The 144179-nt window shown below is 37.0% G+C and overlaps 5 protein-coding genes across 10 annotated transcripts; 2 read left to right on the top strand and 3 right to left on the bottom strand.

The window, feature by feature from the left end:
• Positions 1 to 3297: 3297 nt before the first annotated feature.
• On the bottom strand, positions 3298 to 14938 carry LOC137404273 (uncharacterized). The gene is made up of 9 exons (XM_068090457.1): positions 14811 to 14938; positions 13603 to 13716; positions 13016 to 13174; positions 11273 to 11400; positions 10451 to 10550; positions 9710 to 9804; positions 9415 to 9575; positions 4790 to 4930; positions 3298 to 3755 (listed from the first exon to the last, which is right to left on the bottom strand). The coding sequence occupies exons 1-9, from the start codon at positions 14889 to 14891 to the stop codon at positions 3664 to 3666; spliced, it is 1071 nt and encodes a 356-aa protein (XP_067946558.1). The 5' UTR covers positions 14892 to 14938; the 3' UTR covers positions 3298 to 3663.
• A 14906-nt stretch (positions 14939 to 29844) lies between these two features.
• Positions 29845 to 59279, top strand: LOC137396910 (chromosome-associated kinesin KIF4A-like). Of its 2 annotated transcripts, none has more exons than XM_068083210.1 (25): positions 29845 to 29961; positions 30749 to 30848; positions 31229 to 31422; positions 32787 to 32873; positions 34554 to 34720; positions 36738 to 36850; positions 41638 to 41739; positions 42919 to 43150; positions 43961 to 44143; positions 44675 to 44820; positions 45366 to 45505; positions 48668 to 48847; positions 49196 to 49390; positions 49485 to 49637; positions 52468 to 52545; positions 52919 to 53053; positions 53767 to 53915; positions 54707 to 54833; positions 55051 to 55194; positions 56063 to 56152; positions 56461 to 56593; positions 56984 to 57099; positions 57320 to 57437; positions 58292 to 58470; positions 58567 to 59279. In XM_068083210.1, exons 1-25 carry the CDS (start codon positions 29845 to 29847, stop codon positions 58834 to 58836), a joined length of 3648 nt encoding a protein of 1215 aa, XP_067939311.1. In that variant the 3' UTR covers positions 58837 to 59279. The 2 variants fall into 2 exon arrangements, with proteins under 2 accessions (XP_067939311.1, XP_067939314.1); XM_068083213.1 differs by having other exon boundaries at positions 45366 to 45484.
• Positions 59280 to 64531: 5252 nt separating this feature from the next.
• On the bottom strand, positions 64532 to 84324 carry LOC137399769 (leucine-rich repeat protein SHOC-2-like). 5 transcript variants are annotated; one of them, XR_010979176.1, is made up of 11 exons: positions 84211 to 84324; positions 83856 to 83977; positions 81594 to 81761; positions 80347 to 80569; positions 78423 to 78563; positions 76899 to 77039; positions 74669 to 74809; positions 72217 to 72357; positions 70551 to 70691; positions 69906 to 70111; positions 69642 to 69750 (listed from the first exon to the last, which is right to left on the bottom strand). XR_010979176.1 is itself a non-coding variant. In XM_068086014.1 (10 exons), exons 3-10 carry the CDS (start codon positions 81685 to 81687, stop codon positions 66246 to 66248), a joined length of 1113 nt encoding a protein of 370 aa, XP_067942115.1. In that variant the 5' UTR covers positions 81688 to 81761; positions 83856 to 83977; positions 84211 to 84324; the 3' UTR covers positions 64532 to 66245. The 5 variants fall into 5 exon arrangements, 4 of the variants coding, with proteins under 4 accessions (XP_067942115.1, XP_067942110.1, XP_067942101.1 ...); XM_068086014.1 differs by lacking the exons at positions 69642 to 69750; positions 69906 to 70111 and adding an exon at positions 64532 to 66336; XM_068086009.1 differs by lacking the exon at positions 69906 to 70111 and having other exon boundaries at positions 68221 to 69750; positions 81599 to 81761.
• A 362-nt stretch (positions 84325 to 84686) lies between these two features.
• On the top strand, positions 84687 to 104633 carry LOC137392755 (uncharacterized). The gene is made up of 10 exons (XM_068079081.1): positions 84687 to 84710; positions 93014 to 93094; positions 95799 to 95912; positions 96199 to 96357; positions 96599 to 96729; positions 98974 to 99073; positions 99986 to 100080; positions 101185 to 101345; positions 101963 to 102103; positions 103512 to 104633. The coding sequence occupies exons 2-10, from the start codon at positions 93017 to 93019 to the stop codon at positions 103571 to 103573; spliced, it is 1041 nt and encodes a 346-aa protein (XP_067935182.1). The 5' UTR covers positions 84687 to 84710; positions 93014 to 93016; the 3' UTR covers positions 103574 to 104633.
• Positions 104634 to 109307: 4674 nt separating this feature from the next.
• On the bottom strand, positions 109308 to 119694 carry LOC137403714 (uncharacterized). The gene is made up of 10 exons (XM_068089731.1): positions 119527 to 119694; positions 117896 to 117976; positions 117263 to 117376; positions 116743 to 116901; positions 116240 to 116370; positions 115334 to 115433; positions 114455 to 114549; positions 113484 to 113644; positions 112565 to 112705; positions 109308 to 109743 (listed from the first exon to the last, which is right to left on the bottom strand). Exons 2-10 carry the CDS (start codon positions 117971 to 117973, stop codon positions 109673 to 109675), a joined length of 1050 nt encoding a protein of 349 aa, XP_067945832.1. The 5' UTR covers positions 117974 to 117976; positions 119527 to 119694; the 3' UTR covers positions 109308 to 109672.
• Between the last annotated feature and the right edge of the window lie 24485 nt (positions 119695 to 144179).

Here is a 144179-nt window from a genome sequence, read left to right on the forward strand (position 1 = left end):
AACATGCAGCACGATGTGTTACATACTCCAACATACATACCGCTTTGCAATGAGCCAAAGCATAACCATTAAACATGCGTCGATACATCACCAATACTCATAACAACACTAGATAGTGAGATGCTATATGAAGGCTACTAAGTTTAACATTAAGTTGACCATGATGATTGTTGGTAACTCATCATATGATATTACAGCTCCCATAAACACTGTCTTATATACAGGACGTTGTCGTTGTTCACAGTCGCTTCTAGTAATACGGTATAATGTGGCATTGGTGCCATCTCACTACATATTTACTGAAAAGTTCATACGGTTTCATGGTTCACTCATGAAACCATATGAATCATATACCCTGCATTGAGTGCAATACTAAGAGATCTATCAGCCATAGTTTATGTGGCATGATCTAGTTATAAACTACAAATTGCTCTTACATCTTTGCAAAATTGTATTACTGAATAGGTTCTGGCAGCTTTATCCTTGTATGCGTTTATGGATATTTAACTACGTGTGCGGTTAAGAGAACTCCAGCGAGCTAGTGAATCAAGCTACGTAGTAGTTTGGAGCTAATGAATTGAGTCTGTGTGACTGTCACACAGTTACGAGCAGGGGACCGGATATGCATATCACAGAACTAACCAAAGAAAACATCAGTAAACTGATTAAAAACCATCTGATGGTAGGGACTTGAAAAGGTGCAGCCAGCTTACTTATGATCCTGAATAACACTCACCGGTTCAACATAATTTGTACACCTCTTTATCCCTGTACTCATGGATGTATACATTAGCTTTCCATTAGATACAATTTCATTGCTTGGAATAACAAGAACATTTTGTATACGGTTGCTGTTCTTAAAAAATGATGTGTGTCCCCGTATTAGACATTTTCTACACTTGCAACCATCACAGTAACCACATCTTCTGACCGGATAAAGGTATCCATTCTCTGGACATCAGCCTTTGTCAAACATGTTCCTGTGGAAACTTTACTATTCTTGCAAAACGGATTGTATGGATCATTCTCCTCAATGCATGATGCCCCAATCAGGTTGCTTATTGTCCTTTGCTTGAGAGAGAGGTGGCATCCTTGCAAGCATCGTCCTAAAGTTCCAGACAGTGAGCTCAGATGAGCCCCCGCTGTGTCCACTTCAGTTTTTGGGAGATGACCATAGTAGTTATTGTCGAATAGGATGTCTACCTTGGACTCAGTTTGGGCTAGGTCTTCCAAGTCATTTCTGTTTGAAAAGTGTGATTGAAGTGTATCTAGGTTGAGACTTAGGACTTGGCTAGTTATTTCTTTCATGCAATAGGCCAGGGGTCAAGAACCTATGACTCTCGAGGCGTATGTGGCTCTTCTGATGATTACATTTGGCTCTTTGATAAATCAGTGGAAAAAATAATCCATAATTTTGCAGTTAATTTAACTAGCATAATACAGTAAACGCTTCTATAACGTATACCTCCTATAACGTAAATTCCAGATAATGTAAAGGATTTAAGTGAAGCTTTTGCTTCCTACTACGTAAAAAATTCCATATAACATGAAGCGTTAAGTCGGGCAAGTTCTTAATTTCATATACACAACCTCTGTGATGTTTTAGTTCATCGTGATAGATTGTCAAAATTATGTGTCGACAAAACAGAGAATAGGTAGTCGCGCAATTATTAATCAATACTTGAAGGCAAATGTTACAGCGTCGGTCCACCAATCCGAACGTCTTGAGTTGGAGTATCGTTGAATGTTTTCTTTTATTCTAACCTTGACTCTAGATACAGATAGACAACCAACAGGTTGTACTGCTTTTGTAAAATATTTTGTTGTTTTGCTTTCTTGTAGACGCATAAAATACTGTTATTAGTTTTATTTTGCAAGGTAGACTTTGCTGTTTATAAAAAATAAGCAAATCATTGTAAATGAACGCCGAATAAAATGGTTTGTTAGTCAGTTAATGCAAAACAAACAAAACCAAACAAATCCAATTTTCTTATACATGTACTCTAAAATTGCTCAAACGTACTAAATTTGTTGGTCTTCTTTTTCCATTTTATGTTTTCGAGATTCAAAATATACATATGGCTCTCCTAAAATTAAATTTTGAAACATTTGGGTTTTTGGCTCTCTCAGTCAAAAAGGTTCCCCACCCCTGTCATAGGCCATCACAGGCACTGTTTTTCCTTCTGTCGTTACCAGCCGAATTCTGTAAATAGTGGTTTGGTGCTCTAAGACACTGTTTCCAACCCTAGTGATGCGTAACTGTGCCTTTCCTACCTTTTTACAATTCAGCTTCTTGACAAAGTTTGTTGCAACATAGGTGGCATTAGACCCTCCATAATAGAACACTACTGCTTTATTGGAAGATTTTGCCACTGGGACACTCTGGATTGGGTATACTGAGTTGGATATACATGTATCTCTCATATCCATATCCCGCACTGGCATGACTCTCAGCAGTTGCCTTCAAGTCATCACGGCTTGTTTGTTTCCTTTCTGGTCTCTGTCTGCACAGCAGGGTGTGGTGGTCATCCTTTTGACATGTGGTGCCTTTGTCTGCAACCTGGCAGCTTTCTTTTTTGTGTGTACCTGCGCAGCGGAGGCAAGCCTTATGCTTTATTATAAAGCCCATCCGATCCTTCACCCCCATATTTTTGAACTGTCGGCATTCCATTGTGTTGTGTGTGACTTTTGAATGGGTATGTATTATGCAGGAAGATGATTTTCCACCAGCTGCACTTCCAGCAGAGGAGGCGGGTTTTAGCTGTGGCACAGAATTTGCTGTCCTCTGCGTGCTTAGTTGGTTTTGCTGCATCATTTGCCAATTCTCTGAAGCAGAAGTCGCGTTCGCATTCCAAAAACCTCATAAACCTTGAAAAGAGTTGAATTTAGTCAATGGTAGAAAGTGTGGAGTAAACTCTCATCCATTCTCTCTTAATTATCGGGGGCCACTTTGATTTCAGTACATCAACTTGGGTTGGTGTAACAGCTAAAATCTGCTTAACTTTACCTAACTGGCTGTAACACAGTTCAACAGTGTTTACAAAGCTTACCAGACCTTTAATGTCACTTTCTGTAAGATGTTTTAGTCTTTCGAGCTCTAGAAACGTACTTTTAGCAGCTACACTGGCATCTGAGTATCCCTGCTGCGTATGATAAAAATGCCCAGTTTACAGATACAAGTGTTCATAGCAACTCATCATTGGCAAGGAGAAACAAAAGGCGCTTCAAAAAGGCTAATTCATATTTGCGACACATACATTGGAACATACATGTACTTGTGCTATAGTTTGGTTTGTCATAAAATAAATATATTCTGGAAGTTTAACGAGATTACATCAATAAGTATGTTTGATCAATCTACTTACCAAAAAATAATTACAAAATTTCCCAAACCAATCAAATTAGAATGTTTCTTTAAATAACACCCAGTTGTTTGTATACATGTATATGAATAAATATATTCTTATATGCACAAGCCCCAATAATTTGCACTAGAACACTTGCTTGGGAACAGCTTTGCATTCAATTTATAATGCTGTAGTCATATAAAGTGAAACTTAATTTTAGCCCAACATAATATAAATATTTTGCTAGCACCCGCATATAATAGTAGAGCTGATTGTCTTTTGACAGCACCCATGGTTCACTAGATGAGAGTCAGGGTTAAATTGAGGTTGCATTGGGCTGACGACTTCCTGGTACGAACGGAAGGAGTTTGTCAATAACTGACTGGTTGTACAGACCTATCGAACCACCTGAAAATAAAAGTTTATATATGAACAAAACTTGCGGCAGCGAAGATGTTTGCAAAAACCGTTATGCCTTATTGGCTGGTTTATGTACTTTAGAAGTAAACAAATTGAGTGTTGACCTTTGACCTAAATAACAAAGCTGATGCTTAAGCAACCTGAGAATATAAGGAACTATATATAGGATATAGATTTTAGTCTCAATTTTGTAAATAAAACTTTACAATGTATTGTACTATCTATTGGTTAAAGATGATTGCAAAATGTGCGTGCGCCAGCCAAACATATTTTGAGGTGACACATCTAAATTGGTTACCATTAAATGTGCAACTTTGTAGCTATTTATCAATATTTAATTTTAAATATTGATTATTTCAGTTGTTCTGCGATCTTTGTCAAAATTCCGATTATTCTTATTATAAATATTTGTTCATTATTTAATTTATTTAACATCTTTTCAGTTTTTACTTGTATTGGCATTGCATTGCTATCAAAATGAATATTTGTGCTACAAATGACCAATAATGTTTTTTTTAATAAAATTCTACTGCCAGTACAAACATGGGCAAACTAGTAAGTAGGCTCAGTTATGCCAGGATTCTAAACAACCGAGGAACTAAAACTGCTAGCGAAAATACCCACAGCTTATCGCAGTCTCTATAGGAGCACAAAACCCATCAACAACAAGCACAGTAAAAATCATTATTTGTTACTTCATCAAATCCTTGCTCAAGAAGAAACTTTCGAGTGAAAATGCAACAGTAATATCAGGGGATCCTGATTTGATTTGGGACCTTGACTTTTCTATATGCTAACTAGGTTATGCTTACAATATCATCCTTAGAAGGCATTCATGCATTATTTGTCATACTTGCAGCATATTTAAAGGCGATATGGAAGCATGGCCAATATTTAAAGTTATCGTAATATTAATTTATCACCTAATTACTAATATAAAATATAGACATCCAAGCTCTTCAGCAAATGTGCAGACAACCCCAACTAACTTAATCAACACTGACAGAGTTGTCTCCGCATACCTGAATGCAAAAATAGAATTCGGCGTCCTTTAAACACCTCTGGTCTGTTGTTCATAAGCTCATACATTCCGTAGGCAGCTTTCCCAGTGTAAGTCGTGTCTAAGATTATACCTGTAGCTGCTGCTACTTTGGCTGTATAATCTGGTAGTAGAAAGTCAAGCAATAGAAGTACTAGGACAGGAAACAAGTGATTATTTCTACCGAAGCTTGGCAGAGGCACTCACTGGTCATGACACATTGTTTACAAAAACAGATCTGCATGAGCTGATATACTTAACACACACGGCCATATGACTGCTATTAAAACAAGCTGTGTTTACCATCTTATGCCCAAAGAAAGAAAGAAATGCTACACCGTTAAATACAAGAGTGATTACGTCAAAGCAAATCTACATCCTGCATAGACTAACCATGGATGCCAGGAACAGTACAAACTGAAAAGGTAATCAGAGATGAAGTGAACAGAATGTATTGCCGGATAGATGCCATAACACTAGAAGATCACCCAAGGCTTAATAATTTGATGAAAATCTATGTTACTCTCAATATTCTGCAAGATTAAACGAGGGTTTCACCAACCAACTGTTTCGAACTACATTCTTGGTGGTCTACGAACTTTAAAGCAAGTTTTGAGCACTTTTAAAGCCGATATACGTAGTTCAAGTAAGCTTGGGCTAGACTTACACAAGCCTATTCGCTCTTGTTTCAGCAGACGTATATTAGCATGTAAATGGCTAAAGATTTTGCATACTGATCAACTAACTAAAAACCAATGAATAATGAAAAGTTTATTGAAATGGTGAACAGCGAGCGACTGGTTTTGTATGCTGTAAGCAATACAAATGACAGGAAAATTTTTCTGAAATTAAACAACTGGCCATACATGTATATTGTTAAAACACTCAAGTGAGACAATGGTAGTTGACTAAATTCCTTGCTATTACTATAAATAGAATTAACAAAATTAAACAAACCTCAAGTATCAATTTGTAATATTTTATTGTTCAAGTTATGCAATTTTTTAATAATGCAATATTTATTAATTATTTTTAATCTAATGAGAATACGATGAAAACCTACTCAAGAGGTTCAAGGTCAACTAGAGGTCAACTATACACATCCCTTATAGAGTATTGTACTTTGGTAACTAAAACAAATAAATAATACAAAAATATTCAACTGTCTTGCACAACTCTTATTGAGCTATTGTTTGTAAAGGCCCCTAATAAAGCAAGCATAAGTCATGTCAATGCCATCTGACTGCCCTCAGACTGTCTGAATCTGGCTGAGATCTGATCATCTGCAAACTCTGTATGCATCCTACGCCATGTACTCTCCTTCAAAAGGTTCTGATAAACACAACACGACTAAATTATATATTTGTTGTATTTTTGGTGGCCTGACTTGTCCCTTAACGGTCTCCATCTGTAATGAATGATGAGCATGTATAAACAATGTCAGTTTGTGGCAGTTGAACAATAACAGTAGCAAAGCAATAACAGTTGAAACATATGGTAGTGGCAATTTCTGGTTTGCTGGCTGTCATTATTATGAAAGCATTCCCTAGCGTACCTTGAAATTGGCTCAAACTATTGTTGTATATTCTCTTGAAGTTATCATTGATTGCCTAGCCAGAAAATAAACTCAAACAAAAACACCCAATCCATAACAATGGTGCATGGTATGGAAACATTTTAGCGTGAAACAAATAAAAAATAATATGACATAATACTACACAAACATGCTATGATTGTTAGAATGCTATATGTATATACATATATGATGGCAACTTACCATACAATAATGTTTTTGGTGGCAGATTAATTCATCAGATTCCATAGTACTTTGGAAAGAAAAGGGGTCGAATATGCCATGTCAGATGTGCCATGTCGGCATACAGCTTGTAAACTTTTATCTTGCACCACATAGCGCCATTAGAACAATGCTGCAACAAAACTGCAAAAAATATGACTTATGAAGAAGGGAAACATTCACATACTGTAGGTGCCAACCTACCTAAACTCACCTGCATAGTCTCGTATAGTTATAGTAATGCAATCCACTTTATTTTATCACTTGCCAGCAATGCTTCCAACGCAATTGAGAAATTGCCATATTTCTTGAAACTGCAATAAACCAAGTCGCATGACATCAATATACCTATTCTGCGCTGAGCTTAACAAAAAGCTATGGAATGCCAAAGCCTTGATCGTTAACCCATCCAGTAATATGTTTTACTAGTGTATAGAGCAACTGAGTACCGATATATTTGAAACTATTTTTAATTAAAGACTCACCCTTTGGAGACATTAGGCCAATTGTCCTGGCTAGCTAAAGTCTGCACATACAGTACATACATACATAGTCTCTCATACAGCTTCGAATAGCGTCGCACGGACTACATACAAATTCTGTGCTCATGGAAATATCTATTTGGTAGATCGGCTATGAGCTTTATGCTACTACCAGTAGCTAAATGCAATGTCACTGTTACCCATTGTTTTTGCAGAAAATGGAATCCGTAGATAGAGAGCCTCTTTAGATATCGTTGCATCATCAGATCGAGTATCTTAGTGAAGGAATTAGAGCTTGCATGCTATATACGGTACAAGTACTTTGAAGTATCAACACCATGTTAAACAAGAAACTACTACCTATTAGCCTGATAGAGTTATCAATTATTTCTATGGTGTTGCTTTCAAAGTTTTAACGGAAAAACGAAAAGCGTTAGAGTTGGACAACAAAAGAATGAATTGTTATTGATGTAAACGATTCATTATTAATACTATTTTGTGGTCATTTTCCTACTGATCACTTGCTGTTATGGGCTCGTAAAGATAAACGAATGTCAAAGTGGTGGTCGAAGGCAGATGGTGTTCAATTAAAGGCTGGCGCTCTATTTTTTCAACCCTTCGCCCATAATGGCGGTGGCTTTCAAATAGAGGAGGCGTCCAAATAGAGGAGGCGTCCAAATAGAAAACGCGTTCAAATAGAGGAGGCGTTCAAATAGAAGAGGCGATCAAATAGGGGTATTACAGTAAATGCTGATAGACAACTTCTCTTTCAAACACACCATGAGAGGTAGGTAGTAAGTTCAACTTATTGACCTGATCTTGTTACATTGCCTTTTGTCATGTCCTTTTTTCTGAAGCATGACGCAAAGCAAGGAGCAAGAGAAGTCATGTTGACATCTTAAGGCAGGCATGTTAGAGACAACCTATGATTGAATAATTAGGTACATTTGTAGTTGCGATGTAAGATATGTAATTCTGCCTTGTTGTCAACTTGCCTCATGTACATTTAACATGACTGTGAAAAATGAACCATTTTTCATCAAGGTGAAAAAGCTTGCTCCTAGCAAAAATGCTACTCTAAACTTACAAACATATTCCCTCAAAAATAGAAATAAAACACATGCCTAACTAACAACAAATAATTAACAACTGTTTGAGTGGACACTGCATCTTTCAATACAAGACCAGTAATTCCAACAGCCCATTACCCAGAGTAAGTGAGGCAAGGCTTAGCAAACTTAGTGTAGCATGTCGGTGAGGGTTACTGCATGTGGCTCATGAGTCATGACATGTCAGTACCCGGTAATTTGTGTGTCGCATGACACATCGGTACTTGTTACTGCATGTGTCTCGTGACACGTCAGTACAAGTTACTACGTGTAACTCGCGACACATCAGTACAGGTTACTACGTGTAACTCGTGACACGTCAGTACAAGTTACTATGTGTAACTCATGACATGTCAATACAAGTTACTACGTGTAACTCGTGACACATCAGTACAGGTTACTACGTGTAACTCGTGACACGTCAGTACAAGTTACTATGTGTAACTCATGACATGTCAGTACAAGTTACTACGTGTAACTCGTGACACGTCAGTATGAGTTACTACGTGTAATTTGTGACACGTCAGTACATGTACAAGTTACTACGTGTAACTCGCGACACGTCAGTACAGATTACTACGTGTAACTCGTGACACGTCAGTACAGGTTACTGTGTGTAACTCACGACACGTCAGTACAAGTTACTACGTGTAACTCGTGACACGTCAGTACAGGTTACTGCGTGTAACTCGTGACACATCAGTACAGGTTACTGCGTGTAACTCACGACACGTCGATACAGATTACTACATGTGGCTCGTGACACATCAGTACAGGTAGTAGCCCATGCCACGTCAGTATAGCTAAATGATGATGATAAAGTGACCAAACTTATTATAGAAATAAATTACAACAATTATATAAGCAATTGATTACAAATCAGCAAATGAAGCATAAAGATGTCGTGACCAGAATGCTACTCGTGCAAAACTCAACAGTCTATGGTTTACGTCTAAAATACACGGAGAAGTTTTCAAGATAAACAGCAATGAATACAGATGACAAAAACACTGCTCAAGAAATTAGAAGAAGGAAACTCTTAATAACAACATCTTTGCATGATTTATTGATAGCAGTCTTCAAAAACTGTCTTACATTCTCATTTAGAAGATGTGATGGCATTCCCTTTCCAAACCAGTTTAAAATATAGCAACTTTCTGTCAGGATTTACCAGTTGGATGAATGTGAAAGCAAGTTTGTACTCTAGCTTTTGATTGCATACCCAACTGAGGGGGTGTACTAATCCCATAGCCAGGGCCCATATACTCATCATAGAGATTAGCATGCAGTTCCCAGTCTATCGCAGATACACCAAGACCTTCCATTTTATCTTTGAGTTTTTGTTGGACGTTACCTCGATCAACAACTCGCACTCCATGGACCCTAACAAGATAGTAAAGTTCACAAGTGAAATAATTCTGTGGGCTTCAACAGACCCGAACTATAAAATATACAATATTTGAACTGGTAGTACAAAACACTAGAGTTAAAGTGAAGTAAGCGAGTAGACAAGACACCTGTAAGGAGAACCACAAAGGTAGTTAGCTATAGCCAGACCACAGAAAGTACCGCTGCTTCCGCACACACAAAGCAAGTCATCAAATTCCACACCCTACAAGCAACAAGCGATGCATTACCATTGCTATTCTCACAGTTGATCAATTACACGGGTAATATAAAAGCAAATTTCACAACTGTTCCCAATATTAAACAAAAATTGTAAATCTCAAAAGCTTAACAGTTGCTAAAACCAACATAACAAATATAAAGATGTTAGAACTATTATACTGACGGCCTTGGATAAAGTTTAATTCGATGGATTTTCTTTAACAACTTCTTCACTTTCTCTGTCCTCTACATTGAAAAACAACTCACTGTAGTGAGACACAAAAAAGGCTGAGCACTATTAAAATGTAAGATTATCTATAAACATAAGAATATTGATGTTTTGTAGAATGTAGAATTGTTTAACTGATTCAACAGAAATGCTTGAGTCTAACCAGAATGATGAGAATCCCGTTAGGATAACATCATTATCCGAGCATGATAATGCGAACATTGAAAATTACCAATCTCATCTTAACGTGAGCTTGATAACCTAGTATGTGAAAAAGATGGATGGATTACGCATGGATTACGTTCTAGAATTTTCACAGAAAACAGTGACTCGAGTCTCCGAGAACAAAAAAGAATTGGTGTTACGTAAATTTAAATATATACATGATAGAAAAACCAAAAATGAGATATGAGAATTCTACCTGCTGCCGAATTTCCTCAAAGCATTGAAGGTAACCCCAAAGTCCAATCATGTCTGAGCCACCCAACGGTACAAGGTGTGATTTTTCTCCAGTCTTGGCCCTATATTAATGTGAATTAAGTACTTAGAAATGGTACAAATGGTTCAAGTTAAGCAGTTGAACGGTATATCATAAGTTAGTATTTATAAGCTTCATTGTGCAGGACTGGCTGATGTATATGATACATGTATATGAGTGTATTGCTATAGCCTAACACCAACTTATTATTTGTAAAAACCTACATGAAGGCGTCATCAGCATACAATATGTTCTCCGACAATATATGGCGGGTGCTTAAATTTATAAAATGCCAGATTAGCAACTTCTAATATCAACTGAACCAAGTGTTTCTTTGAAAACCATCATCTCACAGGGCTATAATGTTATAGTCTTGTAGAACTCTGCCAGGACTTATACATAAGTTTTGGTGTTAAGTGTTAACCTTTATTTATTATGTTAGTCTCTATCAGTGATTTCATGCATCGGTCTCTGTAGCGATCTTACCGGGCTACTATGATGAGGTTCTAAATTATAATTAAACCAGCTTAACTGGAGAAAAGCTGCTCACACACTATGAACAGTATTGAGAGTTGCTAAATTAAACTAGAAATAGTTTATTGAAAATCGAGAGGAAATAATATGTGTGATGATATTCGGTCTGAATACACACCAAAGATATCATCCCCAGATCTCCTTATTGAGAATCACTAGAGTTACACAGCATGGGTTCAATCTCTGAACAATAACTGCAGCTATTCTCTGATGACAGCAGAAAGAGCTTACTGAATTTCAGCTGCAAGCTCACTCATTTGCTGCTGAGCATCTACTTCTCCTGGGGTAATCGGGTAGATCTCTGCTCCAACCAGTTTATTGAGGAACATGTTACCTTCGTGTGCACGGTCACTGATGTCCTTCAATGTTAATATAAAAGAACAATAAAATAATAAAGCTAAGATAGGAAAGAGGTGAACCATAATCGGGCAACACCAAATCACAGATTGGCAGCCTTAATGACACAAACATTATCGTTAAACTTGAATTAGAATGATGTTTATTATACCCTGAGATTGTGGAGGTACACGGTAGTAATTAAAATGTTCCCCCTAAAAGTTGAACAATTTTATGTATGCTAAACATATATTTTATTCTTTGCAAATAAAATACTTTGTGATTTTCACTAAGTTTATATATACATTTTTGGCTCAAAAATGCGCCTGTAGTTACAATTGAACAGACTTATTTATTGAGTTGCCTTGCGATCCATCATGTAATCCGTAATGTAATCCGTAACGTAATCCGTAATGTAATCCGTAATGTAATCCGTAATGTAATCCACAATGTAATCCGTAACGTAATCCATAACGTAATCCGTAACGTAATCCGTAACGTAATCCGTAACGTAATCCGTAACGTAATCCGTAACGTAATCCGTAACGTAATCCGTAACGTCATCCGTAACGTAATCCGTAATGTCATCCGTAATGTAATCCGTAATGTAATTCTCAATGTAATCCTTAATGTAATCCGTAATGTAATCCGTAATGTAATCCGTAATGTAATCCTTAATGTAATCCTTAATGTAATCCGTAATATAATCCGTAATGTAATCCGTAATGTAATCCACAATGTAATCCACAATGTAATCCGTAATGCAATCCGTAATGTAATCCGTAATGTAATCCATAATATAATCCGTAACGTAATATGTAACGTAATCCGTAACGTAATCCGTAATTTAATCCGCAATGTAATAAGTACTGTAAACCGTGATGTAATCCGTAATGTAATCTGTGATGTAATCCGTAATGTAATCCGTAATTTAATCCGTAATGTAATCCTCAATGCAATCCGTAACGTAATCCGTAATTTAATCCGTAATGTAATCCGTAATGTAATTCGTAACGTAATCCGTAATGTAATCCGTAATGTAATCCGTAATTTCATCCGTAATGTAATCTGTAATGTAATCTGTAATGTAATCCGTAATTTAATCCGTAATGTAATCCTCAATGCAATCCGTAACGTAATCCGTAATTTAATCCGTAATGTAATCCGTAATGTAATTCGTAACGTAATCCGTAATGTAATCCGTAATGTAATCCGTAATTTCATCCGTAATGTAATCTGTAATGTAATCTGTAATGTAATCCGTAATGTAATCCGTAACGTAATCCGTAACGTAATCCGTAACGTAATCCGTAATTTGATCCGCAATGTAATAAGTAATCTAAACGGTGATGTAATCCGTGATGTAATCCGTAATGTAATCCATAATTTAATCCGTAATGTAATCCATGATTTAATCCGTAACGTAATCTGTAATGTAATCCGTAACGTAATCCGTAACGTAATCCGTAAAGTTAATAAAAATAGAAGCATGTTATTAAATGATGCAAGGAAGGCTGATACGCAGCAGAGATATTGTGACACAATATTGTGACATATGACACATGTCAGAGTAACTTCTGTGTAAGTTACTCTGACATGTGTAAATATCATCTGCTTTAGTAAGATATAAGATTAGACCTGATTCTTAACACGGATGAGGAGGTGAGGCCGTAGACCGACTTCTACACTAGCCACAGCTGTAGCTCTGCAATGATTGCTGTTCCAAGAACCAGTAGTTATGACGTGCTTGCAAGAACTTTTAATAGCTTCCCCCAAAATGAACTCCAGCTTACGAACCTGTCATGAAATAAATAAATTTTCAGGCTAATGAGACAAAAAATCCCATTATGAACTGTGACAGAGTTAAGTATAAGAGAAATAAGGGAAAGCCAACTACCCTGCCAATCACATATTTAAGGTTAAGCTATGGTGTAGACCTGCCTTTACGAGTTGCTTTACGTGGTTATTCACTGATTCAGGTGACACCAGAAGGCAGATACACAGAAAGTAAAAGAAACTTTTCTGTAGTAGATGATATTCGATGTGCAGTCATGACCTTCTGAATAAACTAACAAATTACCGAGATTGTAGCAATAACTTGCCTTTGCAGCGGAAGTCATGAAATATTATTAATTGATGCGATACTGTATAAAACAAACTTTGCTGTAACGCGCAGTAGATTAAAGAGCGGTGGCAGAACTGGCAATAGAAAATAGCTGAAGGACCTTGTTTCCTGTAAGAACACTTCCAGTTAAGTCATCCCTCTTGATATAAACTTTGAAATCTGATGGAGTAGAGGGTAACTTCCACTCTTGTATTGGAGTTGGTGTCATTGCTAACTATGAAACACACAATAAAAATTCATGATATTCTACTCATTGACATTGCATACAAGGAGATGAAACATACATGTACTTGCATGAGATATGACAGCAAATATATTTAAACATTAGAACCGTATTAGATGCATTAGATGATATTATTGGAGACAACAGTTTACATAGAGTTAGAGATAATACATAAAATAAGTAGAGAAATAAGATTGCATACGTTATTAGAGATATTAGACATAGTTATACATATTATATTAAATATTGTGAGAGATATTAGAACATAAACTATAAATATCAAAATATATATTATTAAAAGATATCGCATTACACATCATTTGAAATATTAGACAGGATGTAAATACATATATTATATACCATTAGATATAACTGATTATATATTACTTGAAAAATTGGTTAAATCAATTATTTAACCAACCATTGATTAAATTTTTCATTGGTTAAATAACAAAAAATTATATTATAGATGTTTAAATATAACGCAACAAATGTTATTAGAGACAACTGATTAGGTATTATTAAAAATACTATAGTTAGTGCTTTCAGAGACATTACATATTTTAAGAGATATTAAATTATATATGTTATGAGAAACATTCAATAGGATGTTATTAGAGATATTGGATTAGATAGTAACAAAGAATAAAGATGAGATTTTACTTAAAGTATCAGACCATATGCTATTAGAAATATCAGATGAGATATTATTGGATACAATTAAGTAAATATAATGAAAAAGACTAGAGATTGCTAGAGCTATTGCACCAAAAAACAGGTTACATGTAACAAAAATAAAACATAGTACATTACAAACTACATTTTTGTACAAACATAGATCAGATATTAATTGAAACAATAATAAATTAATTACTTCATTATTACTATTAATAATTAAATAATTAATAGTAAATAATCAAGATATTAAATATGATTAAATATATCCGGAAAGGTGCAAAATGCTACTTAAAAAAAACATTTCATTGTAGAGCTCCTTAAAAATGTTAGTCAAGAAGCCCTACTCTGATCATTGTTTTTCAGAACTAGTATCAAGAATTTTTGCAGACGAGAACAAAGTTTCTCACCCTCACAATTGAAGTAGGGATATTCTGAAGATTTTGAGCCCAGGATGGAGGCTGATATGAAACTAGAGTAGACCGCATCATTTTTGGGTAAAGAAGACCAGAAAATTGTCCTGCAAAAATAAATTTTCTTTTGATTATGTTGATAAAAAACGCCTACTTCCTAACCAACCAGGGTTAAAAAACCAGAACAACTACATCTATATTTTTCAATAAATGTAGAGCTAATGTAATTGTCGATGTGTACTACTTGATTTGATAAGAATTTTTAGTAACATACCTGAACTATAAGCTTAAAACTATACTTGCCCTAAGTAATATCATGTGTACTACATGATAAGAATTACTAGTAACACGGCTATATTTAATAGAAGTAACATCATGTGTACTACTTGATAAGAATTACTAGTAACATGGCTATATTTAATAGAAGTAACATCATGTGTACTACTTGATAAGAATTACTAGTAACATGGCTATATTTAATAAAAGTAACATCATGTGTACTACATGATAAGAACTACTAGTAACATGGCTATATTTAATAGAAGTAACATCATGTGTACTACTTGATAAGAATCACTAGTAACACGGCTATATTTAATAGAAGTAACACCATGTGTGCTACTTGATAAGAATTACTAGTAACATGGCTATATTTAATAGAAGTAACATCATGTGTACTACATGATAAGAACTACTAGTAACATGGCTATATTTAATAGAAGTAACATCATGTGTACTACTTGATAAGAATTACTAGTAACATGGCTATATTTAATAGAAGTAACATCATGTGTACTACTTGATAAGAATTACTAGTAACACGGCTATATTTAATAGAAGTAACATCATGTGTACTACTTGATAAGAATTACTAGTAACACGGCTATATTTAATAGAAGTAACATCATGTGTACTACTTGATAAGAATTACTAGTAACACGGCTATATTTAATAGAAGTAACATCATGTGTACTACTTGATAAGAATTACTAGTACCATGTCACAAAATCACTTCATTGTCATGTATTGTTGAGTTACCAAGTTGATTAGAATAGAAGTTAAATTGCAAAATTTTAAAGCTAAATTTATGTGACAACCTTCATAACAGGCCGAGCTCCAGATCCCAATAGGTGAAGAAAGATTTTAAACCAATTATGGACAGCAAACCACTTTATATACAATCTTTTAAGCTTGTAAAAGCTTTAAATTATAGGTAAATGTTTTTAAAATGATAACTGCTAATGCAGTTTCATGAAACTGGAACAAATAATATTTCCCTTTTCTGCTTAACAATCACTCTTAGCAAATAATATTGTACTCAAAAACCTTAAACAAGACCGATGATTCGCTAAATGACATAAATTGAAAGAGAGCTTTATTGTCAGACTAAAATATTTGCTACTGTTTTAAGAATGATTTATTAATGCTACTAACAATGGATGTAATGTGTACAGAGTAGTACAGTGTCTTGTTTGCTGTATATGAAAATTAATGCTAATTCCACATAGACTAAAGTTGAATTTCTACCTTATCAAATTAATCAAGCAAGCATACACAGGCGTTACGTTGAAATCATCTAGTTAAAACGTGTTACACCAATGTACATAAAGGTCCCAAAAGTGTCAAACAGAGTAAAAATGATACAATATATCAATTATATTCATGTACACAAGATAGGCGGGTTATCCAAATGGATCTGAAGGGTAACCTCCTTCAAACGTAAATTCTCATCCGCCGAGTTTCAAGAACTGTACTAACTGAGCTGAGCTACTCTACAAAGTTAGTGAAAACCGACACTAACAGCAAAACTTAAATTAACTTCTTCAACAATACGTTCTCTTTCCTACAGTCACAGACTAGTATGATCTTTATTGCGGTAAATTGCATAGAGTTCCGTTCTTTTATCTTCTCAAGAAAGCCAGCATGCCCTTTTTGTGAGTCTCATTCACAGTTTTCTTTTACATTCACTGTCAATGTAGTTAAAATGCAATACATGTATATGAGAACCAAAATTTTGTTGTTTTCGTTGAGGATGCATCGAGATATATATGGTCCAATTGTATGCCTTTTAGCATGCGATATAAAGAATGGTTTCAAACATTGTTTTAGTTTTTGCAAACCAAGGTGAAACAAAAGAGAAAAGCAGACCTCCATTAAGTGAGATATCAGGTGTGACTGCAAGATGATTAAACACAAACTCTTAAGCAAAGAGAATGAAATAGCCAACTCATATTTTTTGTGTAAACTAGCCAAATTTCCAGTGTTACACGGGTATTAAAAACAGCTTATAAACAGTAGAAGGTAATGTAGTTGTTATTGGCTAATTTGAGAAAGCCCGCATTGCTAAACTTACTAATAAAAACCGTGAGAGCAAGCTTTAGTGGTGTTGCGCGTAACGCAGAGACGCTATGCTTATTTTAAACCAAATAATGACTCACATCGTTCCATGAATCCATTGCATTTCGTGTAGCTGAATGGATTAGCTTGCAGCCTGGTGAATGGGAGGTTCCGGGATCAAACCTTCTGCGACATGGATTTTTTATTGCTAGATATTAGTCGCTATAGCTGGACAGACACCAGACGATGACAAACTTTGAGATTTATACATATAGATGTATCCATAGACCTACTCCCAAATTTTTTTACTTATAACTCTCTCAAATTCAGCATTTCGCAAAATACTCACATAATAAATATTTTTAGTTTCAAAGTTCACAGGGAGGTGGGCTGCTTATTAAAACAGACTACAATTTCAATATTGGTACAAACCAAAATCCTTTATATTTTCATGATGATACAAAATCTATTTAGCATTTGTATGGTTCAATACCATAAAGTAACCTACCAATTATGACATTCACCTACACATTTAATTTAAAAATATATCACATCAAAACTAGGCTTTACTACGCTTTTAGATAAGATACATAGGTTTTTTTAATAATTTAGGAGTTCGGTATATAATATAGGAGATGGGTGAATGAAATGGTTTTTATAAACTAGGAATCGTTGAGCTAGTAGCAAAATCTGCTACATGACTATGAACACTTAATCAATGTTAAAAACAGCATCTTTCCTATACTGGTCATATTTAGGATTACGAGCGTTTTTGATACATTGGACACATGTTGGTTCTATGTAAGCCTGTCTTCAACGATTCCGCTATTCTCTATTATAAAAATAACTAAGGATAATACATTAATCTAATGACTAATAAAATTTACAAATTGAAAATATAATTCTTGAATTCTGAAAATGGTCACACAGTTGTTCCCAAAGCATTGACACGCTTTGCAGAGATATGATGACAAGAAAGGACTCGCCGCAAATGAGTTAAAAGTTGCTTTATTATGCGGAAAACTCAAAAACTTATCTCTCCTTTGTTTTTTAGCTATCTATGTTTATGGTGATTTTATAAGCTTTGACCCAAAACAATATGAGCTTAAAGTTTAGAGAAATACTAACCACTTTAATGTATAAACTAGCTTCATTTAAATAATGGCCTTGATTGTGAACCATCTCTCACTACATGTATGATTAAGTTAGTTTGAAAATCTTTAAGTTTGCTTTAAAGCTTAAGCTTCTTTAAGCTTGCCGGCCTTAAGCTTGCTAGCCGAGTCAGCTTTACCTTGATAGCCAGGCCGGCTTTAGCCATGCCGGCCTTAGCCGTAATAATTGTGTTGTGCTTAGTGGGCTGGCTAATTACCTCTTGTAATCGCTAACACGCTAGTGCAGCTAGTTAGCGATAGCTTTGCTGACTTTTGCCAGCCGGCTTCCTGCTATTGTCACCTTCTCGCATTTCACCTGGTTGGCAGTGAAATATCCAGTTGAACACATGATTAATGTTGCTGGGTTCATGCTCCAGCCTATTCACTTCTTGGTCGTCTAATGCCAGTACTGATCTGGCCTCCTTGTATTCCAGGCTGGTCAGGGATTATGCCTGACCTGCTCTAGAACTAGTTTAGACATCACAGCCTGGGAGGGCAACATCAATGTCATATTGTTGGTCATCCTTTTTTGTGACCCCTAATGGCTCTCTATTTGGCAGTGAAACTGGCTGTGGCAACATCGGCTCGAGGTTCCTCTTTGTAGGAGATGTTTTCTCTATGCCAATGAGCCTAGCTCCCATCATGTTCGGCCCTCTCTTTGACTCCAGTGTTGTTGGGGCCCGGCCTAATTGCTCCGGACAAGCATGATACAGTTTTAGTCAGTTTTTTTTTGATATCGATGACTGGCAGTGCTTTTTAATCAAATAGACATGGTTTAATGCTAACTTCTACCAAGGGCGTCTGGCGTACAGTCTCTGCCTGCTTCCATCTACTTTTCTCTCGCTGTGCGTTGCAGCTTGGCACAACTCACTACTCTTGACCAGTCTCTTTACCGTCACGGTCAGTTTTAACCAGTACCCTGTCAGACGATAGTGACTGGTCATTTTGCTCACCCAGAGTGGGCCAACAAATGCGTTTGCCACGCAATGATCTCTCGCACAGCATGTGGGCAGATTACACACCACCTGGGCTGGGTGTAGGATGATGTCCGAGCTTCTAACACTTCGTTCGGCCATATGTGGAGAGATGGCTGAATTTTGTGCAGTTGCTGGCACTCCTGACCCCAAGCTTTAGTTGCTCCCTAGTCAATTCCTCTTCTCTGGAGAGTGCTTAGTACATAGTAACCATGGGTCTCTAGCCCGTGGCCTTCATCTGTACCAGTTCCTTGCCAGCGCCACCTCGAGTCGTCACCTAACCATATTACAAAGTCCCAGAGTGGCCTCGGCCGCTGACACCATTGTTGCACTTCTCTCGAATTTGCTCGACAGAGTCTGATTCTTCATGGCAGGTTCCTTCCGGGTGGGTCTGCCATCCGTCAGCTCGATGAGCTCACACTGTCGACAGTCATCGCAAATCTGCCAGCTCAGCCTATCAGCATTTTCATGGCACGAATCAGTTTGATGTCCCAGTGTATATTGGAACCTCGCCAAGAGTTCCCAACCATTTTGCCACCTGGTTGAATAACTTTTTCCTCCTATACAGCCAGCGGAGTGATGCATAGTTGATTTGGAGTAGGAACTAACAGCATATAGATACATTCGGAAGTGCTTTACAGCCTTGACTACGGCTAGCAACTCCCGACGTGTGTTGCAGAAGTTCTTCTCAGCAGGTGCCAGAGTCTTACTGAAGTAGCCAATTACCCTTTTTGCTTCGCCCTGGACCTGGGACAGTACTGTCCCTACCCCACACCCAATTATATCCTTATCTAATATATATGACTCAGATTGGAGTATCTCAAGATGGGTTTGAAGGAGACGCATTCATTCAGAGCCTCAAGGCAGTTGATCTTCATCTCTCCATGTCCACTTCTCGCCTGTCCTTGTCAACCTGTGCAAAAGTCGTGCTGTTGTAGCAAAGCCCAGTATGTACTAACAGTAGTATCCTACCGTGTTCAGGTTCCGTGTTCAGACCTTTAAAGGTCAGCCATTCTCAGACCGCCCTAGTCTTCTCAGGTGCAGTAGCCACCCTTTCAGTGCTTATCACATAACCTGGATAACGGTCTTAAGACTAAATAAGTTTGCACTTGGCTGGCTTGAGCCTGGCTCCTCTCAGCCACTAAAACACTCCCTCTAGTCGGTGCAGGTGTGTGCCTAAGCCTGGTGGAATGATTATGATGCCATTCAGGTAGAGTAACAGCGTCCACCAATGCAGGCTGTGCAACCCTTGTGTCATCAGCCTTTGGAAAGTGGCTGGTGCAAAAGTGAGTCTAACACAAAACACTAACACAAACCTTTCACAAACTACATCAGGTTGAAAACGCTGACCTTTCCTGAGCATCGAAATCTGAAGGCACTTGCCAGTAGCCACTGACCAAATCCAGCGAAATAAAAAACTTGCTGCCAAAAAGGGCGTCGAGGCTATCATCCATGTAAGGAAGGGAGTAGCCATCCAGTTCTGTGATTGCATTGAGTCAGCAGTAGTCAGCACAGAACAATCGCTTCCCATCCTTTTTGTGGACTAACACCACTAGAGAACTCTAGGGGCCTCCAGTAGGCTAAATCAGTCCCTAGCTGAAAAGCTCCTGCACCTAGCATTCCTCTGCAGCCTTTTTTTCGGTCAAGGCCGGTGGGGAAGTTGACCTATAGGCCGGGTCCCCTCTTAAGTGGAATGGAGTACTCCACTTCAGAGATCTGACCTCCGTTTCTCTCGCCTGTGCTGAACATGCTTTGATATTGTGTTAGCCTCGCTAACTGTTCAGACCTGCTCTGAGCAGTTTTTCTCGAAAAGTTCCTCTAGGTAGATCGGCTCCCCTGCCTCTGGTGCTTCTGCATGTCGGGCCGTGAGGCCCAAGCCTTGGAGGGCCAGTTTCTCACTCACCTGAATGTCTTCTACTCTCGTTTACTTGCCAACTGTGGTGTCAGCTCGAAGCGTTAGAGGTTGATCTGTGAGGTTCAGGAGCCACGTGACTTTCCTTCCCTCGACAGCTTCAAGCTTCTAGCCAGTGGAGGACCGTTGAAAAACCCTCTACCAGCCACAAGGAGCAGTAGTTTCAGGTGATGACCCAACACAACCATTACAGTTCGGGCCGATACCAACATGCTCATCACTACCTGATCGTGCTGAGTAACAGCCGTCCGTGTCTATTGATGCAGGTTAATAGTCACCAGTCGACAGAAACACCGAGCTGCTTAAACTTTACATTACAGCATACTAATAAGCCACCAGGAATAGCATCCCCAAAACGGCATCCTCCCTAATGCGGCTCACCACAAATACCTCTTCAGTCTGAACATCATAAAGTAGTGTTAGCAAACGTACAACTCCGTAGAATGGCACGTAGACGGTGACTCTCACTCTCCTCGAGCAGGTCCCTCGTCCCCTAAGGTAACCCGTCACACACTGGCAGACCAAGTTTATGATTTCCGGTGCCGATTAGTAACTGAATGGACTACCGCTTCAACTTTCTCGGGAGGAAGTAATTTGTAGAATAGGGCCATTAAAAGCCTGTGCTCTGATCGGCTCAACCCTTGTGCAAAAGGGCAGGATTTCCGGCACAGACACTCATGAGTCTGCCGGGGCAGGCTTCTGTTGTGTCGGCTCAGCTTGGAAGTGGATGTGCGGTATCGGCCGGCCCTGCCGGTTTGAAGGTTGGATTTCGACCAGTCGCAGGTCGATGTTTCTTTCTATACCGGCATCTGGACTGATGGTGTGGCTCACCCAGGCTCCAACTGAGCTTCCAACGGGTCAGGATCTAAGCATCCAGATTCCTGCTTCTCTAAGGCTTCACAGTAGTTCTGAGTAGCTATGACAGGAGACTTCCACATCACCTCATCGTTCCAAGTAGATATGGCAAGAAACCTTTGCGTCACCTTCCATCATGAATGGATATAGCAGAAGGTCGCCGTGTCACCTCCCAGTTCTGAGTAGATATGGCAAAAAATCTCCTTATTCCTTCGAGGCCTTTCTCACTGGCGTCCAGCTTTACCTGTCTGGTCAGCTGGCTGGAAAACCTTTTGCCGGAGCTTGAACGTTTGGGGCTTTTAGTGCAGCCAGTAGTTGGCACTAACTACTGTTGCATCCTCTGTTGTTGACCGCTTCTAAGGTTTGACTGCTTTTTGCTGGGGCAGTCCCTCCAGACGTGTTCCTGGCTCATCAGCATCAACAGTGGAAAGTTTTAGTCACACAGTCTCCTTCGGTCTGTGTCATTCTTTCTGCAGCTGCCGGATCTGCTTCGTCGTCTTTTGCACCAGAGGTGCAAGCTGGCCGACGGTCTGGTCCGTAACCACTATCATCTGCTATGATGGTCCCTCCTCCATGGACTGGATGGCAGTCTGGTGGCATTCCCCAGTCCTGATCTGGAGGAACTCCATTCCAACTCGTACCATGTCAATCAATGTGGAGTAGGCACGGCCAGTAAATGCCATTGTGGTGCAGGGTTGTTGAGCATATTGCCGAACATGTCTTTTCTCATTTTGGTCTGAGTGCTTTAAACTGATAGGCCGGGACCGGGGTAACACCAGCAGTCTTGTCAATATGTAGACCAGACGTAATGCCTGGCAGTCATCCGGGTAGTCATACCAGCAACTTCTCCTTACAAGAGGGACCCAGCCTTACTCGGTCTCCCCAGTGCTAGGCTTTTCCAAAAGAAGCTTGAAAAAGAGGATTTTGGAAAAGCCTAGCATCCTATCCATCCATCCTTTCCTCCGAATCTCCCAGTGCTAGCTTACTCAGAAGTTAGGGTTCAGCCTGGCACAAAGCCAGATCTCCGTCCTTTTCTCCAAGTCTACTAGGTGCTGCTATTTTTCAGATAGTCCTCCTTTTCGTCGCTCTGGGCCTCCTTAAGGCTACGTAGAGCAAAAAGGGAAGGTTCCGTCCAGAGCGCCTTTCAAGTTGGCGAGAGAACTGCAATCTGTTATCCCACTGCTGCCATCAGTGTAAAGGAACCTACTTTTCAACTTGGCCCGGTTGGAAGTCTAGGCGTTTGACTTATTGCCACCAATTCTAAAAGTCTCTGCAATAATAAGTGGTCATAGCAATCCTACGATACATATATTTGTACGCTAATATATTACAATCATAGCTCAAGTGTAAGACACAAGCATTGCTATTCTAAATCCAATGGTCCGTGCGTGCTCTTTTATTCTTGGCTCTGTGGTAGGCTCCGCCCTTTTTAAAGTTCGGCCGCTCAGATAGTTGATTGACTGATTGGCTAGATCGGCTAATTGTTACTGAGTGCAGCTCGTCTGGCTGGCTTCCACAACACTGATACAACGTTTTTGACAAATCACATAATATTATTGCAAACATTGAACATGAGAAGATTTCATTACCTTAATAAACGCTAATGCACCGCTATTACGATAGCGCTTTTACAAAAACCTACAACTTGAGTGTGGTAACGAAATGCTGTGATCATTGCTTATCGTAACATTGAAAGCATCAAGGAAAATTTGTACTAAAATAGCTACAAACTGCAGATGTTAAAGAAGGGATTTTTGCAAGAAAGTTTACACCATTCTTTAGAATGTTTCCTAAAAAAATTAATGCTAACGAGTGCGGAAGCTTATCGGCAGTTGTACTAGAGATAACTAGAGCTTTTCCGTCCCGAGAACAGCAACTTTAGAAATTGCATTTCCTTCACAGTTGATGAGAAGAAAGTGTAGTCGCTGTTATTCATACTAACCTTTAACTTTTAAAAGGATGCGGCCCGACCTATGTTTAGAATTCGTTTCTCTCAATTGTCAAGCTATTTTGAATGAAGGCGGTAATCCACCACGGTTCCATTACTAACGATATGTTTTCGCCAACAAAATTCAATGATGGGTTTACTAAATTCATATTTAATTCTGCAGTACTGTTGTGTGCCATCATTAGGATGTGATTATTTAGACTGAATGGTTTATTTGGATAGAATAAAAATACCGTATTTTGTCTAATAATCAGAAAACATTAATGGAACAAATATTCCATAAATACTTGTTTCCCGAAACTATGAAGTTAAAGTTCTCATGTTTTGTTTCTTATCACTAAGTCGAACATGTTTCTCACTTTTTTATCCAGCATTTGTTGTATTTGTTTTATTCATAGCTAACTCATACATTGTATTTCTTATTATCACTAATGTAATGCCAGCCATTTAAAACTTGTTGCAAATGTTCAAACATATCGCATTACGTTTGCTGTTTCATACCCTATGTCGAAGTGAGTTATTTCATTTGTACTTAGTAGTAGGGGAAAGTAGAGAGAACTAAGTAGGGGGAACTTAAAGGTAGTCGTAACAATATGCACTGGCACATCGTCATGAGTGTTTAGGGAGAAATTATGTTATGCATAACTTATCTGAATTCAGACACAACATCAGTGTTGAATATTCTTTGTCATCTTATTCGAATTTGACTGTTTAATTTGTGTATTTTAGCTTAGCTTGTGGGAACTATGATTATTACTGGTTCATGTACTAACGAGGGCGCAAGGTAGGCATTTAGGTACTATTGTTAGCAATACTGATATTTACTAGTAAAAGTTATTTCTTTATTCTACAAGTCCAACAATTAAAATACACTATCAACAAAATTCTAAACAATAATGTTAAAGGTTTGCTTGCAACAAATTCACATTCAGGTCGAGTCTGTGAGGCTCGTTAATTGAGGGAGGTATGTATGGAAATGCGAGTCAGGACTGTCGATAAGCAGTGTTAATTTAAAAAGGTTAGCAAATGTAAAGCATGTGAAGTGACAAGGTTAGTTTTCATCTGCCATAGGTAATGTTACATTGGTAACTGATTAATGAAGCACACACAAAAATTCTATGGTACCCTTCCATATCTGTTTGGATTATTTTAGTAGTAAGCGATAGTCACCAGTCGGTTGTCAAACAAAAAGTCATAGGTGTATGAAGTATAATCTATGTTTATTTTTTTTATAAAGATTTACAAATGGAATAAGTGAGTATGACGCTACGTTTCAAATAAGCTATATATTATGTCAGTCACAAATTTAATCCTTTCAATTTTGAACTCATTCTTGTTTTAGCAAGTTGGGAAGGCAAGTCTTAATATATGGCTTGAAATTTAACATGGCTAGTCGTTAAAATTTAAAGCACATGGGAATGTAAACAGATTTCTCATTTTATCATTTGAGCCAAAAATTATTTTTAGTTAAAACTTTCTTTTTTTAAATGTTGCATTTTTTTAGGATTTTGGAGCTTTTATTCTTTCAGAGCTTTTACTGTCAAAAAAGGTTGCAAAATATCTGCTTTTTATATCAATTTGAGTTTTCAGATATAATTTACTTGAGCCTTGTCAAGGATGATAGCTCTGGTTCAATCTAGGGTGGGCTGTCAAGAGTGACACATGTATCATCATGAGACACATTCAAAGTTTTTCTGCTTGCATACAAATATAATTGCACAATGATAAGTCATTTATAGTAGGTGTCTAGCAGAAAAGTCCTTACGTGTCTAGCAAGAAGATGTCTAAAAGTCTTGTTCTGAAGTGTGTTGCCAGCTGTTGTCAGGGCAACCTTGGCAATTGCATATATATATACATAATATAATACATATATAATATAATACATACATATAATACATACATATATACATAATAATATATATATACAATTGATACTAAGAAGTTACCAAGATTTATAATTATTAATTGCTTAGGGAATGGAACGTTTTATCAGCACTGGTTTCAGCCATACCAGAGATACCAATATTGGAGCTAGTTAATTTTCATAGCTTCTTTGGTACAACATAGCATGATTTATTCCTCTGACCAACAAAAGAAGGTATGTAAGGGTAGATACAACTAAACCTTTTAAGTCTTAAATTTGTATAGGCATTTAGTGACCATGAATTAAATGAATTCAGTCAAGATGCTCAACTTTTATAGGAGCAATTTGCTTATTGGTATATGCTGTAAGCAAATTGTTCCTATATTGGTATAATATATAGATGCTATATCTAGCTCAGTCAAGCTTAGAAACATAAAACACATAGTTATCGCAGTTTATTATGGTTCCATCATTCTGCATTATCTCAATATTATTTTATTTAATTACAAAGAATTATTGCACTCAATTAATTTTCAACTGGCAAGCTTTTCATATATAAGAAGGTTGTCAAAAATAGGAAACTGCAATCAAGCATCAGCATGATAAAACTCGCCAAAACTGAAAATGACATGCTTTCTACAGTAATCAAATAATTGCTAGTTCACGTTATGCCATTAACTATTCATTAAGTTGAATTTTTTAGAGGGTGTACTAGTTCTATTGAATTGCAAAGCGTTAAGTCATTTAGTATTTAAAGAATCATTTAAACGTTGAAGTAATAAATTTAATAGAGGGCTATCACTAAAAGTTACAGGGAAAACAACCAGTTACAGTTGCTACCTCACAATTAATCTTAACTTCAAAGGCCCTTGTGTAGCATCGTCCATCACACTTGCTAATTCATGACAGAAGTGTTTACAGATTTGTTTCACGCGCATCAAAACCAGATTGTTTGTCAAGAAACAGGGATCGTTACAAAGTTAGGAAAAAATTCGGATTTCTTCCAGATGAAGGTATCATTTAATAAAACTTCGTATTTTGCCAGAGAAGAACAGCGGAAAGGCAAATATTTTGAGGCCATGCTTAGGAAACTTGTCAATTGTTTTGTACTGGTGCAACTGAAGCCATGGTCAAGTGCCCAAGTCACATAAGTGACACAGCCAATGCACCATGCTCTATTATCTGACGAGCATGAGAGTATTTGGCATTAGTTCTGGCTAAATTCTAATGAAGCTACTCTAAATGATTTAATAGTTTTACCTCACAGATTCTACGGTGGTAACAAGAAAAAAACAAAGCCAATAAACTTAAAATATGGCTATTATCCACCAAAAAGTTTCAAGTAGCAACAAAATTTCTGGGGTATCAACTCGAGTTGTCAATGTAGAAGTGAAATAGCTATCAAATTATTTTCATATTAAATGATTTCATCCGTATTTATAGTCAAGTTGTTTCTATATCATCAGTTTTCTGTTAATTTCAGTTCATTATTTATTGCATCATTATCTTCATCAATGTTATCCGATTCATAAAACAAATTAGTACCATCAGCCAATATAATTGGTGTTTTCTATATCATCAGTTTTCTGTTAATTTCAGTTCGTTGTTTATTGCATCATTACCTTCATCGATGTTACTTGATACATAGAACAAATTGGTATCATCAACCAATAAATTTGGTGTTACGTTATTTCTAATTTGTACCACATAATGATATTGAATGTATTAAAAATAAGGTCGGTTCATGAATAGCCACATGAGGAATACATCTAGTTCAACTGCAGAATCTAGATTTCGTATCTTCAGTTACTGACGTATTTTTCATGTACCGTATGTCCCTGCATATAAGCATATTTCGCTTATAAGTCGAAACTAGTAAAAAGTCTTGAAATCAGGGAATTTATAAGAATTCGCATATAAGCTGACCATTGTAACACGCTGCAAGTATTTATTAAAGCAAAAAGTTGCAGAACTAGAGCGGCTTTTGTAGGCTTAGTACAAAAAGCTCTGATTGGTGAGTAGTTGGATAATTAGCCTATCGTGTCTCCATATAATCGACAGAAAACAATCACCTGTTTACGTTGATCAAATGGAAACCATGTTTGCATCTCACGCTGACTAGTTTCGCTTTGCAAAAACACTTTTTTGTAGCTATTTCTTTTTCGCGATTATCAGACACATTACACTTACATAGGTTTCACAAATTGTAGATTAATGGACGTCTGATGGTTATCTATTAGCCAATAGTAGTAGTGACAGTGTTTATTTTTAATAGTAATAATAATGTCATAAGCTATAGCGATAGTGGTAACTCGGACTTGGAACATGCTCAACTTGTCAACCACGGCAGTCTGACGAGGACAAAAAGTGTCCATTTATGACATTTGTAGCCTTTACATAACATCATATTATCATCATTAAGTTTCATGCAAATTAATTTGCTCAAATTTTATGACAACTCATGTGTGCTAATGTCAAATATTGGGTCTTACTAAATATATCCGAAGCGAAAGAGTAAATGATAACCATTATTGTTATGTTAAGCCTCTACCGCTTTCAATTTAAAAGCAGTGTAAGGCATTCGTTTTCTTTTTTAGAATCAGACCTTTCTTCAGTAAAATCTTTTTAACTCTACTGGCGATATTATTTATGCAGATGCATGTGAGACTCATAAAATGCAAACGGTCCAACCAACCACCACAGACTGTTATTGCCGTTATAGCGTGCTATTATAAAACGAGCCACTTTGGTTGACTGTGCACGATCTTAATGTGAAAACAAAAGCAGAGCACAACCAGGCTAAATGCACCTGTTCTGTTGCATTTCTTTTTTCAATAAATCTTCACATGCGACTTTTCTTCAAGCGCAAGCATCGCTACTGTATAAAACAAACTAAGTGAAAGGCTACCAACCGCCTGCTTAGGATGGTTCGAGTTGTACTTAAAATTAAGTTCGCATAATGTCATTTCATTTTCTTTTAGTTAGAGTTATGTGCATACTAGCTGTGCCCCCCGGCGTTGCCTGGGTATTAAAAATCAGCTCATAAACAATGAGAGTTGCCTACCACTTGCTATTAGCCTGGCACATTGCCAATGAAAAATGGTATTAAAAATCAGCTTATAAACAATGAGAAGTGATGAGAGTTGCCTACCACTTGCTATTAGATTGGCACCTTGGTAATGGAAAATAGTATTAAAAAACTTATAAACAATGAGAAGTAATGAAAGCTGCCCGCCACTTGCTATTAGCCTGGCATATTGACAATGGAAACTTCCAGTAAGCTAATTGATAAGCGCTAGGCTTCTAATGACGGTACGCCATCACATTGCGTCAGCGTTGTTCAGCTACAGCTGCTCTAATAATAGCTATAGCTGGAGGGACACACATACATACTTTGAGAAATATATATATATAGATAAGCCGGACCCCGTTGTTTGGTAACATTTTTGCGTTTTAAAATCGGCTTATGTGCGGGGATATACAGTTAATAATTTTACTCGGGTTAATTGATGAAATAAAAATGGCTTGCTCTTAAGTTCTAGAAGTAAGATATGATAAGGTAATATTGGTATTTGCTGCGACAAAGTATTGAAATACCACATACCACTCTTGCTTCAAGGCCCGGTTTCCCTAATTTATTTGGTTGCGTAATAAACGCTAACCATCGTGAACAGTTAAAAGGTTGTTTTGCTCCAATTATGTAACGCATTTCAAGTGCCGACTATGAAATGCAAAGACGAACTAATAGAGGTCTCGCGATTTTTATGTAGATTATAATTTTTTCATAAATCTTTCTCACATTAATTTAATTAAGTTGGTAGTAGTCGAATTTGTTACTAAGCTAGCTTTGTTTCAAGCTTGTGAATGATACGAATTTGTCAGCGAATTTTACCCAAAGTGAGGAAATTCATTCATGTAATTCACCTCTAGCACATGTAAATAATATAATAATAATAATGTAGCAATCTTATTTGAGTAGGTTAATTCACCATGACTACAAGAGTGAGAGTTGCGGTGAGGTGTCGCCCTCTTGTTGAAAAGGAGATCAATGAAGGGTGTGAGTCATGCGCTACTATCATTGATGAATCGCAAGTACTCCTTGGAAAGGTGAGGTACTATTTCTGCACGTGCATCACAACATCAATTCTCTTTCGTAGTGTTCGTTTTATGTATATACCGGCCATAACATGTGTATAGAAAGCTTCATAATATATTTTAATAGTTGTGTTATCTTCCATTTCAGACACGAATCCTTTGCAGTGTCATTCCTATAGAGTCAAACTTGATACAGATCGCCCTGGCGATTTATAAATGTTTATTTACATCATTTTATGATAGAATGTTTGTGGACAGATGATCACTGATACGGCATCTTTGAAAAAGTGATTCACTTGTTTCAGTTGAGATAAGATACAAATTCTGGAAATGTTGTGTAGTTGGGTTTTTACACTTCCATTCATGATTTCCATCTTTTGTTTCATTTCACAAACTCCCATTGCCTTATGTTTGAAAACTACAGCTGTTTTATAGGTTTCAGTCGCTTATCAAAATGACAATGTTGAAAATAGATGCTTATTTACATATTTCAACAGAACTAATTATAATTTTACCATTATAGCTTTAATACCGTAAATACTATTCCATTAAGTATGCTGGTAATTCTGTCTAGTTTAACAGTAAAACTATTGAACCATATTATTTAAACAAACAAACATTCTAAAGCATTAGTATTTGTTTGAAAATTCAAATTAAATGATTTGGTCTAATGGATTGTTTTGGAGTGTAATTACAATCACTATTTGCAATTACGTGAAGATATACAAACTGTTTTAAGCTGATCAGTGGTAGTGCACTTGCCATCTGCTGCCAAGGTGTTTATTTCTCATGGTTTCAGGACAAATGCTTTACTTACGATTACGCTTTCGGCGCCACAGTTACACAGGAAGAAGTGTTTCAAAATTGCGGGTACCCTTTGGTGGAGGCCATCTTTAAAGGTCAGTGCTACCACCTCCCAGCAAATACAAGTTGTGTTAGATTAATATTTAAATATATTCAATAAAAACAATAGTTGATTACACTAAAAGATAAATTTTTAACACATTCTTATGTTAATATGACATTGGTTCCAATTCAGCATGTATTTCACTTTACAACTAACTGCCTGACCAGCGTTTCTCCTTTTTATCAACTTGACTTAGTTACTGTAAGCTGCTTAAACATAAAATCTTTTAACATATGAAAGAAAAAATATTAAACATACTAGCAAGGTTAGACAGATGATAATAAAGATTAGCATGGTAAGGCATGTGGTGCTAAAGTACTGGCAAGGTTGGACAGGTGGTAGAGAAGAGCTGAGCGTTACATCTGTTGGCAGGTTTCAATGCCACAATGCTGGCTTATGGTCAAACTGGCTCAGGTAAAACTTACACAATGGGTAGTGCCAAGATTGTTGAGTCAACAGATGAGGAGACCCTTGGTATTATCCCGAGGGTGGTGGAGCAGCTCTTCGCTGTCATGAAGGAGCGTGAGAAGGATTATGAATATGTAACTAAAGTCTCTTTTCTTGAGGTCAGTAGTCTCTATGTCCTACTTTGACTTCCTCAAGCTTTGTCTTCTACATCATGATTGGTTGCACTTCATGGATCCAATGCCTTTCAACGCAAATGTGATAACTATATGCTGAGAACATTTCTGCCGGTATGAGACTTCCGTGGTGGTGGCAGCGATGGTGGCGGTGGCAGCGATGGTGGCGGTGGCAGCGATGGTGGCGGTGGCAGCGATGGTGGCGGTGGCAGCGATGGTGGCGGTGGCAGCGATGGTGGCGGTGGCAGCGATGGTGGCGGTGGCAGCGATGGTGGCGGTGGCAGCGATGGTGGCGGTGGCAGCGATGGTGGCGGTGGCAGCAGTGGTGGTGGCGGCTGAATATCACATGGACAACTAAGCACTTACTGAACATTTTAATAAGTTTCTGTTCTATACAAAACTGCTTTTTGAAATATTTCCATGGCATTGTATTAGACAATAGCTGCTCATGGGTGTTATATAATGATTCAAGGCATAATCCTTTTGCTTGCTGTTGGTTCAGCTTTCAAAGCCAGATTCACCTACAACATGATTCAACATGGAATAAGCTACAGTCGTATATCAACATACCAACTTAATGTGTTCCTCGACCGAGCTCTTATGGCAAAGCATGTAAAATAACTGAATACAAGTTGATCCTACCCTTTAAAAAACCACTTGAAACAGGATATTACCATGGAAAAATGTGTTTTTAATTGTTCTATTCACCACCTACGCTCACAAAGTAACAAATACCTACATGTATCTAGTGATTATGATATGCAATAAAATGTAGCGTTATTATGTACAGTATGGTTTAGGGCTCTTACCGTTGAGACAGACCGCAGCGACTAACAACTGTGTGAGAGACTTGATGCAACACGTTTGGTAGGCTACACTTTTGTGACACTATATGACATAGCATGAACATTGTGCATGTATGTTTTTTTAAATTATAGAGCTGATGACTTTTACTTAGAAGAAACTTAAACTGCCAGCACCATTAATCTTAAAGGCAATTGCACCAGTTTTATTGACAGCTCAGAGAAGAATTGATTCCAATTTTTCAAAATCACTTGTTGAACCTTTGAATCATGTGCTTTGTCAGATGAAGGATTAAATTATGGAACATGGCGATAAATCAACACATAATCTGGATCACAATTACTAAAATCATATAGTAATTTAAACTCAAGCCAGGTTCAGAGTGTTCAGATTTATGAATGATTTTATTTGCTCAGGGGATTGTCTATTGCTCATCATGTCATGCCTGATTTGACCTTGCGACATCCGACATTTTGTTTGATGCTGTCTTTAAAAGTACTCAGTAGGTTCCTTAGCACAGCCATGATGAAACTGATGTGTTTTAGATCTACAATGAAGAGATTAAAGATTTGCTCGCTGATTCGCCAGACAATCAGACACTGGCTATTCGCGAGGATGGGCACGGCATTAAGGTAAGCCTAATTACTGCCAGGCCATTTTATAAAGACACAGGCTATTTGTACAAGTTCCTTCGCAGCAGTTTTGATTCTAGTGGATTTAGGTAGTCTAACAGTTAGGAGTTGTCTGTTCTATATCAGCAAAAAGCTTTTGAAGTCACGTTTTCCTTTCTCTTGTATACCCTAGGACACTTATATTTCGCTAGTATTTAGTTTCGTGAGTAGCTCGCAGACTAAAATTTCGGAGCAACTTAATTTCGCAGCTCTGATGAGTGCGAAAATATAGTGATGTGAAAATAAATGCAGTGGAACAAACATAATTAGATTCCTCAGGTTCAGTTCACCGATTAAAAAAAATTTCAATTTGCGACTAGTTTGTAATCGTGAACCGCGGGTAGAATGGTGTGGGCAAGGTCGATAATGCAATTTGATCGCTTGCTGCCATTTGTTTCTTGGACTATCAACAGGCCGTTTTTACTGGGGCAGCTAGCTGGCCGGCTGAGCCACTCCAACTTTTTGGGAATTTTTTACGGTAAGTGCAGTCCAACTCGGATAACTCGCCCTCAGATAAAATGTAACATTTCATCTCAAACACAAGGTCAACTCAAACGGATTTGTTTGGTCAGTTCCAACGCAATGATAAATTCCTTCAGATAACTCGACCTCAACATCATTTATTCGAAAAGTTATTTGCCCAACGGCCATGGACGCGGTTTTTATCGCTGTGGAATATCACTTCATTCCAAGCCATATAGAGACAAACATCAATTTCTAGTAGTTCTTAGGCATCATTATTATCATCATCAGAGGCAAAATATTTTTTTAACGACTTTTATAAAGGTTTGCAAAAGATTAAGTTTTATCAAACACCCGATTGGCCATGTCCCATCGAAAACGTAAAAGCCTCCGAATGAACTTAAAATAAAATCCGCAAAATTGATCTTCGTTAAAACGCTCAAAAGAAAAAGATGTCTTTTTCTGAGCATTTTAACTGCGGTCATGTTTTGCCTATTTTAATTTAAAAATGTCTCATCAGTCAGATCACTTAAAACAAAACAAATCTCAAAAAATTACAAGTTATTGAAGAGGTGTCAGTGGTGAATCCAAACCTTTCCAGAGCCATGCTGCTTGTGTAGTACTGCGAGTGTCAGTGCATGTGTCTTATTTTCTTTCAACACACGGTGCTCACTGCATTGATTGATGTCCCCAGCAAACGATAATCTACTAATTCGTGTGCATTGACATCAAATTCCTATCATTATAAATCATTCTTAATGGAAAAATAATCATAATTAATTGCAAAATAATAACGTAATAAATTTTGATAGTCAAATTATTTTGTTGGTTTATATTTTAACGATGCTATAGTGGTCGTTAAAAACGTTAAAATAAATGTCGTTATAAAATTCCATTCTACAGTATCAATGAACAAAGCTATTTAGTTTCGCTTTTTCGCTCGTTTGTTGTGATAGTTTAGTTTCGCACATGAAACTTTCGCGAGAGGATGACACCGCGAAAACGCGAAAGTTAGATGCCGCGAATACATAAGTGTCCTAGGGTACCCTATATATTTTAATTACTGTATTGTAGGTTTCCCTTTCACAACAGGTTACTATTCCTTTATAATTTTTATCATTAAGTAGAAGTCAATTCCTTCCATGTGTAACATTTCCTGACAGTAATTATTGCTTGTAGATTTTTGGTCTCACAGAAAATGAAGTGGCCGCTCCAACGGAAGCCATGAGTCTGCTCTGTCAGGGAGGTGACTCTAGGGCCACAGGCTCGACTAAGATGAATGAACAGTCAAGCCGGAGTCATGCTATCTTCACGCTGACAATACAGCAACAGAGCAGGACCCAAGCGTAGGTATCACTCGTGATTCACGCCTTGTAGTGTCATCGTGGCCCTCCAAGTGTTTAGATATGTGTACTATAGTGTGTACTTTAGTGTGGTATATATCACATGAGCTCTATAAGTTAAAAAGAATGTATACATATTGAAATCACTGCTGATAAAAACTAGCATCGCTGCAAACCCATGTATTAAAGGCATGAAGATGTGAAAACTGTCTTCGTTTACCATGTTGTATAGCAGGATTCTATGGTGTGAAGCATTCTCATGTTTCACAAGATGTATTTACCATATTGTATAGCAGGATTCTATGGTGTGAAGCATTCTGGTACTTCACAATATGTATTTACCATATTGTATAGCAGGATTCTACTGTGTGAAGCATTCTGGTACTTCACAATATGTATTTACCATGTTGTATAGCAGGATTCTACTGTGTGAAGCATTCTGGTACTTCACAAGATGTATTTACCATGTTGTATAGCAGGATTCTACTGTGTGAAGCAATCTCGTGTTTCACAAGATGTATTTACCATATTGTATAGCAGGATTCTATGGTGTGAAGCATTCTCGTGTTTCACAAGATGTATTTACCATATTGTATAGCAGGATTCTATGGTGTGAAGCATTCTGGTACTTCACAAGATGTATTTACCATATTGTATAGCAGGATTCTATGGTGTGAAGCATTCTGGTACTTCACAAGATGTATTTACCATATTGTATAGCAGGATTCTATGGTGTGAAGCATTCTGGTACTTCACAAGATGTATTTACCATGTTGTATAGCAGGATTCTATGGTGTGAAGCATTCTGGTACTTCACAAGATGTATTTACCATATTGTATAGCAGGATTCTATGGTGTGAAGCATTCTGGTACTTCACAAGATGTATTTACCATGTTGTATAGCAGGATTCTACTGTGTGAAGCATTCTGGTACTTCACAAGATGTATTTACCATATTGTATAGCAGGATTCTACTGTGTGAAGCATTCTCATGTTTCACAAGATGTATTTACCATATTGTATAGCAGGATTCTATGGTGTGAAGCATTCTGGTACTTCACAAGATGTATTTACCATATTGTATAGCAGGATTCTACTGTGTGAAGCATTCTCATGTTTCACAAGATGTAGTTACCATATTGTATAGCAGGATTCTATGGTGTGAAGCATTCTGGTACTTCACAATATGTATTTACCATGTTGTATAGCAGGATTCTACTGTGTGAAGCATTCTCGTGTTTCACAAGATGTAGTTACCATATTGTATAGCAGGATTCTATGGTGTGAAGCATTCTGGTACTTCACAAGATGTATTTACCATGTTGTATAGCAGGATTCTACTGTGTGAAGCATTCTCGTGTTTCACAAGATGTATTTACCATATTGTATAGCAGGATTCTATGGTGTGAAGCATTCTGGTACTTCACAAGATGTATTTACCATGTTGTATAGCAGGATTCTATGGTGTGAAGCATTCTGGTACTTCACAAGATGTATTTACCATGTTGTATAGCAGGATTCTACTGTGTGAAGCATTCTCGTGTTTCACAAGATGTATTTACCATATTGTATAGCAGGATTCTACTGTGTGAAGCATTCTGGTACTTCACAAGATGTATTTACCATGTTGTATAGCAGGATTCTATGGTGTGAAGCATTCTGGTACTTCACAAGATGTATTTACCATATTGTATAGCAGGATTCTATGGTGTGAAGCATTCTGGTACTTCACAATATGTATTTACCATGTTGTATAGCAGGATTCTACTGTGTGAACCCTGCTACTGGTAAATATGGTAAATATACTATTTACCATATTGTATCTTGTTTGAAGAATAGAATCTGCATTTTTTCTATTTCCTTTTTTAACTTCAAAATTGCAGCATCTGTTCTTTTTCCAGCCTCTGGCCAGCATTAGCGGAATTCGTGAAGAGTTTTAGGTATTCAGTTTGGGAGAAAAGTTCATTGTCTTACTGAGAGCATTTGTCTACTACACATGTTTGGTTTTCTTTTTCACAAGAGAGGACAACTGGAGCACCAAATTTCATCTTGTCGACTTGGCCGGCTCTGAGCGAATAAAAAAGACAGGAGCTGAAGGAGATAGGAGGAAGGAGGGGATAAACATCAACCTCGGTTTGTTTCGTGGTTTAACTATTTAATCCTTGAGAAAGCTTTAACCTATATCCTGTTTTCAGACTTGTCCTTTCTTACAGTATGACATCAGTGTGGCTATTGTTTAGCTTTCACAACAGAAGTCGTACACTGTATTAGAAAATCTTTTTATTCTTCATTATCAATAGGGAGCTGTCTGCCTTATGAAATGGTCGATTCTTTACTTATGCAAGCAGCATTAATTAGTACCAAGAAACAGCTACATGCATCACATATCTATTTCAAATTACATGCATAGGTCTTGTTAGTGAGTAGCTCTATGGATCTAATGAGTAGTTGAGCAAGTCAATAAGTCAGTCAAGTACACTAGGACTTGTGCACTTCTGTGAAGACCAGCCAGATAGCTACTTTCAAGAGTAGAGCTTATCTTCTCTTTTAAGTTATTGCGGAGACTTTGGCTATGTTTTTTTTTCGCCACCAATGGCCATTTGCATTACCACAGCGATAGTTCTTGTATTACCTCAGCGATAGCTCTTGCATTACCACAGCGATAGCTCTTGCATTACCCCAGCGATAGCTCTTGCATTACCACAGCGGTAGCTCTTGCATTACCACAGCGACAGCTCTTCCATTACCACAGCGATAACTCTTCCATTACCACAGCGATAGCTCTTGCATTACCACAGCGACAGCTCTTGCATTACCACAGCGACAGCTTTTGCATTACCACAGCGGTAGCTCTTCCATTACCACAGCGACAGCTCTTGCATTACCACAGCGATAGCTCTTGCATTACCTCAGCGGTAGCTCTTGCATTACCACAGCGACAGCTCTTCCATTACCTCAGCGATAGCTCTTGCATTACCACAGCGATAGCTCTTGCATTACCACAGCGGTAGCTCTTGCATTACCACAGCGGCAGCTCTTCCATTACCGCAGCGATAGCTCTTCCATTACCACAGCGATAGCTCTTGCATTACCACAGCGGTAGCTCTTGCATTACCACAGCGACAGCTCTTGCATTACCACAGCGACAGCTCTTCCATTACCTCAGCGATAGCTCTTGCATTACCACAGCGATAGCTCTTCCATTACCACAGCGATAGCTCTTGCATTACCACAGCGGTAGCTCTTGCATTACCACAGCGATAGCTCTTGTATTACCACAGCGATAGCTCTTGCATTACCACAGCGACAGCTCTTGCATTACCACAGCGACAGCTCTTGCATTACCACAGCGATAGTTTTTCCATTACCACAGCGACAACTCTTCCATTACCACAGCGATAGTTTTTCCATTACCACAGCGATAGCTCTTCCATTACCTCAGCGATAGCTCTTGCATTACCACAGCGATAGCTCTTGCATTACCACAGCGATAGCTCTTGCATTACCACAGCGATAGCTCTTGCATTACCACAGCGACAGCTCTTGCATTACCATAGCGACAGCTCTTGCATTACCACAGCGATAGTTTTTCCATTACCACAGCGACAACTCTTCCATTACCACAGCGATAGTTTTTCCATTACCACAGCGATAGCTCTTGCATTACCTCAGCGGTAGCTCTTGCATTACCACAGCGATAGCTCTTGCATTACCACAGCGATAGCTCTTGCATTACCACAGCGACAGCCCTTGCATTACCACAGCGACAGCTCTTGCATTACCACAGCGATAGTTTTTCCATTACCACAGCGACAACTCTTCCATTACCACAGCGATAGTTTTTCCATTACCACAGCGATAGCTCTTCCATTACCTCAGCGATAGCTCTTCCATTACCACAGCGATAGCTCTTGCATTACCACAGCGATAGCTCTTGCATTACCACAGCGATAGCTCTTGCATTACCATAGCGACAGCTCTTGCATTACCACAGCGATAGTTTTTCCATTACCACAGCGACAACTCTTCCATTACCACAGCGATAGTTTTTCCATTACCACAGCGATAGCTCTTCCATTACCTCAGCGATAGCTCTTGCATTACCACAGCGATAGCTCTTACATTATCACAGCCATAGCTCTTGCATTACCACAGCGATAGCTCTTGCATTACCACAGCGATAGCTCTTGCATTACCACAGCGATAGCTCTTCCATTACCACAGCGATAGCTCTTGCATTACCACAGCGGTAGCTCTTGCATTACCACAGCGGCAGCTCTTCCATTACCACAGCGATAGCTCTTCCATTACCACAGCGGTAGCTCCTGCATTACCACAGCGACAGCGCTTCCATTACCACAGCGATAGTTTTTCCATTACCTCAGCGATAGCTCTTCCATTACCACAGCGATAGCTCTTGCATTACCACAGCGATAGCTCTTGCATTACCACAGCGATAGCTCTTGCATTACCACAGCGACAGCTCTTACATTACCACAGCGATAGCTCTTGCATTACCACAGCGATAGCTCTTGCATTACCACAGCGACAGCTCTTGCATTACCACAGCGACAGCTCTTGCATTACCACAGCGGTAGCTCTTGCATTACCACAGCGGTAGCTCTTGCATTACCACAGCGACAGCTCTTCCATTACCACAGCGATAGCTCATCCATTACCACAGCGATAGCTCCTGCATTACCACAGCGACAGCGCTTCCATTACTACAGCGATAGTTTTTCCATTACCACAGCGATAGCTCTTGCATTACCACAGCGATAGCTCTTGCATTACCACAGCGATAGCTCTTGCATTACCACAGCGACAGCTCTTGCATTACCACAGCGACAGCTCTTGCATTACCACAGCGACAGCTCTTCTACCCCTGATATCCAGACTATTCGTTTGTTTCTGCTTCAGATATTGGTTCACATTGGTCGCCATTTACTCGTAGTGGTGTACGATACAACTGAAATTGTTTGGTTTTGTCAAACAATTTCAATCTTTATGAGCGAACAGCTACCAATATGAGCCAGGCTTTAAAAATGTGTAAGTTAGCAAACCTTATTGTTATTCACAGTTATGATACATCCTGAGCAAAATTATCTTCATGTAAATAATTTCTTTTGCTTCTGTTATTGTTTGGCAGTCATAAACAGCGCCCAGTGTGAACCAGGTTTAAATGTTTACTTGCAAAAAATTCACATTACAGTTATTTGATGCCAAAAGATTCACCATGTCTTACTCTGCTGTGTTGTAGGTGCAAAATATGTGGAAATGTGATTACAAGCTCATAAAAACCTCAAAAACAAACAGTTCACCGCAGTCATCACGAAAACGCCGTAGGTTGGAATCCCTCTCTAAAACGGCTCAAATGGGACGTAATTGAACACGGTGTGCTTCTGTTTACACTTTCATGCAACCTCATTTGTCAAAATATTTTCACAAATATACCTCACACATTCAATAAAACCATGTCTATTGTCCTTACGCATCTATTTCATCATCATTGTAATGCTGTCACTTTGAGCACTGATATCTCAAAACTTACCGTAAAAATATGTTTTATTTTTTAACTTTTGCTTGAAAGAGTGCATATCATCCTTTGATAAACATGACAAGCCTGTTGGTCACCTGTGATTGTCGAAAAAATGCTGCAGAAATTGTTTGCGCTGTTTGACAGGAAGTATGGGTCACATGATCAGATTACAACTAAACGATTAGGCAAAGCTGAAACAAAACTGTTAGGCAGCGAGCATCTGATATTGTATTGTATTTGATACATATACGGCTTTTCTGTAGAACCCGAAGTGTTTGTCATAAACTATTGCTACAAGACGTTTTATATTGAGCCTTTTATTGGCCTTTCTATTCGCGTAATAATATCACGTGTCAAAACAATAACTAAAATGTTTGAGAACATCATCAAAATAAAGAGATTTCAAACTACTGCGTTTTCGTGATGGTTGCGATTAACTGTTCGTTTTTGAACTTTTAATAGCTTGTAATCACATTTCCACATATGTTGCACCTACAACACAGCAGAGTAAGACATGATGAATCTTTTGATACCAAATAACTATAATATGAATTTTGTTGCAAGTCAACCTTCAAGTATCTGGATTGGTATCAACTGATCTATTAAGCCTGAAGCTTGAGACACTTTGCTAATTGACTAGTAGTCCTAGTAGTAGTGTCAGCTTACCACACAGAGCCATAAATATATATCTGACATATTCCGATTGTGTAAAGTTACTTGTATTCATACCTGGGCAATGTAGCTGATGAATTCGTAGAACAATGTTCTCGTTCTATTGAGGATATTAACAATACGTGTCACATTTCCAGATACATTGATGAAAAGTTTTACAGTCTATTACGGGCTAGAAATACACTGTAATAATTCTATTTTCTATCGTTGGGAAATGAATTTTTTTCAACTTCTTAAACTAGCAAATTAATAGATAAATGTTTGATTCCTATTTTCTATAATAAATAGGAAACAGTCAAACGAACATCACATTATATCTGGTTAATTCGAAGTGAAGATTGATGGATAAGATCAGTATTTAGTTTGGCTCTTGTATTTTGAGTCGGGGCGTTTCTAGTAGACGCTTTATGTTTGCCTTAACTTTTCACTGCTGATGCTCTTGAGTAATCTGCACGTTTAAGTATAGTAGTTCTAACTGTATTATCAGGCCTACTCGCTCTCGGCAATGTGATCTTGAGTAATCTGCACTTTTAAGTATAGTAGTTCTAACTGTATTATCAGGCCTACTCGCTCTCGGCAATGTGATCTTGAGTAATCTGCACTTTTAAGTATAGTAGTTCTAACTGTATTATCAGGCCTACTTGCTCTCGGCAATGTGATTTTGAGTAATCTGCACGTTTAAGTATAGTAGTTCTAACTGTATTATCAGGCCTACTCGCTCTCGGCAATGTGGTTTCTGCCCTCGGTGATGATAAAAGAAAAATCTCTCACATACCATATAGGGACAGCAAGCTGACTCGTCTTCTTCAAGGTATGAATGATGAGAAAAGAGATGTGTATATCTGATGTTTCTAGTATGATAACTTCATTGTTTTTGGTAATTAAGTGTATCTCCGATGTTTATAGTATTGTAACTCTATTTTATTCAGCAGATAAGTGTATCTCTAAAGTCTATAGTATGGTAACTCTATTGTATTCAGCAGATAAGTGTATCTCTAAAGTCTATAGTATAGTAACTCTATTGTATTCAGCAGATAAGTGTATTTCTAAAGTTTATAGTATAGTAACTTTATTGTATTCAGCAGATAAGTGTATTTCTAAAGTTTTGTAGTATAGTAACTCTATTGTATTTAACAGATAAGTGTATCTCTAAAGTCTACAGTATGGTAACTCCATTGCAGTCAGCAAATAAGTGTATCTTTGAAGTCTAAAGTATAGTAACTCTATTGTATTCAGCAGATAAGTGTATCTCTAGAGTCTGTAGTATGGTAACTCTATTGTATTCAGCAGATAAGTGTGTCTCTAAAGTTCATAGTATAGAAACTCTATTGTATTCAGCAAGCACCGACTTGAATTTGATTGCCTCACATTATCAGCTCCCTGCAAACAGTTTCGCTTGCAACTAGTGTTAAATCTTTCCTGTACTAGCACTATATTTGAACTGACTACTAAACATAAACACATGTAATAAAGAGTGATAATAGCAAGCAATAAAATATACACCTATAGCCATGGTATAGCAACAGAATATAGACATACAACCATGGTATAGCAATAGAATATAGACATATAGCTTTGGTATAGCAATAGAATATAGACATATAGCCATGGTATAGCAATAAAATATAGACATATAGCCATGGTATAACAATAGAATATAGACATATAGCCATGGTATAGCAATAGCATATAGACATTTAGCCATCGTATAGCAATAGAATATAGACATTTAGCCATCGTATAGCAATAGAATTAGCCACAATAACGACTGGTATCTGGATGGCGTAGCAATACAATTTACTCACAATAAGAAAATGTGTATATATAATGCGTATGTGTAAGTATGAGAAAGCCAATGTTATAAACAAACTAAATTAGACTTAATAGTAACTAGCAGGAAGTGTTTAGGCTGTTCAACACACTTGTTTCTCTCTGCAAGGTAAACTTCAGGCTGCCCATATCCAGGCTAAAGTGAATTCTTTATTTGTAGACTCATTGGGTGGCAACTCATACACCCTTATGATGGCATGCATTAGTCCAGCTGACTCTAATATGGAGGAGACCCTGAACACTCTCCGCTATGCTGACCGAGCCAAGCGTATTAAGAACAAACCCATAGTGAACAGGGACCCGCATGTGGCAGAGATACTCAGGCTCAAGTCGCTCGTAGCCCAGCTGCAGAGCGACGCTGTCACTGGTCTTAGCTCAAATGATCTCATCAGGTGAAACAAATTAACATCGCCTATTCTCTTTCGGCTTATCTCCTATGTAAGATTACTGCCTCTTTCCTGCATGCTTATTTCATTGGATGCTAAATTTATATTTATGGTTAGCCGTGGCAGCGTGAAGTCATTTCGTAACAAAAAAAATGTTGTACAGTGTTTATCTTAGGCTTATAATATAACTATTTGCTGTCAATGGTGCTGTTTTATACCAGTTAGTAATGAATTTTAACTAGTAGTTCAAAAGCCCTACGTTGTGCTAGTATGGAATGACTATTCCAATTATACTCCGTGTTATGGTAGGCTTTTATTCTACACGCGGAAGTTTTGCTATAGAGCACATGGCTCGGTGTTTGTAAAAGACTCTGAGAGGTGTTTAACTCTAGCATGTTAGTATCAACACTAAGAATTTATGTCAAGATTAAGAATCCAAGTCTAACATGTATCTGCAGTCATTTTCCTGTTAGAATTGATGCATCTATATGATTAGTTCTATCGATATATAGATATAACAGTTATAGCAGTTCTCTGGATATGATAGGTTGACAACAGTTATTTTCGAAATTATGCTTTCATAAGCTAGACTTCTCATACCTAACTATCAAAATGGTGACAGATTGCTTTATGAAATCTTCATATAGAGCAGATGACCCTCAATTCGCTACATAGCGTCTTTACGACTTACTATTTAGCAGAATGTCACTCCCAGTCATATGGCCGTAATATGATCAGATCTACTAAAAATCCTTAGTACGGGGGGGGGGAGTGTTTCAAGATTAGGCAACTCCAAAATTCTGTGTAATGCCGCAGCTCACTAGAGTACAAGAAGCTTAAAGAGAAGTCAGACCTGCTGGAGGAGCAGAATGAGAAGCTGGCCAATGAGCTGACGAATGCCATCGATCACAGCAACGAGCTCTGTGAGAAGATTGTCCTGATGGAGATGTCAAGGGACAAACTGAAGGCTCGCCTACACAAGATCACCATTAACACAGGGTATGTATATGCTAGGTGTTGAATACTTGTTTGTTTATATTACTGCATTGAACTCATAACCTGAGATATTAAACTGAATAGTGAGATGTTTATATTACTGCATTGAGCTCATAACCTGAGATATTAAACTGAATAGTGAGATGTTTATATTACTGCATTGAGCTCATAACCTGAGATATTAAACTCTGAATAGTGAGATGTTTATATTACTGCATTGAGATCATAACCTGAGATATTAAACTCTGAATAGTGAGATGTTTATATTACTGCATTGAGATCATAACCTGAGATATTAAACTCTGAATAGTGAGATGTTTATATTACTGCACTGAGCTCATACCCTGAGATTTTAAACTCTGAATAGTGAGATGTTTATATTACTGCACTGATCTCATACCCTGAGATATTAAACTCTGAATAGTGAGATGTTTATATTACTGCATTGAGCTCATAACCTGAGATATTAAATTCTGAATAGTGAGATGTTTATATTACTGCATTGAGCTCATAACCTGAGATATTAAACTCTAGAATGAGTGTCGAGGAATTGGACAGCTCGTTGAAAGATTCAGAGTTAGCCTCAGATTTAAGGGAAAAGTTGGAAAAAGTTCGAGCCATACAGCGTGAGATTTGTGAACTCGACAAGGACAAAGCTAGTCTTGAGTGCACCCTTTCTGGTAGGAATCATTTGACTTCAATAATAATAATACATATTTATATATTCATGTAATTATTCACAATGAGTGTAATTTAAAATCTTCAAACTTGTGTTAGCTTTATTTTAGTGACATTTTCTTTCGTTTACTAGTCAGGCTATTGGTCAGTTCTTCACCGTTCATCTTCACAACTTCACAATGATCTGTCACCAGAGAGAGTCTCCTTCCTGTTTTATCTTTATCACACTTACCATTACTATAACTTGCTTACCAGCTGATCGGCTCTTTTCTGTTGTTTGCTATTTAAACTTTACCATTCAGAGATCTATACCAATTTTATCTCAGCATTTATATTAATGCAATTTACATAGATTCGTCTTAGCCTTTATATCACAGTATAGTCCAAGTACAGTTTGTGATCGAGTGTTTTTATTAATCTGGCAAACAGATAGTCCAGTTGACTAGAACAACCAGTCAACTAGAAGCATACAGAATAGATTAAATATCGCTGAGGTGAACTTCTTAGGTCACAATGTGTAGCATTAATCTGTCACACTTTTGTACAGAGCTTCATGACAGCAGCCTTACAACAGTTACTGAGATGGCTGAGAATGTCACTGCTGGCACTCAGAGCACTGAACAAACTAGTACCAGCACATTGACACCAAGTGACATCGAGCAACAGGTTTCTACTATGCCACCCGAGGTTAGTGAAACATTTCATGCCTTAGTCTAGAGCTGCTATGACTGCAATACTTCTGTGTAGTCGAAAATTGATATGGACCAATGTATTTTTATTTTCGTCTGTCAAAGGTTTTGACATTTATATTCTGTTTGCACATCCATTCTCTGCTAGAGTTCTCCCAAGGTACTATCCTTTGTCTTTGAACCCTTATGGCCAACTCCATTGCAGAAATCATCGCTGGCACATCCTCCATTTGGAGATTGATTTCGTTGTTGCTATCTTGACTGTTATGTTATATGCGTAAGACTGTTGTGTTATATGGGTAAGACTGTGCTGTTATATGGGTAAGACTGTTGTTATATGCGTAAGACTGTTATATGCGTAAGACTGTTATGTTATATGGGTTAGACTGTGCTGTTATATGGGTAAGACTGTTATGTTATATGGGTAAGACTGCTGTTATATGCGTAAGACTGTTATATGCGTAAGACTGTTATGTTATATGGGTAAGACTGTTATGATATATGGGTAAGACTGTTGTGTTATATGGGTAAGACTGTGCTGTTATATGGGTAAGACTGTTATGTTATATGGGTAAGACTGCTGTTATATGCGTAAGACTGTTATATGCGTAAGACTGTTATGTTATATGGGTAAGACTGTTATGATATATGGGTAAGACTGTTGTGTTATATGGGTAAGACTGTGCTGTTATATGGGTAAGACTGTTATGTTATATGGGTTAGACTGTGCTGTTATATGGGTAAGACTGTTATGATATATGGGTAAGATTGTTATGATATATGGGTAAGATTGTTATGTTATATGGGTAAGACTGCTGTTATATGGGTAAGACTGTTGTGTTATATGGGTAAGATTGTTTATTATGAGAATCGCCTATTTTATGGCGAACTTCATATTAAAATTTGACTGTAAACATACTTTAACACGTAATTTTACAAAAAAGTTTTTTATTTTCATAATCTTTATATTTTATTCTTTCATAAACTGTAGAATATAATGAATATTAACTTGAAAATGAAACTAAAGTAAGTGTTTTGCTGGTCGCACTGATAATGTGTCTATAAGTATTAGTTTTATTATTGTTGTTCTCTGTATGAAGATAAAATATAAATTTCAAAATGTTCTCAAAGTGAAACAACTTTTGTTACAGTTTAAACGTAATTCACAATCATTTTAATCTCTAAGTACCAGCTTTACCATTATAAACACATGCAATACAGTGTCACGCTGGTCATTAGAATTTTCCACAATAGTAATAGGCTCACTTCTAAAATTATTAATATTACTTAACTACTCCATCCAGACAAAATTGTAGTAAAATAGAAAATTTGACACTTTTAGCAAATTTTTTTGCAATAAAAGTTGGTCTTGAAACATCGGCGTTACAAGAGAATTTATAGTGTGAACACGATGCTCTTATTCAACTATGACTCACGGTAGCAGCGATAATTTGAAATTATTTCAGTCTCCATCTTCAACAATAAAAAACAGTCATACGCTTTATTGGTAGAATATTGATAGAATATACAGAAAAGTGCAGAAAAGATCATTGTGATTTGCTCTCTATTGGTTTCAATAACATTAACTGGCTTTTCCCTTTTCAAGTATAGGATTAGGGTGTGTACATGTATTAGCAGCAACAATCGTCGCAGTTGTTACTTTTTGGTATATACTGTAACTAAATTTCTGCTACTGATTTGCAATGTGAACAAATACCAAGACTGGTATTAAACTTCCATTTAAAATAAAATTTTCATGTAATATATAGTTTACTACATACACTAATAAGTAAGTTAATGTACTTTTGACGTATTCTTGTCACGCGTTGTTTTTTGGTAAATAAAAATATAGCAAAGCAAATATTAAAAGCATTAATAATTGTATTTTCAACGATATGAATATAAATATTATATTGTTTCTAAAAAAAAATTTATTCTCACATGAAATTAAATAGTATTTTTTAAATATATTTAACAAGATTTTATATTTTTAATGTATAGTGTGTTACATTATATTCATTTTTTATTCGATTTTAATTTACCATTTACATTTATTATTTAGATAGTAATTGTTATATTATTTATAAAAATCAATTAATAATAAAATTAAAATAAATAATAGTATTAGTAATATGTATACTATTATTAGTTTATATAAATAGCACAGCACTACATTAAAATATCACTTAGGCTCAGATTACAACTGCTGTTAGTAAATAGTTGTTAATCTATAAAATATTATTATTGTTTTAAATGTTAGTTCTCAATGATAAAACTGGTCACAAAAAGAGTTTATAATTTTCTGTTAGTGGTATTGGTAAAAAATAAATTTTAATAAGTATTATTGAATAAATATCAATAGATTTTTTAACTGCAGCATCTGTATATTTGTTCAATTTTGTGTGAACTAAATCTCTTAATTTAATAATGGATATGGTGTTAATTTATCTGTATCAACTAAACAATAGCTTTTTCACTAAAATTGGTTTAGGAATAAAGTAATGTAATAGCTATGTAGGCTACCTGGTATAATACTTTACTGGTGCAACCGACATGCCATTTCAAATAGGCATTTAAAAAAACTTTTATCAAAGTTGAAAGAAGGTAAAAGTTACCGAGCATACACGAATAACAAGAAAAAGGCCAAAAACAACAGTCCGTGTGTCATGTTTATTGTTACAATTTGACTGAAGAGAAGAGACAAGCTAAGAGATGAAGTATACAAAAAATGAAAACGGTGTACTATACGTATTCCTGCGAGTCAGTAACCATAGGATGTCACATCATGCTGAGCTACCGAGCTGTGCTAACACATGAGTCTAGTGCTACGGAGTCTTATGAGTATCATGTTTTCCTTTTGTCACATGCACTTACATCTTGACAAGACGTCACAAAATTGTCAATATATCATGGACCAATAGGCTGATTTTAAAATTTTTTTCAAGTTTTAAATAGATAAGATGTTATATTTTGACACACTAAAATTTTTGAAAGTTTTAAAGATTTTGAAAATTTACAAAATTTTACTCGAAATTCTCAAAAAAATCTTACCCGTATACTTGCCAGAATTTTGTCTTTTATCCAAGGTTATCCGTATGTCTCGTCAATAGACATTTAAGTTGAATCTAGTTGCAATCAATTGTTAAATTTTAACATTTAGTTAGGTGAAGAAGAAAGCGATGTTTATGCCAAGACATACACACTGCATAGAGCAAAGATGAGTCGACAGCTGAAAGATCTTAATGACATGCTGGCCACCAAAGAACGGCTGATAGAGGAAAGTGTGACAGCTGAGCAAAGACAGGAGAGTCTAAAGCATCAGCAGACTCTTGAGAAAAAAGTGTGTTCCTTATAATTTGTCATCACCAGAAAGTTTGTTAGCCAGTAGCGAGGTTTAAGTTCTTCTGCAACCATCTTCACTTACACATCGATGTACAAACCTCTAATTCATGATCACAAGTGGGATATTCTATAATGCTAGTCTCAGGTTTCGAATTGCTTATTACCACCTTTCATCTTTGCACAATCATATCTAGACTTGACTATGGTTTCCAGGTTCTTGTAAGGAATCCCTTGATAGCAGTATAAGTCTTCACACCAGACTTTTACTGTATATACTGGTAATACATATAGGCAGTTTGTTTATTCTACAAGGTGTTCGTGTAAGAAATAAAGGTTTCTGTGATAGATTAAATCTCTGGAGGATGAAAAAGAAAAACTATCTCACCAGCTCACTAGCAACAAATCGTCGGCAGCAATTGGTAAAATCAGTGAACAGAGGCGGCTGCGTCTAAAGGAGCTCGAGCAGCAGATGAGTGACTTGAAAAGGAAGTTGAAGGAACAGAGTCGGATTGCGAAGATGAAAGAGCAGACGGACAAGCAGGTAGATTACTCTAAAGAATTGTATGACGTTAAGATGGCTCGCTTATATTGGTTTTTAGTCATTTGTGCTGACCGCTAGCAACCTTTATTGGCAGCTGGAAAGACTGAACAAGGAGATAGTGTCAATGAAGCAGCAAAGGGTGCAACTCATGAAGCGGATAAAGGAGGAATCTGAGAACTTTCGCAAGTGGAAGCTAGAGCAGGACAAGAAGATGGTGCAGATGAAGGCGAGAGAGCGAAAGCGGGAGGTAGGTCATCCTCTTTTGATAGAGAATATCTTGTTTATAGAGTCAAGTTTGAATTTGTTTCATTAAAACCCTGTGCACATAGACAATTGCTAGCAGATAGACAATTACTAGCACATAGACAATTACTAAGGATGAATTGCTTGTTCTACAACATTTGACCACTTTGTTCTCTAAAAATACTTCATGGTTGACAGTTGTTATTTAATGGAAATATAGAAACATTGTTTTCTAGAGTAAATTGCAGGTTGTAATATTATTGTTTGAACTTACTACAAATCATCTCGACCCTTTAATGTAAGACATAATATAAGAAATAATTATTTGTTTGTATTTCACAGTTTGGCTATAATTATATCTAATGCCTAATATAATACCTAATGCCTAATATAATACCTAATGCATGCGTCTTTGAGTAATGCATACCTTATGTTATGCGCACTCATATAGAAAATCTAACAGATTATGTTAAAAACTAAATAAGCTGAACCAGGTCAATTTTTTTGAAACTTGACAAACAATTGGCTGACTTCAAAATGTTCACATTCTATTCACGAGATACGATCTGTACACCTTACAAGTGTGGTTTCATTTCATCATAAGCAATGATCAGTTTCACTTTTAAGCATATTCTGTGGTGATAACTTTTTAGTCCATGAAAGTTTGTGTACAAAGGTCATCAGACTAGTAATGCTCCCAACCAGACACAGTATAGGACTATAGGCTATTGACTCAGGTGTTGACTAGGTCTCCTCTCGCTCAGCTCTATGTCACAAGTGAACAGGTGAAGCCAGTCAGTCAATAGTCTGGTGGCCACAGGGCATTATCGTGTCAACAGGTGGCAGAAGATGGGGTCTATGGTAGCTTGACACTTTTAACATGTTTCTAATTTATTCATTATTAATTTAGTTTCCTACCGCTATTTTAGTTGATAAGCTAAGAGTAATTTGCCATTAAATGGTGAGTAGTTATACAAAAATAAATTTTTTCTTACGCCGTGTGCAGTCAGTCGGACCAGCTAATCAGAGCCGTAGACCATCATTTACGTCATGTTGTAGTACGGGGGTGTTAAATTACCCCGATATCAATTAGGTTTGTAGTCAGTTTCCTGTCTCATCGAGCGACTGCCGGCGTTTGGAGTAACGATCAAAAACTTTAATTTACTAATTATACCGATTTCCAAAGCTAACTGTCATGGATTACATAATTCAATATAATCAACTACCACATTCTAATAGATAAAAGATTGTTCAACGCACTAACACGTTCAACGCACTAACACGTTCAACACTGCATATTTATGGCAAGTCTGATTCTACAAGTGAAGCCGACGCCAGATACAGGTTGTTCTCATGAAGGACATCTTATGAAAAAAAACTTCCACCAAGAGGGTTCTCTCTGTCGGCATTTAATGAGGGTCAATTACTAAGCAGCAATACAGCAGTGGAAAATTCAACCATTAATGGTGCCCCCAGATCCCACAAACCATGTCTGGAGTAAAGACGATGATGAGATTTCTGGGCAATGCTTTCCTGATGAGCAAAGAGCTATTCCTAGGCAGCTTGTCCAATGGACCAGTTGCTCATGCAAAAAGAGTTTGCACAAGTCTATGCGGCTGTGTAGAGTGCAGTAATGAAATGACTGACGAGATTGATGATGGCAATCAATTAGACGGTGATGATGAGCTTTAAGATTATAATTATGTAATAGTTTTATTAAATACTTTGCAATATGCTTTCTAGAATCAATTAACAGTTTTTGATGTATCATGATAAATAGACTATGTACTTTGGTAAACATGCTATATAATAATCATACTAGTCTTCATAAGTCTTGACTTGAGAGTTTGATTCATTATAATCAACACCTATCACTCATTGATCCAACTGACTACAGTACACAGTGAAGGAAACGTAAGATTTTCAATAAAGCAATGCATTTAATCTTTGATTAATTATTCATAAATATTAAGTAAATGAGTTTGCTATCATCTCACCTTATTTTTTTCCGGGGTTTGAGATTCTTTGCAACTTGAGAAGCTCTTTGTTATTTCGACTCACTAGCAATCTTCCTCAAGCATTCAGTGTGGCATTTACATACGACTAACACTGCGAGCTGCGATCTGACTGTTTGTAGATGGTGCTGTACATCTCATAAAAACTTTGGATTATCGCTTTTTTCTGTTAGTAAAACTTTGTTGACTTCTTAGCATGTAAAACTTGATTATAATGAATTATGTAACCGATAATAGCTAGCTGTGGTAATCAATTTAAATAGAAGATACTAAATTTGCGCTACTACTAACCGACGTATACAGCAGTTTCTAACACGGAACAGCGGAAACAGACTAAGAGCACAAATGTTATCGGTGAAAGCAAATACGCCCCGTATTAAACAAATGCATAGATTTATGTTTACCTAGCTGATTGGCTGATTTGGCTAATTGCGCATGGCGCAAGGGAAATTTCATTTATGTATTTCTACCCATCTTTTAATGGCAAATAATCACTGCTTGACAAGAATGATTCCGGTAGGTATAGTAAAAAGGTTAGGAGATATTTTATTCTATCCATTAAACCTAAGATTTGTTATACCCCATTGTCGTGCCACCTTGGCAAAAAAACGACACAAAAATGCCCTGTGGCCACCAGACTACAAAGCCAGTCAGGAGACATCATTGTTTTTGTTTTTTACTAAGCCTTGTAGCGGACAATCTATTAAACGTAATGTCTCATGACTGATTTGTTTCAAGTGTTCCAAGAATGTCTGTAGTAAACCTCATTCATCAAACTGAAAGCTGTTGAGACACCAAGTGCAAATCCTTTATTTGCAGTGTGAAGTTGCCAAGATGGAATTACATCACGCCAAGTCTCAAGCCTTCTACAAGCGCAAAGCGGAAGAGGCGGCAGTCGTAAGAATTATCAATATAATTTTCATTAGTTATTTACCAAATGTATTCCTGTGTCCTCCAGAAGCTACTGTATTTACATACAGGATTCGTCTTGCCTCTATATCGTTAACAATTCAGTAAACGTAAGGCATTAAAGGGAGAAACAATTCTATCCTATCAATCCACAGTTAAACTTGTTAACATAATCATCTTAGATAGCCACCTGCCTGAATTTGGTCCAAATGTTTGCCAATTACATTTTCGTCTACATTTCTAAAGCAGCTGGTAGAGCAACCACATTGTAAGTGTATTTCACATTTTAATTAAGGCTTCAGATTTCGACTCTTTCTCTATCATACTAGTGTGTTGATTAGCTGTGATTTCCGTATTTTAGGCTAACAAGAGACTAAAAGAGTCTTTAGAAAGGCAAAAACAGTCGAGAGAGCGAAATATCAGAACAGCTGAAAAGGATTTGGCTGGTGTTGGGCCGAGGGTCAAGTCTCTCGTCAATGACGAGATTGACATGATGGTAAGGGCCATGGACTATGGATATACAGTAATCCCCACTTATTGCGGGGGACCATTGTCCCCCGCAATAAGTGAAAATCTGTGAAAGTAGAAACAATTTTTTTAAAGTATACATATGAGCTAAAGTTTTAACACCAGAACACTTAATCTGCTTTCTAAACATATTATATTTATTTCCTATATAATAAGTGAATAGATTGAAGTTGTCTTTATTGACTTTTAGTTTATATTTCAACTTCAGTCCCAGTATTTTAAGCCAGAGAATGCATTTACTGCAGTCTGAATATTTCTACTTGTGATTAAATGGGTTCGTGGTGAGAAGGAAGTCACATGTTTTCAATTATATGTATGTATATTTATGTGTTTTAATTTTTACAATCTCTTTTTAATTAAATCTTTTTAATTTTTTCGCGAACATTTTTAATAGAAACCTGCGAAAGGTAAGCCGCGTAGTAAGGAGGGAGTACTATATGGAGAGGACTGGGCTTCAACACCAGGAAAGGGTGTTTTAGAGAAATTAGGAGACTTCAGTATTCTAGTAACTTCTAGAAAACAAATTTTCTTAGTTTTTGGCACATAATAAAAACAGTTTTCATGCTGAGTAGGCATCATTTGTAATGGCTAAATTAACATATTTTACGCGTTATGTGTTTTTGTCGATAATAAACCTTTTCCTAAAGTCTTCCAGGGGTAAATACCTATAAGCTGTTTTAGGTGAGTGTGAAAGAGGCAGAGAGGTACCTACAAGACCAGCAGGCGCAGAGAGCCGAGTTACATAAACACCTCAGGTCACTCCAATCAGGCACCTCTGACTTAGATACTGAGGGGCAGCGCAAAGCATATCAGACACAGCTCAGTCTCTGGTGAGCTAATTCCTGCTTCATCTCTAACAACCTTTAATGACCTTTGTAGTTGCTTGCTAGTACCTTAGCAACTCAAAGATAAACTTACGTGTGTTTGGTTCGCTGAGTTGACTGCAGCCAGTCAAAGTGAGTCATATAACTCATTTTCACCTCGGGACATGATTATTAGTAGTTGTTACCAAACTGTGTGTTAAAAGATCACTAGACGTCTTAAAATCACCCACTCGTTTGATCTGGTCCATAGAACCTACAAAGCTGGCAGCTACAAATTACTAAATACTAAATGACTCAAAGTTATTGTGAAGTGACCTGAGTTACAAGCCTCGTTATGATTTTCATGCAAAAATCCGAAACAACTTAAAGGTCAGCAGAGCTTATAAGTTATCAGTTTTAGTGACAATTGCTAGTAAATTCTCATTTTTAGATGATCAGAAAATACTGTCAGTCTTCCATTAACTAATGTGCAGCCAGTTGCAATATGTGCAGTCGTAGCTACGGACAGTTAAGAGAATCAAAATTCACAAGTTTTTGTTAGCTTATTTATATGTAAAAATCTGTCCACCTTTAAAAAACTAATCTGTTTTTTGGCAAAACTAGGTTTTAGGGTTGGCATGAAAACTATTTTTATTAAAGCCAGTAAGTGTTCAGATATTAAATATCATGGTTACAATTGAAATAAATTATATTTCTGATCATGTTACGTTTGGTTTGCTACCTATGGGGATTTTCTAAAGATTGTGTTCTTTAGCAGAGGTATTAATGTCTCAGTAACACCCTGGTTCTATTTATAGCACTGCAGCTATCTCAGATTTCAATCAAAAGTTACAAGATGCCAAGGGAGCCAAAAGTCAGCCCCTCAGTGAACGACTCACCAGCATGGTTGAGGCTAAGTGTGCCATCAGGCACTTGCTCAACCTGGTAAGTCAGCAAGCATTGGGCATAGCATGTCATGCTATACCCAGCCTATGTATATTATGTCAGTTAAGGCCAAGTGCTTGGTGTACTATGGCATATGGTGCAAGCATCGGCTCGGTGCTCAATTTCTAACCTAGCCAGTAGCGATGAGATACTACTATGGTGATATTACCACTTCAATCTTGTCTTATCATTTGCTGCGTCTTATTTCTTGCCATAGTCAGTGAAAAACAAACTGGAGTCACTTGTCACCCAGTCGACTCTGAAGGAGACAAGCTCAACAGCGGATAGTGACAGCCGGAGAGTAACTCAACTAGAGAAGGAGCTGGCTGAGTTAGAGGAATACCATTACAATGAAATAATGGTTGGTAGAGCAGTCACTCTGCATCAGTCTCAAATTATAGAGTGTATGATTTAAACAGTGGTTTAACAGATCGGGAACAAAGGCTTGTCACCCGTTTGGGAAAAATTTGATCTGTTGTGTTTTGTAAAACATTATATTTGTAAATAAGTGCCTGGCGTATATATAGAGCTATATAGAGTATATATAATAGAGCTATAGCGATATCTACAAGTGATAGATTTACAAAGTTTCTGTTTCTTGGATCAGAAGCGCTGCCTCATTTTTGAAGCAGCAAAAGTCCCAAACTGTTAAAAATAGCATTAAGTGAGACCAATCACAAAAAATAACAAATTACAAGTGTGTATTATATCTTCCTTTGAATCTACCTTTGCCTTTGTGCCACCTTATTCAAAGACTCGGCCTTTTACTGCAAAATTATCCGCTTGCTGAACTCTAGGCATCTACCACTTGTCATGGGCTGCCACCTATGCCTCATGTCATGTCATAATGCACTGATGTAATCACTTGGAGCAGTCATAAGGAAGAGTATCAAAGCAAGGTTTATAATTTATGTTCTCATGCTTGGTAAAATAATCAACTTTTCAGTGTTGTTATAGAGGTGATACTTTAGGTGCTGGTATCAGTCTTTCAAAATGGAATAACAGTAAAAAACGGTTAGTTTTCTCTTTTAACATGGTGATAGTCCTTAATCATCTCATGTTTGTAATTTAACCAATGATACAGTCACACTTGTAGGATCAGCCAATGGTCATGCAGCTTTAATATATTTACCGTTCTTGAAGTTTTCATAGCTCAATCTAACGGAGAGAGATTGTACAACCGACAACCCTTGCCGACAATGTGATAGATTTCGCAGTACCTTTTTTAGGTGATGACCACTAACTTTGACCGGAAATTGGCAGCCATGAAATCGGAGCTAGAAAAGCATGATGTCAACACTTCTAGTCTTGACATTCAGGTAAGATGTCTGACTGGCTGGGCAGCAACTTTTACAACCATTCAGCAATAAGACAAATGGCCTTGACCTTACTGGACGGATAGCATCAAGTTTGAGCTCTTTTAGATCCAATGTTAAGTATCCAATATTTGAATTTGGTCACAAGCCGCTAGCGAATGATAATGAATGTTGAATGGGTCTTACACAGAATACTTTAAAGCTATTTCATGAGATGCTCGCATTAAATATTTATCCTTTTGTTTTAATGTAGAATCGTTGTCTCTCAGCTATTCGTCCAATTCTGATTTATTATCAGTTTATAATTTCAGTCGATGCAGCTAGATGTGACTTCCCTTAACGAAGAAATAGAAGAAAAAAATAGGACAATAGCGGCTCTTGAGAAGAAGCTCGAAGATGTGTCGATGTTGGCAGCCCAGACTCCGCATCATCATCATAAGCAACGTGAGTCATCGGTTGCGGCATGGGGTCACAGGTGTTTGTCGCATCATATCATGGATTTTTGTTTTATCTGGTCATACCTGCTCGTTGTAGATTTTTCAAAGCTTATTTTACATCTATATTTGTCTTCAAGGGTTATGAAACTGTTGGATCTCTGCTTTTACATTTGCGGTACAATAAAAATTTCGAAAAAAAAAACTTATGCTCTACACATGAGTTTGTGTTTATTCGACTATTTAACTTGTAGTTACAGTAAGCCAACACTTTACATGTTTTGTAAATAAACTGCTCCGGGAAGATCAGTTCTCTGGTTGGAGGAGTGTCGAGTGTCACCTCATGTTTTCAGGGTGATCAGTTGGGGACACCTAAAAGATTACTTGTTAAATCTTACAGATACGCCTAAGAGTGGTCTGCCTGGTGAGAGGTTTCCACACGTGGGTAGTCTTGCTTCACCGTACCTAGATAAAGTTGTGGTTTCTACCAATCAACCAGCTGATACCAAGATTAAGGTAAGGTCATTGTTCTTTCAGACACAGAAATGTTGCTCGCACCCCATGAGGCCTCGACAGAAAAAGTTTCTTGGGGTTTGCTGTGAAATGACTCATGGTTATGTAGAAAATGAATGTAACTGACATTTAGTTCCTGATAGAAATAGGTTTCAGCATGATAAAATGAATATTATTTAGCTAAATAAAAACATTCCTGTAATTGTCACATTATATCCTGTAGATGAAGACCAAAGCATCTCGAACTGACAATAAATTAACAGTCATTTCTAAGATTAAGACTGTACATGAGGACGAGTCTTTATTCTCAGACACCGGCCTCTCCGACGTCGAGAATGATGGTGAGTTTGGCAGTCCTTAGCAGTCCTTGGAGTACCTGGGCAACTTGTTTTTAAAGAGATTTGTTGTTGTTTACAGCGTCTTACTAGCTTGTTGATCGGAATCCTCAGACTGCAGTCAACAGGCTGCACATTCAGGTTTCACAAAAGTTGTCATTTGTGATATCAAAAAGGGCAGGCAGCTTTTGATGCTTCCCTGTCTGTAAGCAGACCTTTCTCAGCCTTAGCTGTGATTAGTGCTATATTAGATGCAGGTTGTCAGGTTGTAAGTGAGTCATATATGAAGTCATTTCTTTGTAAGTCTTTACGTTTGAGAGTATTTCTTTGCATAAATGCTGTGCTACAATTTCAATTTAATTTTAATATCAGATTTGAATTTAAATGGGTTAAAAACTATCTAGTTTATGTATAGTTTAACTTTTGGTCAACATGACTTATAAATTGTCTCCTCTTGGCCAAAGCTAAACGTATCACAGCGTTTTGTTTTTTGTTCTAAATGGTGAGATCAATGTGCTCGCGATGTACAGGTTACAAAACTTGTACTCGATTAGCAAAGGGGATAATTATCCACTGTGCTAGACAAGCAATAGCACAAGTTAAAAATTATTTTTCTTTATGATTGTGCAAATTTGTGATCTTTTGACAGATCGATATGATCTGCTGTGGACCTCTTAATTAGTTCGATTATAGCTCAGTTGCCCTGTAGGTTTGTGGCTTGCTAGACCAGGGTGAGGCAAGATTTTTTAGAACAGTCAAATGGAGCAGCTATTTATTGGTTCAGCAAACCTGTACTTTTTGAAGATAATACAGCTGTCAAAGTGAAGTTACATTCAGCATTCTTTTTACTTTCCACACAGATCCACATGACTTGAGCTGGCATGTGACGCCCGAGGTTAAAAGGATGAGAAGAACTATTTCTTTTACGAAATGTTCGTGCACAACGCACTGTCGGAGCAAGCTGTGCGGGTGTTTTGTAAGACAGATCAAGTGCGGGCCATTGTGTGGCTGTAAACTAGACCCCTGCCTAAATGCTATGGTAAGCATCTGCCTGCGTCTGCCACTGCATTATTAACTTGACAGATAGAAGAGTTCTTCCTCCTGTACGTTATTCTATTCCTTTTATCCCTTGTAGAATGAACAGACAACTACCGGAACTGCGAGTTCTACGTCTGCTAGTAGGTCATATGACCAGTCTCTTGTCAGTGAGGCTGGGGCAGAACATATTCACTCTACCCTCAACACTACATTTGAGGTAGATAAAAGTGAAACTATCTCAGATGTCTCACTCGACAGTAAAAATCTGCCTAAAATGAGACGAGACAACTCAAGCAGCTTATTGGCAGGCAAGAGAAGAAAACTTCACTCTACAGATTCGGGAATGTATTTTGGCTCTCCCGTATGAGTCCGTGTATCTATTCATATAACGCTAGTATCATCTAGTTTTTTTGTCGAGCTGAATAAAATGATGAGGCAGTATTAAGCACAGTACGGAGAGAGTACACTGCTGTTGGTTACATACAGCTGCAATGATTTCAAATATTATATATTATATTAAAATAAACCTGGGTGACTTAAGGTACCTTAAACCTTGCAGTCTCATAAAATAAGCTTTTATGGACTGTGTGCAACAACAATGTCATCACATGTATACAGTATATGTATTTTCAGTTGTGACTTGAAACTGCCAGCTTTCTATATTAAGAATATGTATAAGTTGGTCAATATTGTTGTATACATGTTTTGAGCTACTCATCGCACTGAGCAGCGAGTAAAAGAATTTTTTATCTTGTGTTTTGATATTTTTGATGAGCTTTTTGCACAATGAATAAATATTACAAATTCAGACATTCTGGCTGGTAATATATATATATATATAAAAGAAGTAAGAGATGATTAAAAATGAGTTTTTGTTACTAATAGTTTCATGTACAGAGTACAATCATCAGACAAATACTCATACTAAAATATAAATTTTTATAAGATATAAATACATATATATATATATATGTATTTATATGCATACGCTATTCAGTAATAGGCATTTAAATCAGTTAGGAGAACCCAGCTGACTCCCTTACACGTGGTCTCGGCTACATGTGTGTCTTGGTTACGCGTGTGTCTTGCTAAACGCTGTAGTTTTGAAAGTGATTAGTGTGAATAGTGAAAGGATTTACTCTATCTACAGTTGTATTCAGTCTGTATGTACCATTATCAAATCCCTTCCAGACTTCACTTATTTTAAAACAGACTTGGTTCTCTATGTCTTGTCTTAAATTTAGTCTCTTTGCTTTTCCAAATTGCAACGAAAGTATTTTAAAGAAGATATCGTTGTATAGAAATATCAGCAGAAGCAGATAGCATAATGGAGAAATGACTAAACACGGAGACATGCACAATATTACAATGAACATGACACCTAATACATTAGAGGATCAGTAATAAAGACAGTCATCATATACTCATTTACAAGCAGCTTAGAAACCTGTGGAAGTAGCCCATGAGGAAAGAGACATCAATTGATATGTCAAGAAACCATTACAAGATATCAGACCTGTACCAGACACAACCATGACAATTGGAGTCAGTCATAATTTCCAATCACACTCTCATGACGTACATAGACAAGTTCACTCAATTGATAACCCTCTGCCACATAAAAAACAGAACCTGAGCGCCTGAACACCTCACAGGCTAACAGAGACATCCATAAAAGAGAACAGCTCCAACGGCTCAGGTCTGTCTATCTACCAGATCGATCCATCTATCTCTCCTTCTCAAGGACCTGCTGAGGCTCCCTCTGCATGCGGAGGCGCGATCCTCTGCCTCTGGAGCCTCCCTCTCTCTTCCCTCTGAAGCCTCTATCCTTTCCCCACCTATAAAGCCTTCTTCTCCGCCATCAGCTGATTCTCTTCTACTTCACTATCCCAACTACCAAGCCTCTACATATAAGGATTCTCATCTGACTATCGAAACTCGCATCTGTACAAGACCGAACAAGCAAGCATGGACGACCGTTCGAGTAAGAGTGTAACTTTTATTAGCTGATTTAACCTTACATGTATGTCATTAATATTATTGTTTAGAATTTTGTTAGTTGTGTATTTTAGTTGTTAGACTTGTAGAATAAAGAAGTAACTTTTACTGGTAAATATCAGTATTGCTTACGACAGCTTAACACCTTCACTTGTACCTGAACCAGTAATAATCAAATTAGTTCCCACATAACAAAGCAAAAGTACACAAACTGAACATAGTCAAAATAGAATGAAATGACAAAGCAGATCCATCACTGATGCGGTGTGTGGATTCGGATTAGTTATGCATAACATAATAATTCCTTCCAATACCACACATAACATTTCTGGTGGAGGCGCCGGGTATTTCTCCACATTCACCTATAACAGTATCATGAACAGGATATGAAGAAGATGAATGAAGATACCTTAACAAAGTGTCTAATAAGCTGAACGACTACATGAAAGACTACCTATCTGGATTTGTCACTATAGAAGGAAATTGATTTTCAGCGAATCAGAGTCAATTCTTTGAAAAGAAATTCTTACAAGTCAGCGTGTGTCTACTTCTATATTAGCCTGTCTTGACAAACTGTTGTTTTTGCGGAGTTGTCCCCCTGTTGAGCGGGCGAGCAACACAACGTGTTGTGTTGCTCGTCCGCTCGACGGGGAAACAACTCCGCAAAAACAACAGTTTGTCAAGACAGGCTACTTCTATATATAAGCAACCTCTTTACTTAGGCAACCTCTTTACTTTAGGCAATAGTAGTATGGTGTTAATATTTAGCATGCCTGTTTTGGCTGAGGTAATGCAAAATGAGATAAACTACCTAGAGGTGATACTGCGAATAAAAACACTACAACTCATTGAACTCAGCACTGATGTATGACCGCTATTATACCATGAGCAGACAGTACAACTCACCTTTCCTGATTATAATAAGCTTAATTTGAAATTCCATCATTTCAGAATATCACCTAGAGTAGACTCAATCTACATATATACCGGTAAGTTGAAACATTTTCAGCCATTGTATCTTAGTTTGGTTAGTTGAAAATACAACAAAAATGTTATCTGTGCTGGTTTGTAAAACAACAAATGAGCATACAGCACCAATAGGATTCGCAGCACCCATAAGAAAGCCCTATTTCACAAAAGCTGTCTATGAAAAGCTGGGTGTAGAACAAACACTACTGCAGTATATTTTGTGCTGGTTTCAAGTATTGCGGTGTTGAAAGTCAAGATACATTCAAAGAACCAACGGTGTGGGCAGCGTCGTATGGCAGTTTACATTTTTTCGGTGCATAGATGACAACTTTCTCATATTTGCTGCCCATCTGCTGCTACTTCCCTCAACCCCAGTCGAAAGTCTCAGCTACTACAAAACTCACAGAGCATCTTTCAGACTCGCATAAATTTTAGTCTAGTTTATTGAGTGTGAAACTATCAAGTTGGCAAAAAGGAGGATGACAAACATGCAGCTATGAAGCATTTGTGTGCATATGAGGAAGCTTGCCAAAAATAACGAGAGAGTATATTGGCAATTAATTAGCAAAATATTAACTAAACTATATAAAATTCATTAAAAATGCATGAAGAAATTTGTAATAAAAAATTATTCCAAATCTGTGGAAATTTGAAATTTTACTAAAATAGAGTCAAATAGGTAGCTAAAAAACTTTCCAATAGTGACCCAAACATGTAAATATGTTGGATCAACCCCAAAACATTCTTCTTAACAGACTATACTTCTGTAGTACCTTTCCTGTCACTTCTCCGTGTAATGTCAAATAATCTACCGCCAAAAGTCATTGAGCAGACAATTTTGACTGGAACAGCTGCCGTGTTTCCATTTGATGTAGGTTCGGTGTATAAAAACAGTTACAAATAACTAAAAGGTCGATCTGGTGAATGTGTTATTTGGTTTTGTGAACCATAATTTAGATTTGTCGGTGAAAGCGTTGGGTTGATATTCAGGTCTCATATTTATCTTAAAGTGTGAAAGAACTAATGCTACAGTTTGTCACATTTTAATATAACTAAATTATTCTTGTTGTTGAGTCAGGTTTATGATTAGGACCGTCGAATCCAAATAATTGAAACTTAAAATAACATCAGAATTCAGAACCCAACAAGTAGATTAGCATTAGATAAATAATTCATCGGAGAACATTGAATGACGTATACTAAAGTATACCAATTGACCTTGACATGTAAAAAGATGCAACCGCCAGAATCTAGGTTCTTCTCCATAAAAATGAAACAACCAAGTCACCTAGTAATGATGGAACTGTTATAGTTAGTCGATCAACTACTCCTTGTACATTTGTACAGATGGAAAAACATTTACATGTAAGATGCAAGACAGACTATTGAGGAAGAGATTGTACAGCAGGCAGATTGCCTAATTAGCCAGAAGTGACTCAAATGTGCAGTATAAATGTCATTGCACATGCTCAGCAAACAACAACTGCAGCCAAAACTCATGGTAATAGTGTGACACTTGAACAGAACCATCAGCTAGGCCTGGCCTACTAGTGGTTTGTGATTACTCTTAGTATGAGCTATAAAGACACAACTGCAACAGAAGCTGTTTTAAGTAATCAAATTTATGTTTAGAGTAGCCAATTATTCGATCAGAATGCAGGCAGTTGATGGTTTCCGCTTTGAAGAACTTTTTGACTTTACTTAGACATTTTAATATTTTTAACAGTTTTAAAGAAAATGCAACGCATTCTCATATATGATAGAATAGCTGTGGGTAGCTCAGTTTAGCCAGTACAGAAAATATGAATGTTATATTAGTTTTGAGTTATAAAACTCCAAGCAGCTTTCCATGCTTATCCATGTAAGGTCTCCAAATATGGCCTGTTTCATTCTATTCTGTGAACAGAGTTAATTAGAAATAAATAGTTAAGCTTAACTTTCTCTGGCAACACACTGCAGAACTTCATACCATTATTAGCTTGAATGTCTATCCAATAGAGTAGCATGCCACCATGAATAAATACAGATCATGTTACTTATGTTAAAAGGTCGTAACGCAGCTGTTGCCTTATACATAGCCTACTAACTCACTGAAATGCAGAAGTGAAAGTTGTCCAATTTTTATAATGTTATTACCTTGAATCTATTCCGACCAAAAATAATACAAACATTCATCTAATAGCATCTAATAAATTCTCCAAACCAGAGATTACGTGTATGTCACAATTTCCATTTCCATAATTCATTTCCATATTATTTCCATTTCCATGATTCATTTCCCTTTCTATAACATTTCCATAATTCATTTCCATGTTATTTCTATTTCCATAAAATTTCTCTATTTCATTTCCATATTATTTCCAATTCCATAACCATTTCCATAATTAATTTCTATATTATTTCCATTTCCATAATTCATTTCCATATTATTTTCATTTCTATATTATTTCCATTTCCATAAAATTTCCCTATTTCATTTCCATATTATTTCCATTTCCACACCATTTCCATAATTCATTTCCATATTATTTCCATTTCCATAATTCATTTCCATATTGTTTCCATTTCTATAATTCATTTCCATATGATTTCCATTTACATACCATTTCCATTATTAATTTCCATATTATTTCCATTTCCGTAATTCATTTCCATATTATTTCCATTTCCATAATTCATTTCCATATTATTTTCATTTCCATATTATTTCCATTTCCATAATTAATTTCCATATTATTTCCAATTCCATAACATTTCCACAATTCATTTCCATATTATTCCCATTTCCATAATTCATTTCCATATGATTTCCATTTACATACCATTTCCATAATTAATTTCCATATTATTTCCAATTCCATAACATTTCCATAATTCATTTCCATATTATTTCCATTTCCATAATTCATTTCCATATGATTTCCATTTACATACCATTTCCATAATTCCCTGACAATTGCAACAAGATTTCTTGCTGCATGAAACCATTGGTAGTAGCTAAGTTGAATAAATTTCAACTAAACACTTTATATATTTAATATACATACATGTAAGGTAATAATGAAATATTACAATGACAGGAAATTAAGCTATATCTAGGACATACATGTAACATGTACATCACAAGTATTCGTTCATATCACCTTCTATTTATTCATTCTGACAACAGCGTATGGACATAAGAGCCTCAAATGTTTTATCTTTTAACCTACACTTGTCCGGTCTAAAGATTTTGCCTGCAACACTGAACAAACGCTCTACAGATCCACTAGATGCAGGGCAAGCCAAAAATCTTTGTTCTAGTTTTGCCATGTTTGGTAGCCTGAGAGAATTTTGAGCCCAGTAGGTAAGAGGGTGACTGTCTTCTGAAAGAAGACAGTTTGTATTTTTTAAATTCAACCTCAAGCCTAGACTTGGAACCACATGATGAGTTCACTGAATCAGTTTTTCCCTCATTACTGTAAACAGAGCTTTCTTTCGTTTTGAACTTGGTTAGCCACTATCATTGCTTACCTCAATCTATGATGGATCACAAGTTAGTTTGACTATGTCCAAGAGACTATTTACCACAGAAGGCTCAGCAAACGTTGCCTTTAAATGAAGATCCAAAAAGGTTGCAAACTCGTTTTCATCTAGGCCGAGATATTAATTTGTTAATTGAATCTCTCAAGCTACCTACCTGCTGGCTGCTAACAGAATCTGCTAAATCAGCGAACGAGGGTTTTAGCTGTTCAACACAAGGAATGATCAGCCTAGCTGTGACAGAGTTTTTGCTTGTAGTAAATTAGTGAAGATTTCAAAAGGTGTTAGTATCGTTATTAGCTCTTGAATAAGATTATGGTCAGTTCCAGTTAGCAAGGTTCCAGCACTATCTTCAGCGAGTTTATTTTCTGATACTTTCAGAATTGACCTTAGCATGTTGAGCTGGAAATTCCCTCTTGTTGCGTAAGATGCTTGTAGTCTAAGTTGTTCAACGTCATTCTCTAACAGTTCAGATGCAGGTATCGACATTCTCACTGATCTGACAATACAAGCAGTCTTTGCCAAAATCTTTGCATGGGGCGAAGTTGCAGCTTCACCCGGACAATCTTTGATGCAAAGCTGAAGGGTATGTGCAAGGCATGACTGATGGTGTCTGTCTAATGAAATGGCCGTCGGTTCTACAGTTGACGAGGATTCATCTTTGCTGTCACTTGTTTGCTCAATAGCCTCACACATGTCATCATCATCTTCTTCCTCTCATGTTGGCTCCTCTGGCATGTCAATATTTAAATCAACAGTGACTTCACTCATAGACGGTAACCTGAACCCTTTAACCATATTGCTGGCATTATATATCACCACAGATTGCACTTTGTCCTGCAGACCATGCTCTCGAATTATCTCATTAAACACACCACAAATGTTTTCTCCAGTGTGCCTGCATCTGAAGAGCCTGCAAGCCAGCATAGCAGAGTTCAGTTTCCAATCTGTGGTAATCCAGACACTGTGACACCCAAATATGCACACATCTGGTTATTGCTCCACAAGTCTGCAGTCGCACAGACAGAATTCACACTCTCAAACGAGGCTTTCAGAGAAACTTTTAGCGTTTGCGTTCTTTGAGATATTTGCTTTCTAAACCTATCCTTGAGGCAATTTTATATTGAGGCTCACAAGCATGAATAAGATCTTTGAACTTGGTGGATTGAATTGTCTCAAGAGGATGCAAATCACACGCGACCCAGTCACTAATGCGCTTGTCAATCTCTTTCTGCTTTCTGTGGGATTCACCAAACTTTTTAAGATTGGCATGAGCTTCACACTTCACTATGTAGCTTGTGATTGTATGGTTAGAAGCTTTGCTAGTTGAAGCAGATGGTTCTGCAATCGCTTTTGTAAATATCTCCTCCTGCTTAGCCTGAAAGTATATTTTCATTTTCATAATTCATAGTTTAGAAGAACGTTTATATACAATGCATATAATATTTTAGATCAACACAAGCGCTGGCTACTGGCAAAGTTTTGCTGAGTAACAAGTCGAAAACCAAGTTTCAAAACGAGAATCACAAACAGGCAAAACAGACAGTGTCTTTTGCAACAAACGTATCTCTTATTGACGGTGGCGGCCCTGACTTTTGCATTTTTACATGAGCTGAGTTAAAAAATCCTATAATTTGAAATAAAACTAGTATAATAATTATAGATTTAATATATAAAATAATATATATTAAATATAATTTAATATGAATATTTATATATAAATAATATATGTATATGTGTGCCCGATAACACCGGACATGATTTCCTGAAACTGCTAGATCACTCATTTCCCAGAGGCCGCAAACTACATTAGACTTTCAACAGGAACAACACTAAAGTCAGCTACAGTTGCATGGGGAGTTTGCAGAATCTAATAGATGGAAACAACAAAAGCATTCTGTCTAGTAATGGAACAAATGGCATATATGCATGTCCATGTAATCATGTATATGTATCCTACCTGCACACATATATGCATGTACATGTAATCATGTATATGTATCCTACCTGCACACATATATGCATGTACATGTAATCATGTATATGTATCCTACCTGCACATAATATATAATGAGTAAAAATAAAACATTCAATGTAATCCAAATTATACCTAATTTGATATTCCTTCAAGTGTGTAGATAAGTTGTTCTTCATTTTATTGGCAACCTTGAAGTTCTTTGTACAGTGTATACACATTACTGTGTATGTTCTAGAAGTGTCAACAGGAAATATATGATGGTCGCTGTAATTCACCAGTGTTCGACGTCCCGTGTTTAAAACGTGTTGAAGACAGAAGTGTGTGTACGTATGTGTGTGCGCTTGTGTGTCAAATGAGTGTGTGTGCAATCGTCAACTCTTCCCGAACATGTGATTTATTTATTAATACATAATATGAATATGATATTTGTTTGCTAATATAATTTATTCAGGGTCCAGGCAACATCAAAGCTATATGTTACCATTGCCTATAACTAAGCCAGAGACAATTGGAGAGTTTCTTCCAGACCCCTTTAATAATAGTTTCTGTAATACCACTGATGTTAGCTGTGTTTGTGTGTTACCATTGTCTATAAATGTAGCCAAACAAGAGACAAGTTGAGTTAATTTATTCCAGACCCCTTTAATAGTTTCTGTAATACCACTGATGTTCGCTGCATTGCCACTTTTTTCATACTTATCATTTCGTTTTATGTATACACTTGGCACTTTAAATATTCTTTCATTTAAATATATACCTATATAGACGTATTAACCGATATAACTTGCCTCTGTTTATATCTTGGATTACGTGATTACGTGATTCCATATCCATTTCCATAAAATTATGGAAATATTTGTTTATGGAAATGGATATGGAAAAGTAAACATTTCCATAATATGTTTAGCGATCCCTGCAAGTCCAAACTTATTTCTTCACTTTTATTGCCCAAATGTACATCAGTATCTCCTTCACTGCACTATTGCGGTTCGTTACAATATACATACGCAATACATATATACATATACAGTGCATATTCAAAGAAAACAAATAGTATTTATTGTAGGTTTTGAGTGGTTGTAAGGACTGATAAGTAGTGATAAAATGGTGAAAACAATATCTGCTCTAACTTTTAGTTTCACTTGACCAGATAATTGAGATTGATTGGTATGTTGATCTTAAGTATACAAGTCAGCTTTAGAGTTTCAAGTATTTTATTGCAACCTGAGATCTCAATGAAGAAATGATGTAATACATTTTACAAAAGTAATTTCAGATACTGTTATGTTGTAAAATTATATTTATTTCTCATCACTTAAATGATTGATGGTGTCCAAATGAGAATGTGTACAACGTACAATTACATAGAACAGAGCAGCTAAGTTTCTAACTACATTACTTGTATTTGCAAACCGTCTGAGCTCCACATTTCCTCTAGGTAAAGCATAAGTAGAATATGGCATCTGATGACTTATAACTAGTATTTATTATATACACACTTTATGTTCCATCTTTAAGAAAGACTTTGGAATAAAGTTTTTACTAAATGTCATCTAAAGGCACGCGCATTAGATACGTGACTGGCATTAGTTACCGATGAGATGAGTGTGAACAATATACATTAGTTACAGATGAGATGAGTGTGAACAATATACCTTAGTTACAGATGAGATGAGTGTGAACAATATACATTAGTTACAGATGAGATGAGTGTGAACAATACACAAGTCTGAATTCTCATTGAGACAACAGTATAATCATCTCTAAAACATATAGCATCTTAATGCTCTTAATACTGTATATACAAATATTCCAAAAGGTAGATAAGTAATGATGAAAATATTAAATACTTATTAGTATATGTACATGTATTTAAAATACTGTTTGCCATACAAATATAGAGCTAAAAGTTCTCGGAAAACGAGAGCACGGCTTCGAGCACATGTAATTTTTAATCTAGGAATTCAGTGTAACGCGAAAGAAATACTTATAAACATATGTAGATATGTATTGTAAAATGGTGAAAAAAAAATGGCCAAACTAATGGACTGCTACACTGTACCAATCTTATAGTTAGTTACATAAACTAATGAACGGTTATACTGTACCCATCTTAAAGTTAGTTACATAAACTATTGGACTGTTATACTGTACCCACCTTATAGTTAGTTACATAAACTAATGGATTGTTATACTGTACCCATATTATAGTTAGTTACATAAACTAATGAACTGTTACACTGTACCAATCTTATAGTTAGTTACATAAACTATTGGACTGTTGTATTGTACCCACCTTATAGTTAGTTACATAAACTAATGGAATAACTCAAGCACTGGTGACATAATTAATAACAGGGACAGCATTCTCTATGCATAATTCTGCTAGTAACCAAGACTAAACGAGAACTAGTCAAATGTGACAGAAGTGTCTGATGCACTCATTATAACACTTTTTACTTGTTTAAAAAACCAACGAGTGAACTAAGATAAAATTGTTCAAATCAATCTTTCTCCGATGATTGTTGCAGCTCTGCCCCGCCATTGCCTGGCAACTCAGCAAAGTATTTCGTAATATCCTCGATTCCTCGCTTGCACACGGCAAAGGGCGGAGACTTTAGCGAAGTACAACCGTGGCATTCAAGTTTTTTGAGCTTTCTCAGCCAAGAAATATCTCTCACGATGTTCAGTAAGTTTATGTTGTATGACAGGTCTAAGGCTTCAAGACTTTGCATTTGAAGAATGACAGCAGGCAGTTGTGTAAGCTCGTTATGGTCTATACGCAAGACCTTCAATTGTGTCTCACAGTCCAACCTGAAAGAGTAAATGCTGCAGTCTCAAATGAGAACATTCTAGAAAGTTTTATTTTGTCTTGCCAAGTTTAGTCTCTGATAATAGACAGTTAAGAATTTTGGAAATGTATATCAATTTGGTTTATACCGATATGTAGGTAGAGAAAGTTGCAGTACCTATCATTGTGGAGGCTAACTAACATGAAAGATCACTCATTCCATAAAACTTTGCTTGGACGCATAAGAGACTGCAAGTTTTTAAATTTCAGTGGTGTCAGTCTGTTGTCTAGCTGTTGTTTTTGTCTTCAGCCTATGCTTGCATTAAACCTTTATTAATGGATTTGCTTTGCTCCAACATCTGTGGCCCTTTCAAGACACTCTGCCTACACCAATCAGTCTCACCAGTTATATAAATTGATCAACAATATAGAATAATACAAAGACTAGAGCAATGTACTCATAATTTCAGTAGTAAAACCTTACAGTTCTAATTTCCAATCTATGACGGATAGCATTTGCACTGTTGTGTATCCCAAACATCATAAAACTACTGTAATTGTTCAATTGTTGTGGTCTTCAAACTGGAATTCACTTAGATTGTACGCATAGTCCTACTCAATAAATTAATGGAATTTGATGGTATGATTAGCTTAAATTTCTATTTCAGCCTAAATTTAAATGAAAAAAATATGATCAAAATATTCGACATAAACTTGAGTGTAAATTATCATTCTAATTGTTAGATCTGCGATTAGAAAATTTCAAAGCAGCCTCAGAAAGGCAACTAAACTTGGAAGTGTACAAGCTGATACGAATAATTACCTTTGTGGCAGGTCTCGCAATTGACATCGAATCAACCGAATCTTCTGTAAACCCTTCATCTGTCCAATTACAGACGGGAGGCCTGCACTAAAATCATTACTGCTCAGTTCCAACTCGGCAAGTCGCTCTAAGGAGCTGAGACTACAAGAATGTTAAACTAACAAAGTTGTGAATGCAAGTCATGGTGGTTATAACAGCTGAGTTTGCTATCACAGTAGAAGGTAAACATGACTCACCCACAGTCTGCTTTATACCAACACTAGCTGTGCTTCCCAGCGTTGCCCGAGTATTAAAAATCGGCTTATAAACAATGAGAAGTAATGAGAGTTGTCTGCCACTTGCTATTAGCCTGGCACATTGCCAATGGAAAATTTCAGTAAGCTTACTAATAATAGCTAGGGCTTCTAACGATGGTACACCATGACTTTGCGCCACGGTATTTGCTCACATATAGCAACATATATGGTCTAGAGAGTCTATAAATCTCTTTGGCTGAATCGGTACGGCGTTGGACTGGTGAACAGCAGGGTCCGAGATCAAATCTTCTTTGGTACGAATACTTTGTTCCAAGATTTTAATAGCTATGGCTGGAGAGACACACATATGGACAGATGGACACAGCAACTTCGAGAAATATATATGTATATATAGATAAAATCTCTGGAGTGCAAACTGAGTAAACACGCTGAGAGCCTATTATGTAAAGTTCAACAGTTTCCAAGCATGATAATTTACACCCGCTGTTACGACCCCTCTATAAACTCATACATAACAGAATCCTGCACGCTATAGCAGTTTAGACTGCCTCTCTGCCACAAACAGACACACTATATGATAGCTAGTCAATAACTACTGAGAGTTGTTTCACGTCTCTCGGTCATTCACTACCCTTATACTGCAGACACTCGTTCATAGCTGTCATAGCTGTCACAATCATAAACTGCATCAACATAATCATTCATTTTAAAGGATTTAAGTGTTACAGAAAACTAAAATAAGATCAGAACTTGTAGAACCAGATCAAGATTTTATCTTTTAACTTCGAAAAAATTATTGAGAAACTAAACATAACTGAGTGCAGACAGAGTGTTCAACATGAATAACAGAGAAATACTGTCAGTTAAATACCAAAGATTAGGTTGAGCAAGAATACCAAAAACAGTAAATACAGATGTAAAAGCAGTTGGTATTGTTCGCATTTATTAAGCAACAAATTACAGCTGTCACCTTTATGCATTGCCGTGTGCTACTATCAATGAGAGAAACAAAAGAAATGGCTTCAAGATCATGAATGGCAACATTTAAGGCATCATTTGGTTTGAAATCAGTGAATTTGAGCTGAAAATGATTCAGACAACTATAAAATAGCCCGCTAGTCAAAAACAACTCCTAGGCTGCTACGGTGAAAGGCTAAACTTCAAAGCTACCATTATTACTATCATCATCATAATCATTGTCTTAAATAAAAAGCTATGACAAAATCTGTGAGAAGCGTATTAACATAAGCTACGTATGTAAAAAACTTTATAATTTTTAATTGATTCTTTATAACTAGTCTTCAGCTAGTTGATAAAGGTGATTTTAAAAAGGGAATGCTGCCACGACAAAAACATTAGTTTTTGTCTAGCAAGAAGCTGTATATATTGAAGAAGCTGTAGCATACTACCTCTGTGGGAGGTCTGTCAGACAACACTTCTCTAGCATGAGTTTCTCTAGCGTGCTCAATTGTCCGATAACAGGAGGGAGCCCTCTACGCATGTCATTAAAGCTCAGTTCTAACTCTTTCAGCGAAGTCAGTGAGCTGAAACTGTACAGGAGTCATAGGAATATAACAGTCCGTAGGGAGGAACAAGTTTGGAGTAAAAATGTGGAGATAGCCATATACACTGAACATGTATACATAGACCAAAAAGGTGGGAACACCGAAATGTAGCAGTATACAATAATGCATTTATTAACAGCCAAATCTAGAAGATTGGAGTCATGCAGCAAATTGATCATCACAGCAACATAGAGCTAATAGGAAAATATAGAAACATAGAGTTAACGGACTAATATAGAAGCTTAAAGACAAATATTTCTTAGCTAAAACAAATCAGTAAAACTTCTCAAACATCTATGCTACACAGATGACAGGCTGTTCCACACAGGTGACAGGCTGTTCCACACAGATGACAGGCTGTTCCACACAGATGACAGGCTGTTCCACACAGGTGACAGGCTGTTCCACACAGATGACAGGCTGTTCCACACAGATGACAGGCTGTTCCACACAGATGACAGGTTGTTCCACACAGATGACAGGCTGTTCCACACAGATGACAGGCTGTTCCACACAGATGACAGGCTGTTCCACACAGATGACAGGCTGTTCCACACAGATGACAGGCTGTTCCACACAGATGACAGGCTGTTCCACACAGATGACAGGCTGTTCCACATGATGACAGGCTGTTCCACACAGATGACAGGCTGTTCCACACAGATGACAGGCTGTTCCACACAGATGACAGGCTGTTCCACACAGATGACAGGCTGTTCCACACAGATGACAGGCTGTACCACACAGATGACAGGCTGTTCCACACAGATGACAGGCTGTTCCACACAGATGACAGGCTGTTCCACACAGATGACAGGCTGTTTCACACAGAAGACAGGCTGTTCCACACAGATGACAGGCTGTTCCACACAGATGACAGGCTGTTCCACATGATGACAGGCTGTTCCACATGATGACAGGCTGTTCTACACAGATGACAGGCTGTTCCACACAGATGACAGGCTGTTCCACACAGATGACAGGCTGTTCCACACAACTAGAGTTACTGAAAATTATTTTGGTGAAAAATTTAGTTTAGGAAAGACCCATGTAATGATTTAAATTCAACAGCATAAATTCTTTTTTGTTGTATAATAGCAGCTTTGTTATCTGAGAGCCACTGTATACACAGATATAGTGCTATATACACAGATATAGTGTTATATACACAGACATAGTGTCATATACACAGATATAGTGTTAAATATACAGATATAGTGTTATATACACAGTTATAGTGATATATACACATATATAGTGATATATACAAAGATATAGTGATATATACACATATATAGTGATATATACACAGATATAGTGATATATACACATATATAGTGTTATATACACAGATATAGTGCTATATACACAGATATAGTGACATATACACATATATAGTGTAATATACACATATATAGTGTTATATACACAGATATAGTGCCATATACACAGATATAGTGTTAAATACACAGATATGGTGTTATATACACATATATAGTGTAATATACACATATATAATGTAATATACACATATATAGTGTTATATACACAGATATAGTGCCATATACACAGATATAGTGTTAAATGCACAGATATAGTGTTATATACATATATATATAGTGTAATATACACAGATATAGTGTTATGTACACATATATAGTGTTATATACATATATATAGTGATATATACACAGATATAGTGATATATACACAGATATAGTGATATATACACAGATATAGTGATATATACACAGATATAGCGATATATACACAGATATAGCGATATATACACAGGTATAGTGATATATACACAGATATAGTGTTATATACACAGATACAGTGTTCAACAGATTCTTACATCTCTATAAACAGTCAAAACTGCAAGGAAAGCTTCTGACAACTCGGAAGCATAGGAAATATTTTGAAGCCTCTGAACCTGAGAAGCTCAAGAAAAAAAGCCTGACTTTTAAAGTAATGTTGCTTTATGGCAAAAGTAATATTTACTTGTTTCTCAATATTTCTGTTACCAAATACGGCTAAGTTTACCAACTTTAATTTATTAGCTAGTTTTGACAAGTATAGCAAGCTAGCATCGCTAGGTGTTAATAGCAGTAAAAGTTAACAATATTATCAGTGCCACTGATATCAACTGTGTTAACCTGATCTATAGCGACAGCACAACATTATAACCTACAGTATGTGTAGCTCGAGGAAAGGTGCATAATGAGTCAAGGTCAGCTTAGTTTGAAGTTTTTATGAGCACCAAAAAGAGAAGTAATCCAGGATTGCAAGCTACCTGAGTGGAAGGTCTGCCAGACCAGCTTGTTTGAGGCTGAGTGTCTCCAAGAGACTGAAGTGTTGAATCACGTCAGGTAGACCGTGGTCCAAATGATTATAATTGAGGTGCAGCAGCTTCAAGTCGGTGAGATGGCTGAGACTACAATTGTGCAAAAGTCTAGTATCCTGGTGGAATACATGAATAGTAAAATATATACCATGAAACTAATATATATACATATAATATATACCATGAAACTAATATATATATACATATAATATATACCATGAAACTAATATATATACATATAATATATACCATGAAACTAATATATATACATATAATATATACCATGAAACTAATATATATACATATAATACATACCATGAAACTAATATATATACATATAATATATACCATGAAACTAATATATATACATATAATACATACCATGAAACTAATATATATACATATAATATATACCATGAAACTAATATATATACATATAATACATACCATGAAACTAATATATATACATATAATACATACCATGAAACTAATATATATACATATAATATATACCATGAAACTAATATATATACATATAATACATACCATGAAACTAATATATATACATATAATATATACCATGAAACTAATATATATACATATAATATATACCATAAAACTAATATATATACATATAATACATACCATGAAACTAATATATATACATATAATATATACCATGAAACTAATATATATACATATAATACATACCATGAAACTAATATATATACATATACATGTATACATGTATATATATAAACTAAAGGCAAAATAAAAATTTACGTTTTCTGAATAACCTTGCTTGTGGTGAGAAAAACAATGAATACAGCGAAAGAAGCAGATTTTTTTATAAATTATCAAACTCAATAAACCTTTAATATTCTTTTTAAATTTGAATCCGCAAGCAAATCGCGCCATGATAATTGGTTCAATAAATATCAAAACGCTGATGAAAGTTACTGTTTGTTTACCTCATAAACAACTGAACACAATCCACTTGGAAATCTGATGAACAATTTTAGAACGTGTTGAAGAGTCAATAGTACTGACAGTCTGACTACACAAACAAATGAACATGTACTTTCTAGCCAATAATTTCGGTTTTCAAACCACACAGTTTAAAAAACAATATCTCCAGATATACTAAGATATGAAGAAGCATAACAAGAGTATGAGGGGTTATCTCAGTGTAATGTATTATTAATTAAACAGACAATAAGGTAACCTTGTAACCCGGTGTAATGTCCTATTAAACAGACAATAAGGTAACTTTGTAACCCGGTGTAATGTCCTAGTAAACAGACAATAAGATAACCTTGTGACCCAGTGTAATGTACTATTAAACAGACAATAAGATAACCTTGTAACCCCATGTAATATACTATTAAACAGACAATAAGATATCCTTGTGACCCTGTGTAATGTACTATTAAACAGACAATAAGATAACCTTGTAACCCGCTGTAATGTACTATTAAACAGACAATAAGATAACCTTGTAACCCTGTGTAATGTACTATTTAACAGACAATAAGATATCCTTGTAACCCTGTGTAATGTACTATTAAACAGACAATAAGATAACCTTGTGACCCCATGTAATGTACTATTAAACAGACAATAAGATAACCTTGTAACCCGCTGTAATGTCCCATTAAGCAGACAATAAGATAACCTTGTAACCCTGTGTAATGTACTATTAAACAGACAATAAGATATCCTTGTAACCCTGTGTAATGTACTATTAAACAGACAATAAGATAACCTTGTGACCCCATGTAATGTACTATTAAACAGACAATAAGATAACCTTGTAACCCGCTGTAATGTCCCATTAAGCAGACAATAAGATAACCTTGTAACCCAGTGTAATGTTCTATTAAACAGACAATAAGATAACCTTGTGACCCTGTGTAATGTACTATTAAACATACAATAAGATGACCTTGTAACCCCGTGTAATGTAATATTTTGGTAAACGTATAATAAAAGTAATAAGTCATAAAATCATTTTGAGATATTTTGTTGTTTTTGGGCAACTCAACAATGAATAGTTTTGAATGTTTTGCCTCAACTGTTCCTAAACCCGTCATAAACTACTCGCAAAATAGCTGACTCGTCAGAGTTGAATTTCAACTAGAATCTCTGATGAAAAGGTAACATATAGAATAAGATATACCATTCTGGAAGGTCTGTAAGATTGCAGGCATCGAGCAAGAGATGTTCTAATGTCCTCAGATGACCAATGGAAATAGGGAGTCCTTCACTAAACATATTATCAGTAAGGTCAAGCTCCCTGAGTTTGCAGAGGCAGCTGAAACTAAAAAAGAATTCAGCAATTTATATGTATAATGTTCTCACTCTGAACTGCCTCGTTTGTTAATAGAATAGCTGACAACTCTCTATGATAACAACAAAAAAGACTACTATTTGGACTAGGTAATAAAGGTCGATCTAGGGCTTTTGAACAACTAGTGCAAAAAATAGGTACAGATAACTCCAACAACTAAATAAACACATCGATGAGAGCTCTGAGAGTTTAAGCGATTCTCTTCTGTTTCGTACTGACCTTAGCAACATGTAAACAGGTCTCACCGCCATATTCCTTAGCCACAGAGTCGTTGGAAGGTAAGCAAAATTCACTAATATATGACATCTAGATGAATGCCCGGCATTGCACGGGTAATAAACAAGTTTTTGCATTGAAAATTTATTTTTAATCAACATATAAAACGTTTATCATTCTGACTTTTAAATGAATGTGTTTGTTTATTTCTGTGAGTGTCCAAAGTGTAATTTAAATTTTTGAAAGCTTGAAGCAGAGCTAAAACAGATTGTTAAAAATATTTTCTGCTTTTTATGCTACACATTCAATCAGGATTTAAAACAGCTGATAAACAGTGGGGGTTGTTGTTGCCATTGGCTAAGTTTCTTTACCCAATCAATTTAGGTAACTTAAGCTAGTAGCTTAGAATAATATTTTCATCTTCACTATAATAAAAGCCGTGTCTGTTTGAAACACGCTAAAAGTATTAGGCAAAAAGATTGTCTCTCACAAGAATCAAACAAAAGCACTAAACCATGCAGCCACATTACCATGCTTCCAAATAATTGTGTGTATAATCATTAGATATTATGATTTCTCACGGCGCACTTGACTGTAAGCCTGCGTATATTAATCGGCTGCTATCAACTGGACATACGCCAAACACCGAGATTTATATATATAAAAGTACTATAATTCATATTAATCAAAGGATTATTTTGTGTGTACAGCTTGTGCAATGCAGGTGACTAAACTGTATAAACATAAGCAGTGACGCACTTCAGAGTAATCAATGAAAATGACAAAAAGTGAAATGTGACCAAAAACAAATTGATTTTAACTCGAGTAAAAGGATAGAGTGTTGATGAATCTGATGCAACTGCTTACTTGCAATTCGAAATCTATTTTTAGAAACACCCTGTATGAACCAGTTTTAACATAGAAACAGTGTAACCATTTGCACCAACATTTTTTTTATCTTATTTCCATGCTAATCAATAATGAAACGGGGATGCCATGAACTCCATTAGAGTTACCTTCTCTCACACCCTGTCCACAAATTAGCTATTTTACAAACATTTATGAATGCTCCATCATTAAAGTAAAGTTAAATAAACCTTTGATGCTTCAAATAATCTAAATGAGTGACTAGAGTACCTCTGTGGGAGGTCAGTTAGACGACAGTGCTGTAAAGAGAGTCGCTCCAGAGAACTCAACTGCCCGATCTCATGAGGGAGTCCATCTGGCATGTTCATATAACTCAAGTCTAGTATTTCCAGACCGGTGAGGGAGCTGAAGCTATAGATCGCAACAATTAGAAGATCTGATTTTGCGGACATAACGACACTGGATATGATACAAATGTTCAGTTGAATTTGTTAGCTATTTAGATTAGTGCTCCAATTCATATGTGTGAGAGTATAAACGACCTATCATATATAATATATGGTTAGAGCAAAAAGCATATTAACACTTAAAAGAAAATATTAAAAACACAAAACAAATGATACAAAAGCATTCTCGCTGCTCAATAATGTAAAATATAGAAATTGAATTACCGCTTAGCCATCTTAGACGGTGTTTCAATGGAACGTCTGCTTTTCTATTTTTATTGATGAAAAAAATACAACAATTTTTTTTATTTTGCTTTCTCCTGCCATATACTAAGCATGTTTGCGTATCTCAAAGTTGGTTTAATAAAGATAAAACTCACTATCATTTAGTGAAAACTTCAAAGAGTGATATTAGCAGTATTTGAGAAGAGCAGGATTTCTTCTATTCAAATATCGAATCCTTGACTTACGATCATGTCTGCAGACAACTTTTTTAACGTGTGATATAAAAATCTAGTAATTATCTGTCTCAACATATGCAGTAATTGCTAACACATGACCTCTGACCATAATTCTAATACATGACCTCTGACCATAATTCTAACACATGACCTCTGACCATAATTGCTAGCACATGACCTCTGACCATAATTCTAATACATGACCTCTGACCATAATTCTAACACATGACCTCTGACCATAATTGCTAACACATGACCTCTGACCATAAATCTAACACATGACCTCTGACCATAATTCTAACACATGACCTCTGACCATAATTCTAACAGATGACCTCTGACCATAATTCTAACACATGACCTCTGACCATAATTCTAACAGATGACCTCTGACCATAATTCTAACACATGACCTCTGACCATAATTCTAACACATGACCTCTGACCATAATTGCTAACACATGACCTCTGACCATAATTCTAACACATGACCTCTGACCATAATTGCTAACACATGACCTCTGACCATAATTCTAACACATGACCTCTGACCATAATTCTAACACATGACCTCTGACCATAATTCTAACAGATGACCTCTGACCATAATTCTAACACATGACCTCTGACCATAATTCTAACAGATACCTCTGACCATAATTCTAACAGATGACCTCTGACCATAATTCTAACACATGACCTCTGACCATAATTCTAACACATGACCTCTGACCATAATTCTAACACATGACCTCTGACCATAATTCTAACACATGACCTCTGACCATAATTCTAACACATGACCTCTGACCATAATTGCTAACACATGACCTCTGAATCATTACAAATTTGTAACGGAATGTAAAAAAGTTAGTAAAAATTAAAATTCTTCTTTAATAAAAAAATGATAAATTATGTAAAACTATATTTAGTGTGAGTTAAAGTAAGTTATGCTCACTTTATCACTGAACGTGAGCATCGATGAACCTACACTTTCGTTTAAATTAGTTTTACATATAAATTGTTTTTTTAAATTTACTTTTTATACGGTCTTATATGACGCACTAGTTTGAATGCTATACGTTATCACTTGGAGTGTTTATTGTTGATTTTAATCAGCAATACGAACTAAACACCACAGAGTGTATTCTTATAAGAATACTTGCTTCAACATACAATGAGCTTAACATATGAAGAAAATATTGGATCAGACTAACTTAACATGTTGACGTTTGAGTGTATAGTAGCCTGATATAGTTATGCTAATGGTGCCAGTCAGAAACATACCAAACTAGGTCTGCGGGAGGTATGGCATTTAGCCTTAGCTCCTTCAAATGCGGGGTCATTGCTAACTCAACAATTCCACCCTCCAAATACATGTGGGTTATGTGGTGCACACCAATCTCTGTCACTATCCTCTCCTTGTCTACATCATAACAGGGTGGAAATAAAGGAATGGTTTCTACCTCTGGTTGCCCTGAATGTCGATACCAGATGATGGGCGGCATCACTACAAAACATGAATTGCATATTTAGATATTCCATCCGCAGTATGAAACTAGAGTGCTGGAAAGTTATTACAGTTACCTTGCATGAGAAGCAAGGTAACTGCAACAGTTACCTTGCATGAAAAGCAAGGTAACTGTAACAGTTACCTTGCATGAGAAGCAAGGTAACTGCAACAGTTACCTTGCATGAGAAGCAAGGTAACTGCAACAGTTACCTTGCATGAGAAGCAAGGTAGCTGCAACAGTTACCTTGCATGAGGAGCAAGGTAACTGTAACAGTTACCTTGCATGAGGAGCAAGGTAACTGTAACAGTTACCTTGCATGAGAAGCAAGGTAACTGCAACAGTTACCTTGCTTCTCATGCAAGGTAACTGTTACAGTTACCTTGCATGAGAAGCAAAGTAACTGTAACAGTTACCTTGCTTCTCATGCAAGGTAACTGTTACAGTTACCTTGCTTCTTATGCATTTTTCAAAACTGAACTTTCATTCAGAAACTTCAAATCTAATGATAATTATTCGAAACTGTTGTACCCAGATTCCTCTGGCAATGACGCTACAAAAAAGTTTTCCACATCAGCCTAGGAGTAAGTTATAAAAGACAAGGGCTTACATTAAAAACTTGCTAAGTATTCACTGAAACATGCAACTTAGGTATTTGTTCTAATCTGATGCATCTTCAGTATCAATAGTCGGATACTGAAGCAAAAAAGCTCGTGAAAATAAAGGGAATATGAAGAGCGTTCCTTCACAATAGTAGATCAAATCTGTTTAAATACTAATCTAACACTGAATAAAGAATCAAATTTAGTAATTATTTTGCTAGAAAAATACGGGCTGATGACATATTAGGAGTAATACGAAGAGGTGATATTGCTTATTAGCCGTGAACCTACTATAAAATAGCCAAACACAAGTATCAATACTGGGTAGCAGGGGTCAACACCCATGGATAAATACAACGTATGTAATAATGCTAGTAAACCTGGATTCACATTTGAGAAGGAAACATGGAGTATAATTCACCTAACTCAGTCTCACTTGGAGCTTGATGCTGATCTCTTTTCTTCTTCTTATTTGAGGCTAATTTAGCTCTTCTTTTACTGTGTTGCGAGCCCATCACTTCCTCTATCCGTGCACTTGATCAATTCAATATGTACTCTTAGCTAGCTGATCCAGTCGTTATCCATGATTCTGTAAGTAATACTACAAAACTACTACAACAATTTGAGGTAAATCTGGTATAATCAACCCTGCTGCAAGCCCTTGCAAACACACACGTGCTCAATAGCTTTGTGGCGTAAACTTGCAAGACTTGTCTTCATCTAAACCTAGCAAAAAGTTTCAAAAATAATTGTGAGCAGGTAATTTATCTCTGAAAAATATTATTAGCCTACATTCTATTAAGCATTATGTTGTATAAATTGTAAATGATTTCTGTTTTTTCTATGAGTTAAAAATTTATTTTTCTAATTTGTGTAGCTATGGCACTATATGTGTTTTACAAATTAACAATTACAACTAAATGATGCACAATTTTATTTTGGCAATCACTGAATAGGTCTGGTCTTTGTTTGAATGACTGGCTGAAGAAGCCAGTTCATAGTCTGTTAATCTTGCAACATTTGGTGACTATTTTATGTTTTTACAGCTCAAAAGGGATAGTCGTGGTGATGGTGGTGATCGGTGATGGTTCCATCAAACATTTCAGAGTTAGCAATTAGTAGTCACAAAAAGTGATGGCGTTAGTAAAGGTTTTAGAGTTTGTACGTAGTAGGCTAATTTCTGAACTTGGGCTTAAACTGTTAGCGAGTAAAAAAACACATCTGCCGCCACTTTCTGCCACGTTTAATTGTTGAAAGATAGTTTCTCTTACTATGCTGATGTTTAATAATCAAGTCAATTTAATTAACCGCATTCACCCCCAAATGGTACATTTGAGCGATATCTTTATTTAACACATGAGAAGATTACTCTTAGTTTATATTGTATATTGAGCTTTTGAGGGTTTGGGGTAGAAAGTGTTGGGAAGGGATTAAATAAGAGAGCAGGGAAAATGTGAGTTAATTGTTATGGGTCCTCACAAAAAAGGAATGTTTTTTTATGTTTGTGTTAATGGTACCTTTGGTACTTTTGTGGCGTGTATAGTGTAGGTGGACATTAAAGTAAAAATCTAGAGATACTGCAATTTTTTCAGTAATGATTTTACGTTTTAGGTTTTGGTCAGAAGTTTTTCGACGCTCTGCAAGAGTGGCCCATGGCTACTCAGACATGAGGTCAGAAATCATGTCGTTTTAGTTAAACGCTCACCTAAAAGCTTTCCTATTCACTGATTTGAGCGAGTTAATGTGCTTTGATAAAAATGAGGACCAGACAGTTGAGGATACTCAAGAACTGGCGGCAGATGGTTCTAAAATAAAGCGTTTTTGTTTAAGGTGAGCAACTTCTTAGGGACCTCATCAGCATGTATAGAATAGATAAAGACTTAGTTATGGTCCTTATGTGGAGGTTAAAGTTGAGTTTGTTGACAATGATAACTCCAAGGTATTTAAAGTAAGTGACAAATGTCAGCTGTTGGCCTTTCATTAAGTACTTGTGAAAAAAGGGGCTTTTCTGGAACCTTACAAAAGAAGTTGTCTCACATTTAGTGATGTTAAATTCCATTTGCCATTTATCAGCCCAGTCTATCAGAGAATCAAGGTCTGATTGGAGGTTTGCACAGTCATTAGTTGACTCAATCGGTGAATATAGGAGAGCATCGTCGGCAAAAAGTTTGAGTTTAGAGGTCTTTATTGCTGTTGGCATATCATTTATAAAAATCAGGAAGAGGGGCCCAAAAACCGATCCCTGGGGCACACCAGATGAAACCAGACATGGTTTGAAGTATGTTTCATTGATAAGAATAGTCTGTGTACAGTCTTTTAACCAGTTCTCGACCGAGGCAATAATTCAGCTATCCAGATTGGTTTGCCTGAGTTTGAGTATAAGTTTGTTATGGGACACTTTGTCAAAGGCCTTAGAAAAATTGATATGTGCAAAATTAGTATACCTGATTAGCATATAGAAACAAAGAACTACAAATTATACATAGTAGGCTATAGCTAACGCAGTTGCCCTTCCGAAACAAAAGCCACGATTCATGACTGGCATATCCTATGAACTAAGTATTACCATCTAATTATACATATTTCAACGGAACCAATGCTGATGTAAGAATGAATAATTTAACCTTGAAAGACACACAGCATTGAATCCCTTATGGCTCAAATAAGGGTAAAGACAGCCTACCAGTTTCTAGATACTGCCTCTGAGTAGTTGATTTTAGAGTAAGAAATCTGCAGCTCCCAATCTCGGTGAGCTCCACAGACTTGAAGTTGGACAACACTCAGAGGTAGACGTACCGACGAGCCCTGCAACAAGTCGCAAGCCTAGGTACTTTGGTGAGTTAATGTGCTCTCTAGTTGTCTATGATTTATAGCCTGTAAATACTTATCATAACTAATTAACGGGATAATTAGATAGAGCAAAATCAAGACACAATAATTAAAATAGTGCTACACAATAAAGTGACAAACAATAACATTATTGATGATCTTTATTCTATATCGGATATGCAAGAATAAATAAATTTGAATATTCGTACCAGGTCAATTTGAATATTCGTACTCAATCAACTCAGCTTGCATATATATATACATGTATATGTATATACTCAGCCCAATCAACGACCATATTATCCTCTAATAGAAATCACATTATTGTAGCCATTATCGATTTTATTCTCAATTATCATATTCTACCACATTATATCAGCTTTAATTTTTAACTATGAGGTCAACAGAACACTATGTTCTCATGAAAACCTCAATAAATAATATTCACAAACAAACAAACATGTCGAAGATAGGATTTCCTTTTCTTTTCAAAAAGAAAATGATTTTTTAACCCTTGTTCTGCTAAGTCAAATTTGACGCCGTAGGAGGCGTCAATAAACGTCATTGCATCATGTATGCTATAAAAACTTTGTCTATTTTGCTAAAGTCCTTAAATTTTCACGAGCCGTAAACTTATATTCGACCAAATTAACTCGAACAGTTATTTCTATGACTTACCAACGGTTTTAGGATTTCTGCTAACTTCCAGGTGCGCATGTATTTGGTGCCCCAAATGTTTGATTTCAGTTTTGTAGAAGTTGCGCAGCTCTATAGCACGGTTATATTACTTTGGTTTGAACAAATTCACTTTAATTTGTTGATACATAAAACATTGTTTTCCATTTAAACTATACGATTAATAAAAATTTACTTGCTACACTTTTTATGTTTCATAACCAATTAGTGATTACCCCGTACCGTGTAAGGCTACAAAATCTTGAGATGAGAAATGAGATTCTCGTTTTAGTGGCTTTAACACTGTAGTGAATTTTTGCGCTTGCCTCTCGCTAATATAGCGACATACGGCACTTGCGATCACTACTAAGTGGGTTCTGGTTACAAGTTGTCTTATACTGCATGAGTATTAGCTCTCGTGCACAACTATAATTGTTGCAAGCAAAATGACTGGTGAATGAGTATGGCTCTTTATTACGCAAGCTAAAGCTGCACAAAAATGAGTTGATGTTCAAATAATCTACAAATGTTCATATCGTATATAGTTTCGTCGCTTGTAGACAGTATCTCGTGCTCTTCGTTCTTCTGTCTCACTAGTGTATCTTCCTTCGTTACTTATTCTTAACCATCATGTTATAAACCGGCTTACATATCCTTATATACAGTGTTATGTAATAGTCCATTAGCTTTTCATGAAAGCTGGCTTGCATTTTGCTATGCTAATCCCAGGATAGCTTGATGCATATGGCTATTAGAAATAGCTGAGTTTAGCAAATCCATAAGAACACACGCTAAAACATCACTATATGCTTTCACAGTGTTAGATGTTGCTTTTTTAGAATTTTGATTTTATTACATATTTTGAAAATTGATAATATTTGTATGTTCATGACTTGAGTTATTCTTCCAGCATTCTTTGGATAGAAGATGTGGACATGCCAGCAGTGGGTGTTTTCCTGTGTTCAAGTATTGCTAGGAATTGGTCTTCTGTTAGTCTCAAGAACCTTTTGAATACTTTTACTGCAGCTTCTGCTTTCCCGTTTGATTGGGCATTCCATGGAGAGCTCACTGTATGCTCAAGTCCCCAACTGTTGCCGAAGCTGGCAAATTCCGAGGCGATGAACTGAGGTCCGTTATCTGATTGCACAATTAGGGGATACCATTACTGGCAAATATTCTCTTGCACGCCTTTATGACTGTTTTTGTCCTGGTATCTTTGAGGGGATCATACTAAAAAAAATCACTGAAGTAATCGACCACTATGATGTAGTCGTTCTCTATATGAGTGAGCAGGTCGACCCCCACTTTTACCCATGGAGCTGCCGGTATGTCATGATGCTGCATGGTTTTTTGCCCTGAGCCAGAGCGTCTATTGCGCAGCTTGCTTATTGGCCTGATGTCTATTGCCATGTTTGACCAATATACGCGTGACCTGGCTCTTTCTAGTGTTGCAGCTGTACTTTGATGGCTGGCATGCAGCTTCTGTAGAATTTTGAGTCTGTATGATTTTGAGATAATAAATTGGGGCCCGTTGTAAATTATCCCATCTAAGACCGCTAACTGGTCCCTGAGATGGGAGTAGTGTTTAAGGGATGTTGAAATCTGATCCTGTTTGTGCCATCCGCCGACTATTATTTCCGTGACTTCCTCCAGCTCGGCATCTGTTTGTGCTTCTGTCTGGATTTGCTTTTAAGTTTCTATGCTGACTGGTATATCTTGTTGATTATTAGTTATATTTAGATCAGAGAGGATAATCTGTATTTGGATAATCTGTGGGACATCTGGAGAGCATGTGGGCAGTGGTCTGCTGACTGCCACAGCAGTATATTAACTTTGTAGGATATCTTTGCATTGCTAATAACATAGATTGTAACCTCTTAGGAGCTTTGAGCAGAGATTTGTTTCAGATAGGTATTAGCGGTTCTTGATTAGTATGTATGTGAACATCTGGGTTACCAAAAGACATTGATCGAAGCGTTGCATTGCGAACACTTGCCAGCAATTCCTAGCTCATTTGGAGCAGTTTTTCTCACTCTCTGTCACACTGTAAGATGCAAATGTGACAGGTTTGTTGTACTGAATTAGAGCGGCTCCCAGTCCTTGAGTACAGTAACATTGCGCAGTAACTGGATGATTTACTTTAAAGTACGGAAGTGTAGTGTCTGCAATGGCTAATTGTTTGAAGGTATGGAATGCTCTCTCTTAGTCTTCTTGCTAGTGAAACTCTTCTTTAGTAGCTCCAAATAGCCTTCTCAGAGGTTCAATATTGGCTGAGCAGTTGGGTATAAAATTTGAGAGATAGTTTATGGGTCCAAACAATCGCCGAACGGCATCGCTATCCTGGGGAGTTTTCATATTCTAGATTGCCCTTGTCTTGTTCGGATCTTTCTTGACACTGTCTTTTGAGATTATGTGACCAATGTAGGTAAGTCATGTGAAATGAAATTGGTACTTGTCTTTGTTCAGCTTGAAGTTGACCTTTTCTGCCCTCTCTAGCGATTAGGCTAGATTTTTATTATAATCCGCAGTGGCATCTTCAGTAGTGTCTCTTTTCCCATATATTAAAATATCATCAACTACAATCAAAACTCCTTTGACGCTAGTCAGGACATCCTTAAGCCTGTGTTGGAACTGTTCTGAACTGGATGACAGACCGAAAGGCATTCTGAGCCATTTATATTTCCTAAAGGGCATCCAGAATGTTGTTAGGTCACTTGACTTCTCGTCAAGTTTGATCTGAAGGAACCCATCTTTGGCATCACAGAGGGAGAAAACTTTGGCACCATCCAGTTCTGGTAGAGCATCCTCTAGCATAGGCATAGGAAAATGGTTCCTTTGAATAACCTTTTTTAGGTTTGCTGGGTCGATGCAAAGCCTTGGCTTACTGTTTGGTTTTTCCTTGCTAGGGCATTGCTGATCCATGGAGTAGGCTTTTGCACTTTTACAATCCTATTTGCATCAGTGAGCGACTGGAGTTTGTTTTTCAGATCGCTTCTCATTGATAGGGCTATTTTTCTGTTTTGACACTGTGTTGGGGTGACCTTTGGGTCTATCTCTATGCGGTATGTGCTGGGTAGACAACTTATTTCACTGGACACTGTTTTATGTTTCTGGGGAAGGTGGTTGATGTCTGTGAATTAGTCATGACTAATCATGTTAGCCCGTTCTTGGTTTTCCAATAGTAGTCCCAAATTCAGGCAGGCATTCAATGAAAGCAGGCTCATGTTGGATGACCTCACTACAAAGAATATAAAAAGTTGACCCCGGATCATTACCTCGCATCTTCCAACCGGCTTTGTTTTGGCGCCATCGTACAACTTTATACTGAGCAGCTTTTTATTAGACATGAGGGGTCTCCCCAGTAAATCACAGTCTTTGCTGTTTAGTACACTACAGGAAGCTCTTGTGTCTAACTGATATTCTATCGTTCCGACTCCGGTAGCCGTGACAGTTCAGATGATAGAAGTAAGCTTTTTGCCTTTACGTATTACTTATATGCACAGCAGTGACACAGCCACTGAGTCACTGTCATGCTCATCTAGCTGTTCAGCGGTCATCTGATGTATATTTTGTTCTCTCTTAGACCTACAAACAGCTCTGAAGTGGTTAAAATTGTTACACTTTTCACACTGTTTTTCATAGGCTGGGCATCTGCTGGACAGGTGTGACCTACCACAGCTGCCACAATTTATTAATTCTCAGTCTGGTTGTACCCTCCTTTTGTGTCTTTGAAGCTTGAGTAATTATTGGGTTCCTGAAAGATCGTTTGATGCTGTGAACAGATTCTTCGGACTTACTAGATTCAAGATCTGCTTGTGATGATTCCGATGTCTTGCACTTCTTGACAGCTTTCTCCAGAGTGAGGTCTTGTGCTACTTGAAGGAGTTTCTTTCTAAGTGAATAGTCTGCTATTTCAAGCAGGAGTGCTTGCATCATAAATTTTTCATACGTGTCTCCTAGACTGCACTCTCTGGCTATCTTGTGTAATGTAGTTACATATTCATCTATAAATTGAAGCCCTGTTTTGCAGAAAGCAGTTGGTGACGTTTGATTATCTTGTTTGACAAGTCTGATCAAAAGTCTCTATCACATCATAATTATCTTTCTATTTAACTGTTTCAAATTGGAATGCTTTGAAAATTTCCACTCTTTGAGGACCGATGCATCATATGAGAACGGCTACCTTGACTTAATCATATTTGTCTGCCTTCTCTGATACTATAAGATAGTTGTTCAATTCTTCTTTAAAACGGTTCCATTGGGATGACAGGTCATTACCATCTTGTAGAGGTCTAGGAACTAGGAAGTTGTCAGCTTCGGCCATCCTTAATCTGCTTGAGAGTGATTGAGTTATTAGTTAAGTACTATCTTCTTCAGCTGATTGAAAGTGACTGCAGTTATTTATATTCCTCTTTCCTCACTCGGGGCACCATGTTTGTGTTAGGTTCACGGAATATGGAAGTTGAAAGACTTAATAATTAGTGGAACTGTCAGTTTATTCGTTTAACTTTTGTCATACACCTTAAGCCAGTGAGTTGAAAGTGATTACGTTTACTACTCAAATATAACGATTGTCTGCGCATGATTACCTAGTAATAGTTCACAATAAACCGGATGTGAGCCCACATATGATTTGTATAAAACAGAAAGATGGGAGGATAACTCAAATCATGAATAGTACATGAGCCGCTGTGAAATGTTTTGCATTGTATATAGAGTTTAACAGCCTTTGTAGTAGTATCTCTCCCTTGTAGGTTAGGTGCTTTTTACTCCATTTGGATAGTCATAAGTATTGACCTTTTTTAGAGAAGACGCAATAGTGCCAAAAAGGTAGCTAGATGCCATTAAGAGATATTGTAGTAGCAGTCATTGTAGCTTATCAATCAGACATTTATAAGCCAACAATCAAGATGAACAAAAAAGCTTAAGCTGAATGTTTATTAGGGCTAGTGATAACCAGTATTTAGTATCAATACAGGCTCCTCCAGCTGGAAAATAGACAACAAATTCACACCGGCTAATGAATTGTAGAAGAACAAATATATTTACAAGATTTAAAAAAGCTAAGTGAGGATTGAAACTATCTTGTTGACATGTTAGTTATGTTTATTTGAAAAAAAGGAGTAAGCATACCAAGGTTCTTGGTGTCAAAAATAATCAAGATTAAGATATATTGTATAATATTTCAATAAGGAGTTGTCAAAATTGCTGATACTTCGTGCTGACACTTCATACTGACCTTATAACATGAATGATGCACTAAATGCACCCTTCATACTTAATCTCATATAACGGATTGCTATGTAATAAAATTTAGCTAGGTAAACAACAAATTCACAACACATTCTCATCTTTAATTTTGTTAGTTTATAGTTGGTTTGGATAGGTTGTTCCAAATAAATGTTAATTACTCAAAAATATGTGGATTTATGGCTAGCCTCCTCATATTCTCTGGAGCTCAGTGAGTTTATCTGCACTTCCTAGGGGAAGGTAATTCTAACTCTGCAAAGTCGTGCAGTATACTCTTGCTGCTGTTTTCTGACTTTGACTGCCAAATGAGTTGGCGACTTTATACATAAAGTTGTTAGGTAAGATAGTTCTAGCCAAAGCGTGTGCTTAGTAACAATCCATAACCTAATTATTCTTCTAGAAGTTTGCTAGCTGGAATGATCAGACAGCTTGGGCTCTCATGATAAATCAGATTTAATTCATGATAGTCTCTGTTATTTAACACTCCCTCAGGCAGACACATGATGCCTCAAGCCTATCTATACTATTAAAGTGTCATGTAGAATTAGACATACATGATTTTCAGTAAATGCTAGTGAACAGATTCTATTTACATGTTGATAGCTGTAAAATCAGCAGAACTTTGAATAATCCTTTACAACAAAAAGGAGAACATCATGAGCATGTGCTCCACAATACACAAGTACGCACATAGCAAGTGGAAACTTGCTAGAATACTTCTATAACTGAGCAATAACAAGAAAAAGCAAAGAAAACACTAGCAGTTCTTTTGAATGCTTGCGTAATACATAGTATTAAAGTGTAAAACATAAAAGTGTAAAATATAGTACACAGATGGCTACTAAAACTTTCAATAGCTGGAAGATATTCGAGCTGTAACCTGGTCTGTTAATTTCAGCTATTTCAAGATGTTTTTAGAAATTGACTTTAGTTTTTGTTAGTGAACAGCAGCTGTGGTACAGTGATTCTTCAAATATCAAGGTTAAGGAAGACCAGCTACAAAAGGTCAAATGACCCCAAGTAGCTTCAACCCGTCATTTTGTACATAGATAAAACGTAGTTTGTATTTCATGAGTGAAAGTGAAAGCGACTGTAGTCTAAAAGCAACCTATTTGATATAGACCTATGTTGCCTTATCTTAGGTAAAACAATGGGCTAAACTAGAATTACTTGCTTGTTCATCCTTTCAATAGTAAGGATTGGGCTACGAGGAGATTTTGCAGTTTGAATGATTCTTACCAACAACCTTGGCTTGTGTAGTCTTTGATAAACATGATTCTCAAAGGATGCTGATGATCAGCATCCTTTGAGAATCTTGTGGCTAACATAAAAAGCTTATAGTTTGCTTTTTATTATTTTGACGTATTACATTCACGTGCACTTTGTCCTTTCCCCTCCTCTATGTCACACATGATAGAACTGAAGTTATTGAAGAATCTGGGATGCATTAAAGCTGAAACAGATGAGATACGAAGTAGTGAAATAAAACTTCATATCAAAACATTTTAAATTCCCAAAATTATTCCCAAAGCCATTTACTGTCATCTTTCCATATAATTGACAACAGAGATAACATATAATTGCAGCAAAGGGAGAAAATAGCATTACAAAGTCTAGACTTACATATTTGCTGCATGTTACCGTATTTTCTTAGTTTTTAGTACAACGATTTTTACCGACTCAACAACAATTAATCTAATTATAAATCATACCAAGGTTAAAAATTTCGTTTTACTGTTATTACTGTGATGGTATCATTCAATGAATTACATTTTTTCATGGTCTCTCACTAACGATATTGACAGCAATCACAATAAATTAACATTCTAATTCTAAGAGTACGAAGTAATTCGAACTGGCGTTTTTTGAAACCAAAGATATAATAATTGACCAAAATCAAAGGTGATAGGTATGACAGTAAATTGTCTACCGAAAACATAAAGAGCTTAATTCTAGAATGCGCAACAATATTTATGTGGAAGCATAACTCCACAAACTTATACAATGATACGCAAAATGATAATTCTTGCATATGAAAAATTAGTAACATAAAATGATTTGTCTATTAAACTAGCAAATAAAGCTTGACTACTAATTACTACCGCAGTAAATGTACATGTAGTTGTAAATTTCCTTTAATTTACTACCAAGTTACAGTGAAAGTTTTCACTCTTACAAAAATTCATTTCACTATTGACTGCGGTTGAACCAATAACTCACCTAATAATAACTGTAGAAAAATGAACTTGCGTGAACTACCTCCTAGTCATTTTACTTTTTAAAGTTAGTAGAACTATTACAAATACTCCTGTTTCATACCGTCATACCCTCTTATCTCATAAGGTACTACATGTGACCTTCAGCTGCTATGTCATATTAACATTCTCAAATAATATCATGTATAGCGAACAACTAAAGAACTAGAATAACTAATCATAATTGTACAATAAGAGAGAACATCTAATTGGTAGGTAAGAACAATTATCAGCAAATGCACACGTGAAATATATTATTCAGCTTCAGTGTGATATATATATTATATAATCGTATTACATGCATACTGACTAGAATTGACCGATTAGGTCACAAATATATTTGGAAGTTCTTATCACAAGCAGGTTGGCTAATTATCTTTATGTAGCATAGTGTTGACATTTCATTTAGTTGTGCTATACTCCATGTAGTGTTCTTCCGAAATGATTTTAATAAGGTGAGATAATGACCACACTTACTTCCTTTGTAAAAATCTTGAAATGTAGGCAACAGAAGCATGTGGCTTTTAGCTAACTTAACCAAAAAAAGACTTGTAAACTGTCTCACCTATTGCACCCTTTTCTATTAACTCAAATTTCTTGTTTAACTGTGCAAATAGTAGCTGTATTTCTGCCTCAAGTTCTCCTTAGTTAGCCATTTCGATGTCACTCACTATCTCACTCGGATTTAGGGTTTGTCACAATTCATTTCAATATTACACTGGCATCAAGTTAATTTTAAATTCCTGACTTTCCCTGGAAAAAGTATTTTGTTGCCACTAAAACAGTTTAGCTTTACACGCACACAAAGTTTTAACTGAAATTTTTCTTGTAGAAAATGTCTGACAGATTGGTAGAATACAGTCCACCAAGTTGGGCAAGTCATCTCAAGCATATTCCGACGCACACAGTGAAGGTTCGATATTTCACGCTGTATTCTGTCAATATTGAAATCATATTAGATAAAGGTTTTCTTGTTCAGCGGCTTTGGCCATTAGAAGATCAGCTGCTGCTGAGCTGATCTTTTAATGGCACTCAGGATTCTAATGAGGTAGTGATAATCGTAGTGTCTCTAGTAAACTAAATGGTACTCAGGATTCTAATGAGGTAGTGATAATCATACTGTCTCTAGTAAACTAAATGGTACTCAGGATTCTAATGAGTTAGTGATAATCATACTGTCTCTAGTAAACTAAATGGTACTCAGGATTCTAATGAGTTAGTGATAATCATACTGTCTCTAGTGAACTAAATGGTACTCAGGATTCTAATGAGTTAGTGATAATCATACTGTCTCTAGTGAACTAAATGGTACTCAGGATTCTAATGAAGTAGTGATAATCATACTGTCTCTAGTAAACTAAATGGTACTCAGGATTCTAATGAGGTAGCGATAATCATACTGTCTCTAGTAAACTAAATGGTACTCAGGATTCTAATGAGGTAGTGATAATCACACTGTCTCTAGTAAACTATATGGTACTCAGGATTCTAATGAGGTAGTGATAATCATACTGTCTCTAGTAAACTAAATGGTACTCAGGATTCTAATGAGGTAGTGATAATTGTACTGTCTCTAGTAAACTAAATGGTACTCAGGATTCTAATGAGGTAGTGATAATCACACTGTCTCTAGTAAACTATATGGTACTCAGGATTCTAATGAGGTAGTGATAATCATACTGTCTCTAGTAAACTAAATGGTACTCAGGATTCTAATGAGGTAGTGATAATTGTACTGTCTCTAGTAAACTAAATGGTACTCAGGATTCTAATGAGGTAGTGATAATCATACTTTCTCTAGTAAACTAAATGGTACTCAGGATTCTAATGAGGTAGTGATAATCACACTGTCTCTAGTAAACTAAATGGTACTCAGGATTCTAATGAAGTAGTGATAATCATACTGTCTCTAGTAAACTAAATGGTACTTAGGATTCTAATGAGATAGTGATAATCACACTGTCTCTAGTGAACTAAATGGTACTCAGGATTCTAATGAGGTAGTGATAATCACACTGTCTCTAGTGAACTAAATGGTACTCAGGATTCTAATGAGGTAGTGATAATCACACTGTCTCTAGTAAACTAAATGGTAGTCAGGATTCTAATGAGGTAGTGATAGTCATACTGTCTCTAGTAAACTAAATGGTACTCAGGATTCTAATGAGGTAGTGATAATCATACTGTCTCTAGTGAACTAAATGGTACTCAGGATTCTAATGAAGTAGTGATAATCATACTGTCTCTAGTAAACTAAATGGTACTCAGAATTCTAATGAAGTAGTGATAATCATACTGTCTCTAGTGAACTAAATGGTACTCAGGATTCTAATGAGGTAGTGATAATCACACTGTCTCTAGTAAACTAAATGGTACTCAGGATTCTAATGAGGTAGTGATAATCATACTGTCTCTAGTAAACTAAATGGTACTCAGGATTCTAATGAGGTAGTGATAATCACACTGTCTCTAGTAAACTAAATGGTACTCAGTATTCTTATGAGGTAGTGATAATTGTACTGTCTCTAGTAAACTAAATGGTATTCGGGATTCTAATGAGGTAGTGATAATCACACTGTCTCTAGTAAACTAAATGGTACTCAGAATTCTAATGAAGTAGTGATAATCATACTGTCTCTAGTGAACTAAATGGTACTCAGGATTCTAATGAGGTAGTGATAATCACACTGTCTCTAGTAAACTAAATGGTACTCAGGATTCTAATGAAGTAGTGATAATCACACTGTCTCTAGTAAACTAAATGACACTCAGGATTCTAATGAGGTAGTGATAATCATACTGTCTCTAGTAAACTAAATGGTACTCAGGATTCTAATGAGGTAGTGATAATCATACTGTCTCTAGTAAACTAGAGAAGGTGGTTGAGGAGGGGCCTCAACCTTTCGCACTGCGGAAGGTTGAGGAGCCAACTTAACAGCTTCTATTGACTGTACAGTTCGATCTAACAAGTAGGAAAATTTCTATTTCGTTGGTAAGACTTAAACTTCCATAACTGCAGTGTCCACTGCCATGGCAACATGTCTTGTGTTCCTGCAGTGTCCACTGCCATGGTCACATGTCTTGTGTTCCTGCGGTCTAACTCGCTTTGCTTCTGGCTGCCAACAGTAAAGCAAATAAACAAACATTTTAATAGTTTGAAGAATAACCCATAATTTAAAAAAAAACACTGCCATAAAACAGTTTGAAATAGAGTACTACGTTGTCACCCAATCACTGCATAATAATAATAGAAACTGGAATTGGCATCATTTTATATTAGTCTTTATATATGAAGAGCGGTGCCACTCAGTGCTTCAGTTATCCTAAAGTCTAGTAAAAGTTAGCATTTGCATCTTTTATGCAGTAAGTAGTTTTATGCAGTAAGTACTTTTATGCAGTAAGTGCTTTTATGCAGTAAGTACTTTTATGTAGTAAGTACTTTTATGCAGTAAGTACTTTTATGTAGTAAGTACTTTTATGCAGTAAGTACTTTTATGCAGTAAGTAGTTTTATGCAGTAAGTACTTTTATGTAGTAAATATTTTTATGTAGTAAGTACTTTTACGTAGTAAGTACTTTTATACAGTAAACACTTTTATACAGTAAGTACTTTTATAGCTTGCCATGACACCTACTCCAATCCAAAGGTGGAAACTTCCCGGTGCCCCGGAGTCGTTCCAGGTCTTCGTCAAACGCGACGATTTAACAGGAAGTCTGATGTCAGGAAACAAGGTAGTCAGCCGAAAAGTGTTTTGAAATGATAAAGATAAGGTTGTGTTCTAAGCTTGTACTGATGGACTACATGAAACAAAGCAATAAAAACTTTGCTTCTAACCAAAGGTTTTATATCTACCTATCTCATACTGCTGCTACACTCTGTACAGTAAATAGTCCTTTTGCTTCTGCCCATAAAGGACTGAAATCTAAAAGTTTGCACGTTAATAAATCCGTAATTTCTTGTAAAAAGATTTGTGGTTATTTTTATAAAAGATGACATTAGGATAGGAACTGCTTTCAGGTGAGGAAACTTGAGTTTCTATTGGCCGAAGCGATGGTGAACTCCTGCAAGCATGTCATAACTACTGGAGCTGTAACTAGTAACCACTGCAGAGCTACTGCTGTCGCTTGCGCAGAGCTTGGCTTAAAGGCTCATCTTTGTTTCATGAGCAATGTCGAGGTTAGACGAAGTCTTTCTTAGATCTATTTCTAAACCTTTTAGTGTTATAACACGGACCTCCATCTTTGTTATTTATGCTGTGTGATCAACTCAGTCATAATTGTGTGTTAACTATTAAATACCACAGAAGGTCAGGCTTGGTGTTAACATGAGTCGTAAGAAGTGTCAGATATCTGTCATAATGTTAACATGAGTTGTAGGAAGTGTCAGATATTTGTCATAATGTTAACATGAGTTGTAGAAAGTGTCAGATCTCAGCGTAGATGGTAATATGCTGATAAACACGCTGGTAGGAGCCGATATGAGAGTCATTGACACCAATTCTTTTCCATGTGTTCAGCAACACATGGAGAAGCTCGCCAGTGAAATAAAGTTAGTAGTTTCTCTTAGAGGAGGTATGGTATGAGTTTACTAGTTCATTCTTTACATAAATCTAAGTTTTGGTTTGTCAGTCTGTCATATGTGCAGTTATAGCGATAAAATACGCAGCTTTGCTATATTGCTAGCGTTAGGAAAGAAAAGATTTCTTCATACTGGCATTAAACTTGCAAAACACCAGTTTTGCAGACAGGCGCCTTCACCACTATGCCACGTGGCCACCTTTCTATACTATGGAATAATTGTAGACATACTTGTTACACCTGCCAATCTCTACTAGTACACAGGACTGCCAGTGTACTACAAGAAACACTTGTACAGACTTCTCCAAAGGGCTATAAACATGTACACATAGCATGAACTATAATTAAACTTGTAGCACACACAGAAATAAATAAACACCTTCATTTAAAAGTTAGAATGGTAAATGTTGTATATGTTGATTAAAAATAAATTTTCTATGGAAAAATTCTTTTTCTTTTCTTGTTCAATGAAGGGCATTCACCTAGTTACTTTATAGGATTTTTATGGTTTAAGATTGCTATGATATTATTATGGTTACTTGATATGATTTATATGGTTACTTTATATGGTTACTCCTCATGGAAAAATTCTTTTGTAATCCAGCATGATTAATAGTCTTTCCATATTTTAACTGTTTATAAAACATTGTGCAGGATTACTAAATATCACAGACTATTAATACTAATCAAAGCCTGTAGTTCTCCTACTCAACTGTTTTGTTTATTTACATATTTACTAAATAATTCTGATTTATTTTCGTATAGTTTCAAATCATGTTATGCCAATATTGCAACATTTCTGAAGATACCACTAATCAGCAAATATTAATGGATGGGCAATTTTTATTCAGTTTTTACAGAAGTACGTTACAGTGTTAAGTTAACAGATGAGATATAATTATATCTGATCTACAAACATGAAAATGCTCTGATTTTTCAATTTTTAGCCTCATAGGCTTGTATGAACTGTTGAATTGACAGCTGTAACACTGCAGAGCTAGCAATTTTCTAACACACTGTTATTACAAACTCAAGGGAGGCAACTCAAAATTTAGTTTCACTCTTAAATTTTTTTTGTTAAATCTACTTTGGTAGACTTGCATACCTAGGACACTAGGAAACTAGGACACTAGGACACTAGGAAACTAGGACACTGGCATCGGTAGGTTATTCACAAGTTAAATGAATGGTATTCATTTTTTTCTCCGGCTGTGTATGCGATTGAGATTGCTTATTTCATAGTCATGCACCTGCACTAGCTGTCAAATGCTGCCAATCAGCAAGAATTCAGCAACAAACTCGTTTATAAATCTATTACAAAGCCCAAAAATGTATCGTTATACCATGATATGTACTCTCAAGGCCGCTGTAATGTGATAGATATTTTTTACTGATGTAATTTATAGGCTGGTTGGACAATTTTTTAATAAATTCCAGGCATATCTGATTTGTAGAATATATTTACATCTAGCATTGAACGGGCAGCGCAGATTTTCATGAAGTAGCAAAAGGGTATTGTGATAGGTCAGCCTACAGGATTTCTTTCATAGCAGTAAGTGATTTTGGTGACTCGCAAGAATGGATGTTTTACTCGTAATTTATCATAATAACCTCGCAGTCTGTTTATTTAGTTTACGCTGACTCGTTGCTAGCAGTGTGGTCATAAGCCCATTTGTGTATGCTAACCCTTTGGCTTGTTGATAAATTACAGACTCTTCTTACAACGAAGGCCAAGACTCAGACTACTGATAATGTTCGTAGATCGCATAAAAACTGATCCTACAGATACAATCATGAAGCCATCGGGCTGCTAAGCGATGTATATATACTGCAGCGTGATGGAAATAGGCATTGCTATTTAATACTTATAGTAAATTTCTGCTGTGTAATGAGACGGCCTTGAGACTCTTGTAATAATTACAAAATCCTTGTGCAGGCAGTCGACCTTTTTGTTAGTCAGTAGAAGGTCAATAGCTATTAATTAAAAGAAACTTGCAATTTCTCCTCTCAGTAGTTTTAGAGATCATATAGAAATGGTGCTACTAAAGGCTTGGCTGTTTTTCTTTAATGCCCTTTTACAATAACATTCGAGTCTTTTCAGGAACTCTCCATGCACCAAATTGGTAATGTTGATATGGATGCCATCGTTTCACTTTGGCATCCATATCCACGATTTATGATAGCCGTTATTATTATCATAAGTTTTGCTTGTTAGGGAGAGTTCAGGAGAAAAGAGTTCTATTGTTCCGACAGGAGGGTCAAACCTAACGGGTATCTGGGGTTACCTGCAGTGCTTTCAGGAGATACAAGATCAGGTAGCTTAGAGCATGCTATTTATTGTTGTTGAGTATTTGACTTGTGAATGTCTGTGGCATTGAGTATGATGATGACGAGTATTTCTTGCTATCTTAACCGTTTGCATTTAGTTTAGTCATACACAGCGTTACTTGTGCAGTGTCATGTTAGTCATACACAGCGCTACTTGTGCAGTGTCATGTTAGTCATACACAGCGCTACTTGTGCAGTGTCATGTTCATCATACACAGCGCTACTTGTGCAGTGTCATGTTAGTCATACACAGCACTACTTGTGCAGTGTCATGTTAGTCATACACCGCGCTACTTGTGCAGTGTGATGTTAGTCATACACAGCGCTACTTGTGCTGTGTCATGTTCATCATACACAGCGCTACTTGTGCAGTGTCATGTTCATCATACACAGCGCTACTTGTGCTGTGTCATGTTCATCATACACAGCGCTACTTGTGCAGTGTCATGTTCATCATACACAGTGCTACTTGTGCAGTGTCATGTTCATCATACACAGCGCTACTTGTGCTGTGTCATGTTCATCATACACAGCGCTACTTGTGCAGTGTCATGTTAGTCATACACAGCGCTACTTGTGCTGTGTCATGTTCATCATACACAGTGCTACTTGTGCTGTGTCATGTTCATCATACATAGCACTACTTGTGCAGTGTCATGTTAGTCATACACAGCGCTACTTGTGCTGTGTCATGTTCATCATACACAGCGCTACTTGTGCAGTGTCATGTTCGTCATACACAGCGCTACTTGTGCAGTGTCATGTTAGTCATACACAGCGCTACTTGTGCTGTGTCATGTTCATTATCGCTATCAATCTCTGCTAAATTATGGGCAGGGGCTTAGAGACTTTCGTTTCTTAGATTTGATAGCCTGGTCAGAACTGATATCTCATTTTAGAGTCTGGAGTTTGATGACTTGGTCTGCGTATGTGGAAGTGTTGCCACTGTTTCTGGTCTGGCCATAGCCAACTACCTCTGTGGGTCTCCCTACAAGTAAGCACAGGGAAACATTTTACAAACCATGTTATTATACTAGTTATATGTAGATGCATGTGCATATACATGTAGTTATACTAGTTATATGTAGATACATGTGCATATACATGTTATTATACTAGTTATGAAGATACATATACATGTTATCATACTAGTTATATGTAGATACATATACATGTGCATGTTATTATACTAGTTATATGGAGATACATATACATATACATGTTATTATACTAGTTATATGGAGATACTTATACATGTTATTATACTAGTTTTATGGAGATACATGTACATATACATGTTATTATACTAGTTATATGGAGATACAGGTACAATTATATGGAGATATATGTGCATATACTTGTTATTATACTTGTTTTATGGAGATACTTATACATGTACATGTTATTATACTAGTTATATGGAGATACATGTACATATACATGTTATTATACTAGTTATATGGAGATACAGGTACAATTATATGGAGATATATGTGCATATACTTGTTATTATACTTGTTTTATGGAGATACTTATACATGTACATGTTATTATACTAGTTATATGGAGATACATGTACATGTTATTATACTAGTTATATGGAGATACATATACATATACATGTTATTATACTAGTTATATGGAGATACATGTACATATACATGTTATTATACTAGTTATATGGAGATAAATGTACAGTTATATGGAGATACATGTACATACACATGTTATTATATGAGTTATATGGAGATACATGTACATATAGGTATACTTGTTATTATACTTGTTATGTGGAGATACATAATTATACATATGCATGTACATGTTATTATACTACTTATATGGAGATACATATACATGTTATTATACTAGTTATATGGAGATACTTATACATGTTATTATACTAGTTTTATGGAGATACATGTACATATACATGTTATTATACTAGTTATATGGAGATACAGGTACAATTATATGGAGATATATGTGCATATACTTGTTATTATACTTGTTTTATGGAGATACATATACATGTACATGTCGTTATACTAATCCATTGAGAAATTATGTCTTTCTGAGGACGAGTCGTCTGTTGCAGAATACATGGGGTGAAGGTTGGGGTGAACTGTGATGCGAATGAAATAGTCAATGACATGCTGGCAGGACTCGGTATAACGGGAGTGTCTGTTGGTGACATAGTTAGCCTCTATGAGGGGTACGAGGGGTTAGGATATGCTCGCAGTCAGCCACTGGAACTAGGTTAGTATGTTATTTTACTAGATACTGTATGTAATTCGTGTAAAAATATACCGACTTGGTTCTTAGTAATTATACAAAGAATCAATCTGATTGTTTCTTTGTTACAATATGCCTGTGTATTAGGAACTTAACACTGCGAGAGGTTGAATGGCGTGAAGAACTTTGGCAGATTTTGGACTAGATTTTTATTTCAGTTATTTTAGCTGCCTCTTCCAACCGAAGCTTTTGACATCCGTAGCTTCTGTTCAGTTGCCTTGCCCTAACTCTTGAACATGTTGTCTGTTTATTCAACTTGTTAATAGTAACACAAAGTTATCAGCTAATCACTACAAAAAGGAAAACTAGCTAAAGTTGTTTTGTTTTTTTAAAAGGATTTGTAGAGTTTCTTTTTAGTTTTAAACTCGTATGTCTTTCATTGCCATTTTAAATTTAAATTCCTTCGCTTTATAAATAGTGAACCCATAAACTGATTCTGAGACAAAGTGAGCCAGTGAGACAAAGATTTATTAATGTCCTTACTATACGTCAGTTTCAATAAGCTCTAAATAAGCTCTAAATATATCTTTTATTTGAATGTAAGAGAAGACTAAGAATCTATATCTATATATTTATCTCAGAGCTCATAGCCCAAGTAGCAGCTGCTACAGGTATAATCCTTGACACGACTTACACCGGAAAAGCTGCCTTCGGAATGTATGAGCTTATGAGCAACAGACCGGAGGTATTTAAAGGACGTCGAATTCTATTTCTGCATTCAGGTATGTGGAGGATAATGTCTAAAATGATGAATGTGTTAGCTACATAACTCTGACAACTTTTTTCAAAAGAGATGTGATGTCTGTGTTCACACTGAGCTGGCTACTTATGTAATTAGACATACCCTCAGAACATTCTATCTTTGCTCTTCATTCTTTTCTTGCTTAATATTGATAGTGATTATTTATCATTGATAGATTTATCTGACAGTGTACATGAGTTCACAGGTATTATTGTGTGCACAGGTGGTATCGTGTGCATAGATGGTATCGTGTGCATAGGTGGTATCGTGTGCACAGGTAGTATTGTGTGCACAGGTGGTATCGTGTGAATATAATATCAACATTAAAACTGCACTCGTATGGTCTCCAAATTCTATAATAAATTGATCTCGTATCATTCAAGCATTTGATAACAAATGGTTGATATTATTAGCCATATTTTTATAAGGGGATGCTTCATGAATTTTTATGTTTTTGAGTGTGTAGTACTCATGTCACTCTTGTAGTAGTACTCATGTCACTCTTGTAGTAGTACTCATGTCACTCTTTTAGTAGTACTCATGTCACTCTTGTAGTAGTACTCATGTCACTCTTGTTGTAGTACTCATCTCACTCTTGTAGTAGTACTTATCTCACTCTGGTAGTAGTACTCATGTCACTCTTGTAGTAGTACTCCTGTCACTCTTGTAGTAGTACTCGTGTCATTCTTGTAGTAGTACTCGTGTCATTCTTGTAGTAGTACTCATGTCATTCTTGTAGTAGTACTCATCTCACTCTTGTAGTAGTAGTCATGTCACTCTTGTAGTAGTATCTATATAAATAAATAAATAATATCGGTAATAATATAAATAAATCTATATATATAAATTTCAGTGTCTATTTGTCCAGTTATAGCGATTAAATTCTAGCAAAGAAAAGTCCGCTTCGCAGAGGATTTGATCTCAGAACCTCCAGTTCTGAAGGTGTCTAGCTTATCCATTAGACTATATCATTCAATTGAGCATAGTGAAAATATTCATTAAATTGGTCAAAATGTTCTTAACAACGTTGCATCACATGTAACAATCAGCAGTTAGCCTCACTAGGTGAATGACCAGCGTTGCACGGGTAATAATAGCAGCTTGCCAGCAGTTCCAGGTAATATACTGTGAAGGTAATGTTGTACATAAAGTAATCTAATGTTTATAAGCTTTTTTTATTACCCGTGCAACGCCATGCATTCATCTAGTATGATAATAATTGTAACATTACTTTGATTATGATAACATATGTATTACACAAATCTAATCGCATTTGGAGTTGGCTCATTGGTCTACTTTTACTTTCAATTCACATCAGGGTTTCCCAAGATGAAGAAGTTTTTCATGTAGGAATTGAAATCAATAACTTCACACATCTCCGCTTGTAGGGGGAGCTCCTTCCTTACACACAGCTGCAGTATCTAGTGCTTTGTTACCTCATACAACCTAGAGCGTGTAAGTTACAAGTACTGTACTTTCATCACAGACAGAGAACCCTTTTGCCTCAAACTGTTATTTGACTGATCAAAAGTAAGAAATACTCGTCGTTACTTCAATTCTCCAGTGACTTTCTAATGATTTTAATGATTTTGGAATTGAAAAGCAAGCAGGAAATGGAATTTTGACGAATATATAGCAGATGCGGAGAGTTTGGAGTTATCCACTAATTTCTTCGGCTCTTTAAAGTACATGTTTGTGAACATTATTTGTAGCCCCGCTACTTTCTAGGATCATGACTAATGTAACTGCTAAACTTGTCATGAGTTGTTTTGCGTGTAATATTCGACCTTGTGTGTGTAACTGCACAAGACAAAAATGCTACATCAGAACAGATAATAGTTACAATAAGAATAACAATAAAGATGCAAAAAAATATTAATTTGTTGAATAAATCCTCAGTTCTTTTATATCGTTTTGATGAAATCTTCTACATGCTATCATTGAGGCTGGTTAGTTTAATATGTACTCAGAGAAAGATAACTCCTCACTTTCCGCAGCTTGAATTAATTTGCTAATGTACCCTTTTTTACCCGCAGTGCCTGTGCCAGTCTCTATTTTTTGGTCAAGTAGGTATTTTCTATTACAGCTCACGTACAGTATATAATCTCAAATTAATGTTTGCTTTGATTATTGAACTCAATTTGTGTTGGTAATTTGGTATCTGTGTTTATTTTGTGTCATGCTCTGTGAACATATTATTAATAGCAGCTACATGCATTTACGATACATGTAAAATATATGTACAATAATTTGTCTTTCTATGACAATATTGCTTCCAGTGATGACGGAAACAATAACTTGTTGGGTATAATGACTGTAGATTATAGAGGTGAAGCGAACAATTATTTTATAGATAGTTGTAATTTGAGTAGCTATAGGTATATACTGTATTCAATATTAATTGATGGCTATTGAATGTACGATTTACAAGTAGATGGGCATTATTGAATAATGAGTATAGATACAATCAATTGATCTGGTATAATCAATAAATCAATATTAGCATTGGAGTTACGCACAGTCAAAGGTTATCCAATATGCTGACCGCTCATCGCTTTAGTCCTGAAATGTCTGTAGATGGTTTTTATTTGGTTTCAATAAATCAAGAATAGCTTCAAATTGCTGCGGTTGCGTTTTAGCCAAACCAATTAATAGACAGCATTTATTGTGACTGGCTCAATAGGTTATGGAGTCTGCTTCAACATATCGACCCTTCAACAGCCATTATATTCTTATACAACTCATACAAAATCATTTATGATAGTTCAATTTGAAATTTAGTCGATGACTTTATGAGCCGTCAACAGAAATACCTGATCTAAAAGTCTGTCAAAGGCACTATAGGTCAGAGGTCAGAGGCACTATAAGGGTCGACGGTTGATTGGAACTGATGAGAACCAATCATCAGTAACTCAGAGGATAAACCCCCTCAACATTCTGACACGGAATTGCCAAGAAGTTTGTAAAACATAATTAATAGATCTTCGTTGTATGCTAATTATAATATTACAATTTATTCACATAATAATTTTAGAATTAATTCACATTTCACTTGTTTATAATTCTGTTTGCAGTCAAATAAACTAATTTTTGCACCGCTCACTGTTTACCGGGTTCTAAAAATCAAATCTTTAGGAAAACCAATAATGAAGGAAAATATCTGCAAACTTGCTGGCAACTTCAACTGAGGGCAGCTAATCTCGGAGACTAATTTACTAGTGAATATCTACCTTAATCCCATCGTAATACTCCACGGTTATTGCCTATACAGCGCATATATTACCCAGAACCTGCAAATCTCTGTGTCTTAGTGCCTGAGAGATAATGAAGGTTTGACAGCGGTACACGGAAACCACCAATGGCTTCGGCATGTTCACTCACTTTCCCACAAATAGGTATACATGACTGTACAGACAATGTAAATGTATGACATGGCATGTAGACATGGCATTACAAGGTGACAAAAACGGCTTAAAAAGAGTTCCGTAAAAATATCTGGATGCTGATTCCATTTTAAGAGGGGACTGTGATGGGATATGTTACTCTAACCTCAGTAATCTTTATGCTTATGGTAATCCTAATTTTTTATTAGATTGGCTGGTAGACAAGTACACATGATTACACATGCCACAAATTGAGTGCATTGACTGATATTGTCATCAGACATGTCATACAAATATTTCTTCATCAATAAATTGAGACCAGCCTATAGTTCAAGGACAAGTCAAACCTGATGACTTGTCAAACACACAACCAGAAAACAGAGCTTGATACTAATTATTTGAGAGTTCCCATTAGTACTGATAGACATTGCCTTTTTTAATGTAAAATGCAGCTTTTCCTGAAGTTCTGGCGGGCAAATGTTTATTTTTTGACAGAATTGATAAAGATAATTTGTAAGGCAAACAATACATACTTCCATTTTGCTTATACATCAGTATCAGCACATCTTTATCTCTATCTCAACTTGTGAATAAAATGTCAAATTGATTGCTGACAGAATTGGCTAAAATTGCGATTGTCTGCGCGTAGTTTTAAGCAGGTTTCAACAAACCGAGTCCCTCAGAGCCCTCAAAGATAGACCAATCAAGACAAAGAGCTTTATTTATAGCATGAAATTACATGTGATGTTTCATGGGTCTCTAAAAAAAAACTCAATAACTGAAATTCAAATATTTTTTGCAAACAAGTTGTTATGAGTTCCTGAATGCATTTTACTTACTGCTTAATATGCACTTACTGAGTCTGCTCTTCAGGCTAATCGATAATTTTGGAGCTGTGTCGCTGTGCATGTGTAATAACACCAAATAGCTCAATCTGATCTGTTTTAAAAAAATACCTGTTCTAATTTTAGGACAAATACAATTTGTATATATACTACAAAAAGTGTTAAAATGTGCTCTATGAAGAATTGAACTGCTGAATTTAACGAAGGAGAAACAGCTAGCACTTCTGATTGCAATCACGGCACAGGTGTACAACCGTGTCTGGTGAAAAAATAGATGGGGTGTTTAAATGAGCTCACTATTAAATAGGTCAAGGCCATTCCATAATTGACAGCTGCACAGATTATGGTATTACCAAAAGCTTACTGCGAAGGCATGTAATATAGTCCCACGACCAAACGAGCGGATGCTAAGTTTGGGAGTTTTTATGATAAATGCATGTGCACACAACTTACGAAAATTATTCATCAACAATGAGACGAACTCTTGTATCAAAATTTCTTCAACAAATTTAACCATCGTTTTGTAGAGTCGTTAAAGTATAATAACGATACAAAACTCATACAAACCTATTTAAATATGTTACCATGTCTTTGTAAACCGTCAGCATTATCTTAAAACTTACCCATCTGATCGGATTATACATAAATAGACAGATTTATTTGGATGAAAATCGTTATTAAAACTTGCTAAGCCTCACTTTTTTTTTCAAAGTTAAGACCCGAAATTCAAACGCCGAGCGACAGGAAATAGAACGATTAAATCGTGCGCATTTCACGAAAAAAAACGTGCACATTTCACCAGTCTATGGCATTGTCGAAGGTTTCTGTAATTAACGTAAAAGTACTGAAATCGTTTCATTTTTGCCGATTGCAAAGTATCTGACAAATTAGATACATTTGAGTACTTTGGTATTCTAACTGATATCCAACGCAGTGTAAGTAAAGGAAATGACGATGATATTTTTTCTAATGATTCTTATGAGATTACGATATTTAATTATAAGTTTGGATATTCTTCTTGATATTTCTTGATATTGTTAGCTATGACGTTTTGAAATGTAAAGAAAATTGTGCATTGGTTTTCTATTATTACTGTATTACTATTACTAAGTTTGTGATATTCTTTTTGATACTTTTTGATATTGTTAGCTATGACGTTTTGAAATGTAAATAAAATTGTGCATTGGTTTTATATTATTACTATATTAATAATATTGGCTATTCAAATAATATCAGTGCATTTTACTTCTAATATTGGCCAATATTGCATTTCTCCTATTGCAGGGGGAGAGATATAAACATATAATCTTTTCCTTTCATTATTGCTGTTTGATGTACATAATAACACCCACACCCAGTACATTACAGTTACCATTGCAGTTATCCTATTGCACTGCAGTGCCAATTGACTGCTAATATTGCATTTCTCAACCATCAGTACCCTTTCTTTTTTCCAATATCACTTTGGTCGTGGGCTGTATGACAGTGGAATTTCTAGTTTATAATATCACCAATAAATCTCCCAATATCACCAACATTCACCAATAAATGTACTCATTCTCTATAATTACAGAAATGAATGTAACTTTTCTTCATGTGGTTGACTCATGTCATCTGATGTTTTTACGACATTTTAGTATTTTGTAACGATTTTAAATATTTTTGGGGTCAGCAGCAAGTATAAGTGTGTCAGATAAGGAAATATTCTAGTTTATATCAGTATGCATGAATTATCTTGATATGAACTTCCTAGCACCTGACGAATACAAACAGAGTTTTGAACAGAAAACAAATTATATATTTAAAAATGTACAAATTATTATAAATGCTAGTTTTTGTCTGCACATTTAGTTTGGTTTTTGTAAGTACCCTTGGCTTAGTAAAGAGAACTCTTAAGTTTTTTCACAGAAGTTCAAAGTTAAGCGTAGGGTGGCAGCGGGGTTACCATGCTTCAAGCATGGCTACCTGTACATGCCTTACTGTAGAATGAAAAAGCCTTTTTCGTTTCAACGATAATCAGAGATAATGGCAAGTTTTTCAGAACTAGCTGAAGAAATCAGGCCAATAGTTTAATTGTATGGAGCTTATTTCTCGATATTACAAGCTCAGTGCACTTTTCAACATGGCCGCATCATATCCATTCTAATCACACCCACGAGATGATGAATGCCACTACACTTTTGATTGCATATCTTGAGTTTTTCTATGCGGTTCAGTGACTGACATTAGACATATGTGGAGTAATGAGAAGGGCTGAATCGAAACGAGAGGCTGTCATGTGTAATTAGCTGACGATATTAGCTAATGAACTTGTCTGAATGGAAAGTCACACGTAGCTGAAGGAGAGGTTACAGCCCTCTTATGTACTATGACTAGTATTTGACACCAGCAAGGTGATGACTTAGACAGACACGTAGCTGTAGGAGAGGTTACAGCCCTCTTATGTACTATGACTAGTATTGGCACCAGCAAGGTGATGACTTAGACAGACACGTAGCTGTAGGAGAGGTTACAGCCCCCTTATGTACTATGACTAGTCTTTGGCACCAGCAATGCAATGAATTAAAAAACATGCTGATACAATGAGCTTTCACAAGCGAATACAATCACATCTTTAACAAATAAATTTAAGGGCTGTTCAATATAAAATAGTAAAATAGACATTTTTTTTATAAAATTATTAGAGGCTGATCTGGTCAATCTGAAATCAAGTTCTCATCTGTGCATATAAATATTGACAGGTAATAAAATGTGTCGTGTGGTCTGTATGGCCTTAGCCTGTATAAACTCAGCAGTACAAATCACAATCCTGGGTGTTTTATGACCTGTCTTAGTATTTCATCAAGACCTTGAGAGGATTGAAGGTAATTTGGTAAAACATTCACTAGTAATCCTAGTAGCACCTCAGGTACACTGCTCAGTTATGCCTCAGGACAAGCAATCAGTTTTATGGATGATGTCTTTATTATCAATGATATTATTATAATGCATAGTAAATGTTTTTGTAATTTCAGATTGTATAGCCAAACCATACATGTAGATGGATATGGTTTCTTAAAATGTTAATAAGGAACGGCAGATGGTGCGAGGGTATGTGTGAGATTTCGAGCAAGCACGATAAGAGGAGAGTATTTGATTATCTTAGAAAAGAAAATAAAAATGGTATCACCATATTGTTCTGATTAAAAATAATTTAATTCAAACATATATATAATATATTATATAACACAACACTAGTAGGTAACATATTCTAGCTGCCATATAAAAATCGCCCATTGATCTAGAGTTGCAAATATGTTGTCTTGAATGGAGGCTCATAACCTACTGGCTCTTGGTTGCATGGGGTAACAAAGCACTGGAGACTGCAGCTGCATGCAGAGAAGGAGCTCCGCCTAAAAGAAAAATTGTTGTGGCATAAATTAAGCGGGTAGCTAGGAATTGTCCACAGTTGGCATAAACCAAGCATGGTGCCAGAAGTTCTCTGCATGTTATACAATTATAGAATTTAAAAGTTAACTGAGTAACTTACTATATACAATAGAACAGCTGATTTAAAAAGTAAATTCAGCATTTATATATCACTGAACGCTCGCAGACCACAATGCACATACATGTATATTAATAGACTACTGAATGCCCGGGTAATAATAGTCTTTGCACAGAACATTTATTTTTATTCAACATATAACAACAGTTACCATTCTAATTTTCAAACTTCATATCATGAGAAGAGTGTTTTGTGCAGTTTAAATAAATTAAACGAAAAAATAAAACAACTGTAAAGGTTTTCAAACTTTGTCAAAAAACTGTCTTTCAAACTTCATATCATGAGAAAAAACTTTTGTGCAGCTCAAATAAATTAAGAAACAAAATAAAACAACTATAAAAGTGTTTAAATGTAAATATGAAATAATTAGCAAGTAATAGCTAAATTAAGCCTGTTTTGCTACGATTACAATAAAAGATGATTTGATACAATTAATACAAACTGAAAAAACAAAATAAAAATCCTGAATATGTTGAATTAATAATAACAATTTGTGCATAGAAGTGTGTGTATAAAAAAGGTTACTTTTCTAGCAGAAGTTATCTATCAAAACTTTGAATACGACAGATACTGGTACCTCTCGATACTAGTACAAATGTAAAAATGAAATATCGGACTGTCTTTGTCTGGTACTTTGTCTGACCGAACGGAGAAAGAATGTAGAGGCTATTCCGACTCGAGATAATAATATTGTCCACATGAAAAGTGTTAGCCTATACTGATTTAGCAATCGAATCTTACGAAAAACCGGAAATAGAAGTGTAACGCACATTTGAAATTGAAACGGCAATTGATAATTTTAAATTAAAAAATAGGTAATAGTAGCAAAAAAATTAGTAATTAAACAATTTCAAAAAATAACAAATGCAAAAGGCAATATTAGTTAATAGTCAAAAGTACACATTTGGCGTGCACTTTTGCACCGTATGCGTGTGCACACGGTATATGATAAGAGTGTTAGAATGCGAGGGATTGTATAGCTCAGTGTTTAAATGCTTGGTTTTAGACTTGTGGTTGCAGTCTTCGTGAGTTTAAATCCAACAGGCAGCGAGCTTTTCATTCCAATATTATAATAACTATAACTGGACAGGTGGACATAAAAACAGAAGATGATGATGAACTTCGAGATTTATAGGAAAAGGAAATGACATAATGTTATAATTTTTTGATTAATCCATTGAGAATTCAGATCTCTTCACTTTAGCATTATAGCAAATACTCAAAGTATTTTACTAAAATGATCTCAGGAGCAAGAGGCAAAGACTAGGACTAACACAAATTTGATGAAGAACAGGTCGATGAGAATCATAAACACAGGTGAGATGTTGTTTATGATTGATCATTTCCAATCATTAGATTTCAATCAGCCCATATAAACTGGCAATATAGGACAGGTTTTATCTGTCACGTAGCATTTTAAAGTGGCTTTTTGCCTGTCAACAATAAGATACCATAACCTATCGAGTCGTCAACAAAGGTCAAAGGTTAGTGAATGCTCCAAATGTGCATCAATTTGATCAGCTCTGTGAAACAATCAATGTACATACGGGTATGTTGGACTAAACATGCGCAAACTAATTAAGAACAAACATCTTGTTTCTATTAATCTACATATGTATGTAAATCTAAGTGTTTGTTATATCTCCAGTTATTCTCACGGTTAAACTACAAAGACTCACGACTAGCTATGATAATGCGTATTATGAGCCTCAGTCTTACAGCTTTTTTCTTTTGTTTTAGCTACTATTGTTTGAGGCATGAGGCCACCATACTACGAAATAATTGTTTATTTTAGTACGCTTGGAGATCTCGATTGCATGCAAGATCACGACACATAACGATTATAAGTACAATTATTCCAGACTGCAGCAAGCTGCCTGTGTGGCTTAGTGGTAACACGCTTAGCTTCACATCCATGCATCTGCCAAATGTATAGGTTTGATTCCTGTGAAGTGTAATCATTTTTCTTAACGTCAAGAGGAAGGATGGACACGGTTCTTATTATAGTAATGATTTAGACTAGCTCAAGTTACTCTAGCTTAAGTTACTGAAATTCATTGGGTAAAGAAACTTGGCTAATGGCAACTACATTACCTGCCACTGTTTATAAGCTTGTTTTTATTTCTCGTGCAATGCCGGACATTTTCTGAGAAAAAAATTTTTTATTACCCGTGAAACGCTTTGAGTTCAGTTAGAAAATATAATGAATAATGATTTTTGATAATGGTTAACAAATGAACACAATGGAGTGTTCTTTCAGCATGACCTATTGTCAGTAGCAACTTCTAATAAGCTTCAAGCATTAAAGATGCTTGATATTTGTTCATAATGCTTCTGTATATCAAGCATTCATTACACCATCTACCAACCGAATCTGGTACATCCACCACTCTAAATAATCTTCTATGTCACCCACAACATCGTTTGCCACACCATCCACTACATCATTTGTTGCACCAAGCATTGTGCCATTCACTACACAATCTGTTACACTTTCCACTAGACTTAGTACAGTTGAATGTTTCATCAAATGATTAAACCCAAAAGAAATATTTTTAGATACACTAACAATTAAGGTTTATATTTTAAAAGAACAAATGACCTTCTCCAAAAAGACATAAAACTATCAAAGGTAAATTTGTCATTAAGGAGTCGTTTCCACATACCAGAGAACATAAAGAGGACTCGTCTCCCTTTAAACACTTCTGGCTTGTCATTGAGAAGACCCTGCAAGCCGTAGGCAGCCTTCCCAGTGTATGTTGGGTCAAGAATTACACCGGTATTCGCTGCAACTTGACCTATGAACTCTGTGATAAAAGATAAGAAAAATATTTTAACATTTGTTGAAGTGATCCATGTAGCAGACCCGTTGGCAGATACCATAAATATAATAAGAGTGTTTTGCATGATGCTATGCAACCTCTGGGTCTGTAAAGTTAAAATTGCTGCCATGTATCAAAACTTGAACACCTAGCTGCTGCGAAAGAACTATCAACTGATGAATGCTCTTAAGGATTATAGTCAGCCCTGATATATGTGCCGCATAAAGACGATGAGTGTGCCGATAAAATAAGAATTCTAATAGGAGCAAGCATTACTAAGACCAGTCAAATGTTCCCACAAACATAAGGTTAATAAAAATAATGATTGGCTAAGCATTATTAGGGCATGCAATGCGAGTGGGATCATGTCCTTTCGGGCAATACAAAATGTATACAATCATCCACAAGCAGTAAGTTCTCGAGAAAGTGTAAACTGTGAAAGTGTGAAATTCATGCAAAAACAGAGCTTAAGGATTTCAAGAATAGTTATTTTCAAAGCGAGCTGCAAGGTGATGAGTATAATTTCCCTATTAAAGATCTCTGTACGTCAACTGTCTAGTGTATAGCATTAGAACAGCCTCTGGCCATACAACTGGAACCCCTTCCGTTCATCATGACTATCTTGTTCCGATGGAAACAACCAGAGTAATCTGTGCCACATTTTTTAGCGCGTCAAAAGTTGGTGTGGAAGATTTCAAAAGCACAAAAAGAAATTCTACATTTTCATTATACAAGAAGTAGTCTTTGTTCTGATCATACTAACCTAGTTCTTGAGGTTGGTTGATACCATAACCAAGCCCCTCATAGCCACCATGAAAACTGGCTATATCTGTGGCAGTTACACCAGTTATACCGAGTCCATCCAACATATCATTGAGAACTTCCTCTGGATCACAGCTCATGCCCACCTTTATACCGTGGACTCTAAGGAAAACAAACATCTGTTGACATTGATTATCTACCAGTTTTGATTTTACTCTACTCCAACATAGTAATTTTATTTGGTGTATTAAATTATGATAACCGACAAGCCGACTTATTTCTCAAATAGTCTCTTACATGTATACAGCTCTAGCCTTGGATTCATTCTTATTATTACTGGAACACAGTGTAAAATATTTAGATAGGCTATTGTTGTCATGCACAAGGTGGAAGCAATACATCCTAATACCCAGACAAGCTCATTAAACAAGCTATGAGAACAACTGTAAAAAGATTTACTACCCCTTACTCCATCTACCTTCTACTTGCACATTTCACTTACCCGTACTATGACATCACTATAAAAATAACATGATGAAGACATTATAACTGAAAGAGCAGTAAACCCTCATGTTATACTTACACGTATAAGGTTAAAATGAATTAATAATTAAAATTAGATTAAAATAATTTGAAGGTTAAAATAATTACTACCGACATGCACAGACAAGCTTTACATTGTGTACTGGAAAGTTTTGGACATATTCTGATATTTCTCTTGTAGACGCAGATGAAAATGTGCCAGTTAAAGTCACATGTGCATACACTAACTAAAGGGCTGAGACTGAGAGACAGTCAACTGTACGAGTTGTACCCACCCACCTGTCAGTGAGAGAGAGTGAGAGAGAAAGTGAGGGGGAGTGAGAGAGTGAGACATTATCCTGTTGGTACAACAGAGAGAGAGATATACATACCAGTAGTCCAGTATAGGCGTTGTACCCACCTATCGATACAACAGAGAGATATACACACCTGTAACCAGAGCCAGTAAGGTAGTTGCCAATCGCCAGACCTGACACAGTAGCCGCCGTTCCGCTAACACAGACGAGGTCATCTAGCTCGATTCCCTAGCAACGAGTTGTTTCATTAGGTACTTGGGCCGAAAAGTTTGTAGTACGATACATACATCAAGACACATGCACATTCATGTATATGTGTACATAAATAATGTGCGAAGTGAAGTCAAAATACCCTAGCAATACTTATTGCAGGCAAATGACCTTTTCAGCAAGGCATCAATTCATCTATTTATCTAAATCGAGCTAGTCCATTTCACATAGCAAGTGTTCACAATTATTAAATCACATGTGCAACAATCGCTCTGGCGGTGTTCCACACATTCCACATATCAAGAAGGGTCAATGCACTAAACAATCCATTCTGTGCGCATGCTGTCCTTGCGCAGTAATTGTCAAGTTTGAAGACCGTGCCAAAAATGAGTGCAGTGTGGTAAATTGCACATTCCTTAGACAGAGATAAGCTATATGGGAGGATTTCAAGTTCTGCACTTATATGGCCATGGAATCATTATGACAGCCAGACGAGCGAGCGGCCGTGTCTATCAAAAGAAATCATCGAGTCAATCATAAATTTATTCAATTAAATAAGGTAATGAAGTATGTGCCTTTGCAGCTAGAGGCACTCCTCTTTTTATACCAATCACATCACAGCTTAGGGCACTCCCCTTTCTAAACCAACCACATTATAGCTCGACGCACTCCCCTTTCTACAGCAATCACATTACAGCTTGAGCCACACAATAATAGCAGTTCTATCTTTCATGATTTGATATTCAGGATGATGCAGTCTCATAGCGTCTCCTAACCTACCTGATCTCGTCTCCTAACCCACCTGATCTCGTATCTCCTGGAAGCACTGAATGTAGCCCCAGATTCCAATGAGATTTGAGTCTCTATTGTGAATAATGCTGCTCAGCTCACCTGTGCTCTCCCTGAAGCAAAAACACTAATCAACAATTTGCTAGAAGCGGCCATCCTCATCATATGCAAAAATCATAATGAAAGCTTCTGTACATTTTTAATAAGATTTTTTGATAAGGTGAAACAGAATTATTAACTATATTCTAGCCCTAGCAATACAGGAGTTTAATCCGATTTCTTACACACAACTGAAAAGATGTCTAACTACTGATATTTAACTAACCAGTATCTATATGCAGCAAATTAGCTTTCAAGTTATTTCAAAGAGTACACAATGCTCTGAACATAGGCGCAAGTTGGCTCTGATGTACGCTAACAATAATAATTAAAATACGTAAAGCATATTTAAGAGGAAACATGAGTTTTGCAGGCAAAAAGCTGCACTCAAGTACTATCTGTAAATATTGTGGGCAATTATCAAACATTTACCAAACAGGCAAACATTTGACAGTTTGTATACATGTTCAAGTAACACCAAGCCTGTCCATATATCACGTGAACACAGAGTTGGCACCACAGCTCATCAATTCACAAACAGAATAATTTGACAAATAATGACATCGTGACATAAAAAACGCAACAGCACATTCTGATCCATGACTTATATACAAGATGTGACACATGACCTACATACAAGGTATGATATACGACCTATACACAAGGCGCACATGTAAAACACCTGCATCTCTGTTCGATTTTAACAATTGAGTTTACTAATGCTCTTCAGCCATACCATGACTAGCCAACCGTAGGTAATATCATTAGGTTCTCAGATGAGCAGAAGCATCTGTCAAGCAGAAATAACAAGTTCACTTACTTTATTTGCTTGGCAAGCTTCTCCATGTGCGTGCAGGCCTCGGTGTAGGAAAGCGTGTCGATCACACACATATCTGCTCCAACCATTCTATTTATTAGCATGTTTCCATCACTGCTCAGAGCTGACACCTCCTAGAAACATACCAGGCACACTGACACTTTCTCATGTTGTAGTCGGAACAGACACCTTTGACACCTGGCATTTTCTTGCAACTCATGGACTAATAGCCGTGACATTTTTACACCTGATAGTGCTGTGAGGTTTACACCAACATTCAACAGTGACATCTGGCACTTTCTACTACGAATAAAACTGTCACACCTTATATCTGTTAATTTTATATTTCACAGTTACTCTCAGCCCTGTAACAAAAACTTACATATATTATAATCAAGGGAGTCATCAATCCCAACAATTGACATATGTGTGTGTCAGGTGAATTTATAAGCCTGCAGTAGGTAAGATTCATCAGTTTTTGAACGAAGTTCTTTCGATAAATTTACCTTCTCCTTGCTCATCAAGAAAAGATGAGCTTTCAAGCCAAGTTCAGCACAAGCAACGGCAGTAGCTCGACACTGGTTACTCGTTACTGTGCCTGTTGTAAGGATGTGCTTGCAAGACCTTTCCATAGCCTCAGCTATTACAAACTCCAACCTCCTCACCTAAAGACATAACAATAGCCTTAATCAACAAGCAAGGCAAGCTTAGGCTATTCTAGCACAGTTTTAAAAATGTCCACAAATATTTCTATATGTCAACATATGTCAGCATATGTCAACATATGTCAGCATATGTCAACATATGTCAGCATATGTCAACATATGTCAGCATGTAAATAAGCAACAAAACCATCTACTGTACAAACCTATGATAAGAGCGCTTAAAATTTCAGTCAGCAGAGAAGCAACGGATAGCTTGATGCAAGGACAAATGTAAAACATGATAAGCAAACAGTGCGTGTCTCAGTACATCGGTTAGCAACAGATTAAGACTGTCTTTATTCAATGTTGAGGGACACATTACCTTATTTCCTGTCATCAAACTTCCTGTCAAATCACCTCGTTTGACATAGACTTCGAACTGCTCAGGCGTCCCTGGAAAGTTCCATCTCTGTATTGGAGTCGGCTTTGTGGCGAGCTATAAGACAAAATAAGATATGAGGATATCAGTTTGATGAAGAGAGACTCGAATTGAAGTAAATATAAATTTCATGTACTCTGATGGGCCCTCTAGATATCAAGAATCATGCATTTAGTGTTTTAAGAAAGCAGTAATTAGACGGGAGAATGATAAATTTTTACAACAACACCAAATGATTTCTATAAGAATTATGATAATTAAGTTGTTTTTTGGCAATGATAGACGTGTCGATATATAAACCTACTAGATTTGATAATTAATATTATATTACTGTAGCAAAAGTCCATAAATGATTATTATCATGAAAATTTTATGTCTTAATAAATTACGACAAAGAGAAGATTACAGTGTCTGAAGAAGACACTGTAAACAGTGTCTGAAGAAGACACTGTAATCCTCTCTTTTTATACGTCTTAATAAATTACGACAAAGAGAAGATTACAAGATCTGTCCTTCATCGATCAAACTCTCATTCACAAATGACAAATACAAGAATAGTACACCGGAATATCAAACCTGAACGAAGTGTTTGGGGATATGTTGGAGATGACTCGCCCAACTTGGGGGAGTGTACTTGACCAATCTCTCAGACATCTTCTGCAATGTGCATGCAGGTGATATCCATGATTCAAATAAACTAATGTTAGATTTTAAGTCAGTTGTTGCGATGAGCTAGCTGTTCTTGACTGTCTATTGTGAGGCAGAGTCAACACCAATATCACACACATGTAGATACAGTATCTTGTATTAGATGCTGTTTATACGCTGCTGGTTCAGATATAAACACCTATGGCAGTCTCAAACAACCACTGGCAGCATTTCCAGCAAACCTTTACATGTCTAGTGTTATTAAAGCCTGTGAGTTATTGAGATTTCATTACGTACAAACTTTCAATCAAACTTTACACATGACCAATGGTTTTGTAATTAATCAAATTAGTGCTGTATGCATGCGCAATGACAAGAATAGCCACATAAGAAAGGTAGTACATGTATTGATAGTTAATAACAAATCTACCTCGTTAAACCAATAGAAAGGAAACAAAAACTTATGATATCATTTTAGTGTAATACTATGAATGGTATAAAGTGAACAGTCAAATATGTTTTTGAGTTTACAGGTTAACGCTTAACATCTTTTGCTATTATTTACATCCGATACAAATGGCTTCATAAGTGATTACTGAAATATTTACTTACTATAAGAATTATTTACAACTGGATTCATCTACCTCTGATAAACTACAAAAGTTATCTTTATCAATATGCTTTCAATAAACTGGGTTTAAAAAGAATAACACAAATGAAACAATGACCTGGCAAGCCTTGTCTCACTCGAGTCAATGACCAACTTATATATTGATACATATCAAATATTACCATAGCTAGATGCCATTTGTAAACTGAAGTAGAACAAGTAGTCATTATTGTACACTTTTAATAATTGTTAGTTCATTCAACGACGAATAACTAATCTCTTTGGCTATAGAGACTAACCGCAACTCAAACAGAGACAATGGTTTGAAACGTCTTCAGAATAATGCATGAAGAGATGTTATTGGCAACTCCCTGTGGCTTCAACTTGGTTCATAAATCTGTCTGAAGAACTAGTTGACTACAATCCGCTTTTTTGCAAAAAACATGGCAAAATCCTTGGCATTAAGCTTCAAATTCGTTTTTCTCAACGTTTATTTAATATTGGACTAAATTGAATTTGCTTACATATGAATTTGCTCATTCTAACCTACCTAGACATGACAGTAGAAAATTATGTTTGCTAGAAAACTTTTACATTTTGATAAAAAAACATTGTAGTTTTATAATATTCTAACAAACATGTGCACTATACACATTTAGTCAAGCAATGTACGAGTTTTATAAGCTATCACATCCGTGAAAGTTTAAAAATGAACAAGTTATTATTTGCTGCATGCACAGTGATGATAAAACCGTCTGCCAAGTGAACTGGTAAAATCAATCATTAGAAACCTCTTTCAACTAGCGCAGTCAATGCTTAGCAAAAACAGATACGTTGTAAAACAGCAAATATGCAGCTAAAAAGATTACATGAATGTACTAAAATAAAAATTGGTGCAGTGCACTGAACAAAACAATCAAGAAAAAGCTGAAGATATGCAGTATCTTGCCTATACTGGTAAAGTTCTGAATCACACAAGTGACTGTATAAGTTCAATCCGATTCACTGCTTTATCACAACGTTGAATCTTCCTTCGCTGCTGTCATGAACTAATAAGTGGCAATTAGCGGCAGGGGTACGAGCATTTCTCTTCGGCTCATAACGTTGAGTCCGCCTTTTAGTATATGTAGGCCCGCCCATTGCCATCGCTTATCAGATCGCAAGTGCTACGGGATCTCTGTCGCCTTAACGGATGTCGTTGAGCTAATTATTTTCTTATCTTATTTACGACCAAAAATAGATTCATTTCAGTTACCCAGTGTTGTACAGTTTCACTGTACGAAACTGTATGTGAAACTATACGGCTCTGCAGCTACCAAATTGCGTGTATGCGCCAAACATGTGTTTTGAGCGTACACGCATTTCAGTTAGCCGAAATGAATCTATTTGTGGTCGTAAATAAGATAGGAAAATATCAAGCTCAACGACATCTGTTAGGGCGACAGCCGTAGCACTCGCGATCTGATAAGCGATGGCAATGGGCGGGCCCAGAGCCGTATGAAACTATACGACACTGGGCGGGCCTACATATACTAAAAGGCGGACTCAACGTTATGAGCCGGAGAGTAATGCTCATACTCCTGCCGATGTTAGCTAATTGCCACTGATTAGTTCATGACAGCAGCGAAGGAAGATTTAACGTACATGTAATTGTGCATACCGTAAAACATTAAAAAATTACGCACCGTGGAGTTTAATTCCGGATAACCCAACCTAAACCGAATGTCAAAAAAAATTTATTATCAAGGTTTCCATGATAGTTGGGTTACTCCTGTCAAGAGTGAGAAAATGTTTCACTTTTTCTTTGTTACTCACTTTTTTTGTGATTGTGACGCATCCATCACATTGGGTTTACAATGACGTAGCCTGAATGACTGCTAAATGTGATGCATAATACTGCAGAGCATGAAACGTTATATTTTGGTATTAGATGCTTATAATGAATGAAATATTAATATTTACATGTTTGATGGCCTTTGATAGACATTAGCAATATCTTTTTAAAAAATTTGCATTACTGTTTCGTAACAGAAGTAGAGAAACTGCCCTAATGATTGTACGGATAAAAACAGTTACGTTCCACAACAAAACCAAGCCGAACATTGTAATGTCTCTTGCGTGTATATATATACATGTATATATATATTTATATATGCGTAGAAGTTTGCAGTTTAAAGTACAGTTTATTCTCTGCATGTAACTATGTCTATACCGACTATACGCATACACAATACAACTCTAAGTCATTCAACTCCTATTACAACTGTCATCATCACACATAGTCTGATGAAAATGATGATGCAATGTCAATATACATATTGAGTAGACAACTCCGACATTACATCCTTCCTTTCGTTTATAGACGAATAGATCATTCGGAACAAAACATTTATCAAACAAATAGAACGCGGCTGTATGAAATAGTGATCAACCAGACCACTTAGTTTAATGTTACAATTAGACTGCTGTCCGCATCTCTGTTAACCTGTCACATAATCCTTCAAGTAATGCGGGGGCTGGGAGTGACGACTGGATCTCCTGGGTTCATTTGCCCCAGGATTAGGATAGTCTGCATTAGGTGGCGTATCAATATCAGTGTTAGCATTAGATCCCTCTGCCCCATCAATTGGCTCATCATCAACATGTGTCATTTGGTAAGGTTGTAGCCTAGGGTCCTGCGAACCTGGTGACATCACTGGCATCACGTTTGTCCTCGTAATAGGTATCTGCTCATTCCTATTCTGTGGGACTTGTCTTCTGTCTCTATCTAAAACATCAACAGTAGCAGGCTGCAGATACGGTTTGGTATGATGGACATTGCGCCTAAAGATTCTACCATCCCTGGACTCAAGAACTAGTACAGGCCCACAGACTTCACGAACCCTAAATGGATCACTATGAAATGGAGTCTGGATTTTATTAGGATTTTCCCTCCTTAACAACACTAGATCCCCACATTTTGTTTCATGAAAATGTCTCCCATTGTTTTTCCCTTCTACCATGCTGTGCTTACGCTCAGCGTCATTATCTCTGCATTGCAGTTCAGCGTTGTGAATGTCATTAATATGTGGCAATTTAGTACGCAGTTTTCTACCAAATAACATCTCAGCTGGGGATTTACCTGTAATGCTGTGGGGTGTGTTGCGGTATGCCACTAAATACTTTTGTACCTCGACTTTGTAATCTGCTCCTTCAGCATACGCAATTTTTTATGCGCTTTATTATTGACCTGTTTTGTCTTTCCACTTCTCCGTTTGCCTCAGGCCACCTAGGAGTCACCAGATGGTGGTGGATCCCCATGGAAGTCATGTACTGCTTAAACTCATGTGAGACGAGTTGAGGACCATTGTCACTTTTGATGTATACTGGCAGGCCATGCACATCAAATATCTTGGACATGATCTCAATGATTTTGGTGCTAGTGATTGTTTTATGTACTCTATTTCATACCAGCGGCTATAATAGTCAACTATAACAAACAGGTAGTCGCCATTTGGCAATGGTCCCAACAAGTCACACGCTAGCTTCTCCCATGGCCCATTAGGCAAATCTGTGACCCTAATAGGGTCCCTATTGGTGGGTGAACCTGTTACCTGACACCCCTGACAATGCTTCACATAACTCTCAACATCGGCATCGATGCCTGGCCAATAAACTCTTGTTCTTAGGTTTCTCTTGGTACCCACTATACCTAAATGCCCCTCGTGCCCTAACTTGATCATGGCCTCTCGCAACTCCTTCGGGACCACTATCCTGTTGCCGCGGAGCACCAATTTACCAATAACACAAAGTTCATCCTTGAGAGTTCGATATATGCGCGGCACCTCTGACGGAAGATTATGAAATTGGCCAGACTCGAGAGCATTACGGACATGACACAACTCAGGATCAGTGAGAGAAGTTTTTTCAACTTCTTTAGCTGTTATGGCTGTGATACTATCTAGTACAGTGTGTCTGACATATAATTCAGTATCTTCAGTTGCCTTTTGAGGTTGCTCAAGCTCCTCCCTCTTATCGACAGCCTTTAACAACCTCGACAGTGGATTAGCAATGTTCTCGCTGCCTTTCACATATCTGACTTCAAAGTCATAACACTGCATTCTCAGCACCCATCTCTCTATTCTCATCGAAGTCCTCTTGGTCTTACTGCCATATATGACTTCCAATGGTTTGTGATCTGTTAGTAGTATAAACTTGACACCAAAGAGGTAGTGGTGTAGTCTCTCACATGCCCATACTATAGCTAGGGTCTCACGCTCAGTCTGCGTATAGCGTCTTTCGACATTAGTGAGGGCACGGCTGATGTAACAAACCACTCTTGGCCCTTTTTCTGAATATTGCACTAGCACAACCCCTAGACCAACTGGGCTGGCATCCATATACAGTAGAGTCTCCCCATTAATGTCAAAGTGGGCAAGTGTTTCATAATTGCTCAAGTCCTTTTTCAGAAGGTTGAATGCTTTCACTTCCTGTGTATTCATTGAAATCTCCGTTCCAGGGCTTTTTCGTAGTGTCAACTTTCTGAGGGATTCTGTCTTGTCAGAAAAAAATGGAATGAACTTAGAGCAATATCCAACCAATCCCAAAAAACTCTTAGGCTCTCCTACATTCCTTGGCATGCGGGCCTCACCTACAGCTTTGACTTTATCTTTCCCTGGGCTCACACCGTCACTTGATATATGGTGTCTTAAGAAGTCTATGCTTCTAGCACCAAAAACACACTTCTCCCTGTTGAGGGTCATGCCAGCTGCTTCCAAGCGCGTCAGAGTCTCAAGCAGCCTTTGATCATGTTCAGAACATGTTCTACCATGAATCACTATGTCATCAGCCATGTTGGCCACGCCAGAAATGCCTCGAATGATATTTGCAACCTCTCGCTGATAGATTTCTGGTGCCGCGCTAATACCAAACATCAGGCGTTTGTAACGGTATAAACCAATGTGGGTATTGAACGTTGTAATGTCTCTGGACTCAGGACTCAATACAAATTGGTGAAAGCCAAGTTTCAGATCTATTTTGGAGAAGAACTGTGCTCCATTCATGTCCCTCAAGAGTTCATCAACTGTTGGAACAGGGTAGTGGTGCCGAATTACTGCGGTATTGGCCTTTCTCATGTCAATGCACATCCTAATTTTATCATTGGCCTTTGGCACTATTACTACGGGGCTGACCCAAGTTGTTGGCCCTTCAACCTTTTCTATTATGTCAGACTCAACAAGCTCATTCAAGTGGTCCTCAAGTTTTCTCATCATTGCAAAGGGAATTCTACGGTATGATTGTGCTACTGGGGCCATATCAGGGTTAATAGTGAGACAAATTTCTTGTTTAGCCCTACCAATCAAGCCTGAAAATAGGTTTGGAAATTTGGAACTATATTCCTCTACTCCACAACTATCACCCTTACCTACCACTGCACTGCTACTATTACTGTTAGCAAACTTGACAAGGTTAAGTGCTTGCGCAGTCTCTACACCAAGAAGAGGTTCAGCACTTTCTGATATAACAACAAATCTTACGTCTGCTAGAGACTCGGCACCTAGATACACTGTGGCCCAGAATTGCCCCAAAACAGCCATGGGAGAACTCGACGTGTATGTATATATGTTTGGACCACCCTTTTCCTGTTTTGAAATATTGACCTGATTAGCTTTCATATGCTCCCAGGAGTCTTTACTTATGATATTGCAATCAGACCCAGTATCTATTATGAAGCTCACGCTAACCCCACCAACGCACAAATTTACCCTCCTTAATCCTACTTTTTGCACTGTACTACTCTGAAAACTAAAAGCAAGTTCTGAGTCCAGGGGTCTACCGCTAATATCTGTCTTTTGAGATTGGCCAGGAAACCCCCTTTCTACAACTGCATTGGCACTGTGTGTACTCGACTTGCACATAGATCTGAAATGATTTTTTCCATGACATTTAAAACATCGTTTGCCAAAAGCGGGGCACTCTCTGATTTTGTGTGTGGTGCCACATCTACCACATATTCTGTTACCTATTGTTCCATGCTTATCTGCCTCAGCTGTCACACTACCACTAGGATCACTCTGACCCTGTCTGTTATAACCAGACAAATCAGACTTGGTCCTATTCATCGCCACATTACCACTCATTTCTGTAGCGCGCGCATCCACAGCCTCATGCGTAGCTGCAATTCTTAGCAAGTTTGTAAGTGACAGGTCATTGCCTTGCTCTAGGAGTTTGCGCTTAAGCAAATCAGAAGTACATGTTTCCACTATGTGGTCTCGGATTTGTTCATTTAAGTCATAACCACAACTCGAACTGGCCTTTCTCAGCCTAGCACAATATTGTGATATACTCTCGCCAACTGCCTGGCTATGCCTACGAAACAAGTGCCTTTGAAATGTTATGTTTGGCTCAACTGTAAAATGGTCTGCTAGTGCTTTCTTAAACCCCTCATAATCGTCTCTTGCGGACTCAGCAAGGTTTTTACTAATCTCCCTGACTCGAGGTCCTGCATGAAATAATAACAATGCTTTTCTTTGAGCACGCATACCCTTTCTCTCATCCCCAGGCAAGTCAAAGATGCCTTTAGAATCTGAGAAGGCTTCGAACTCCTCAATCCACTGTGCCCAGGCTGCCGACACAGCACTAGCTTCCCCATCAGGATTAAAATGTGAGGTACCCCTATCCATAGCCACTACGCCACGCATACAAAAACCACTAGTGGCAGAGTGTCAGTGAAGGCAGAAAAGCAACCACCAAATACAGATGGACAGTAAATATATACTCAACTGGTCATGCATCAAGTCTGCCCGTTCAGCACTGTAGAGCCGCTCCAGAAATTTCTATCCTCGTCGCCATTGTAATGTCTCTTGCGTATATATATATATACATATATATATATATATATATACCTATATAAGCGTAGAAGTTTGCAGTTTAAAGTACAGTTTATTCTCTGCATGTAACTATGTCTACACGTATACACAATACAATTCTAAGTCATTCAACTCCCTATTACAACTGTGATCATCACACATAGTCTGATGAAAATGATGATGCAATGTCAATATACATATTGAGTAGACAACTCTGACATTACAAACATCACACTCGGTGCATGCAGTGTTAGTATTTTTGTTATGGCAGTGTTTGCTTCTGCCCCGCTGCTCCAGTTTAGCTGGCCAAACATCATCGCAGGGTGCCCGACGAATAATCATTGGTGGGCGAGGAGCCACTTCTGCTGATCGGCGACCGCATCTGTCAGTTTTCGTATTGATGAGTGCCGATGCCAGCTGGCCTTGAAATTGGCTGAGCTTTTGCATAATGTTTTTGCGGTAGCTGTAGAAGGGAGATATTTTTACGCACCGAATATAATATTGGTCAAGAATAAGTTAATAATTATCTGATGCAAAAGACAAATCAATAGATAACAGATGTAGGTAGATTGCACTGCTTAAAATAAATAAGCTCCATCCACAACTTTTTAGACTCCATTGATTGACTGCCAACATGGTTTTTGCTCGAGAAGCTGTGAGAGTCAGCTAATCCACACAACGCATGAACTCATTGAATTATTCGATACTGGAATCCAAACTGATGCAGTTACCCTTGATTTTTCCAAGGCCTTTGACAAAGTGTCCCAAAGCAAATTTTTATTCAAACTTACCCAAACTAATCTAGACGACAATTATCGCCTAGGTCGAGGATTGGCGGAAGGATCGCACGCGGACCATTTTTATAAATGAAACATATTCCAAACCATGTCCAGTTTCCTCTGGTGTGCTCTTTTTGATTTTTATAAATGATATGCCAGGGGCTATCAAGACCTCTAGACTCAGACTTTTTGCTGATGATGCTCTCCTATATTCCCAGATTGAGTCAGCCAGCGACTGCAAATCTTCAAGCAGATCTTAATTTGCTCATAAACTGGGCTATTAAATGGTAGATGGAATTTACCATCACAAAATATGAGACAACTTCTTTTTTTAGGTCTCATGAGAGCCTCTTTTTTCACAAATATCTTATGAAAGGGCAACAACTAGCTTATGTCAAACTATGCTTAAATACCTCGGAGTCATTATAGACAATAAAATCAACCTTAACCTTCACATAGAAAAGACTACAACTAAATCCTTATCAACACTACACATGCTCATAAGGTCCTTCAAAAGTTGCTCACCCAAAACCAAATCCCTCTCTTTTAAAACCATCTGCCACCCAGTTCTTGAATATTCATCAACTGTCTGGTCTCCATTTTTATCCAAGCACATAGACTCCCTCGAGTCTGTAAACAGAAAAGCTTTCAGGTGGGTGTTTAAACTTATAAAAATGAGAGGATTTCTGACCTCATGTCTGAGTAGTCATGGGCCAACCTTGCAGAGCGTCGGAGGACGGCCGACCAAAATCTGAAAAACAAAATAATAATTGAAGAAATTACAATACCAACCCATTTTTTCTCAAATGCCCACCTACACAATACACGCCACAAAAGTGCTAAAAGTGCAATCAACACCAATGTTACAAAACACCCATTTTTTGTGCGGATCCTTAGCAGCTAACCCTTTTTTTTACACACCCCCACTAAGAACTTTCAATATTTATTGAGTTTTTGCCCCCACCCAATCCCTACCCTCAACCTTAATAACAACATTGCCCCAACCAATATTAAAAATCATAATAAAAATGATAAAAACCCCAAACTAAGAGAAATCTACTCATGTTACTTAATAAAGATATCGCTCTAATTCCTCATTATGGGACATTTGCGATTAATCGATTTGACTTTACTGACTCCTTTCTTATTGATTACACCATAGATATGGATTACAAACTTGATGTGAAACACGAAGACTCCAATATTTTCAATCAGAAACAGAGAATGCAATTCTGTTTTATGATAAGACAAATTTTTTTTATAAACTAATTTGAAGATGAGATTCAAATTTGAGTTGTCTGATCACTGCCTTTACCTGTATGTGTGTTATATTTTTATCCAACATCAAATTTGTGAGTAGTGTCGTTAATTAACATGTCATTCTTACTCAAATCTTACACACCGGGCCCTAATAGACATGCTGTCTATACATGTATTTCCAATGGGCCATGTATGAGTGCTTCATGAGCATAGCACTACTGGTGTACATGTATGTGTCTATATATTGCAACATTATGAGTTGAAGATACCTGTGCATCTGTTTCTGCCATAGCTCCATAACTGTGCTCTATATCTTCCTTCAATGCAGTAGTCCTTTTCAACCAGCACACTACAAAAGGTAGTAGGAACAAAGAGCATAAAGTTCAATCGAGGTGTATGTAATACATGTTTAATTCAAGTAAACATGTATGAGTGCTCTTCAAACTACATTGTAATACTTTTTTTATTATACCACAGCCCCAGGATACTTACACATTTCTTCTGCCGCACGTGAATTCTCCAAGACTAAGAGGTGACAGCAGCTTTCGGTATTTCTTATTTCTTGAGATGACAGCTCGAGGGAGTCAGCCGCAATCATTAGCCTTACTAGGTCAGACTGACAGCTGGCCTACACCAAGCGCTCACCTATTTTTATAACGTATATGTAATCCATCGTCTGTAATGAACAAAGTTAAAAAGCCTTGGTCTTACATTCTGAGAATTTTTGGTATGTAGGAAAAAGTTAAAGGTTGACTTGCAACAAAATTCACATTACAGTTATTTGGTATCATAAGCTTCACCATGTCTTACTCTGTTGGGTTGTAGGTGCAAAATATATGGGAATGTGATTACAAGCTCTTAAAAGCTAAAAAACGAACAGTTAATCGCAGCCACTCGAGACCTCCGTAGTTTGGATTCGCTTTCCAAAACGGCTCAAATGGGACATAGCTGTGGTAGATGGTTTCTGTTTACGCTTTCATGCAGCCTCATTCGTCAAAATATTTTCACAAATATACTTCACGCATTCAATAATGCCATGTCTATTGTTCTTACGCATCTGTTTTATCGTCATTGTAATGCTGTCACTTTTAGCACCGATATCTTATAACTTACTGTTGAAATTCGTTAAAATTTTTAACCTTAGCTCGAAGGAGTACATATCATTGTCTGATAATCATGACGAGCCTGTTGGTCACCTGTGATAATCGAAAAGTGCTGCAAAAATTATTTGCGAAGTATTGGGTCACATGATCAGATTACGACTTGACGATTAGATAATGCGAAACAAAACTGTAAAGTAGCGAGCATCTATATTTGATACGGGGTCTTCGATAAAACCCGAAGTGTTTGTCATAAACTAGTGCTACGATAAGTTTTATACCGAGCTTTTTATTGGCCTTTTAGTTCACGTGAGAACATTACGTGACAAGACGATAACCAAACTGTAATGACTATATCAGATAAATAAACTGATTCCAATCTACGACGGCTTTTCGTTTTTGAGCTTTTAATCACATTTCCACATATTTGGCACCTACAACACAACAGAGTAAGACATGGTGAATCTTTTGATACCAAATAACTGTAATGTGAATTTTGTTGCAAGTCAGCCTTTAAATGATGCAGATTGTTTATGGAACAACATTTTAGATGAAGCCTCCTGGTAAGACACAAACGTAGTCATAGAATATACATGTATATAACGAGTAGCACACCTTCAGTTTTTGATTATGAATTTTCATCACTGCCAGCAAACATCCATCCATAAACAACGTCCTGTCTTAATGGGTGGAGAGCAGGTTTGTGTAGAGGTTATGCTGAGACGTCTGCAAATATGCAAAACGGCAATAGTTACTATGAGGACACACAAATTTGAACAGTAAAATCTAGTTTCAGTGAGGGATTGGCTGATAGTAAATACTACCGCCCATGACATGGGTTGTGTAAAAACAATGTCAATGGTATGACAGGAAACCCTTGTCAGTATATGACTCTATGCTAAAGTGCCCATGGCTGCTCAGCCTGTCTCTAATAATTTGATGGAGATGAATTCAGTTACAAACAAAGAAATCCCATCATAAATGCGACATTCACACATTTTAGAAAAAGTGTGTGAGGTTGTGCGTGCCTTGTTGGAAGTGTTGTTGGAAGTGTGCGTGCAAAAACTGGTGAATAAGAAGTAGTCCCAAAGACTTAGAAACAGCATATCATAATTGACTGTATTGTTGCATCGCAGGTTATGACCCAGTAATACAAGTTCACCTTCCATCGGCCGCTGTGGATTTGGTACAAGCAGTTATTTCCAGAGTAACTTTCATGGTGAGGATGCTATTTTGGATTACTTACTGGGGTGATAATAGCATCTTCGCAGAGCAGCCAGGGTGCCTCATAGTTGGTTGTGTCCAGGTCTTGCTCCGAAAGCTGTGTCTCGTTGGGATCATATTCATCCACTGGTTATTCTTCCGGAGCTATTGGGTTTTTGTGCTGTTTGATGGTAGTGTTCATACTCTGGCAGAAACTGTCTCTGCTGGTACTGGAAGATTCTAGAGAGAAAAAGTTACCCTCAAGTTCCACTTTTTAACAAAAAATACTCATATAAATGGGTTTAAGCTGATCAAATCATCAATCATTTTACTAACAAATGTTTCACACTTCAGCATCTTTTCTATGACATAACATCATATTTTTCGGAAAAAATACTTTGAATTGTATTTTAAATGACGTGCTAAATGTGAGAAAATTCTGTTATTTATAAAAGCAGAGGTTGTCAACATATGGGTATCAAAGTACATAGGGAGTTTTCGTGCCACATAAATCTGTCCATCTTCTTTTACAGTGAGTGTAAGTCTTTTTCTCTTCAGTCGAACCTGGTAGACAAGGAACAATGCATCAATAATAAAAATAATCAGTCAGATAATACATATTTGATAGCATAACTTAGAAACAAAAGCCATGCTTAGAGAGCAGTCATTAGGAATAAATTTATTACCTGTTTCACGAACCCTTTTGCATCTTGAGACATTGAGAGTCTTGTGTTATAAATTGAGAAAGGAAACCTAGAAAAAGAGTGAAAGTATGATTTTACAGACTTCACATACCTCACCAATAATGGAGAATAACAGACTTTATACAGCTCACCAATAATGGAGAATAACAGGCTTCACACAGCTAACCAATAATGGAGAATAACAGGCTTTATACACCTCACCAATAATGAAGAATACCAGACTTTATACACCTCACCAAGAATGGACAATAACAGACTTCATACAGCTAACCAATAATGGAGAATAACAGACTTCACACACCTCACCAATAATGGAGAATAACAGACTATACACTTCACCAATAATGGAGAATAACAGACTTCACACAGCTAACCAATAATGAAGAATAACAGACTTTATACACTTCACCAATAATGGAGAATAACAGACTTCATACACCTCACCAATAATGGAGAATAACAGACTCTATACACCTCACCAAATATTGAGAATAACAGACTTGTAAGTAGCATACATAACTTAACTATGATGATACATACACCAAATAAATTCAAATTTCAAATATCACAAGAAGACTTACAACTAGTTACCGTCTTATGATGCCCATAGTTTTTATATATGGAGATCCAGTGTCGCCGTTAGTCGTCTCACTCATGACCATGAAATTCACTTACTATTCCGACATGTCAATTCAAGTCTGTAGAAAGAAGAAGCATCGAACAACATTCAACATTTCACTTCTCCCAAGCACTCGGTAATGAGATGTGCAGTTTTGCATTTGAGTTTTGCGTTTCGCAGCCAATCGAATAACATTCAGGAAAAGGATTCCCATGGGTTTTTCATGGCGTTTCGGTGGTTTTGACTGAGTAAAATAGTGATCAGAAAACAACCAAAAACTTCATTATTTTTCAATAAATACCTATCTCAGCTATTCGAAATTGACTTATCTAACCATTGAATATTGAAAGATAGCAAAATTTACTAATATAAATAGAGATCATACAGAAGTCTGTTAAAAAATCTGTAAGCCAATTTTGGTGGTGAAATGTACCTGTAGAAGGTGGTAGTCACCCCTATAGATGTTTCAGGCATTCACTACACCGACCATCACAAAATGCCAGAACAAATAGAGATACCAGCGACGGGAGACAATAAAAAAAGCGGTATTTGGCCAGGGATGAATCCAGCAAGTCAATACCCCCATGTGTTGGTTGTATTCTCTTACAACTGCTGGCATTGTTACTGGAACATGAGCTTTTTTAGCCTTGTCCCACCTGTTAGCCTCTGTTACTGGCTCAACAGACACTACCAGCGACGGGAGACGATAAAAAAGCGGTATTTGGCCAGGATTGAATCCAGCAAGTCAATACCCCCATGTGTTGGTTGTATTCTTTTACAACTGCTGGCATTGTCACTGGAACATGAACTTTTTTAGCCTTGTCCCACCTGTTAGCCTCTGTTACTGGCTCAACAGACACTACCAGCGACAGGAGACGATAAAAAAGCGGTATTTGGCCAGGAATGAATCCAGCAAGTCAATACCCCCATGTGTTGGTTGTATTATTTTACAACTGCTGGCATTGTCACTGGAACATGAGCTTTTTTAGCCTTGTCCCACTTGTTAGCCTCTGTTACTGGCTCAACAGACACATAACTAGAGAGAAGAGTTACAGCTCTATTGTCATACTACTTCACCATAGCTATATTGTCAGTGGTTTCAATCTGATGATCTATGGCTCCTCAAACGATTTTCTTTAGCGCTTTCTCATCAAGTATTTTGGCTCCAGTCTGTTGTTTCTCAGTGTTCCTGTATAGAACATTCCCCTTTCCGATAGTTTTAGTAGAAGTACTGCAATGGAGTAGCTATATCCATATCTACAGGAGGCTCAACTTCTGTTCCTGTGTATAAATGCAAACTAAATAAACTTGCAAATGCTTTTGAGAATTTAGCATGAGCCTCGAATGGTGTAAAAATACTCAGCCATCTCCTATGTTGCTTATTTTTTCAATATAGAACAAGGACATGGATCTTTTCGCTTTTATTTGAATCATCAATATTGGTAATCATATTGGTATCATATATGGTATTTCTTCTATATCGCAGACTTAATGCAGAATAGAATATATGCTGCACAAAAAATTTCACCAACTGATCAATTTTTCATGCAAAGCCCAATGGGACGTGGGGGTACATCCAGGTTCTTTCTCAAAGAAAATTTGTATTTTCAATTGCTTTTTTATCAAAGTAAGTTTCAATCATTTATTAAAGTTTAATTGAAACATTCATAACTAATAAAACAACAGTCTGACCTGAATGTGTGTAGAATTGAAGAAAGAACTTTAAGCAGTTTTCTTGTTCACAATCAAAGATGGAGCCCACTAGATTTGAAATGGTCAGGCGATCATGTGCTCTAGCCAATCACATTTATGCATGGTTATGTTACATCATTGTCACATTAGGCATTGAGTGATGTAAAGACATTAGGTTTAAGAACAATAATTGAGCACTTATGCTCATCCAAAGTTCATGTTACACATATATCACGCCGGGTTTTCCAGGGTGCCAGCACACCCTCACTGTAACAATAGCTAACACGCCCCTCTCCCCCCCCCCGCCCCGCAGCATCACATTTCCATAAGTGACACAATACTGCTAACTGCACTCCAGACAACTAATCCAATATCCAAACTGTCTCATAAATGCAATAATCTATATACAAGTTTTGTCAATCGGGTTGATAGTTGATCAGTCAACTAAGATGCCAACACACCCTTACTGCAACAGTGTTAGTGCCAATTTTAGTCGTTAGTAGTTATAATGTATATACAATCCAACAAAATAGATATACATGTATATCTAAAAAAAAATTTGCTTTCCGTTTACACTTTTTATTTTATTTACGTGTCACTTTTCTGCTGTTAATTCTATTGACACGTTGAATTTCTTTCTTCCAATCTTCAGTTACCAAAAGACTAGAATGTAGCCCGTCTCTAAGAAAATGACTTCTGAAAGCATAGGAGTAATGTCTCCTCATAAATACTCTCTTATGCATATAAAGAGTTGCCCAACCTCCTGACATTAAGATTTACAATTCGTTGGTTTTCCACCACAGCCAGACTTCTTGGAAGCTCAGTGTTTTTTTTACATTTCGTGGTGGTATTATTGTTATAAGTGTTTAAGCAAACGGGATAAATAGTGCATAAGATTACAACAATGTTATTTGCTTGTAACATCCTTCTCCACGACTTTAATATTTCCTGTGGATTGCCATAAGGAGATTTTATAGGCACACATTGTCGGTCCTCATGAATTAATGTAAATCTAACAGGACCAATATGTATGTATGTGATTGAATTCCTAAAAACACCTAAGTTGCTAGATGTATGCCGTAACAAATGCACCTAGTTTGCTCCTGCATTGATATTGTCTGCCATGAGAGGTCATTCAACTCCCTTACAAATGAATTGCCTAATACTATAGTCTTCATATCTGGAATACAACAAAAACAAATCTACTATGTACCTAAAACTGAAAAACAAAGTTATAAGTTCAATCTATTGGTTTTTTTAACTTGTCTCCCATATCGGGTCGTCCTTTCTGGAGTTCTCGATGGTCTGTTATCATTACTAAGCATGTTGTGCTCCACAGGTTTTGCTACGACGACTTTTAAGTGGAGGTGTCCTGAGTACGGACTCAGTTCCGTCTTGAGTTACACTCTCATTACTTGCTCTGTAAGTCCTCATATCTATTCTAGGACTGCTTTGTGATTCCGAGTATGGTACACCTGAGCTATCTTCTAGATCTTCCTTCATAGGTGATCTAGATACGATAGATCTGTTTCTGAGCAGCAAGTTTCCTGAAGATCCAACAGCCACTATTTCTTTTCCTCGTGTTCCAATAACAGTCGCCTGCGTTGGAGATTTGCCTTTCTTTCGAATGACCACCTGTTGTTGAATACCAATAGGGGCTTCTGGTTCGAGCTGCATGCCTACTGTTATACCATGTAGCCTGTTTGTGTCTTAGTTCATCCTTAAATTACCTGAGCCTCTTCACATCTATCTTCTGTTCAGGCAGAATGCCCATAGAGTTCATTAATCTCCTATTTAACAGCTGTAAGGACGTTAGTCAGCGGTGTATTTCTATACATAGCTAGAGCCGCTTGTATATCTACATTCTTATGCATAAGACCTTTAACTGTACGAACAGCGCGTTCCACCTCTTCGTTACTCTGTGGATTACGAGGAGAACTCATGACATGCTGTACGTCCCATCTCCTAAGTAGATTCTTGAATTTTCCCGATACAAACTGAATACCATTATCCATCAGTATTGCGTTTAGTACGCCTATCAAACAGAAGAGATCCTTTATTTTGGTACATATTGCCTGTGAGTCTGTAGACTCATCCAACTCATTGTCATAAAACGACTAACATAGTCTATTGCAATTAGATATGATTTTTGATTCATCTCAAAGATTTTTTATTCATCTCCCTTGTTAGTCTCCACCATAGCCTTTCTGGTAAAGGTGTACAAATTAACAGCTCTCGAGATTTGTGACAGTATTTCTCACACATCCCACAACAGGATACCATATTCTTTGTCTCTTGTCATATCTGGCCACCAGACTACATCTGATGCCCTCCTGATACACTTATTTTCACCCTGTTGACCAGTATGAATGTCTTTAAGTACCCTTTCCCATTCCAATTCAGGAACAAATACCCTGCTCATAAAAAAGTCACTCCATCAACCTGAGTCATAATCTCTGAACGTATATACATGTACATTCTTTACTATCTGAGGCATGTCTCTATTATTTAGCCAATCATTGGTGATGAACTCCAATAGGAGTCTTCCAGCTTCATCTTCCAATGTAGACGCTTTTATTCTATTCAACCGTTCATGCGCTATTGGCAGCTCATCTAGCCCTTCAGATACTCCTAGTGGCTCTACCATCTCAATCACTTCATCCCCATCCATATTGGGAGACCTAGACAGTGCATCAGCTAATAATAGCTTGTTGCCAGGAGTGTAGATTACCTTGTACAAATATGACATCATCTTCAGATGAAAACCTTGCACTCTTATTAGAAGCTTTGCTAATTCTTTGGTACCTAAAATGGCTAAAAGTGGCTTGTAATCTGTCTACACAGTTACGTCTTTTTCCGTAGTATAAAACGAAAACTTGCTGCAAGCCCAACGGATTGCCAATGTCTCTTTCTCATTCTGCGCATAACGTTTCTTTGTAGGAGTAAGCAAACTTGATGCGTAAGCCACGGGCTTCCAATCGTCATTTAACCTTTGCAGTAGTGCAGCTCCAAGACCAAACGAAGAAGAGTCAGCACTAACCATAGTCTCTGCAGTTACCGAGTATAATGTTAGAATAGGCGTTTTATTAGCCAACAATTCTTTCACAAGTTGGAACTGTTCCACTTGTTTGTGTCTCCAAATCCACTCACTGTCATTTCCTAGTAACTTACGAAGATGACTAGTAGACTCGCTCAATTTAGGAGAGAACTTTTCTAAATAGTTGACAATGCCAAAGAAACGTCTCAAATCCTTCTTACTGGATGGTGTTGGAAATTGTATAATTGCTTTGGTCTTCTTGGGATTCACTCGAATTCCCCTGCAATCAATTACGTGACCCAAAAATGTGGTTTTCTGTACTCCAAATTGACATATATCTTCAGTTAATGTTATTCCTGCTTTTCCCAACCTTTCCAATACTTGGCGTAGTCTCTCATCATGCTGATTTCTTGTACTTCCATGAACTAGAATATTGTCCATTTGACATACCACCCCTTTCAGGTCCAGTAGTGGTTTTTGCATTTCCCTTTGAAACACCTTGGGAGCACTGCTAATCCCAAATGGAAGTCTTTTACAAAAGAGCTTTCCAAATGGAGTTATAAAGGTTGTAAGCTTTTGAGAGTCTTCTTACAATTTTTAGTTGTCAATACCCACAGTTAGCATCTAGTTTGCTAAAATACTTCAAGTTGCCCAATTTACTCGAAGTCTCTTCTGCCATTGGTAATGGGTGATACACTTTTTAACTGCCTTGTTCAGATTAAAAAAAGTCGATACCGACTCTCAGCTTTTCATTCTTCCTAGGAACCACTATACAAGGCACGCACCGTTGAGTCGATTATTCGATGCGTTCAATCATCCCCAATCTGTCCATTCTGTTCAGCTCCTCTAGCAACAGCTGTTTCCTAGCTGCCGCTACCCTTCTAGGAACCGACTGTACAAACGGAGTAACTTGATCATCCATTGTGATTTTTGCTTCTGCATCCATTGAACCTGGACCTGTAAATAATTTGGGATACCTCTTGATCTACACTTTCTTCACGTCAGTCTCAACACTGTCCGTAAAATTAGTTAGACCTAACTTTGCAATTGTAGGTTTACCTAACAGGGGTGTCACCAGGTTTTTAACAAGATACATAGTTTTTTGCACTTGAGATTCTGAGGAGCTCAATGTCGCCTCAGCTTGACCTGTCACAATTAACAATTAAGGTTTGTTTAATTTGAGAAACGTATTGTTTGGCTTTTCTAATGCATGCAGCTAAATTTAAGTCTTCAATATCAATCAGTTGCTCCCTCAACTTATTGTCACTAACCCCAACAACAATTCTGTATCTTATCAGCTGATCCCTCATGTTACTGTAATCACAGTTGTCAGCTTGAGTATGTACTTGTGTTATAAATTGATGAATTGACATGCTACCTTGCCTTAGACTATTGAACTTCACTCGTTCGTAAATTATATTTCGCACTAGCTCGAAGTGCGCATCAAACATCCTTATCACATTGTTCAGTCTTCGTCCTTCCTGCCTCAATAGTGTGAAACAGAAATTGGTCATAGATGAGAACACTTTCAGGTCCCATCAACATCAAAAGATTTGCGATCTGTTCCTCATCCTCCATGTCCCCCATATTTTTTAGCTATTTTTAGTATATTGAACCATCTTTTTAATGTTTGCCAACTGACTGCCAGGTTTTTGCCTTTAAAGTCGAGATGTTGCACAAAACTCTCCTCGTTATGGCATTTTGATTCCGCCATCGCTAACCTGGTTATGCTCTTGTGGTAGTATGTGCCTTCGTTAATACAGGTTTCGTCTAAACCCTCACAAACGGACCAGTCACACTGAATTTTTTTTCATTTAATTCTTATTGTCAAACTTATCCCCCTGACAAATACTTAATTACTAAAAGATGTAGTTGCGTCAAAAATGAAATTAGGACCCATAAAAGGCTAAAACATCAGCTACAATTTGATGCCATTTTTGTCTTTGTAGACCAACCCTGTCCAGAGATATATGCGTTTGAATGAGGCCCTCTTTTAAAAAGCTCACATTCCAGCGGGTGGCTATTTCGTGACGTCACAAGCTTGTTATCTGAAACGAAACCACAAGCGATAAATATGAGGTCGATTCGTTAGCCAATCATGCGTGCGAAATTTTTATATAGGCCGTAATAAATGTTATCACTCGTAAAACGCGTTGTCTGTGATCTCGAAGATTCTCCTAATTAGATCTCATTACTCGTTACTGATTCAACGTGTTTCAACAATTACTAAGTTATACATAGTTTTAAAATGGCTTCAAGTTTGAGCGACCGCTACTCAGAGTTATCTGAGCAACTTTTAGTAAAAGATTAGAGTAGACAGCCTATGGCCAAAGCTGACAGGCGTCAGCAGCGTTTTGCTGCAGAAGAAGACAGAATGGAGGTAAATTAACTTAGAGTCTTCTATACTTTAGTAAATGTAATATTTTTTATAGTCATAAATACATATACTAATTAATAAAATGATAATTCTTTGCTATCTCCAATCATCGTTTCATAGCTTATCTGCCGTTTTACCTAGCTGTAATATTTTTTTCGAATTTTCTTTGGTAAATTAGAGTCATGATTACAAATTATTTTCACTCGTAGGAAGTGGGTAAAATCGATTGATCATTGCAAATCTTTAATTTCCAGAACCAAAGCTTTGAATCGTTGGCTTGGCGTACTTGTGCCTTTATTAAATGTTTATTCGTTTTTAAAATTACACTCGCAATCTATTTAACTCCCAATTTGGAAGCTGTCAATAGATACGCTTTAGAATGACATATATTTATTGCATTTTTTTTACTGATTACAGAATGTTTATGTCGTCCCACCAGCCGAAGAAGCTTTGTCAGTGTGGAAACTGCCATAAAGTGGAAAGAGAGACTTGAATGCGTGCTGCATAAGCCATGATGTTTTGTTTGAGTTTGTTGCAGTAGATGAATTTGTCTTATTGTATCAGCTAATACTATCTGAGTGGCCACGACTTGATGAATATTTTTAATAGAAGTTTTATGCCGAGATGAAAATATTTTTGCTTGTAAAAATTATATAATAAAATAATATTGTTGAAGATAATGCAAAACATGATTTGCAGAATATTGTAGTGTATCGGATATGGTATATGGGTGTCCGCAGAACTGGAGAATGTGAGTTCAAATCCAGTTTGCAGCAGACTTCTCATTCTTAAAACTCTATCCCTGTCTATATTCTTTTCAAAGAGGTGGCTTGCTCATTTCACTTATCTAGTATTCGGTAAGAATACTACTAGCAAGAAACGAGTATGTAGGCAATAGGTAATAGGCGACATAATGTGGGCGGGGCTTATGGGAGGCTGTATATCGTTTGTATGGGTAGATGCAGAACTGTGCTGATACAAAGACCGCGTTCTACAAAAGTGACTTGACAGAATTACCGTAGACCGGTAGAATTGGTAGTCGGTACCCAAATGTTTACACAACATTTGGAGAAAGTGAGTAGAACAAATTTTCAATTTTCGTTATTTGAGGCCTTTTAAACATTCATAATAATGCATCTGTAGCAGGATTTAAAATTTTATTCTAGCCAACATGAGCAAATACAAAATAAGATATATGCCAATAGAGCCGCGTAAGACTAGACTTTTATCGCAAATAGCCGATGTGAATACGAGAGATAGAGACAGGTTGCCAAACGGGTGACATCATTTTTGGCGAGGCTGGGCACGTTTTTGTGGCCTGAGCGTTTTTACGGCGATCAGATTTTTTCGGTTTTAATCTTCAAATATCTTGGCAATGCGATCGCGTAACACAACAAACAACATATCAACTGATAGAGAAAAAAAATGCTTTCTTTTAAGATCAACTTAAATTTTGACGCAACTACATCTTAAAGCCCTTGCTGTATTGTTAATAGTAGTGGTAGTATAGAATAGGATTCTTCCAAATCCTCACCCACACTATATGTATACCCCCACGCAAGAGTCAGGCCTACAGTAATATCACAATATTGTCTATGTCGTTCAGTTACCGGCATGTAGTTTTACTTCTGACACCATGTAAGATTACAGTAAATGTTTTTATACCTTTAGTAGATTGAAAAGCCGATCAGATCAAGTGTACAAGACACAGTCAAGATGACGAATGCCCAATGGTGTATATCCGGCTCCTCACTTCCGGTTGTATTACCCAATGACGATGCCTTACAGTATCTAAAATTACATACAGTGTACATGTACAAACATTCTGTCTGATGAAAGGAAGGCGATTGCAAACTGTGAAGCGAAAATATTTGTGCTATTTCTGCTTTATATTCGCGAGATGAAACATGTACCTCAAACGGGTCGTTTTCAAGGATGTGCAATTTTTTTGGCATTATCTAACTGAAGTGAAATAGAACAGTGTTTTTATATGAATAAAAGGAGTCATAATTTGGTAACGAAAGCCAAATGGTTACTATCTGACAAAAAGGTTTATTGAACTCATATTAAAAATCTAAAAGCAGAAGCAGACGCGATCAACAAGCACGGTCTAACACAGACACTGTCCGCTAGAATCGGCCATTACAGACTACATGGATAAAATCAGAGATTGACTCACATCTGACCACTTCTGTGCATTGTGCTATCAGCGTGTGAAAAGTGCTGGCCATTTAGCTATTGTGCAAAAATTACGGAAGCGTGCCATATTTTCACCTAGTTACTAGCCTATCTACCGATTTAACTCTGCCGAATGATTTTATTCATTAACAAAAACATAACCCAGCATGAATAATTGTACGCTTCACCTGCTACCAACATTATCTATCAAGAGCAGTTGATTTTTGTAACTCTTTATTTTTTGAACATTTGACAATAAACAATTGGGCTAAGAACTAAACATAGAGCATAGATAGCTGTTTTCATGAGTGTAATTTTCATTGACTATTCCTAACCTGTTGGTACTGTTATCACTATTTTAGAATTTGGTGAGTTTGTGTATGTAAATTGTGAACTGAAGAGCCTTCAGTTCAGTGGGTCCTTTAACAAGATGTTATTTATCAGGAGACAAAACAAACACGTCTTTACTTACCGAGCTTCAAGCTGTAATAGAGCGAACATAAGATCTCCCCCAACGGTCTCGCGCTTTTCTTCACTTCCGGTCAAGCCGGAGTTACAGCGAGCCGATTATATTACATTTCCCTTTGTTTGATGGTAGCGGCTTTCTCGCAAGGGATGTTCACCTGGATTTTGAGAGATCTCGTAAGGCCTAGTTCTCTGCAGCCTGCATAGTCTGTAAGCGACTACTTGCTGATCTTTTGCACGCGCAAGTGCACATAGGAAAACCTGGGTTTCTCTCAGAGTCTGGTGTCTCTTCGAGTAGAACCTGGTAGTTCTACCTTATGCCCAAGTGCTAGGTAGTTAAGAGTCTAGGGTCTCTCCAAATGTTGCTGAGAATCTGGAATCTCTCCCAACATTCTTGCGAGGTTCACACTGCAGTTTCGCCTGGAGCGAATAACAGTTCCTCGTCTGCATTGTTCATGTTTTCTCTTTCCCGTGCACAGTTTCCTTCTAAAGCAAGGTCTCTGGCTGTATCTGTCGGCTCAGCGCAGTCTTCTGTGAGCAGGTCTCCAGCTGAAGTCGCCTGTTCAGCATGGTCTCCCTCCAGCAAGTGTCCGGCTACAGTCACCTGTTCAGCATGGTCTCCTACTGTGAGGTCTCCAGCTATGGCTTTGTCTGGCTCTGGCACTGTCTCCTTCAAACGGAAGACTTGATCTTAAGGTGGTCTCTCGTTGCCGGAGTCTCCACTTAATGCCTTGCTGCTGTCCTTGGCGGGGGTTGGTGGTGGCACGGCAGTAGTAGTAGGTTTCTTCGGAGATTTGGGGGTCTGGGGAGCCGGCCGGGAACCAGGAGAGTCAGCTGAGGCTAAGATCTCTCGAAGAGAGCAAACTCTCTCATACTCTCGCCTCTTTGCGCGGAGCTCCTTCCCTCGTCCCCCCCAGTTCTTTCATATCTGCATCGTATCGTCTCTTCAGTGGGGCATGCACTTCTTTGAGAGTCTGCAACTCTCCCTCATAGTCAGTCTGAGGACCAGAGCCCCTCCTGAGTGTTGCTTGGACGTCTTTCAAGGTGAAGACATCAGTAGGGCTCGCTGTCTGTCTGGCTATGAGCTGGTTGGTGGTACGGGAGGTCATCTGTCATCCACTCCTGCCTTCTTTTGCACCCCTTCGGCAGGCCTGTTTTTTTTAAGGGGGATCTCATGCAGGCGCTGAAGGTTTGGAGGGGGCTTTCGCCTTTCTTCCTTTTCTTCTTGATGAGTTCCGGCAAACCTCAACTGTGTGGCCTTTTTTCCCAAAACATATTGCAGACCATGCAGAAGCATCATTTTCTTTCATGCTCTTCCTGTCTGCACTTTTTGCACCTGACGCGAGTACATCAGTTGGTTGTGTAGGATGTCTCCCCACATCTTCAACATTTTGAGCAGACTTTTCCTAAGTGATCTCTTGAGTCCTTGCAGTAAAGATTACGACACTTCACGGTATTAGGTTATCATAGATTTTGGAATTAGCAATCTACAAAAGGAGAACATTATTTATAATAGTAAAAACCTTCGTGCCTCTTCGTTTTGACAGTCCGACCACTTCAGGTTACTTTGTCACCAGTCTCAGCGACGGGGTTTGCAGGCAGAAGAGCATGATTCTCTCTACTACCAACCCAGCTGCTACTACTGGTTTTTTCCTCTTCCGCAGGTCTGTTAAGCAAAGCATCACCCTCAGTTAGGCGGTCAGAGAAAAGGTCGTTTAAAGCTAAATCACTTTCTACGTTATCAGCTACGCTCTGGTTAGCAGGCAGTGTTTGGTTGTAACTAGCGTTGTTACGAGTGCCCTCACCATGAGAATTAGTGTTAGCACCATTGTTAAAAGTGTCATCACTATTGACATTAGCTTCATTGTGATCCATTGCATCACCTACATTACCAGAGTTGCCTCTAAACAAAGCAGGGATAGCATAATTAGGCACAACAGGGGTTAGCAATGCGGGAAGAGCTTGTTCGCCTATGACCCTTTTACTTACAGCAAGTTTATTGGCATTTTCCACACCGGTAGGTTGTATGCAAAAATAGTAATCTTCTCTACAATCAGAGTCATAAAGCACAAATAAATGCTTGCGGTTGCGACAAAGTTTGCTCTGACTTACGTGGACCCAATAGCTTTCAGGAGAGCTGTCTGTTCGGATTGTAATGCCTTCCTTACCGATGTCGGATGGAGCACTAATCCACACCTGCTGTACCGGTTGCAGGTCTGATGGAGGCTTAGCTCTGTATTTAGCTTTCTGTTTCTCACGCTTAGCCTTGTTGGCCTCGAGTTCTTTATGTTGAAATAGATTGCAGTCTACAACTCGAGGAACAGGTTTTCCCAAAGTTGTTCTGATCGATCTACCAAACATTAACTCACTCGGGGAGTAACCCGATTTAAGTTGCGTCGATCTGTAATCAAGGAATGATTTGTCCTTGTCCGTATGACATATCCCACATTCGTTTAACAGTTGTAACCGCGCGTTCAGCTAGTCCGTTAGATGGCGCATACCTCGGGCTGTTTGTGGCTATTTGGAAACCTCATGCATGCGCGAAGTTGCAATATTCCTTACTGGCAAAAAATGGTTCGTTATCACTCCTGACTAATTTTGGCACACCCAACCTGGCAAACACCGGCTTTATGGCTTGAGTTACAAAACAAGAAGTCTGAGCTTGAATCTGGGGTACTTCAATTCATCTGGAGGAGTAATCCATCATGACTAGGTACAAGTTACCTTGATGTTCCATAACATCACATCTAATCTCCAACCAAGGAGTTTCCGGAAGCTGAGCATGATCTCCTGATGGCTTTCATGGAACCGTGCAAAGTAAATAGGCCTCAACTCACTCGGAATGTAAATTATGCCTTTGAACAGGATTAGCCCCTAATATAATGTTACACTGTATCATCTTACAGTTATCACACAATTTAGCGAGCTCATCGCTCAATTTCTTTTGTCTGGCCACCATTTTGCAAGGTATTCCAAACATTTTCGGGATGTTGTGTCTCGCCGAGCGGCGTTGAGCAACTCCGTTTGCCCACAAGGGTCTAGCATCTCTGCAACTTGTGTTTCAACATACTGTTCCACTGCCGAGCAGTGGCGTATATTTTCACTGCTAGCGACGCTGGGCCGACTCAATGTGTCTACTAGGTAGATATAAGGTCCTGTGGTATGAAAGATTGAATAACCATATCTCATCATTCTCATTTTAAACCATTGTACCCGCAAAGGTAGCTTAGACAGATCCTTGTCACCAACAATGGCAACGAAAAGTTTGTGGTCTGTCTCTACCTCAAAATATCAACTTAGGTAATACTCAAATTTTTCGCAGGCCCAGGGGACTGCCAGC

Source organism: Watersipora subatra, chromosome 1 (assembly GCF_963576615.1).
Source record: "Watersipora subatra chromosome 1, tzWatSuba1.1, whole genome shotgun sequence".
NCBI classification, from domain to species: domain Eukaryota; kingdom Metazoa; phylum Bryozoa; class Gymnolaemata; order Cheilostomatida; family Watersiporidae; genus Watersipora; species Watersipora subatra.

What these genes read in the sequence shown, in the direction of transcription:
- LOC137392755 (XM_068079081.1), top strand. Translation starts at nt 93,017, where the DNA reads ATGTCTGACAGATTGGTAGAATACAGTCCACCAAGTTGGGCAAGTCAT. An exon ending in GTTTCATGAGCAATGTCGAG is followed by an intron (nt 96,358 to 96,598) that starts GTTAGACGAAGT and finishes CATGAGTTGTAG; the next exon opens with AAAGTGTCAGATCTCAGCGT. An exon ending in AATTCTATTTCTGCATTCAG is followed by an intron (nt 102,104 to 103,511) that starts GTATGTGGAGGA and finishes CTCCGCTTGTAG; the next exon opens with GGGGAGCTCCTTCCTTACAC.
- LOC137396910 (XM_068083210.1), top strand. Translation starts at nt 29,845, where the DNA reads ATGACTACAAGAGTGAGAGTTGCGGTGAGGTGTCGCCCTCTTGTTGAA. An exon ending in TTTCTACTATGCCACCCGAG is followed by an intron (nt 45,506 to 48,667) that starts GTTAGTGAAACA and finishes TTTAACATTTAG; the next exon opens with TTAGGTGAAGAAGAAAGCGA. An exon ending in CGAGAGAGCGAAAGCGGGAG is followed by an intron (nt 49,638 to 52,467) that starts GTAGGTCATCCT and finishes CTTTATTTGCAG; the next exon opens with TGTGAAGTTGCCAAGATGGA.
- LOC137403714 (XM_068089731.1), bottom strand. Translation starts at nt 117,973, where the DNA reads ATGTCTGAGAGATTGGTCAAGTACACTCCCCCAAGTTGGGCGAGTCAT. An exon ending in CTTACTGGCTCTGGTTACAG is followed by an intron (nt 113,645 to 114,454) that starts GTGTGTATATCT and finishes TGTTTTCCTTAG; the next exon opens with AGTCCACGGTATAAAGGTGG. An exon ending in CAACCAACCTCAAGAACTAG is followed by an intron (nt 112,706 to 113,483) that starts GTTAGTATGATC and finishes CTTTTATCACAG; the next exon opens with AGTTCATAGGTCAAGTTGCA.
- LOC137404273 (XM_068090457.1), bottom strand. Translation starts at nt 14,891, where the DNA reads ATGATGCGGTCTACTCTAGTTTCATATCAGCCTCCATCCTGGGCTCAA. An exon ending in TTGAGGAAATTCGGCAGCAG is followed by an intron (nt 9,805 to 10,450) that starts GTAGAATTCTCA and finishes TGTTGCTTGTAG; the next exon opens with GGTGTGGAATTTGATGACTT. An exon ending in AATTCTATTTTTGCATTCAG is followed by an intron (nt 3,756 to 4,789) that starts GTATGCGGAGAC and finishes TTTTATTTTCAG; the next exon opens with GTGGTTCGATAGGTCTGTAC.
- LOC137399769 (XM_068085991.1), bottom strand. Translation starts at nt 81,687, where the DNA reads ATGGGCTCGCAACACAGTAAAAGAAGAGCTAAATTAGCCTCAAATAAG. An exon ending in CCTCCCGCAGACCTAGTTTG is followed by an intron (nt 78,564 to 80,346) that starts GTATGTTTCTGA and finishes TGCGATCTATAG; the next exon opens with CTTCAGCTCCCTCACCGGTC. An exon ending in CTTACAGACCTTCCAGAATG is followed by an intron (nt 74,810 to 76,898) that starts GTATATCTTATT and finishes GCACAATTGTAG; the next exon opens with TCTCAGCCATCTCACCGACT.